At 40.0% G+C, this 132,925-nt stretch overlaps 7 protein-coding genes and 1 long non-coding RNA gene across 8 annotated transcripts; 1 reads left to right on the top strand and 7 right to left on the bottom strand.

Annotated features, from left to right (window-relative positions):
- Positions 1–271: 271 nt before the first annotated feature.
- On the bottom strand, positions 272–7,088 carry ugt5g1 (UDP glucuronosyltransferase 5 family, polypeptide G1). Its single transcript, XM_033651634.2, has 2 exons — positions 6,898–7,088; positions 272–5,511 (listed from the first exon to the last, which is right to left on the bottom strand). The coding sequence occupies exon 2, from the start codon at positions 5,506–5,508 to the stop codon at positions 3,922–3,924; it is 1,587 nt and encodes a 528-aa protein (XP_033507525.1). The 5' UTR covers positions 5,509–5,511; positions 6,898–7,088; the 3' UTR covers positions 272–3,921.
- A 10,437-nt stretch (positions 7,089–17,525) lies between these two features.
- On the bottom strand, positions 17,526–19,001 carry LOC117246424 (cornifelin homolog B-like). Its single transcript, XM_033610302.2, has 3 exons — positions 18,781–19,001; positions 18,193–18,347; positions 17,526–17,754 (listed from the first exon to the last, which is right to left on the bottom strand). The coding sequence occupies exons 1-3, from the start codon at positions 18,884–18,886 to the stop codon at positions 17,632–17,634; spliced, it is 384 nt and encodes a 127-aa protein (XP_033466193.1). The 5' UTR covers positions 18,887–19,001; the 3' UTR covers positions 17,526–17,631.
- Positions 19,002–27,643: 8,642 nt separating this feature from the next.
- Positions 27,644–37,519, bottom strand: LOC117246297 (cornifelin homolog B-like). Its single transcript, XM_033610152.2, has 4 exons — positions 37,412–37,519; positions 36,047–36,153; positions 35,730–35,884; positions 27,644–28,775 (listed from the first exon to the last, which is right to left on the bottom strand). Exons 2-4 carry the CDS (start codon positions 36,144–36,146, stop codon positions 28,614–28,616), a joined length of 417 nt encoding a protein of 138 aa, XP_033466043.1. The 5' UTR covers positions 36,147–36,153; positions 37,412–37,519; the 3' UTR covers positions 27,644–28,613.
- Positions 37,520–40,321: 2,802 nt separating this feature from the next.
- LOC144459813 (uncharacterized) lies at positions 40,322–42,080 on the bottom strand. Its single transcript, XR_013488591.1, has 4 exons — positions 41,829–42,080; positions 41,611–41,667; positions 41,256–41,360; positions 40,322–41,148 (listed from the first exon to the last, which is right to left on the bottom strand). It is a non-coding gene; the product is annotated as an uncharacterized LOC144459813 (long non-coding RNA).
- A 2,725-nt stretch (positions 42,081–44,805) lies between these two features.
- Positions 44,806–49,496, top strand: LOC117272665 (uncharacterized). Its single transcript, XM_033651673.2, has 3 exons — positions 44,806–44,944; positions 45,283–45,627; positions 47,856–49,496. The coding sequence occupies exons 2-3, from the start codon at positions 45,447–45,449 to the stop codon at positions 47,933–47,935; spliced, it is 261 nt and encodes an 86-aa protein (XP_033507564.1). The 5' UTR covers positions 44,806–44,944; positions 45,283–45,446; the 3' UTR covers positions 47,936–49,496.
- Positions 49,497–51,470: 1,974 nt separating this feature from the next.
- cldn7a (claudin 7a) lies at positions 51,471–61,267 on the bottom strand. Its single transcript, XM_033651860.2, has 4 exons — positions 60,903–61,267; positions 57,088–57,252; positions 54,614–54,698; positions 51,471–52,631 (listed from the first exon to the last, which is right to left on the bottom strand). Exons 1-4 carry the CDS (start codon positions 61,123–61,125, stop codon positions 52,463–52,465), a joined length of 642 nt encoding a protein of 213 aa, XP_033507751.1. The 5' UTR covers positions 61,126–61,267; the 3' UTR covers positions 51,471–52,462.
- Positions 61,268–68,052: 6,785 nt separating this feature from the next.
- On the bottom strand, positions 68,053–88,016 carry chrnb1l (cholinergic receptor, nicotinic, beta 1 (muscle) like). Its single transcript, XM_033651743.2, has 11 exons — positions 87,458–88,016; positions 81,672–81,805; positions 81,324–81,368; positions 80,760–80,869; positions 79,083–79,191; positions 78,599–78,746; positions 78,255–78,440; positions 76,535–76,758; positions 76,259–76,434; positions 68,774–68,912; positions 68,053–68,582 (listed from the first exon to the last, which is right to left on the bottom strand). Exons 1-11 carry the CDS (start codon positions 87,555–87,557, stop codon positions 68,442–68,444), a joined length of 1,512 nt encoding a protein of 503 aa, XP_033507634.2. The 5' UTR covers positions 87,558–88,016; the 3' UTR covers positions 68,053–68,441.
- A 6,428-nt stretch (positions 88,017–94,444) lies between these two features.
- On the bottom strand, positions 94,445–132,618 carry chrnb1 (cholinergic receptor, nicotinic, beta 1 (muscle)). Its single transcript, XM_033610271.2, has 11 exons — positions 132,380–132,618; positions 129,633–129,766; positions 124,096–124,140; positions 123,332–123,441; positions 117,326–117,434; positions 116,624–116,768; positions 116,121–116,306; positions 112,756–112,979; positions 104,720–104,895; positions 95,633–95,780; positions 94,445–95,425 (listed from the first exon to the last, which is right to left on the bottom strand). The coding sequence occupies exons 1-11, from the start codon at positions 132,438–132,440 to the stop codon at positions 95,279–95,281; spliced, it is 1,485 nt and encodes a 494-aa protein (XP_033466162.1). The 5' UTR covers positions 132,441–132,618; the 3' UTR covers positions 94,445–95,278.
- Between the last annotated feature and the right edge of the window lie 307 nt (positions 132,619–132,925).

Raw genomic sequence — 132,925 nt, 5'->3', positions numbered from 1 at the left:
ATGGGTGTTAGGCAGTATTTTTACCGCATGGTTTCAAAGGGAGGAGGGTCTTATCACTCACTTTGTTTCCTTTAAAATGTCACCAATCTCTGATTTATTGAATAATCTAAGACTGTAACTAATAAACTGGCCTGTCCCTTGAGACATTACTACCACCCCGTTTTCTCCAGAGCTGTACTATCAAGGTCATCAAGCTTCACATGACTATGACTCGAGTCAGACTCGAGCCACAAATTTTATGAGTTCAAACTCAACAAAATCATAAAAAGACTTGCAACTTGACATGGACTTTAATACCAAAATCTTGTGATTTCACTTGGATTTGAGCCTTTTCACTTGAAAATACTTGATACCATCTTTGGAAAGAGAAAGCTAGAGACATTTGTCCAATCTGAGATGAGTTAAATACAGAAAGACACCACGGAAACATACAAAACTCATTCTGTTGTGATACTGGTAGTGCAACATGAAAGTGCAAAGTCAGCGCTACTTTTTCATGACTACTTTGAGTCACACTTGTCTTAACAAACAAATACAAACTTTAAAATCATTCAGGATTCACTCTGTTGTTAAAATGGCATTACATCTGGTGAAGAGCACATTATGACTTCTTTAGGACTCAGAACTCAAAGTTTAGGACTTGGGACTTGACTTGGGACGTGAGTGTGAAAATTTCAGGCTTACTCGTGACTTGCAAAGCAATGACTTGGCCCCACCTCTGCCGTGCCCATATGTACTCCGCACTGGACATGGAGAGACAGCTATCAGCTGCACACCGCATTTACTGTCTCAGAGGAAGGCCCCAGTTGAAAGACAGTATAGGTTGTTCCTGCACCAGGCTGGCTGCAGGATGTCTTCTGCTGAAATTCAATCTTGTCATGTAAGAGTTAGTTGGACATACTGCATGCGCATAGAAAAAGATGGGGATGAACAAGCCAGTTGCCGGCGTAAATGTTGGCAATGGACATTTAACTTTTGTGTGTTAGCAGTGCTGGGGTTAATGTGGCGGCACAGTGGTAGAGTGGTTAGCAAGAGGGTTCCTGGTTTGAACCCAGGGTGGGGGAGCCCTCGTGTCAGTGTAAGTTTTCCCGGGTACTCTGGCTTCCTCCCACGATCCTAAAACATGCAGGTTAGGTTAATTAGTGACTCTAAATTGCCCATCGGACTGAATGTGAGCATGAATGGTTGTCTGTCTCTATGTGTCAGCTCTGGCAACCTGTCCACCCCACCTCTCGCCCAATGTCAGCTGGGATAGGCTCCAGCCCCCCCACGACCCCCAACAGGATAAGCGGTTACGGAAAATTAATGAACTGGGTTAATGTGTGGTTACACTTAGGCACAAAAGCTACTAGGTTAGGGTTGGGGAAAGATCATGTTTTGGCTTCGAAAGCCCGGTTTTGTTGCCACAAGCACTGCTGGGAATGCCCTGATGTCTCACTAAAAGACACTCAGTTTTGGTGTTTGTTGGCCTCGAACAGTGGTCCGCAGTTGCCTGCAGACAAACAAGGTAAAATCTTGAATTCTTAAGCATGGGTGCCACTATGGAGCTCTGCAAAATGAAAATCATACAGGAAGCTGCATTGTGAAACAAGCTGGCCTCAATGCTACATCCTTCTGCCATTCAAAAAGTCACTACTGTTGTATAGGATCTACAACAACATAATGTTATAGTTTAAAGTGAATACTGAAGCTCCCATTTCTACTGCTGCAACCAATGGAGCATCATCATCATAACACCTCATTTGGGGCCCTCTGTGGGTGGCTCTGTGGAGCAAGGTGTGAACCACAGCATGTGCTCTGGGTGTGCTCCATATTATCATGCAGCCCATTTTGTGTGTCAGCTAATCAGGTCTTGCACTTATCTTTTCTCTGAATTGCCTCCACACATTTCCCAATCACTGAAGGAAAATGTTACAATCTAGTGACCAAAGTACTTTTTCTCCTCAGTGTTTGAGCCCTCTGCTTGACTTGGTGTGAAGTTCTTTTTCTAAATTCAGCAGCTACAAAAACAATTTTGTACACGACAGTCTCACATTTGTTTGTGGTTTGCACTGAGAGATGTCATGATAAGACTCTGTGTGTTATTCTGTTTAAAGGTACAGCATAGCATGCGTATAGTGTCTGACATTTCCCATCTTACAGTACATGCCTTTTAAATTTATAGAACGATGATTTTTTTTTAAGGTCCCCATTATTTAATTATCATGTTCACGTTATCTTGGTGTGTTGGTACATCCTGTGGTCCTGTGGTATTGTGCAACTACTTAGGCAATATGATTACATAACTTCTGCACATTCCTCAGAATTCTTTAAGTTACAGCCCTGCAGAAAAGAATATATTAAAATGTGTTTAGTACGAAAAGTGTTTTTGTCTCAGTCCATATGAGCACTCAGTAGGTTCTTCTTCAAGCAAAGAATTTGTGTCTTACAGGAAGTTGTTGAAACTAAAGATAAACTCAGTGGTGAGGCTGTCAGATGGAGGTGTTCACCACTCTCTGTTTGTGAGATATTTGATAAACAACTGATATGATGAAAGAAGATGCCAGGTGCAAGCCATGCTTGAACGCTGCTTTGTCACTTTCTGACCCACCAACCCATGATATTTTCTGGTAAGCCTTTCCAAACCAGCCCAGGACTCACAGATGTGTCGATCCATCACTAGTTCCCGGCTATCATTCAGTGAATAGCCGGGATTTCTTGTAAATTCCCACAACCTATACATTAAAATGAAGTTTAAAACCTGTAGTTTTTAGCTGTAGTCTGTTAATTTCCTCCATTTAGAAAACCCTGTCAAAGTATAAATAAACACAAGCACAACATCATTGGAATTTAAACTTATTTCCTTCCACTGAAGGATGTATTTTCTACATGTCTTTACTGCAAATAGATTCTATCTACAATGCGAAATGGAATCATTTGATGTATAAAACATTCTTGTAAGTTTCTGGCTGATCAATGTCCCCTGTTAAAGGGTTGAGGGTAGGCTTTCAAACTGTTCATAAAATTTTGTTTGGTTATAAACAAAATTAGACAGAGAAAGAAAGATGAATAGCAGGCTAGGAAATATATTTTATGATAAATTCATTGCCAATAAATATTAGGTTAGAAAAGATTTAACTTTTCAAAAATTTCAGAAGCACTGCTTTGCTACAGTTTGCAGGTTGAACAACGTATTTCTTTAAAATGGTGTAAAATGGGCTTTGAGGTACCCTTTTTCTCATTTGTTGAGTGTGTCAGAGGTGTTACCCACTCAGCAGTGATACATGTCTAGTAGATCTTTACTTATTGTAATTGTATTGTAAGAATTTACTCTTGCTTTAGCAATGAAAACATGTATTTCCCACGCCAGTGTACCTGCATAACATAACATGGTGTTCAATGCACCTCTGTTTCTGTTCAAATAACCGTTTTGCTATGTTTTGTCCTGATATAGAGACAGCTCATTGTGTTGGTTGAACAGATACTGATAATGATGGCTCTGTACACTTCTACATAATAAAGATATGATAACTAGCTTGAAGTAGGAAGTTATGAAGCTTGACAAGAACAGAATATGATGAATTGTTTAGGCTAATCCTATAATATTCAACAGTTCCACATTATGTCTTTTAAAGCATGAAAGGACAACAAGTGATTTCCGAAACTGGCAAATCTCTTTGGGGGTCAAACAACCTATCAATTCTTTGTGATTGGCAAAAAAAAACATTTCTATATCTGGATTGGCTTCATCTAGGACAAACATTTCACAACAGTTTATACAATGATTAAAACCTTTAATTATTTAAAGATTAGGATATGAGGCAGAACTGTTTCCAAACTTAAAATGAGAGTCAGTAGCTGTTAAACTCCACTTATTTGTGGATGCTTGAGTGTTTATTCCCCCAGTAAACAGTCACTAAGCATGAGTTAGGTTTGAATTAGTTACTCTGCTTTTGTCTTTCTTCGGGACTTTCGGCAGCAGAGAATCTTACAGACTAAGACTGAAGCCCAGACAAACGCCCCAATGATGGCCATAATGAAAACAGCCACATCCAGGCAGTAGTAGGAGTACCAAGGCAGACTAAAACCTGCAGAGTGCAGATGGGCTGCTCCTTTGTTCCTGATAACATACTCGATCCAAAAGATGGCGGTGTCCATAGGAGACATTGGCCGGTCGTGGTGTAGCCCTGAGAGACGCTGAATGTTGTCACGGTACGAGGGATTCTCCAGGACGTCCTTTAAAGCCTCTAGGAAGTCTTCTTTTGTCAGTGATTCAGCTTCCACCACCCGAGCGGCCCCGCGTACTTTCAGCCGGAGCAGGTTGTCAAACTGGTCAAAGAGGAGGGGCAGGCCCACAACAGGCACGCCATGGTAAATGGCCTCATACATGCCATTGGTGCCTCCGTGGGCTACAAAGGCACGAGTCTTGGGGTGTCCTAGGAGGTCTTTCTGAGGCAGCCATTTCATCAGCAGGGTGTTGCTCCCCAGGGATGAAGGCTTTTCACCCACAAACTTCCACACCACCTTCTGAGGTAGCTGAGCAAGAGCAGCGGCGATGGCCTCTGTGGTCTCACGAGGCAGTGCTGACACCAGCGTCCCCAGAGACATGACCACCACCCCATGCTCCCCAGAGCTCTGCATGAAGGCCTCCAGCTCATCAGGGAGGGGACCAGGCTTTTTGCACTGGAACCCTCCTATGTAGATCACGTTGGGCATGGTGGGGCGAGGAAACTCAAAGACAAAATCTGCCCTCAACAGCCAGATATCAGCTGCACGCTGCAAAGACAGCAAGTCAGTTCCAGGAGGGAAATGCTGTTGGAATAGATCTGAGTAGGCAGGGTTAATAACGTAGTGTTGTTCAACAAAACTATAGAGATGATGTAACATGTTCTTGGTTCTTTCCATGAAATCCATCTGGTCATGAAGTTCACTTCCTGACACAGGGACATAGGAGACAGGAGAAGGAGCAATGGTGAAATGGCCCTCACCATTATTGATCCAACGCACATTAAAAACCATCGGGAGCTTGAGGTAACTACCCAGAATAACCCCAATAGTCAGACCAGGGTCGGTTAACATCAAGTCAAACTCAATATCTTGCAGCTTCTTTATAAAAACAGGATCATCTAACATTGTGGCAACCGCTCTAGCAAGGATTTCATGGCCCTTTGCCAACATGGATGTGATCAAGCGCTGTTGGCAGAAAGTGCGTATAAAAGTCAGCGACCTGCGGCATTCCATAACATTTAGTAGCATTTTATTGTAGTAGTTCAAGTCCGCCTCATCCTCCAGCATGGGCACATTAATAGAAGTGTAGATCGAAGAGTTACTTGGGATGTACCAGCTCCGGGCGGAGCGCAGCACAGTGATTTCGTGGCCTCTGGAATGCAGTTCATGGAGGATCACCTCCATGTTGATCCAGTGGCTGCCATCAACGGGCACTACCAGGATCCTGCTGCTGTTACAGCAAGTGGGCCCCAGCAACAGGAAGCAGAGCCCTGTCAGCAATATAGGGATCATGCTGGCCATATTCTGGGAGAAACAACAGACAGAGATGATAAGGTTTGTAAAACTCTGTAACCTTAAGGTATAGCTTAAATTTTATCTGTCAGAACCCTACTTTACCCACGTCAATCACCATGTGGTCCACTGCTACATGTGGGCTATCTTTAGTATTTTCTATGTCACTTTGTTTGGGGGCTACAGGCAAAAACCTCAGGCTTCAGACCCGGATACTCTGCTTCTGTTTTTCTACATTCATCTTGTTTCTACTAAAACAAGATGACGTCAGATCATGACCAGGTACTCTGCTGCAAGTGCTTACTTTTCATACACTGCTACATGTAGCTACATGCTAATGTCAGGTAAACATGAAATCTTGGGTTCAGATGTTGCTAATTTCTCCTCGATTTCAGATCATATTTCTGCTGGAACATCAAAGGACTGCCCTGGAAGTGTGCTGGCCATAGTCGTGTCCAAACAGTGGAATTACTTCTGGGACTGTCACGTAATGCCATTGAGCCCAAAAGGACTTTTTTCTTATGGACTTACATTTTGAAAGAGACATCTTTAAATCAGTGGATACATTTTTTGAGCATCACAACATCTGCAGAATGACTTGTTTCACTACTGGGATTTGATGCAAAAAGTCCAATTAACATTTCGAAAGTCTAAGAGGAGCTGCTCAATAAACTGGGCCCTGTCTCGAATGCTGGATCCAGTTCTCTTTAAACATCCTTGAAGTACATGTAATCTTGGTTGACAGTGCTGTAAAATTTACCAAATTTTTGATCATGTTCCTGTTGGAACATATCCAGCTGTGAAGATTATGCCTCAGAAACTTTAATTGGTTATTTTTCACTGTAGAAAGTACCACTATTCATGGTTAAAGTCATTCCTTGGCTGCAATGACAGTGCAGAGACACCAAGATTCAGCAGTTCTGGAAGACCAGAAAACGTGGAAACAAATGTGTTTTTTGACCGTTAAAGCATGAAACATGTGGTAGTAGTAGAAACCCTAAATACAAGTGCACCTGAAAATGAGCATAGTAAGGCCTCCATTAACCTTACATTATTGTTACAGATTTCCAACATTATGATTAGAAAGATTAACTTGAAGCCATAACTGATATTAAAGTATTCTAATTGCAATTGGAGTGAAGTTTAACTCCACAGTGAGAAGTACATTCATTCACTCCACAAAAAAAGAAAAAAGAAACTGTTTGCTTGAGCAGTTATCATACATATGCATCTTGGTGTAGTATTTCTATTTTATCAATGTGTATCTCTTGCTGTATGATCTAAAGTGAGATAAAAAAAATATAGTTAAAGGTAGTTCATAAATAATGTTTTTCTTTTTCTTTTCTTTTTTTGTTAAATTGAAAAAGAAAAGTACAAAAAGTTTACCTAATGTCTCACCTGGTTCTTGTTGTATCAAAATCCAGAAGTTTGGATTGAGCGACACGTCCTCAGTGAGATGGGATCCTGTGTAATATCTGTGTTTCTGCACAGCTTAACATTTACTCGTTACTGGGTCAAAGTCCAGCATGTGGGTTTACACTGATCCAAAGGTCTGTGCAGTGTAGTATAGTAAAGACTGATGTTGTAATCCAACTTTCTTGTTTGGTAACATTCTCCAATCCCTCTGGCTTGTGGGTATAAAGCAGGCTACAGTTTCTCTTATTTTATCATCTTTAATTCATACCAAAATACAGCAAGACAGCATTTCAGTCAGCTTCCCTCTTTACTCAACTCCAGCATGTTCCCCCGACTTTGTTACACCTGTGCCCTGCAAAACAATGGCACACAAGAACTACAGTTTCTTTTACTCTCACTTGAGGCTAAGGGAACATAAAATAGTGATTTAAAGGAACACATGAAAATTAGGGATGCACGATATTGGATTTTTGCCAATATCTGATATGCCGATATGTAACAACATTGCCTGAAGGGATTACATGTCTTGTCTGGCCTAAGAACGCCTCCAGGGCCCCCGGGAAATGGAGAAGCATTGCTGGGGAGAGGGCTGTCTGGAATGTTTTGCTGGGCCTGCTGCCCCCGATACCCAACTTCAGATAAGCGAGTGAAAATGGATGGATGGATGGATGGATGGATGAAATACCTAATTTTAGTGATCATCAAGTCTCTTCTGTAGTGGAATTAACATCATACTATACATGCATACTCATATTGTGATGGTCCACCAGCAGATGGAGACATAAAATACAATACTCTTCAGTGTCTGTAATATTTATTGTGCAAAATAAGAAAAAGCATGTTGGCCGATTCAGACAGTTCATTTAAAGCTGATGTTGCCCGATACTGATGATGTGCCAATATTACCGTGCATCCCTAATGAAAATATATAAATAAAATAAAGTGCTATTAATGATAATGATTTGGGTTTGGCGAATGTCTCAGTGACTCAACTCAATTCACAACTTGGATGACAGTTTTTTTTAGAGATTCCTAATTCAGTACTCACAGCCAAGTTCAATGCACAGATGTGACAATAGGCTCGGCACAGAATTGATCACCACCGACTGCTGCCCAGTGCATGCTGGTTAAGGTCGAGACATACCAAACCAACATCAAAGAAATGGTCTCGACAAAGTCCATCTGTTGCATCACCTCACATCGCCTGTGTCTTGGCCAAAAAGTTGCTTTTCAACATACTGCAAAGACGGCAGCCAACAGCCAATAGCACGTACGCTCCACACCGACATGAGAGGAAATTGCTCTTCATAGCAGCAAGCGCTGTGGTCTGTTTTTGTTATTCAAAAAGGGGAAAGTTGAAGACCGACAAGACGGATTCAAGATACTGATTAGCCAGTAAGCACAGAGTGTTGGCTTGGCGCGTCAGGGCCCTTAGATTTGTGTCTGACTTGAGCCCGGCTTGCTCTGACGTCATGAACACGTGGCGACAATAACTTCACAAGATCGAGGCAGCCGCAGTTTTTAGAGCCAGGAGCTGCAGTCACTCTACACTGATTGCAAGAACCAGGGCATTAATCTTTATTTCACTTATTCTGGGACTGTCTACCTGTTACAACAATCAACCAGAGTTTTTCAATGTCAATTTCCCTGTGTGCCCCTAAGTATGCTTGCTGGGCCTGAAGTTGGATAATAATGTTGGAGTAACTGTTGAGTGTCTATGGACACTGGCTCGCCTATCTACTAAGAAACTAATTCTTTTAAACTGGAAGTAGTGTAAAGCAGCCTGCTTCACAAGGGACTCTTGGCTGGACTTACTAAATATTGAATGGGCAGCCTGCCTGTTGAAAGACTTTGATAAGGGGCTGGAAGACCACTGGGACACTGTCCTTACACACTAAACAGTGGCCCCCAGTTTGTATATCTGTTGTATGTTACATATGCTACGTGAATGTCGCCCCATTCATACAGATCTTAAAGTATCTATAGTCTGTTGTATATTAGTAAAGCTTTAATTGGCCTACTCTATCATAATTAGAACAATTTGAGACTGTGAACAAACTGATAGGGTCTGATAACATTACAATAAATTGGAATCAGATCTAACAGGATGTGGGTGTTTCTGTGACTTCCTGTACAGACTGAGGGCTGCTGAAAGCTATCCGACTTGACTGTGGCTTTGTCTCACCGCCTCTTGCTGCTGTCACCTGATCTCGTCTACTTTTGAGGCGAGGCGCGCTTCATCTCGAACGTGCCTAATCTGATTGTCGAGGAAACTTCAGAGAGAGCAGGGGGGAAAATCCAAACTGGGCCACTGTCAGAGAGTGTGAGACGGGAGTGGCAGGGAACGAGGGAAGGCGGAAGCAGCAAGGTCACACAGCGGAGGGAAAATAAAAGTGAACATTGGTGATTACAATAACAGCACGAGTCACTGTTCAACAGTCATATCAGTGAGCTGCAGCCTTCCCCTTTTCTCCTCTGCCTCTGTGGAGCAACATAAACCTGAGCCAGGGAGCAGCATTCAGCTGGAAGTAACAGCTATACACAGAGATGAAGACATGAGGCTTCAGAATTTACAACAAGTAGTAACAAGATCAGGGCTTGTTTGTATCATTACTTATTACTGAATCACCCTTAAGAATGGCTGAAAGAGCATTCTTTTCTTAAAAACACAATATAAGCATAACACTCCGACTTACTGTTTTTGTGATCACATGACTAATGTCATGAGTGTTCAGACAGCCAATCAGAGACAAGGATTTCATGCAAGTTAATTCTGTGGAAAAAAAAAAGAAGCTCTGATACGCTCCAAAATCCTTTATGATGAAGCTAATTAAAGCTAATTTTATGTGTGAAGCCACCAATCACACTAAAAGGCGTAGCATCCTAGGAATACTATAAAGAATGTCAGACTGGAGCAGGGAGGAAAGTCTGCTGCTGGTAGAGATGGTAGCCTACATGAGAGTGAACATGTAATAAAATGAATGTTTGCATTAGATTTTACAAGTGGAGAAAGAAGGTAGTTGGAATGGTAAGAAAAACAATGTCATCTTTATTTTTGTTGTTTGTACCCCAGAGGAATTAAAAAAGAAACATCCTAACATCCTTTAAAAGCTACATTTGACACTCACAAGAAAGCAGCAACTGCATCTGGAGCAATAAATGTATTATATTTTTGTTACTCTCTCAATTAAATGACATGTTTCTATCGTGACCAATGATATATTGCAAAGTCACTTAAAAATCCTCAGAAGATGAATTCTTGCCTCTGTGTCCATCCATCACCCATTCAAGGCCCTATAGACTACTCTTGACCAACTTAAAGGGTAACTGTGGTATTGTCCAACCTGGACCCATGTTTTTGTGCCTATCTGACTACTGGGATCATCAGTTTTTAAGATTGTTACAGTATTGATGGAGACAGTGAAATAGGCGGTGATGCGGGCCTAATTCCTGCAGGCAACTGAGGACTGAGCCACTAAGAGCGCTCGGATTGTTATTACAAGTGTCTGACAACTTATTGAAAGGATCCTTACTGAGGTTGATCTTTGTGTTATTGAGTAAGATTCTTTTTGTTTAACCAGAAACGTATGGGGTGCCGTTTGTAAAGTGGCTCACGCTGAAAATAACATCAACATTTTGCCACATTTAGCTTCAAACAATGTTTAAAAAAGTGTTGTGAATTTTTTAATGTCACCTTTTACCACATTTACAGCAATATTTGTTAACTTAGAAATATATTAAATAGTTAAATCTAAATATTAAATGTGGCAGCTAAATGTTAAATGTTAAATCTAAATATTAAATCTAAATCTAAATGTTAAATCCAAATATTAAATCTAAATCTAAATGTTAAATCTAAATATTAAATCTAAATCTAAATGCTAAATGTTAAATCTGAATGCTAAATCTAAATATTAAATCTAAATCTAAATGTTAAATCTAAATGCTAAGTATAGATATAAATATAAATATTAAATCTAAATATTAAATCTAAATCTAAATGTTAAATCTAAATGTTCTGGGTGAAACTAAATATTTAGGTAATATGCACATTCACACTGCCAGTCACCGCAAGTACCAAAATAAAAGCTCGAGATGATCAGACTGTGTTTATAGAATCAAATAACGAATCGGGGAAAATGAACACTTGAACATACATTAGCGTTATAATAATGACCTAAAATAACAAGAAACATGTTTGGAGAAATTTTATCTGACGTGTACTTTGAGTTGTTAGTGTCCCTTCGGAGGGACTAACAACCTAAGCTAAGCTAACAACCGTTAGCTGTTAGCCCCATTAGCGGTGTCTGTAATGACTCATTAACTCTTAAACGGTCCGTGAAAAAAATATTTTTTCCAGCGGATATCTTAGTTACAACATGATTGAACTAGCAAAGCAGTTTTGTGTTGCGATGTGTGGTATTTATTCAGTTTTGGGAAATCACGATGTCTAGAAAGCATCAGTGGCCGCAGCAGCAGCAGCACATCTGCTGGAAAAAAATATTTTTTTCACGGACCGTTTAGAGTTAATTTTTTTCTTTTTTATTTTTTATTTTAACCTTTAATGAGTCATTACAGACACCGCTAACCGTTAGCTGTTAGCCCCGCTAATCTACGATAACCATGTTATTAATTTCAAAACGTGATAGTAATGTTTGTTCAATCATTGTGTTTATAAACTTGACAAACACCAGATTAGTCTAAACGGTGATATAGTGACGTGAAAAATGTGAGATATTCATATATATATGTAGCTAAACTCTGCTGGTTTTCTACCTGGAAGTATTTGAAAACAACAAGGTGATTCCCTCCGAAGGGACACTAACAACTCAAAGTACACATCAAATAAAATTTCTCCAAACATGTTTCTTGTTATTTTAGGTAGTTATTATCACGCTAATGTATGTTAAAGTTTCCATTTCCCCCGATAAGTTGGTTTTAATTCGTTATTTGATTCTATAAACACAGTCTGACCATCTCGAACTTTTATTTTGGTACTTCCGGCAGTGTGAATTTGCATATTAGCTAAATATTTAGTTTCACCCAGAACATTTAGATTTAACATTTAACATTTAGATTTAGATTTAGCATTTAGATTTAACATTTAGATTAGATTTATATTTAGCATTTAGATTTAACATTTAGATTAGATTTAGATTTAATATTTAGATTTAACATTTAGATTTAGATTTAGCATTTAGATTTAATATTTAGATTTAGATTTAGCATTTAGATTTAACATTTAGATTTAGATATAGATTTAATATTTAGATTTAACATTTAACATTTAGGTGCCACATTTAATATTTAGATTACTTAACTTTAGATTAACTTATTTCTAAGTTAACAAATATTGCTGTAAATGTGGTAAGAGGTGACGTTAAAAAATTCACAACACTTTTTTAAACATTGTTTGAAGTTAAATGTGGCAAAATGTTGATGTTATTTTCAGCGTGAGCCACTTAACAAACGGCACCCCATAGAAACGACCCCAAAATCGCCATTGCCAAACGCACCAGACTCCATTTAAATGAATAGTCATTTAAGCATGTATAGAGCCAGCATATTTCCACATCTGAGTTTATTTTAATCAAACTAGCGTTGGTGATTGGTGACAGAGTGGGGGAGACGAACCAAGATGGTTTCTGTCGACCTTGCATGAAGTGTGTTTGCGCTGATAAAATTGTTTATTTAATTGGAGTCTAGTGGGACAGCAATAGGGCTATTTCTGGTTAGGCAAAAAGAATTTGACTCTTTTATAAAGAGGTATATCCCTGTAGGGATCCTGTCCATAATATTGTCAAATACTCAAAATGACAATCTGAGCCTGCCATTGGCAAAAACAAGCACTTTTAGTAGACACACAATAATGGTGCTCCATTGTCTGTGGGGATTACGTTGCAGCCTGTTTTGCCACTGCCATTTTAAGCAACCTTAAGAAACCTCAGAACTGGACCAAGTTCAGTAATTGTTGTTCCAGTCAGTCACTTAGACACAAAAACATGGGAAAATGGGGTCCAGGTTTTAAGTTATCCTTTAAAGCAACACTTACCTTTCTGGACATTTTACGCTTTTCTTTGTTTAGATTAAAATGCTATTAATAAGCTGATGGCACACTACAATGTAAGTGAATTCCACCAGAGATAAAAACTCCTAATTATACCATTCTCATATTGGCCGAGCATCCTGTCTGTCTTCCCCACGTGGAGGCCTCCGACTGACATAACTGCTCCCGTAACATCCCCAGCCACTCCCAAAAAATCTCGGGTCAAAATCGGCTCTGCTTTCGAGTGATCGTGAAGACTGATGCAGCTTCATCCTGAGCTAAAAAGCGACGAGATGGTTGCAGAGTTTCTGCTGGACAGGTATTGTTAGTAGCCTCCAATGTAACATAGGCTATAACGTTATATGACAACACAGCATCCAGTTGCTAACGGTTAGCCTACTGTCTTGTTTGTTGCCAGTCACCAGTACTAACATTAGCGTTTACGTTATATTATAAAACTCATCAGTCATCACTGACCCCGGATAAGTTTCAAAACTCCAGGGTTGCGTTTGACTGTGCAGGACAGGTAGCGTTATGTTTTGTTTGCTTCTAATATAACATATAACATTATATGACAACACGGCATCCAGTTGCTAATGGCTAGCATTAGCCAACTGTAGTGTAGCCTCTGAAACATTAACGTTATCTTCCTTGTGCGTTTCCACTTACTAGTAATGTTAACGCTACTATCTAACGTTAGCACTGTAACCTTATTCTAAAACTAATCAGTCATCACTGACTCCGGTTGAGTTTTAAAACTCCGGGTTTGCGTTTGACTGTCTTGGTTGTAACATTACACTTGCTCTCCTCTTCCGTGTATCTAACGTTACCTTGCCAATGCCTACGTCTATCATAGACGTAATGAGGACGTAATGGAGGAGGGGGGAGTAGGCCTTTGGAGGGAGGTGGAGTTGCAGGAGGAGGGGGATGGGACTTTGGACGGAGGTGGGACTTCAAATCGGATGTTCAAATTTTTGTGCTGTGTGAAATGCAAGAAAGGTAAGAGCTGATTTAAGAGTATGTTTTTGTAAAGAATCATGATAAATAGCCTCCCAAGTTAATGTAACATATTTCTACTTTTCTTTCACTTCACAAATTTCTCACTTTGAGTTTCACAAATAGGAGCCTAGTTGTGTTAAGGATGACATAAACCATCAGTTGACTGAACAGTGTAAGTAGCCAGTTTAAGCGCTGAAAAAAAAACGAGATCCATATTTATCATTTATTTTTACATTTTGAATCAGAACTAAATATAATCCCACCTCAGAGCGGGACATAAGTGCTATTTCTGAAGCTTCCTACGCACCCACCCAGCAAGCAGCAAGAGATCATTTGAGAAAGAAAGGCATCACACTCACATATCTGATTAATCATGACATCTTCTAGCTTTTATCAGAAGGTACACTGTAGATTCCAATGGCTCCAAGATGGCGTGATGCAGGTAAAGTGAAGATAATGACAAGCATGTAAAGGTATGCATTGTGCTGTCTGAAACTACTAAACTTCCTTGTTCTTTAACATCCAAAATTTGACCAGATATGCATCACTATAAGAATTATGGGCTAGTTTGGACTTGTTTTTCAGATAAGATTTTATATTGTGGCCCAGGTGCATTGCACTTTATAGGTTATCTGATAACTCGTAAAACTCAGAGGCTGGAGGTTATGTCTCCCTGAGCAAAGACACAAAAGACAGTGGTAATGTAGCAGCTATGAAAAAGTAAAGTCTTCCTTTTATACAAACGCTCCTGGATTCTGTAGCGGTGATAAACAGCAACTCTCATGGACATGGAAACAGGGGGTGTGCGATGGGAGAAACACTATCTGGCCCACGGCACAATCAGCAGGGGGAGACAAAAACACTCTCCAAACTCAGATGGGTTTCAGTGACAACAGGTCTTATCTGAGAGGGAGTAACAGATCCTGTATCAGGAAGGTTCAAAATAGCCTGGGCAGTTTCATGAAACATTTCAGACTAGAACACTTTAAATTGATAATGGTCTTCATATCAAGGAAAACAATACTTCTTATGATTTATGTCCATAGGAAAAGGGTAACAACAAACCTGCACATGATGGAATGCCAAAGATGCCAATCAGTCTTCACATTTTTCAAGTAGGTTGCTGTTTATTTCCTGCGAATACTTAAAACCATTTTGTTTTGGTGGTGCTCAGTTTTATTTAAAGACCAGTTCATTTAGGACGGCCTGAGCAATTGGGCACAAAAGTCATTTCCCAATTTGTAAAAGTCTAAATTTGGGGTCAGTGGTTAGAGTTGAGGTTAGGGATGGGGTTCGGGTTGGGGTTGGGTTAGGGGTAGGGGTTAGGCAAATAGTGGTCATGGTTATGTTTAGGGTTAGTGGTTCATTTAAGTTAATGCAATGTCCCCAAAAGTGGCATAAAAACATTCTCTTTGATGTTGAAATGTCAGCTGTATTTGAGCTGTTGGGCCTTGGACTTGTCTTGGACTTGACCTAAGTGTTCTTGACTTCAGCCGTTGTTTAACGTACACTTGCGACTTAGTCCAGATATCCCCTTGACATTATTTCCATGCACCAGGGGCAAACAGCACCTGCCATCCTACAGAGGAAGACACTTTTTAAGACATTTCAATCTTTGAGTTTCAGACTGCATGTTGCTCATGAACACTTCTGTTACCATGGTGATCGGGCAAATAAGGAAGGCCTGAGAATGAAAATATTTATTATAGTTTATTTCTCATGGGAGTCTTTCGGCATTCATTGCACCTTTTCAAGGTTGACCTAAAGCCCAAATATCTGAACAAAGCTCCCGGGACAACCGCCGGTTCAAAACCTTTCCTTCCTTCAATTGTTCTGCGTTATGATATGGCTCATTTCAATCCCCATGACAGTGTCCACACCATGTATTCACATGCCTAGCGTGCACTATCACTATTTATCAAAATAGTGGTCAAATCTCTGGAACTTCCTTGAATGCACACGATACAATCATTCATCCTCCTAATCGAAAAGCCTGTTGTTTTGAGATAGTCTGTGCAGTGCACTTTTAATTTTAACTGTAATTTTAAAAACACTATAGCTTTTGATCACGTGGAGCACTTTAAGGCATGATTTAGACATACATGTGTGGTTAGCATAGGGTAGAGCACTGACTTTGGAACTGTTTAAGAGGACCCACAACATCATGTGTTTATTGCAAAGTACTTTAATTTGTGTGATATGAAAAATCTCCAGCAACTAATACAGACTGAATAATTCAAGAGCATAAATGTGGAACAACTCTGTATGTTTTATTACAAATGCATCTGCAGTGCAACTTCTTCTGACTAACAATTACAATATTCTAACTGGTCATACAAGAAAAGTGAAATTTGTACATCTTTATAATGAAAGGTATGCAGGAAAATAATGTTGACAGTCTACATCCATGTTAGCAATTTGTCATATAGTGCTTTGAGCTACCATCAGCATGCTAGTATACTAGTATAGCGTACTCACAATGACAATGTCAACCACCAGACTGGGGACTCCCTATTGTTCCTACTGCTCATAATTCTGAAACCTCAATAGTCTTAAAATGTCCCATTGGACTAAGAGCCCATTTGTGCGACAGCCTGTTATATAACGAAAATACAGTTTTCAAAGCAGATCATCCAGCCTCCCTAGGCAACTTTTTTTTCCTGCTATGGGGAAGGTATGACCCGCTCTACTCTGCTTCTCATTGGCTAGTACTTGTTGCCTTCACTGGTTGGGTTGGTTGGGTCAAAGGCATGATGAGTGAGATTGGTTACCATTATGATAAGAATATCTGGGTTAAGCCAGTCAGAGGCAGAGTAAGGTAGGTCATGCCTTCTTCTGAGTAGAAATGAAAATAATGTGGCAGGGCCGGCTGATTACAGTCCTAGAGAGAGAGCATGTATGTATGAAAAATGGGCCTTCGGAGCAATAGGTGTTTGTTTTTGGGATAACGGCTGTCTAACAGATTGGCTTTAGTGCTGATGGAACACCTTTCAAGCTATTGAGGTTATGGAGTAATGGGCAGTTGGAACAACGGCATGGCACCAATAGGGAGATGCTAAGCAGGTAATGTTTACCATGTTCACTGTCTTGATATAGCATGAAGCATAAAGTACAGTTGTCGCTGGCTGATGGGAATAATATTAGTTTTGCAGTATTTGGTCATAAACAAAAATAGTGGACAACTTAAAATTGTAACCTGCTAAATAAAACGTCAGAAGATCACCAAAGTCAGATGATTCATCTTCTAGGGATTGTGACTTTTTGTACCAAATTTCTTTCAGTAGACATGCTTTTGACAGTTCAAGATCCCCAGTCGAAAGCCACATAGCTAAAAATCACCACCACATAACAAGTGAAAATGAACCCATGTATAAACATATAAATAGTCTACTTCTAAAGAATAACAATCAGTGCTAGGGATCAAGCGATCCGTCTGCCAGAGGAACACATAAAACATCTTCGAAGTGACAGAGGAAAAAGAAAAGTTGCATTAGCGGATGACAAAAGCCAAGGCCAATGCTTATCTCTTTTCTCTGTCATGAAGTGATGTAACACATATGACCCTCATGTGCTGATCTTTAATCAGCTGCTCAGTAACATTCCTCAGAGGCAGACGGCTTGAAACAGATCACAAGTAATGATGATGCTGTGGGGAATTCAGCAATGTGTTCTTATTGGACCGTCATGTTGACGAAGGTAATGGGACTACTCCTTGCTTTGATTTCTCTTGCCAGTTGACACCAGTTGCAGGGCCCGCAGCAGCAGGCAATCACGCAGTCATTGCAAACTGTACCCTGTGAAGACAGAGAGACACAGGTGGGGGGTAGATAAGAGGGGTTAGAAGTTCAGCTTTTAAATGGTTCATGATCACAAATACAGTTTTACACAAGTAGACTGATTTGCATCACACTACAGCTACCAGCACTGCAACACAGCTGATTTATATTTATTGATATTAATCGCCATCAAAGTCTACCTAAACAAATCGGCTGGAACAAAGGAACACCGTGTACTGCTACCCGCTTTAATGACCATACTACATGAATTGCTGGATGTTGTCTAGGAACATAAACACGGACTGTGACAAAAGGCTGAACAGGTTTAAGACTGATCAGAGATCAGATAAACACTCAAGGCAACAAGGACTTTTATGCTGGTAAACAGTTTGCTTGTAAGTACTGACGCATTTGAGGTGCAAAATGCCTAAGGCTTAGAAAGCATAGCATCTGTACCTCAATGCCATATCGCGTGCGTACTGACACCCTGAGGGCTGTGGTTATAGGAGGAATGAGTCCATAAGCATCCAGCAGAGGTAAACACACACACTCCCCGGCCTCAAATGATGTCTTGCAGGCGAAGCAGGGAGGACACCAAAAGGCAAGACAACCTGTAAAAAAGTCACATTTATGATTAACAAAAGGACTGTGCTCATCTAATCTCAGCTGTCAATGAAATCATGGTCATATATCTTTTCTGGAACTGTTACGCTTCTTAACGGTGTACACGCATCACTGTTGCACTCAAACAGAAAAATTGCAAACAAGTCAGAATGTTGAGATTTGATGTCTCGCATTATCTGATAGAAACTGCTGCTGCTAGTTTGCAGGATGCTGCTGGTTTGCATTATCATACGGCACATCAAAACACTGCAATGCCTGATCTCCAATCTTCTGTCTAAAACCAAATCTGTGTGACTGATCAGCACATTTTCAACATCACGCACAATGGAGGGATTTAGATGGTGATTTCTTGTCTCAACACGTGTACTAAAAGCCACACCTCCTTATTGGTCACAGTAAAATACAGTCAGGTCCACTTACACTGGGGCAGGTCTTGGCAGCAATCACAGATGCCAGAGGTCCATTCGTGGGATGTCGTGTTCATGATGAACGGCCTGGGCTGATTAACGACCATTTTGCTAGTCATGATTGCTGTTTCTGACAAAAAAAAACAACAAAGAAGCGCAGATTACAGAAAATGTTGATTCAAAAACCTCCGCTAATTGTAAGCACTTGGTTCCATGGGTGTCAGTTTGTGTTGAAAAGTGGTTGGGGGAAAAATCTGTGCATCTAAAGGGAAAAGCCTACAGGCTACTACCAAGGGTGATGTTTCTTTTCAACTTTTGGGTGGACACGAGGCAGAGGCTCTTTGGGTCCACCCCCAGGAGATTTGGGGCATCAAATACTTCATTTCATGCATTCAGGTGAATTGTATGCACCAATTTATGGTGGAAATGTGTTTATTAATGTAAAAGAAAACCATACTTGGAATGGGAAGAGTTTAAACCAGACCTGGGTAGAGCTTAAACCAGGTATAGCTAGGACTAACCAGCAGTTGTTTTTTGAAATTTTGAAATGGATATGGGTTAATAAGAAGTTACCATATTTATTATTCATTGGAAAACTATTTAGAGTACAGCCTCGGAATTGAGTTTCAGATCATTTTTGATCTGAGGAGAGAGTGAGAGACGAACCCAGCTTGCAGGGGTACGGATATTGGCACATTTTAATTGCCTGACACTCAAACTTGTAGAAAGAACATTATCTGCACTGGGTTCTTGCTTCATCTTCCTAACTTTTATAACACATCCTATTTTGTGTCTTTTCTTTAGTGAAGCAACATCTTAAAATGTCTTTGTTTTTAGCCTTACATTTGTCTTCTCAATATTTACATTGTACTTTATATTTTTGTTTATTTTGTTCTAATAAACCTTACTCAAAGCATTATAGTTTTTCAGTTAACATTTCTTGGCACAAGCTTTTTTCCCACCATTTTTGACAAATTACACTTTTAAAAAGTGATGGGGACAAAACCAGCCGTTCTAAAAAGGGGACACGTCCCCACCGTCCCCTACTATAAATGACGCCTATGCTTGAGTTCATAAAGCAAAGGTGGTAGTAATGTCAGTGTATCATGGTAAATGATACAATACACTGAACATTACTATCTGCATTGCTTGGAGAGGATATTTCTTCGGTGGCACCGGTAGAAAGTTTTCTGTAATGGTGGCCAGATGGAGCCACTGAAAGTCTTGTGGTGGCACACCAAAACCAAAAGCCATAACTAAATTTCAGGAATTTTATTATGCTGTTGAAGTATGTAGGCAAGTTGAAAATGATGTCAGTATGAGGAGTTAAGGAATAACATACTGATAAACTTTGGTTTCTTATTTTACAGTAAATGTGACTAATGATCTGATGTGCATAATAGCAATACAGTTAACATTTGAGTTCCACAAGAATCTTGTTTTATATTCAGATATCTTGAGGTGAGAGTTCAAGGGAACCCTTTGAAAATGGCCATGCCAGTTTTTCCCTTGCTAAAAGTAATCCTAAATTGAAGCATTTAGCTGGAGTCCCAACAAGCTATGCCAACATGGTTAGTAGCCTCCAGTTTCACAAAATACCGCCACCTAGCTAGCTTTAAAATGAGCCTGCCACAGCATCTTAAAGACAGTAATATCAGCCTCCAATTACTTTTTGCCATTGGGGTGGCAGTGGGAGCACCAGCAATTATCTGGACCTCCCTTACAGGTGCCATTGATTTTCTTGGTTCCTGAGAAGCAGACATGCTATTCAATTGACTACTGCGAAAGTACATTTGAACATTAAATTTTACACCTACTTTAAGATTTCATATATTTGGAGTATTGCATTTTTGCGGTTCATTTTATAAACAATTACGTTATGGCTAAAATAAACTTTAAAAAGTAGCACACCTCTTGGAAATCAGACAAATTATTTTTTAAAAATTCATTGCAAGATTTTATATCTGTTATTTGCCACAGAATGGTTCAGTAGTTGTGGACTTGATATCTTTAGGCAATAATATCAGTAGCTGGAGTCATAATTGGCTAAATTGACTCATTAAACCAAAATGAAGTTTATTTACTAATTGTGTGGTCCAAGGAGCAGTGCCCGATTTAAGATCCTGGTGATTTAACAAAAGTAGAGCCAAGGTTTTCAGTTTATAGTTCTAGGAAAGAGAATTTCACACTCATAAGTATACCGAACAGTCATGAGAGTTACACATTGCTGTAAAAGCCTCATATCTTTGACCTTTCGGAAAGCAAGATAAACAGATTTTATAGTAGTGTACAGCTCCGTAGGTTAGAGTTCAACTACTTCTGCTCTTTGCAAAAATCCACAGGTTGCAGAATTTCCTGAACAGCTGGATCGGCTTTTGAAGTTAAAAATATGAAATCACTGCTAATATAACATACAAACAAGAAACAAGGTTCAATGCATGAATTATTATCAGGAGAAGTTTTCTTTTTTGAAAAAATACAGTATAATTCAGTATAAATTTGAAATTACGTGATCCCTCCTACAGCCAATCTGGATGCTGTCAATAAAACTATATACTTGTGGATTGTCTTACCTTACTTGAGCAGAGTTCAGTGAAGTGATGGATTTGCAGGGCAGCGTAGCATCTTATAGACTCACTGTAGAGCAGTGAACGTGACAGGACAACAGGGGATGCATATCACTGACTGGTCTGTCCAGTTGGACACGCGTCAATACTTTCAACAGTCAGACATCATACTATCTGCCCATCACACATCATTTAAAATCTTAGACGTCATTGTGCTACAAAATGCACATTACCTCATTTTTTAAAGGGTGTTCGTAGACAGAGGTATGTGATAAGAACAGAAGAGAATGTCCTACCTACAGTGTTTATCCTGGTGTGCCTCTGTGCCTTTGTTTTAATGTTACAGAGTGGTTAGTGAAATAAATGATTTTCTTTCTGTTCCCTCTGTTTCTTTCCCTGCCTTTCTCCAAGACGATGATCTTCTGAGGATGAAAAAATGTAATAAATGATGTTAAGTGGAAAAGTAAGATTAGTCTTAAATAATTATTTCAATTAATCTACAATAATGTCTCAAGAAAATGTTCCTTTTCTAATTGTGGGATCAATATATTTTCCTTCTAAAATCCATATTTTTGTCCATCTGGGAAAATGCTCAAATATACCAGGAATGATTTTTAAATGGAGCAGCGAGTTGCATTTGCTGCATATTTATAAAGAAATGTAAACAGACTGTTAACCATATGAAATTGCACACAATTATATGTCTTTGTAAATGTGTGGCAAGATCAAACTTATGTTGTCCAACAGAGAGTTTACAAACTTTGTGTTCTAGTTGTAATCATCGGTGCGTTAACTTTTTTAAAGAATAAAGTGGTGGATGAAGTATTCAGATTTGTAATAACGTAAGAAAATTAACAATATAACCCATTGTAAAAAATACTTGCGTGTGTGTGAGTGTGTCTGTGTGTTAATTGAAAAAAAACATGATAAAAAGTCATAATATAGTATGTAATCAAAACTGTCAAAAAACAACCCCATCTCATTCCAAAGTCATTGAATACAGATGTTTGGGCAGTGACTGTCAGCGTCAGACACAGACCATGAAAGCCATCTTGTCACATCAGCATGATATGCAGTCAGTAGCTGCTGTGTAATGTGTAAAGTATAGTATGTCATATATACAGTACAGGCCAAAAGTTTGGACACACCTTCTCATTCAATGCGTTTTCTTTATTTTCATGACTATTTACATTGTAGATTCTCACTGAAGGCATCAAAACTATGAATGAACACATGTGGAGTTATGTACTTAACAAAAAAAGGTGAAATAACTGAAAACATGTTTTATATTCTAGTTTCTTCAAAATAGCCACCCTTTGCTCTGATTACTGCTTTGCACACTCTTGGCATTCTCTCCATGAGCTTCAAGAGGTAGTCACCTGAAATGGTTTCCACTTCACAGGTGTGCCTTATCAGGGTTAATTAGTGGAATTTCTTGCTTTATCAATGGGGTTGGGACCATCAGTTGTGTTGTGCAGAAGTCAGGTTAATACACAGCCGACAGCCCTATTGGACAACTGTTAAAATTCATATTATGGCAAGAACCAATCAGCTAACTAAAGAAAAACGAGTGGCCATCATTACTTTAAGAAATGAAGGTCAGTCAGTCCGGAAAATTGCAAAAACTTTAAATGTGTCCCCAAGTGGAGTCGCAAAAACCATCAAGCGCTACAACGAAACTGGCACACATGAGGACCGACCCAGGAAAGGAAGACCAAGAGTCACCTCTGCTTCTGAGGATAAGTTCATCCGAGTCACCAGCCTCAGAAATCGCAAGTTAACAACAGCTCAGATCAGAGACCAGATGAATGCCACACAGAGTTCTAGCAGCAGACCCATCTCTAGAACAACTGTTAAGAGGAGACTGCGCCAATCAGGCCTTCATGGTCAAATAGCTGCTAGGAAACCACTGCTAAGGAGAGGCAACAAGCAGAAGAGATTTGTTTGGGCCAAGAAACACAAGGAATGGACATTAGACCAGTGGAAATCTGTGCTTTGGTCTGATGAGTCCAAATTTGAGATCTTTGGTTCCAACCGCCGTGTCTTTGTGAGACGCAGAAAAGGTGAACGGATGGATTCCACATGCCTGGTTCCCACTGTGAAGCATGGAGGAGGAGGTGTGATGGTGTGGGGGTGTTTTGCTGGTGACACTGTTGGGGATTTATTCAAAATTGAAGGCACACTGAACCAGCATGGCTACCACAGCATCCTGCAGCGACATGCCATCCCATCCGGTTTGCATTTAGTTGGACGATCATTTATTTTTCAACAGGACAATGACCCCAAACACACCTCCAGGCTGTGTAAGGGCTATTTGACCAAGAAGGAGAGTGATGGAGTTCTGCGGCAGATGACCTGGCCTCCACAGTCACCGGACCTGAACCCAATCGAGATGGTTTGGGGTGAGCTGGACCGCAGAGTGAAGGCAAAAGGGCCAACAAGTGCTAAACACCTCTGGGAACTCCTTCAAGACTGTTGGAAAACCATTTCAGGTGACTACCTCTTGAAGCTCATGGAGAGAATGCCAAGAGTGTGCAAAGCAGTAATCAGAGCAAAGGGTGGCTATTTTGAAGAAACTAGAATATAAAACATGTTTTCAGTTATTTCACCTTTTTTTGTTAAGTACATAACTCCACATGTGTTCATTCATAGTTTTGATGCCTTCAGTGAGAATCTACAATGTAAATAGTCATGAAAATAAAGAAAACGCATTGAATGAGAAGGTGTGTCCAAACTTTTGGCCTGTACTGTAAGTCATAGTATAGTATGTCATATAAAGTCATAGAATAGTATGTCATATATAAGCCATAGTATAGTATGTCATATACAGTAAAGTCATAGTATAGTATGTCATATAAAGTCATAGTATAGTATGTCATATACAGTAAAGTCATAGTATAGTATGTCATATAAAGTCATAGTATAGTATGTCATATACAGTAAAGTCATAGTATAGTATGTCAAATAAAGTCATAGTATAGTATGCCAGAAAAATATCATTGTATAATATGTCATTTAACGTCATAGTATAGTATGTCATATAAAACTCATAAAATAGTATGTCATATATAAGTCATAGTATAGTATGTCATATAAAGTCATAGCATAGTATGTCATATATAAGCCATAGTATAGTATGTTATATTCAGTAAAGTCATAGTATAGTATGTTCTATATAAGTCAGAGTATAGTATGTCATATAAAGTCATAGCATAGTATGTCATATAAGCCATAGTATAGTATGTTATATACAGTAAAGTCATAGTATAGTATGTCATAAAAATATCATTGTATAATATGTCATTTAAAAGTCATAGTATAGTATGTCATATTAAGTCATAGCATAGTATGTCATATATAAGCCATAGTATAGTATGTCATATACAGTAAAGTCATAGTATAGTATGTCATATAAAGTCATAGTATAGTTTGTCATATAAAAGTCATAAAATAGTATGTCATATATAAGTCATAGTATAGTATGTCATATAAAATCATAGTATAGTTTGTCATATAAAAGTCATAAAATAGTATGTCATATATAAGTCATAGTATAGTATGTCATATAAAAGTCATAGTATAGTATGTCATATAAAGTCATAGTATAGTATGTCATATAAAGTCATAGTATAGTTTGTCATATAAAAGTCATAAAATAGTATGTCATATATAAGTCATAGTATAGTATGTCATATAAAAGTCATAGTATAGTATGTCATATAAAGTCATAGTATAGTTTGTCATATAAAAGTCATAGTATAGTATGTCATATAAAGTCATAGTATAGTTTGTCATATAAAGTCATAGTATAGTTTGTCATATAAAAGTCATAGTATAGTATGTCATATAAAGTCATAGTATAGTATGTCATATAAAGTCATAGTATAGTTTGTCATATAAAAGTCATAAAATAGTATGTCATATATAAGTCATAGTATAGTATGTCATATAAAAGTCATAGTATAGTATGTCATATAAAGTCATAGTATAGTTTGTCATATAAAAGTCATAGTATAGTATGTCATATAAAGTCATAGTATAGTTTGTCATATAAAGTCATAGTATAGTTTGTCATATAAAAGTCATAGTATAGTATGTCATATAAAGTCATAGTATAGTATGTCATATAAAGTCATAGTATAGTTTGTCATATAAAAGTCATAAAATAGTATGTCATATATAAGTCATAGTATAGTATGTCATATAAAATCATAGTATAGTTTGTCATATAAAAGTCATAAAATAGTATGTCATATATAAGTCATAAAATAGTATGTCATATAAAAGTCATAGTATAGTTTGTCATATAAAGTCATAGTATAGTATGTCATATAAAGTCATAGTATAGTATGTCATATAAAGTCATAGTATAGTTTGTCATATAAAAGTCATAAAATAGTATGTCATATATAAGTCATAGTATAGTATGTCATATAAAAGTCATAGTATAGTATGTCATATAAAGTCATAGTATAGTTTGTCATATAAAAGTCATAGTATAGTATGTCATATAAAAGTCATAGTATAGTATGTCATATAAAGTCATAGTATAGTTTGTCATATAAAAGTCATAGTATAGTATGTCATATAAAGTCATAAAATAGTATGTCATATATAAGTCATAGTATAGTATGTCATATAAAAGTCATAGTATAGTATGTCATATAAAGTCATAAAATAGTATGTCATATATAAGTCATAGTATAGTATGTCATATAAAAGTCATAGTATAGTATGTCATATAAAGTCATAGTATAGTTTGTCATATAAAAGTCATAGTATAGTATGTCATATAAAGTCATAGTATAGTTTGTCATATAAAGTCATAGTATAGTTTGTCATATAAAGTCATAGTATAGTTTGTCATATAAAAGTCATAGTATAGTATGTCATATAAAGTCATAGTATAGTATGTCATATAAAGTCATAGTATAGTTTGTCATATAAAAGTCATAAAATAGTATGTCATATATAAGTCATAGTATAGTATGTCATATAAAGTCATAGTATAGTTTGTCATATAAAAGTCATAGTATAGTATGTCATATAAAGTCATAAAATAGTATGTCATATATAAGTCATAGTATAGTATGTCATATAAAAGTCATAGTATAGTATGTCATATAAAGTCATAAAATAGTATGTCATATATAAGTCATAGTATAGTATGTCATATAAAAGTCATAGTATAGTATGTCATATAAAGTCATAGTATAGTTTGTCATATAAAGTCATAGTATAGTTTGTCATATAAAAGTCATAAAATAGTATGTCATATATAAGTCATAGTATAGTTAGTCATATAAAGTCATAGTATAGTATGTGAGAAACAGTTATAAAAAACCCATCATACTATAGAATGTCATAAAAAGCTACAAAAAAGTCACATTAAAGTAAGTCGTAAAAAAGTCACAGTATAGTATGTTGTTAGAAATACATAGTATGGTATGCTGCAAAACAAGTCATAGTATGTTGTTAAACAAAAAGGGGGAAGCAGCATAAGAGTCAAAGAAACAAGTACACTGTGCAAAACAAAGTTTATTTTATATACAGTCAATGAAAAATAAAAAATGGAACAGAAATTGGTACATCATAACGACGAAGAGTTTTTAAAAGCCAGCCAATGGATGATGATGGAGTCATAGTCCTCTGTAGTGCCTGCAGAAAATGACATACAGAAAGGCAGGGCATCTTTGGGCCTAACACACTATATAAAAAATCATGAGAGAAACGTCATTCTTAGTATGTTTTTTAAAAAGTGACCAAAAATGGTATGGTATGTTGTAAAAACTCACAAAACTCATAGTACAGTATGTTGTGAAATTTTTTTTTTTTTTTTAAAAACGTCCTCTTTATGTAGATCATTGAAAAAATCCTCTAAATTCAGGTTGTGTTCTGTCATAGTTAAATATGTTGTTAAAAAGTTAAAAGAAAAATGTAATTTAAAAAAGTCATAGTATAGTATGTGCTAAAAAGCTACAAATCAAAATCACAGCATAGTTTGTCATAAAAAGCAACAAAAAGTAATGGTATAGTGTGTCATCAAAAGCTACAAAAAAGCCATAGTATAGTGTGTCATCAAAAAATGTTTAGATAACAATAGTGTAGTATTTTATAAAAAAAAAGTCAAAGTATATATGTAAAAAAAAACGTCATAACATAATATGTCATAAAAATGTTGTGAAAAGTCATAGCACAATTCCAACAGTTGCGTTACATTGTAAAACTTAATTAAAACCAGGATGCAATGATTTGCAAACCCTTTCCAACCTTTATTCAACTGAATACAGTGCAAAGACACGATATGTTAAAACTGATCAACTTTATTGTTTTTGTTTGTTTGTTTTGTAAATATACAGTCACTCTGAATTTGATGCTTGCAACACATTCCAACACGTTAGCACTTAACATCAGTCAGACAGTGTTATAGTTTTGAAAGTGAAAATCTTTCCCATTGTTGCTTGATATTCAACTTCAGTTGCTCAACAGTCCGGGGTGTCCGTTGTTGTATTTTGTGCTTCATAATTGGCATAAGGTGCTTCAGATGCTGCACATTTTCAAAGGGAGGAAAGTCTGGACTGAAGGTAGGCCAGTCTAGTACCCATACTCTTTTACTATAAAGGCATGCAGAATCTGGCCTGGCATTGTCATCTGGATGGCGGCATACCTTGCTCAAATACAGGTATGTACCTTTCAGCATTCATGGTGCTGTCACAGATGTGAAATACCCTGACATCTGAAACATGTAGACTGCTTTTTTTTTAAAAGGGTAACAGGGCAACAAGGTTGAGAAAGACTTATTTAATTTATAACAATTAAATGTATTTTATAAGCTTGATATATGTTTTTTGTGTGAGTAAAATCTACTGAAAGTTAACTAGTAACTTTGGCTGTCAGATAAAAAAGTAGTAGTGAAGTTAAACTACAACATTTCTCTCTGAAATCAAGTAAAGTAGAGGTATCTCACACTTGTACTTAAATAAACGGCTTGAATATATGCTCTTATTTACTTTCCACCACTGAAAGAAAACATTAAGCAAATTTTGCTAAATATAATAACATGCAAAATTAGCCCCGCTCTACTATTCTAATACATTTTTCACACTTCTTTCACTTCATCATGGGACAAACTGAACTTTCCTTGCTGTGGGACAGTCTTTGTTACTGCTGAATTCTCTGAAGTAACAGGGAGTGGCTGCAGGTCAGAGGAAGTGTGATTAAATCAACTCCTGTACACTGGAGGGCAGGCTGCAGCAGAACACAGGAGTGCCGCATGTGCCTAGACCAAGTGCGCCCCCTGCAGGGAGGTCAGAGAAGTGTATCTGACCGAGGAGGAGGAGGAGGCGTGGGATGCTGCTCTTCTCTTCAGCTCTCTGGAGATCTGGAGCCAAGATAGCGGATAGCAGCAGCATCCATACAGGCAGTCGCTCCACACACTCCCCTGTAAGACACACAGACAGAGAGGCCTGAACACAGGTGGGAGGCTCGAACAAAAGGTGAACATTTGCATTTAGGTGCAAAAAAGGCAGTTTTACTGATATACCATGCAGCAGATCTGAGTTTCATTTCCCTGTTGTACTCTGGTATGAGCTTATACTCACATCCTTTGTTATTAACAGTATTATTTGAAGTTAGTTAGATTACAATCCACAACAAAGACAAACACTTGTTATAAAAAAAAAGGTAAATACCAGTCAATGAGCAAAACAGTACAGTATTATACAGTTGGTTGAAGTTAATAGTGTATTTGTCAGTGTAACAGTAACAATTATGCTCCTCTGTTTCAGTAAGTATACTCCCTCTGAGGACAGTGAGTTTGTGCCAGCCAAGTCTTTGCACTTAGCAACAGGAGCCAGAATAAAGAGCTTGTCAGTAATGTCAAGATGGAAATGTTGATGGGTGAGATTTGATAAATCAATAAAGTCTGAGAAACACAGGCAGCTCCTATCGTTCCATGTGCAGCCTGAGCATGTGAGTTCTCCTTCATGATACTGAGTCAGCGCTGGAGCCCAGTGACCAGTTTCTGTCACTTTTGATGACTTACTATTACTTCTAGACTCGTCCCCTGCAAGTCCATACATTCTCTTATAATATCAAATTATCAAAATAAAATCATCCTTTATTGCAGCCCATTTGTAATGCATTTGTTTCATTTATGAAGCACAACAGATGCAACTGGTAACATCAACTGTTGCATTACCATCTGTGAATTTAATGTTGGAGGTGACATAACCAGCAAAACCATCTCTCCACCCACAAGCATCTTTACAGGTCTGAGGATGTGAATGCAACTTTTGATTCTGATACAACTGTGTTATAAGTGCTGGTACACAGCCACATAAGAGCAAAAACAATAAACATCTCAAGATGCACACGCTCGTCTTTCTTGAGCAACAGACCTGCAATGTGCTCAGTAGCACATGTTCTCTCTGCTGCGCTGCCTCCCTTGGGAATTCAATGTGGGAGGGTGACATTAACGACTAAAATTATCACGACGCCTCCAAACATCATTACAGGTCCGAATGCAACATGTTTGGGGATTTAAAGTTTGCACGCAGATACATTCATACCACAGTAAACATAAACAGAAAACTGTATGGTCTCAACTTAAAGTTTGAGTTGACATGTTGGGATGACTTGGCAGGTTTATTCTAAGATACACTGATAAATGCAGGTTGCATGATTAAATGAAGTAGGGCCTACTCTGATAAACTGTACAAAATAAAATAGCCTATGTAAAGAACAAGAGCTATCAAAGAATTACAAAGTACAACAAAGACAAAATAAATTCACAAGGGGCAAAGTTATGAAGTAGGCTAACTAAGTTGTGAAGTATGACCAAACAAAACTAAAGCCATGTTAGCTGCTCTGTGAGGCCGTACTAAGCACAACAGTGAGCTAAATGCTAATGTCAACTCACTTACAACGCACTCACAGCGCATTTCAGGTTATAGCATACTTAGGCACAGCAGCAGCTAAATGCTAACATCATCATGCTAACATGCTGCAGATATAATGTTTACCATGTTCACTGTCTTAGTTTAGCATATTAGCATGCTGACATTTGCTTCTGTCACTACCATAAAGTAAGCTACAAGTCATTGATTGTTGGGGATGGCATTAGTTTACAGGTATTTGGTCATTAGCCCAAGTATTAGACAAATTAAAATTTTGACCTGTTAAAGGTGTTAGATTAACAATTAAGTGATGTACCAAAATTCACAGAAATCCATTCGATATTTAAGACATTTCATTCAAATCTACAAGTGTCAACCTCATAGTGATGCTTGAGGAGAAGTCAGGGGATCAGTCAGAACTTATCCTCCTAGGATCATAAATGTCTGTAGAGTACTTCATGGTAATCTAATAGTTGTTGAGGTGTTTAAGTCTGGACCAAAGTGGTAGACTGAACAACCAACACTGCCATCTCAAGAGCTGTGCAAGTAGCATGGTTTGAAATACATAAAGCAGGGATAAGCAGGTTGGCGTCATTGGGTAAAAATCCCATAATAACCTTTGACCATATTGTAATTCAAGTAGACTGAGAGAAAACTAGACTTTGCCTTCTCTTGGCTCTGCTTTCAGGCTTTAGAAAATCTTGCTGGAGGCTTGAGCCAATTACAAGTCATTTCAGAGAGGGCGTTCCTATTGGCTGTTCTACAAATGCAGATTCACGTGTGCATCCAAGATGGTGAAAGCCTGATTCAATGGCAGAAAATCCTGCAGATAAAGTCACTCTTCCAGTATTGGCAACAACTGCCTACAATGGAAAGCACCCCCCCCCCCCCCAAAAAAAAGGGAAGACAGATGTATGAAAAATAGAGTCTGAAATAGGGTCGTAAAACAAAAGAAAACGTGTGTCAGTATCAGCCAAGTGTTTCAGAGATGAAAAGAAAATGTTGCTAATAGTTTAGCCTTTTGCTCATGGATGGATTACCAAATGTGCCTACCATGCACAGGCCCAGAGGCCCATAGTGTCAGAGCTCCCACTGGCCTTCATCTGCAAAATGTCACTTAAATTACTGTAACATAGACCAGGAAGAAACAAAACCACAAAGAGATGCAAAGGAACAGTTAAGAGACACAAAATGAACTCACAAAACCACTAAAAGATGCATAATAACAATGTACAGAGGCAAAACCACAAATCCTGTATGTCTTGCTATTACATAGGGGGAGGTGTAGGGGCCTTTTGCGCATCTGTGCCCAGGGGCCTATTGTCTCATTATCTGCTCATGCTTCTACTAACTAAGGTCAAAGGTTCACAACTGTTTCTAATTCAAGTTCATGTTTATGTAGCTAGCTGGAGCCTCATATCACAATAGGTCTATGTCATCTCAAAGGACTACATAGGCATGGACCATCAGTCTATGGCTACAACTCAGATTTAGCCAGCGCAAACACCAGCGCTAGAGATCAGATCCCAGATCTTCCCAACTCCCCACCACATCAGCAAACTTTCTGTTGCTGCTTGTACACAGGTTGGACCTGCTGTGACCTACAGTGCCAGGGTTTGAGCTGGCTGAATTCCAGTTGCTACATCTGCTGACCGTCTCCAGAGCTGCTGCTTGCTCTCCTTCTGGCAAGATAGTCTATAGTGGCAGGGCTTGAGGTGAAGGGGCCATGAGGTAGCTAACTAGTTAATTTCTGTCTCAATTGTGGTCTGAGAGAGAGACAGTGTGGCTAAGTGAATGCATTGCTCTTGGATTAAATCAATGTATGGAAAACCGTTGGTTACTGTATTATGCACGTGCATATGCCCATGGTCATGTGGTGGGAGGGGCTTAGGACAGAGAGGGAAGAGCTGCAGGAGAAAGGTGTATTTTTAAAATTCCTATGATTTTTATATTTATTTATTTATTTGCCTTTTCCACAAAAGTGCCTACCCCAGCTTTAAGTCACTAACAGAACTTTTAACGTATATCCAAATGTCTGAAGTAATCTGTTTGAAACCACAGTCTAATTCTCATGATACAAACCATTACAGAATTGTCTCCTTCCACCAATGAGAGAATTGTTGCCTTGCTTTACAAACAACCTACATGCTGGGACTTGCTTTCATAAGAACTTCTGGCACATTCCTAGCTCATGCTCGGCAGTATTGACAGCGATCCACGGCCCACTCCACCTCCAGAGGAGCAAATATTACCAACCACCTCCTTCTCTCGATGGCAGCGCTCCAGCTTCTGCCTGCCTGGCCTCCAACCACTCCCACCTCCTGCCTTATCTCTCCTTCTCTTCATTGTCCCAGAAACGACCAGCTCCACTTATCCAACATCAAACTCACAACTTGGCCCCTGCATGTGTTGTTTGTGTGGCGAACATCTGTTTTGTATTGGTTATGTGCACTGATCAGTGACCTGATGTCTCTTGAGATCTGTGGTCATGCATGCAGGTTTGTGAGTGTTTAGTGTGGATAAACAGCACAGTAGCAAGGCAGTGGGTGGACAGCCTGAGCAGCTTGCTACATCTTAAAGGCACTAACAGTTTGTTGCTTATTCATTAAGTTATTTATGGCTCTAGTGCAGATTTATTAATTTAATAAATGCGTCCTGAATTCACTGCATCCTCAGCATATAAGCTTTATCTGGTGTCACTACACAAACTCAAGACATCGTTTGCATTGCTAAAGTAATAACCAGTGTCATTAGGCACACCTACGTGATGCTGCATCTATTTCCCCTGTGCGCTGTTATTGTGTTTCATCACTGAAACGTCTCCATCTTCTCCGCAGCAATCATAATTATTGAAAGCTCCAGCAGCTCTGTGTAATTGAGCTGGGGACACAATGTGGTGGTACGCAATCAGCTGCATTGTTCAAGACAGTGTTTATCACAACATCACAACTACAGGGGCCACTCCACTTGACTGAAAGAATTTAATCAAAAATATAATTCTCATGTTTCCAGCTTTGGCTTGGAAAACTTGTCCGGGAAATACTATTTTCCCAGTCCCTCCTTCTTCTGTCACAGTACTGGAAAAGAATGATAAAGCTACATGAAGCTGTCATGTTAGTTAGCTGTCAAAGCTGTGAAACCAACTACTCTAACTGCAATGTTGAAATGGTATCAGACTGCAGTGATAATCTTAGTGCGATCACCTCTAATATTTCTCAAATGGAATTAATGTAATTGAAAGGCAGTGGTGCACCCAAGAGGGGGCTGGGGGCACCCTGATAGAATTGCTGCCACCCCCCCACTGGCAAAAATTATTGGAGGCCAACATAATTGTCTCTAAGAGGCTGTGGCACCCTATTTTTTTTTTTAAAGTAACGCAAAGGTAGAAGTATCTTCTGAAACTAGCCAACCTTAAGCATCCATTGGTCCCAACCATGTTGCATGTAGGGAAGGGAAGGCTTGTTTAAAAGAGGGTCATTGTGAAACCTAAAATGTTAACTGCACCAGTATCAGTCTATACAGATTAGAGAATTATAAATGTTAACTGGAAAGAAAGAAAATAAAGTATATCAGTATGCAATTCTACTCTCCATTTTGACATAGTTTTTAACTTGCATATACTTTGGCAGAATAATCGAATTCTTGAAATTCATTTATGGCTTTTGGTTTTGGTGTGCAACACCAAGATATTCAGTGCACCCATCGGGTCACCCCTATGAAAAATTTCTGGGGGCGCCACATGTTAAAGCACATGGACAGGGTTAGCAGTTAGAATAGCAGGACTATACTTCTGTGTCGAATCCAGAAATGTACATCACGGTGATGCAGACCTCCTGGCTATTTTTGTAAGATAAAAACCATCTCCCTCAGTGGAAACAAAGCTTTTATTTACTTTTATTGCACAGATAAGAAACAATAAATTGCGAAGACAATAAAGCCTCCAGAAAAATAGCATTTTAAGTCCTGTGTGTGATTTATCCTTTATATGGATAGAGAAAATCTCTGCTAGTCACTAGGCTACTTTATACAATGTAAAATGCCATAGGTATGTGATGTTCTATTTGTTTGGACAACGAATTTTATAACTTTACCTTTGTTAAATTTACTGTTGTTCCTGGCCTCATATGAGTAGACGAAATGTACGCTAGCTGCTAAGCTAATTTATACAATGTAAAATGCCAAAGGCTCGTGCTAATAACATTAGCATGTTGAATGTGGGGCAAACGTGTCCAGCAAAAGACAAGTGCTTTGTCTGCGAATTCAGCGAGTTATAACAAAGCTGATTTGTGTACTTGTGTTACGTTATGTGTGTTTTGAATCATCTTTACAGCACTTCACAGAAACCCCACCACCATCTAGTGGTTTGCACGTGTAATTGCACAGTCATACAGACACACCATCACACAAGTAGAAACGCTCACAACAGCGTAGGCTACGGCATAGGCTCTGCATAGAGCTGACGCACAAGTATAAATCTGTCTTTATATCTGCCAGGCGGAAATGTAAGTCAATGAAAGACAATGTAAATGTTCCAAAGATGTCCATGACACTTTGTAAAGACATACTGTCACCTCAACTTAGGCAACATGCTGTGACCCACTTTGCTGTTTATTTTTTTATATATTAAATGGTCTGTTACCTAAATTACAAAGAAACATACAAACAGGTGACAAATTAAGGAAAAACTTGAATAAATCAATGGAGAAATCAAACCAGATGCTTTCATATGGTGCACCAGGGCTCGGTGTATGGTGAGTATAAAATGCTGCTGTGGCCTTCATATTCACCAGATCTCAACCCAACTGAGCACCAGTGGGAGTTTTTGGACCGACATGTTGAGCTGGGTGGACATTGTATGATGTGATTAATCTTTTATTTTGGGATAGCTCACAATACACATTTTAATCATCCTCTCTATGTGGTCAGAATGTGCAACTTCTATTTTCTTAGCACAGGACTGGTCATGGGTGCTCACACTGTACATAAAAGCAGAACCCCTTGTCAGTTTTGCACATAGACAGTTCCAGTCAAGTTTTATTCAGACAAGATGGTTCAACCTCAAGATGTCTACAAAAAAAGACAAAGGCAGCATAACTTTGGGGATTCCAAAAAAAAAAAAAAAAAAAAAAAAAAAGGAAGCAAGCAACCTAGTTGGCACACGACCAACCCTCAGTGTTTAAATGAGGGTGAAATTATGTTAACATTTAATTCTGATGGTCAACAAAATTCTCATAAAATATTAAAATTTCAGAAAGACCTGTTTCAACATTGAAACAGTTTTGAAACAATGTGTAAAGCTTATGAAACAACATTGCGAAATCAACGTTTTTACAACCTTTTAAAAATCAAAATATAATTCAACAGTGATCCAACAAAGCTCTGTTTATCTATACAACAGCATAGTCTTTATCATGACTACATTTTCTCACAACATGTAAAATATGATGTAGTTTTTGATTTTTCTTTTTCTTGAAAAAGTGAATTCTGTGATGTACTACCTGTATGCCATATCGTTCCCTGACAGATGCTCTCATGGCGAGAGAGGCCGGTGGTACGCAGCCGATACAGTCCAGCAGAGGCAGGCAGGGACAGGCACCCACTGCATTGGTCACCTTACAGGTATACACTGGGAGGCAGCACAGGGCAAAACAACCTGCCACACACACAGAGTACTGTAGATCAACTCAAAGTCCACAAAAAAGTGACATCTTATGGAAGTGGTTCATCATTTCAGGAAATGCAGATGGTCACATACACTGTAAATTTCATCATATTGTATATCAGACTGTATACTTTATCATGTTTAGACACTTACAGTCTCCCACGTCTTTATAGCACTCACACAGGCCAGTGCTCCACTGTCCTGGCCCCTGAACCCTGCTCTCCGGCTGGACCTGGACCACCTGTCGAGACATAAGTGAACTGGCCGCCCACGACCATGAAGGAGAGATGGGACACAATTAAAATATCACCATGTGATAAATGGACTGTCATACTGAGAAGATAGGGACACCCTTACATTTATTATTTACTGTAAAACTTTAATTAACAACAATTTGATTGTATTTCCCGATCTTTGCTGAGCAACAGTTTTGTGTGAAAGGAATTAAAGGCCTGTCCGTAGACGCCTGTCCCAAGTATAGCCCTGTTGATTTCAATGATTTAAGCAAATAATAGCCCGGGCTATTGATTGAAGTTTTACGGTATATATTTTATGGATATTTTCAGACAACTCAAAGTGTTTGCATAAGGTTGGGGAAGATTGTCCAGTGATGGAGGACATATTCAGATCCTTAACTTGGGTATAATGCAACACATTCACACTCCGACCTCATCATATATTGATGTTTAGTCATGGACTTTGCATTTTAATATGGCATCAGATCAAGGCAATGCTACTTTTTACTGTTTCATATCCAGTTGGGTAGTTTGATTTAAAACAGTGTATCACCTACAAGCTTCTTATGTAGTATATATAAATGTTTGAAATGGATAAAATCAATAAACTTAAGTACAGTAGACATATATGTCACAATTTTAGTTAAGTACACTTCATGAGTAAATGTAGTCATTATTATGTATAATGTTTGATGTGACTGGGTTATTTTTTTCAACACCTCATATTTCCAGGAATCGAGGAAACACTTATATTTCCTCCAAAACATATCCGACAAAACAAATAGTAGTAAATATTACTAATATGAATCTGGGTTGCTATCTGATTTGGCATCTAAAGTTTTGCTGATGTGCTGATTGCTGCCCCCTGCAATCCATCAGCTCTACACATTAACATCACTTTAAAGAAGAGGATACGGAGAAACAAACTTTGTATCTATGACCTATAATTCTGACCGCAGCCAGAATCCACAGGAAACCATTATCTCTCAGTCAAAAGATAAGCTCAACAAACCAGTGAGGTGCTTGCTCAGTGCAAACGTCCACGCCCCTCACTCACTGAGGATTAAACACTGCTGTCTCCTGACCTGAGTTATTCTTTAGCTCTGCTCCTCAGCTACATGCCAAACTCAGATGAGACAAAAATTCCACCAGTACTTTTTCCACCTCTGCTACATGTGTGGCTCAGAGCCAGCTAGCTGTATTCTGAAGAATGATTTACATCAGTTGTGTTTATCTGAAAATGTGTAACCAGGTTTGTTCTGATAAAGACTAGATGGCTTACCTGTCCAAGGCTTTAGGTGTGGAAATCCCAGGAAAATCAAGGACTGGAAACAGTTTTCTTATCTGTGGAGCTTTTCTGTCTTCTCACTTTGACTTTCACACATGTGTGTGGTCTTTGTGCGACTGCAGTGTTTTGGTATAAACATGAAACTGCCAGGTAAGGTGGATAAACAAGGCAGTGTGTTCCCATGACACTTAACTCTGCCGACCTGCAGTATTTTAAAAGTTTAGTCAGTGACCTCGGAGACACACCATGAATCTTAGTCCACTACTCAGTGCTATTATATTTGTTAGGTTAGTTTTACTTTATCAGTTTTTTGGGGAAGAGGTGTTTTAGTTTGAGAGTTACACCACTGGACACTCCTGATTTGTAACGGTTGAGCAAGAGGCACGAGAAATCACAAGATGTCATCACAAAGCACTTTATGAAACAGTTTACCATATCAAGCAGAGGTGGGACCAAGTCATTGTTTTGCAAGTCACAAGTAAGTCTCAAGTCTTTACACTTGAGTCCCAAGTCAAGACTGACATGTCCCATGTCAAATCCCAAGTCAAGTCTGACCAGTGTTGGGTAAGGGTTACTTTAAAAGTAATCAAAGTATGTTACTGCGTTACTTTCTAAAAAAGTAACCAGTTACTTTACTACGTTACTCCCTGAGTAAAGTAACTCAGTTACTTTAAAAGTACTTCCAACGTTACTCCCTGAGAAAAGTAACTCAAGCACTTTTAAAGTACTTTTGAGTATTCTACATTTCCTATTGGGCAATGGACCACAGGGTGCTAAGCCTACATTTTTTTGTCTCCAAAATTAAAGTTATGGACCACCTGCCCTTCACTGAGATCCAATTCTCCCATCACAGCCGTCACTTTGACCAGTAGAAACACAGAACGATCTGCTGCCGTAGACAACTGTATGACAACAACACCCCAGCGTTTTTAATATTTCCTAACTATACCCAACTCTGAGTCTGACATATCTCAAGTTAAGTCCCGAGTCCTAAACTTTGAGTTTCGGGTCCTCAAAAAGTTTTAAAACAATTATATCGTTGAGAGCAGAGGTGGGACCAAGTCATTGTTTTGCAAGTCATAAGTAAGTCTCAAGTCTTTAAACTCAAGTCCCCGGTGAAGTCCCGATTCAAGTCTCCAGTCAAGTTCCAAATTCTAAACTTTGAGTTTCAAGTCCTAAACAAGTCATAATGCGCTTATATTATTGAGAGCAGAGGTGGGACCGGTTATTGTTTGGCAAGTTACAGGTAAGTCTCAAGTCTTCACACTCAAGTCCCAAGTCAAATCCCAGGTCAAGACTGACATGTCTCAAGTTAAGTCCCAAGTACTAAACTTTGAGTTTCAAGTCTTATACAAGTCATAATGTGCCTATATCATTGAGAGCAGAGGTAGGACCAAGTCATTGTCTTGCAAGTCAAGGTTAAGTCTCAAGTCTTAACTCTCAAGTCCCAGGTGAAGTCCCAAGTCTTGAACGTTGAGTTTCAATCCCTAAACAAGCCATAATGTGCATATATTATTGAGAGCAGAGGTGGGACCAGGTTGTGTTTTGCAAGTCACAAGTAAGTCTCAAGTCTTAACTCTCAAGTCCCAGGTGAAGTCCTTAGTCAAGACTGATGAAGTCCCAAGAAACTGACATGTCTCAAGTTAAGTTCCAAGTCCTAAACTGTGAGTTTCGAGTCTCAAACAATTCATAATGTGCTTATGTCACTGAGAGTAAAGATGGGAACAAGTCATTGTTTTGCAAGTCACAAGTAAGTCTCAAGGCTTTACACTCAAGTCTCAAGTCAAGACTGACATGTCCCAAGTTGAGTCCCAAGTCCTAAACTTTGAGTTTTGAGAAATTTACCAAAGTCATGACTGCTTTTTAAAATTTGCATGTATTTGTCATAAACTTCCTTAGCTGTTAAGCTAATGTTAGCTAAGCATTAGCTCGCTATTTTGATACTTGCCTGGATTTCACTATTCTTTGTGTAACTTCAAAAGTCAAGCAAAGTTAGAAGTTGCAAATCTTTTTTGATTTTGTCAAGTCGAGTCTAAAGGCATCAAATTTGTGATTCTAGTCCAAATCATGTGACTTGGGTCCACACCACCTGATTGAGGGTATTAGTATGAATTTCAAGGACAAAAAACTTTCCTTGAAAAAGTGTTGATGTTTATTAGACTTTCTCCTTTTAGGATTCTGCTCAGTGAAAACTAGATCAAATGAGAAGATTTTGCACAAGCAGTGGAAATTCCGCCACTTGAAACTGCACTATGTGTAAGGGTTCCCAGAGATCAGCATGCTACATAAAAAATATCTCTACTGTGATATCTGATTTCTCATCACTCTGAGTGAAACAAGAAAGGCCCAGTGGAGTGGATCCCGCCCCTAATCAAGCAAACCTGTCTCCTCTTCCATCAGGGCTGCAGCTGACACAGATGATCATACAGAGGATTAACAAAGGTGACATTCATGGTGGGTAAGAAAGGTTCACATCCATCACTCAAAACAAATGACAATCCAATTTCTACAGTATACTGCATGAAAGAGGAGATACAAGAAAGGGGGAATGAAGTGAATTATTATTGAAAAGAACAATAGGCCTAAATAAAAGAACTGATAGTGCTTTATTTGGCTACTCGACAACAAATACAAAAGGTATCAGAACTTAAGTAATATTTAGCATATGCCTGAAACTGTGATGAATGTGTCACCTAAGTTAGTAGTTTGTTTCACGCCCATTTCAAAAGAAAGCTTTACTGCTGGCTGTAGCTTCATACTCACTGACTGTACAGATAAGAGTGGTATCAAACCTTTCATCTAACTCTCTGCAAGAAAGTCAATAAGCATATTTCCCAACATGCCATGCTATTCCTGAGTTCCACTTACATTCAAACACACACAAAGAAGAAAAACAAAGTCTCTGTAATAGAAAATGTCTTTATTTATAATGCATGTGAGGTGACAGACATCTATAGTATATTTAATACAATCACAAAGAAATTTGTGAACTGGACAAAACCTCTTAACACATTATGTGGTGGTGGGCACGAAGTGTATTGAGATTATGTGCCAGCAACACGAAAGCAATGCTATTATGAACGGTCGCAGTTTCAAACATGGAGTCAGCGTGGTTAATGTTGTGAAATGGTCGCAGTTCAGTTAGGTTTAGGGAAAGAAAAACACTTGGGTAGGTTTAAAGAAAAAAAATACTTAGTTAAGTTGGTTTTGGTATGTAAGTCACATAAACGTAAGTATTTTCTGTAGCCACGTAAAGTACTTACGTAAAGTAGACCTGTTACATAAAGTCCTTTAAGTCATGTTACTATGTTAATTTGGGTCTCTTGGGCCGTCTCCTGGATGAAAGTCCATGTTTGTTTGACCCATCCACCACCCCTCCCACCTTACATGGACTTTCTTGCTCTGAATACTTATTCATGTGTCCACCAGGACAAAAGATCCTCATTCACTTTACTTTGGCATTGTTTTCCTGTTGCCAGCACGTCCATTTCACGTATGTCTATAAGACTGGGCTGGTATATTACAAATATTTTATGTGACATGACATAATGGAATGTAAAGGTTAACATCATGTAATAATCATTTGACCTTGTGTGATATTATATGATTCATAATGAGCTGTGTTAAAGGTCCATCTCTCCTGCTCTCTCTGCGTAATCCACTCGTTCATACCAGGGAGATTGGAAAACCAGGACGCCATGTGGTGCAGGCTGCCTGAAACTCTGGAAACTCTACAAAATTAACAAGAAATAAAGCAACAAATTAAATATCTTTACTGAATATTGACACAGAAAAAAAAAAAATCTCTCACACCCACATTTGATGTCAGTTCACTCACTGTTTTGGTTTGTTTTGCTACAGAGGCATTTGATCAGATTCTGTCGCTCTAAGTGGTTTGTGGGAAACAGTGGGTAGCGACACTTCATTTTTCCATTGGGAAAAACTGCAATGAAAAACAGAGGTGGTCACTGAATTTGTCATGACCACTTTAAATGCTTTTTTTCTGCTTTTTGTGACAACAGACTGTAGCATTGTGTATAGTGGCTGACGAATCAGAGGAAAACCAACCTTTTCAGCCTATAAAAAATTAACACAGTATCATAACAGCTCTGGCGATCCGGCTCTTTTTCTATGCTGATTTTCACCACTGCAAATCTTTAACTGAAATGTATGAAGGACGAGTGGACACTCACCTCTGCACCTGCACTTGCGGATGTGCACTTTGGACACATGAAATACAGCATGTGAAGCTGCACACAGTGGAAAAAGACATAACAAGAAATCATTTATGTGGAACAATAATACATTACCCATCAACCCGCTCAGAACACTTCCTGATGTTGTTGATGCTGGCGATTAAATTTTACATTATAAGATATGAAGAAACAAATCAAATTCTCTCTGTATTTACCTGTGTTGCTGTAGAAGGTGTCGACCAGAATGATGAACAGGAGAGCAGCGCCTATGATCCTGGACATGATGGCAGTGTGTTCGCTCTGTTCACAACAAGTGTTCGATTGTTCTGCGGAAAAATAGAAACTCTCGTAATTATATACCAGCCCTGTCCATGGCTATGTGGGTCTGCAGAGGTTGATCTACAGGTAGATCAGTCTTGGCAAGTCTAAAAGGGGATTTTTTGGATAATCTCTCAACTGTGCATGGATTCATCCTAAAAATGTGATGGATAATGACGATAACACATTCCCACAAAGACAAACAGGCATATAGATAAACACATACTCAAACACACACACACACACACCCACACTACTTCAAACTACAGGTCTGTAAACAAAATTTCAAAACAAGTTTTGCTTCCCGTCCATCCATGCACCCACACACACACACACACACGAGCACACGCACACACACACACACACACACACACACACACACAAATGGGTCAGACCTTTACCTAAAAGTTTCTCCTGTCAATCTATTGTAGTTTGAATGTTATTGATCTTAATGACAAAGTAATGTACTAAAATCTCACACAGCCTCACACCACTTCTATTTATTTCCCCCTTGAACACAAAAACATGGCTATACATATATTTCTACCAAATCAGAATGTCTTTTTCAAATTGGAAATCACTGCTGCCGACATGCTTCTGGATTTTCACATTTTTCAATTCATTGTTTATTGGTTTTAAGCATTAAAAATAATCCATCATGCATTTTTTATTAATTATAATTCCGGCTATTGTGGTGCAATATGTTGAAAGTATATATTAATGTCCGATAGTATACATATGTGACAATAATCATATGTGTATAATAACAGTAGAAGTATGACTAATGATGACAGCAGCAGCAGGAGGCATCTGGCAGGACCACGGCAGCAGCACAACCACACACGTCACGCTGTCCAGGCACCGCTGTGATATAAGTTAACCTGAGAGACAGTGGAGCACAAAGGCTCCGGAGAAGAAGCTGAGTTAGTGACATGCAGTATGGCCGAGTTAGCAAGATGCAGTAATAGGATACGAGAGAGAGAGAGAGAGAGAGAGAGAGAGAGAGAGAGAGAGAGAAGGAGAGAAGGTGCCCGGTGTATTATAGGAGGTCCCCCAGCAGACTAGGCCTAAGTCAGCCTAGTCTCTATATACAGACTCTACATTAAGTGAATGTAGGCAAACCCCAGAGATCTTGCCTCCGGAAGAAGAGCGGAAGAGCCCTGGTTTCCCGTTGTAGGCTGTTTGTAGTCCGTGTGATATTGACCAACCGGCTGCAGTTGTTGCCAGGTTAAACGGTCCGTGCGGTGAACTAACGAGGCAGAACATAATTGGCATCACTGCAAACTCTGAATCCATTGCAATGGTTCAGCATATTTACTTATATATAAATGGAAATTGGAAAAGGAAATTTGTCTCCTCTGCCCAAATCAAACTGGAATGCCAAAAAAATGGGGGTCTGCCCCCAGAGGCTGTATCACCTTCTGCCGGAAGTCAGATGCCAAATACAGCAGATGGGTTCTGAGAATGAAGTCAGCCTAACTAGGTGCTTGTACAAGGCAAGCCTGAGCCAGCCCTAACTATAAGCTTTATCAAAGAGAAAAGTCTTAAGTCTAGTCTTAAATCTGGAGACGGTGTCTGCCTCTCGGACTGCAACACGAAGATGATTCCACAGGTAATTCCAAAATTACAGAGTTTAATCCACTACCAAATAGATGTCCTACTTCTATACGTTGTCATTATATTTGCGTTACTACACTCCGACACTGCATAACACAGTCAAAAACTTATCATGATCCAAACCAACACAACTTCATGTCCTCTTTTATGCAAGACGTTATCCAAAATCTCCTCTTGTCAAGTGCACTAAACTGCCTTATGGCAGTGAACTTGTGCCTGTAATTGAAGAAATAAAGTAAATATAGACATAACCTTCACACAGCCCACTGCTATACTGTCTTCAAAATATACAGAAACTGTTGTGTAAAATTAAATATCATCATAACCTATATGATGTGTTATATCAACACAAACGTCTTTACCAACTATAAATATGTGCTTAACTGGCTCTGGTGCTCATGGATAAACTTTATCCAGGACTGGGTCAGTTTAGCTCCTACCCAGTCCCACCCCTGGTCTACCACAGTTAACCCAAATTGGGCTAAAAGTGACCCAGTATTTTATGTACTTATAAGCAACACCGGAGTTGACTCATTCTCATAAATTAAGATAATTGTTGACATCATAATTACAGGCAAAAGTCAAGCTGGAAACATTACAAACCTGTTCTTCATACCTAAGGATTACTTACAAGTCACGTTTCTGGTTAGGGTAAGTTAGAATCAGTTTATGGGAAACCCAGATCAATGAGGACACAGGCTTTAACACTGATTCAAGCCTGAGTCTATTTGACTGCCTACAGTTGTTGACAAAGAACTAATGAGCAAATACTCTTGTCAATAAGCCACAGAGCTTCTTCAACAGGTTGAACATGTTTTGCTGGTAAATGTTGTAAGATGTGTGAACTCAGTGTAACAACGTGATTTTTTTTTTCTACATTATACCACAGCCCTGAATGTTAATTCTTCTGAGTAACGGACGTGTTTCCCAGCATGGACTAGCCTATGTAACTGCAGTGGGTGATCTGGCGTGAACTGTTGCCTCTGACATAAAGCATTACATGTGTTATGTATGGGGGATTACTGAGCGGTGTCTGTCATTGGCTGGCGCCTGAGTCACTCTCTCATTACCGAGGGTGCGTAATTACGCACTGCGCCCTGAAATTTTTTTTTGGCACACCTCCACTGTATGATCCGAAGTGTCAGCACCGTCCCTTATATCAACCGCACGCTGTGACGTCCGCATGCCGGTATGAGTCAAGACACAATACGAGGAAATCCCCAAGGCTGAGAAAAGGACGCGAGGCCCCTTTAAATCGACGCTTCCTCGGTGTTGTGCCAAGAGAGAGAGGGAGAGGGAGAGAGAGGGAGAGAGGGAGCTCTGATAAACAACAACACTTTCTCAGAAGCCGCTATTACCGGATTCAGCTCTTTACTGCGGCCTCGGTGAAGAAGAGGTGAGCTCATATGTATTATATTTATGATATTTCACAGTATTCTGACAGGATTGTAGAGAGAGCGATGTGTTTGTGTTGATTTTGTCGGCGGGCGGAAAAGCAGTTTGTTATCGTGAGTAGATCAAACGGAAGACACGTTATTGTGCCGCTCAGCTATTGTAACGACCAGGAAGGCATTTGCTACACCTGTTAGTTGTGGTACAGTGGCAAACACATGAGAATACATCGCTTATTACAGTATAAACAGCGGAGAAGTGTTTGTGCGCACTTGCCAAGAGCTGGCCGCTCTCTGACGCATGAGAGCTATTTTTGACGGCCGTATTTACTTTCTTTCACAGGCTGCGAGGACTTTCTCTCTGTTATTTCCAACATTTAGTCGTGTGTTGTTCATACATTCATTGTTGAATGCCATTGCGGAAGTGAGCAGCCTTTTCGACACGACACAAAGCTTGGGCTGTGCGGACACCTAGCGGCCAATCAGGAGAAGGCGCCTTCTATAGACATGTACGGAGCTTCAGGTATCCCAGAGCTCATCCCGCCCAGCGGGCCTCCACGGCAGCCGGGTCCGGCAGGGCAGTACAACCCGGGACACCCACAGGTCAGTGGAGACGGCGGCGGGGCCAACCCTCAGAGACTCGGACAGAGGGCACCCAAGCTAGGACAGATTGGCCGAACCAAGAAAGGTGAGTGTTTTTGATTAATTACATGATGACAGTCAACAGATACACCCATAAAAACACCACCTTAACTCATCAGACAAGATATCCAATAAACATGAGACATATAACATGACAATGTAGACAAACTGTGAAAAAAGTAAGGAAGGAGTAAAGAGCAAAAACTCATTTGAAGTCCCTGTTAAGAAAATGCTTCTTAATAATCCACAATAGACACTATATCTTCTCTATCTCTGTCATCCCTACATCCAAGGGCCTAACTTTGGTTTGAGAAGTGGAGGTGGAGGTGGAGGTGGGGGGTCCTCCACCTGAAAAAAAAAAAAATGCAATTTTAATTCCAATTCCTGTATTTTTACATGCATTTTGGGACTACAGTTGCCAAAATAAAATCCAGGAAAAGATTAAATTGGTCCTCATGCTAAATTCTGCCTTAGTCATCCTTATATGCTAAATATGATACTCCTCTGTGGCATTTTTTGGAGAATATAAAGGCAAAATCAGCAGTTCAGTTCACACTCTCAGCCAGAATCTGACGGATAGTGTACTGAGTACAATTTTTTTGTGGTTAGGAAAAAAAAAAAAAAAAAGTTTTCTGACGGGAGGTCACGAACAGTATTTTGTTAGGGACATTACACCTCAGCCTACATCAATATATCACATTAGGGTTTTGTTCTAGTTTTAAGTCTGGCATTTGTCATTATATTTCATGATTAAAACAAGTAGTTAATACAGCGATCTGCTTTTAACGTTAATGGTTCACAGATGTACCAGCAGGGCTCTGAGGAGCAAAAGGAGAATACAAGTTGTAGGGCTTTTTTAAATGGATATTACCAATATGGAGAATGTAAGAAAAATAATCTTATTCCTAAAATGAATATTCATGTAGGGGATAACTTAACGTAAGGCAAATGTTTAAACGGGGTTAAGAAAAACAAACTCACTTTTTCCATGTGCAATTAGGGCTGCAGTGATGAATGATCATTTAGAGAGCAATAAAACCACTTTTAGAATTTAACAGTAACCCAACTTTTGATTGTGTCCATACTTCTCTTATCCTCAGAAAGCTAGAAGATGCATTTTGATAGGAATTTTTTTTTCAAGTGTATTTTGTTAACATTAAGTCGATCTTTCAGAACTGATAGTCACAGCCCTAAATATCAGCAAGGCTGTGTTCAGTTATATTAAAGGAAGACTTCTCCACCAAAATGACCATTTGTATATCAGTTATTCACCCAATGTTATGTTAAATTGTGAAGAAAACGTTGTTTTTCTCGCATGCCTCCACGGTGAATAAATAATCCAAATATTTAAAAAAAAAAAACTTGATAAATTGGAGTAAATGGGGTCCACATTCAACAACAGCAAAACTATATCAAAACATCCCTTCATATATGTGAAAGTGTATTAAATATTGCAGGTTTAGCGAAAATGCATGTGTTTGGGAAGTACTGAGCATTTGACTGGATAAATGGGACTGGGATTATACTGCACGAGTTGTGTGAGAGTTTGTAAACTGATGTTTTTTTCCCCGTTAAAGGGGTTTTTTGGGGGAGTTTTTCCTTATCCGCTGTGAGGGTCCAAAGGACAAAGGGATGTCGTATGCTGTAAAGCCCTCTGAGGCAAATTGTTATTTGTGATATTGGGCTTTATAAATAAAATTGAGTTGAATATATTTTTACAGTTGTTAAACACGGCCCCCATTTACTTCAATTCATTAAGAATTTTCTTTGTTTTTGGATTCTCTGTTCACCGTGGAGGCATGCGAACAAAAAATGTTTTCATCATGAATTCAACATAACACAGGATGAGTAACTGATATACAGATGATCATTTTGGGGTGAAATGTTCCTTTAAGTATCATGTAACGTAATCTGCAAGTACTACAACCTCTTAATTAGGAATAGCAAGTTGTAAAATATTAAAGGAACAGTTTGAAATTTTTTGAAAGCTGCTCATTCCCCCTCTTGATGAGTTAATTGTTACGACTGACGCATTTGACTGTTTAATATAAAGCTACTTGTTAGCTTAGCTTAGCATAAAGACTGGAAACGAGGGGAAACAGTTAGCCTGACTAAGTGAATGAGCAACTTTTCCAAAATGTTGCACTATTCCATTAAGTGAACTGATTCAATTAATGGTTCTAAATGGGCAAAATAGATGTAAACTACTTTTTTTAATTAATGACATCTTTACTTTGAGGCACGCATTCCTGACCTTTGACCTTTCCTCCTCAGTGGACTTGGACGATGAAGACTTGGATGACATCATGAACAACAACGGCCAGTGTCCTGTATCCCTGTCGCCCATCTCCTAAACTTCACCAAGATGTGCCATTAAAAAAAATCCCCCAGGACGCCAAAACTCCCTGTCAGTGATCTTGGCCTTGATCCTGTCTTGTGTTCTACTGAAGCTTCTGACGGCTCAAACAGGCACAAAAAAACGGCTCATTTAGCGGCAGCTGAAGCCTAGGCCCTGATTGTACATAGTGTTTATTTAACTTACCTTTGGTCAGACTGTGAATGAATTGTATTGCGCTCTCTACTCTATACCTCGGTAGGCAGTAGATTATCAGGACTTGAGAAAGATTTGGAGGAAGTTTCTATATTTTCCAGAGCTTCATATCAAGGGCTACATTACTGAAGTTGCACTGAGCAAATGGTTCGATGAAAAGCAGCCTTTCACCGGCTTGTTTTCCTGGTGAGGGTTCCTGATTGTCTGTGGGTTGGTTGTGTGAGGGAACACACGCCTGTAAATGTGTAACACACAGGTGAAATGTTAAGCTTTGGTCGTGCAATGACTATCACTCTCTACTCTCACACTGATGCAAGTGGTGTACTAATATCCAGTGGATGAAAGCTCGCTATTTACAGAAAAAAACTACTGCTAATTATTTATTATTTCAAAAAAATGAGAAGAAACACTTTGTGTTGTTATGGCTTCTACATGTTTTTTACTTGTTTCTGAATGGAAATTGCTTCGGTCATCTATAACTGAGATTTATTATGTTTCCAAATGGTGCACTTTGTGGGAATGCCTGTTATGTGCAGTGACATGTTGCAGAATTCTATGCATGGAGTCTGTTCAAGCATCAAAACACGTAACTGGTTTTCTGTTATTAAGGGCTATGTAGTAGTATTTCAAACCACGCCACCGTTATGCTCTTTAGATCATGCAGAGTCAACATTTCCCTAAGCTCGTTGTTGGCTTGTGCTGCGGACTCAGCAGTAATATCTCGTAAACAACAACAGAGTTATGGGGCTTTTGTTAGTTTTCAAAGGTGGGGTCTCCCAGTTGGCCACACAACTGTGATAAAAGACATGATTCTTTTAAATCAATTGCCAAATGATACTTGACGCTATATCAGACTGAGAATTGGCACACAGACAAGTCATAATAATCAGCACTTTCTTTGTCTAAATATTTACAGCAGTAACCTGCTTGTTAAGCTACACCCAGATTGCGTCATAGTCTTTCAGCTTTCAGGTGAACTATTTAAAGATAATGACAACGTTTACCTTACAATTACATGATGAGATCATGAAAACAAGTCACTCTATGATTGGCTGTCAATGCTGAGACAACATTAATTTTTTTTTTTGGAGGGGAGGGGGGGTCATTTGGGTTTTTTTAAAGATTGCAGTGGACCTTGAAATGACATGCTATTGCCTGTAGAGGCTCATGCTGATGTCACGTTACTTAGTCAGCTGTGAAATTGTTACTAGTTCACTTTTTTTTTTTTTTTTGCGTCATGGAAGCACTGCATTTCACAGCTCTGACTCAAAAATTGTTGTTCAGGGTTGTGGCTACCATTTGCATGGAAATGGTCTACTTTTCATGATGCATCTCGGGAAATAAAAAGATATATCTTTGTGGAATCTGTATCAGTATTTGCTGTTTGATGCACATGTTGCCATTTGTGTTCTAAAACCTCATTTTCATTTAAATAACTTTAATGCTCTCTGTTTTTCGGCTCCATCCACACTACACAGTCACATGTAAACACATACCAGGTTTTTTTTTTTTATCTGCAGTGGTGCTCAAAATGCGGAAAAAAATACATTTGAAAAACTCAACAGCAATGTCTCTTTCCAGAAATCATGACCCAGTCACACAGATAATCCACAGACCTTGTTGTGAGCAGTTTCATGTGGGAACTATTTTCTTTCCACTGAACTACACTTGCCAACCATTTCACCGCACAAAAGAGCATGTATCTATTCATAGATGAGAGACTCATGTTCGTGACAGCGTGAGATGTAAACATTAATGGTGTCCTCCTCAGCTGAGCTAAGTTAGCTAGCTCAATGTTAGCTAGCTAGGTAAGCTAACAGATATATATATATATATATATATATATATATATATATATATATATATATATAAATGTAAGTAGGTCTTAAACCATTTAACACTTATCTGTTAGCTTACCTTGCTAGCTAACTAACATTGAGCTAGCTAACATTACACCTCAGCCGAGGAGGACACCATGAATGTTTACATCTGACACTGTACCTACATATATGTGTATATAAATATAATAGGGATGGGCAATATGAAGATACTGTTATCGAGGTACGAGATTGTATATATCATCTTTGATTTTGGATATTGTATCGTGACATAATGCATAAATGGTGCTTTTCCCCTCATTTTAAAGGCAAAAAGATGTAAATGTATCAACTTATCAGACTTTTCAATTTGTCTTAGGCTTGCCTTGACCCACTCAGTTCGTTATACCCACATTATTGATGATTATTGATAAAAAATCTCATTGTGTTAATATTTTCTGGAAAAAACAAAAACATTAGTCATCCCATAACTTTGTCTCATCAAAGAGAGTATTTGGTCAGAAAGTGACCAGGATGAAGTGCTTTTGAGGAGATTCAAAAATAGCAGGAATGTCGTGTATCAAGATAGAGTCGAAAAATTTCACGATATAATTTCCCCCCTTGATGACTGTAGCCACCCGAGCAGAGCAATGCACCATGCCTCACTGCGAAAGCTGCTCAGGAATGACCCGAAGAACATGACAGAAAGCTCAACGCATCGACCTGGCCTCCAAATTCCCCAGATCCTGATCTGACTGAGTATTTGTGGGACGTGCCAGTACTCCAGGGGTACCCCCGATCCACGGTGGGGCCTTCTTGGATTAGATTTGGCTCTGACATGTCAAGGCATGGACACGGGACCTCTGGAGGTGTGCTTTGGAGTCTGGCTCAGGGCGTTGGCAGTCGATCCTTCAAGACCTGTCGGTTGTGAGGTGGGGTACTGGCACGTCCCATGGATGCTCGATCAGATTGGGATCTGGGGAATTTAGAGGCCAGGTTGACACCTTGCACTCTTTGACACACTCCTCGGGCCATTTCTGAGCATTGTTTGTTGTGAGGCATGGTGCAAGTTCTGCTGTGGGGCCAATGCCATCCAGGAGTGTTATTGCCATGAGAGGGGGACTCGGTCTGCTTCGGTGTTTGGTCCTGGCATTCATGTGGATGCCACTTGAAGCACTTCACTCATCCAAAGGATATGGAAGGTCAGGGGAAGCTTACCTCGGGCTCCAAATGTGGTTGGTCAGGCACTGCTCACCTTTCCACATTCAAGTGAAATAGAAAGTGAAGTGAAAGTAAAAAATAAGCAAAACACATTCTTGTCTGGACCGCGACTTAAAAATATTTTCTTAATGATTTGTTGCTCTTGTTTTTCTTGTCTAAGCTTGTTGTGTGTATGGAGAGTTTGGAGAATGCAGCGTCATGTGCAACATCTGTTGTCTCGCAAAAGGAAATACAGTTTTATTGTTTGTGTCAATGGAAAAAACTACTATAAAATCAGCTACTACTTTACCAAAGCATTAACAATGTTGTAATATCTTTATTATTTAAGTATCAATGGACATGTTAACATTTTTTTTATTACACCATTATGTGCTAAATGAGTCGAGTGTATAAAACTATGGCATTTAAAAATACAGCGGACACTGTTCAGAGCACAAAACATCTTAATAAAAATATTTATAATCTCTGAAAGCTAGAGCTGGGCCACAATGATCTACCTGTTATATAAACCTACACAGGAGCCAAAAACCTCATCCTACATTTGTCAAAATAAATAGAGGCAGTTAAATCTCATAGTGGCTGATATGGAAGCTATTAGAGTGATAATGGCACAGTGACTACACAATAAAATATTTCATATCTGAGCAGGGTTTGTAACAGACTAGTATGAAGAGCTGCAGTGCCTGTAGCGAGTGTTGTAGTAAAAGGCCTGTGTGATATGGCCACCCTACACAGTGAGCCCTGTGTGTGAAGTCACACCCTGCTCATCGTAACATCTATTTTGGAACCACCAGTGGTTTTTATAAAACACTGTATTGTCACCCTGTGTCTGTGTTGTACAGAGCCCCTGAGTCGCAGCCTAGAAACAGGAATTGATTACTTTCAATTACATGGCAAATGCTAACAGATGCTGGTTCTAACACAGAGGTGCAAGTGTTGGCTATAATCCACCATTTAGGCTACAATTCAAGAGGTTACACCCCGAGGGCTTGTCCATTAAGTCAGGGGATCCAATTATAATGTATTTGTGAAGATCACTTGTAAACAATTGTGGAATGTGTGGACGGGGTGTGAGACATCATTCATCAAACAATTGAGAGTGCTGCATGATGATCAAGGGGTTATCAAAGGTCTGCCTGAAGAAAAAGAAAAGAAAGTCTGTAATTCTTTGCCTCTATGATTCACAACTTCACATACACCTTCAGTTTTACTCCTCGCTGGTGCTGCAAAAAAAGGAGGGAAGGGCTTCTTTGTCAGCTTCTGTTGGAGTCCCAAGCTGTGGGGGGGCGCTCTCACACGTATTCTTTCGTGCTGCTTGGTGGACCAGAGCGGGAGCTACCCATGGACGGGTACTTGGACACCTGTTTCTTTCGTGGACAGGAAGCGGCCAACATGGCTCCACCCAGGACATCCAGGAGGGAGCCGCCCCAGGCGATGAAGATGGCAGCACCAAACTCAAACCTGGAGCACACAAGATGGTGTTAAGCAATAATTGTGACAGTGACAAAGTGAACCTCTGGCAAAGTTGATTTCTGCATTTTGCTATTACACAAAAAGACAACATTTCTATCTCATCACCACAGTTACTAGTTACTTTGCAGATTTAGATAATTAGGTGAAAATACAAAACAACTAATAAATTCTAATTAGTATTAAAGATTAAAGGAGCTCTAGTCTAGTGTGAGCTAGGACCATCTGCATATGGCTCTCAACACAGAGCTAACAGAGCTAACAGTGTTGACATCAGGGGAACAGAAGGGTGGGTGCTATGCTTCCACAATAACGCTTTTCCACCACCATGGCTTGGCATTGTTAGCAGTTAATGCCATATGAGTGCAGTGCAGAGTGGCTTTGATGAGCTAGCAACGGGGATACATACACAGGGACTCAAACGCACTGACATGCACGTGTAGACGGACCAACTAACATGACAGCGAAGAGAGAGGCTTGGACAGGAGATCACTGGTGTCTTATCAATGCTCTGAATGTTGCATACAGGACCTATAAGCTCCCCAGCAGTATATAGAGTAATCAGAATGATGTCCACTTTTACCAGCTACAATATTAAGGTGGTAAACACATTAATGTATCATTAGTTATATTCCAGTGGCATAATAAATGATTCTGAAATGGGCCATTCTGCATAATTAGTATGTGTACTTTGTATGTTTATTAGAGTAGTATTTTGAATGCAAGCCTTGCCACTTTGCCATTTTTACTTAAATATATGATCTGAGTACTTCTTCCACTACTGCATTTATGGATAAAGTAAATGCTGAATTGTAAGAGCAGCACAAGAAGAGGAGAGTGACTGGTGATGTCTGCTATAGCAGTATCTATCGAAAGTGTAATAACATCAGGTAAGATAGCTTCCATAAGCCTCTGGTCATACCAGACTGATTAAGACCGTAGCAGCAAAACCCCCCGAGTGCACTGAATAATTAAAGGTTTTATTGCTTATGATTAACTTTCAGTTTGCAAGGAGAAGAGTGTGTTATTTCTTTGATCAGAAGTTACATGGTGCCATTTTAAAAGACATACAGCAATGTCAAATGAATTCAGTTTAATAAAGTTTAATAAAACTTCTGCATTAAAATTGCACCCATAGTATTATTAGAAAAATGTACTGAAGTATCAATAGTAAAAGCACTCAAACAGGCAAAATTACTGCAATGTTATTTGTTTTTTATTAATCATTTATATATGTGTAAGCAGCATTTGCCGATTCAGGTTGAACTCATTTTAACTACTTTTTTGTAGTTATTCCTAAAAAAAATACATCACATTATAACACGTAATATAATTATTTTAATATATATTAAATCCCAATGCACACAAAGATACTGACTATAGCTGTTTTATAAATATAATGGAGAAGATGGAGTAAATGGACTAAAAAGTGCAATATTAGCAGTGTAAATTTGCATACATTGAAACCATACTTCAAAAATAATATTTAAAGGAATAGTAAAAAATAATATATAAAGGAATCGTTCAACAAATGCACATATTCACTTTCTTGCCAAGCACTGGATAAGATCAGTACCACTCTCATATCAGTGTGTTAGATATGAACCTACAGCTACTGGCCACTTAGCTTAGCATTGCATAATGACTGGAAACAGGAAGTCACTGCAGTGGGCCAGGAGATAGTCCAATGCTAAATCCACAACATGTTGTGGGCTAATTGCACTTGGCTTTTTTAAACTAAGATATAATGTGTTTATAAGTGAGCATTAGAAATTCTGGTTGGCAGATTGCGTTACCCTTGGACAGTGGTAGTTAAGCTAAGCTAACTGTCTCCCGGCTGTGGCTTCATGTTAACTACTAATATGAGAGTGGAATCACTGTTCTCATCTAACTGTTGGCAAGAAAGCTGAAACATGGCAGGGTATTCTTTCAATGACAGTACTTGAATACAATGTATTTCTGGGGTTCCTTACTTGGTGTTGACTGGAGTGTAGGGATTATAGAATGCCCGGATCACATTATGAGCAAACCAGGAGCACGCCACGATGGCACACAGCCCTGAGAGGAGGGAAAGCCAACAACAAAGATCAATCAGTCCATCAGCACATCATCAAAACCTGAGAGGGTAGACGTGCTTTTACCCTCTTTATAGTCACCAGGCGGCTAGCTATTGACTCCAGCACAATTAGCTTTTAGTGTTCCTGTTCTCTTCCAAGCCAGTTAGACCTCTTATGTTAGAATCAGTGCCAGGAGTTCTGGACTCATTCAGTCTAATGACCTCTGGAGGGCTGCTGCAGGAGAGTGGGAGGAAGGCTTTTTGGACTAGGGATCAAACTTCCTCCTACCTGCTCTATGATGTACACAGGATCAAAGAAAAAATGTGATGATGAGGTGAGTTTGGGTAGGTTTTGATGAAATATTATGTAACAAGGTCTGTATTGATTATTATAGGTCCCATAGACAATAATATGAATTAGCATAGGTGCCATAGAGTGGGTCAACAATGAGTCAGCAGGGCCTTAGATTGTGATATTGTGCAGGAGGAAATTCACCAGAGCCACAGCAGAATTTAATAAATGTATCTATACATGTTATTCATTGTTCTTCAGATAAACTGGTTGTCCTTAAAAAGATAAATAAACTGTTCTAATTGATTACATTGATTGTAAGGAACCAAACATATTTTAAAAACAAGCCAAGTTTAGGAGCAAATTGTTGGTACCTATGGAACCCATTTTCATTCACATATCTTAAGGCGAGCGTCCAAGAGAACACACTGGAAAAAAAGCCATGCTAGTTGTTCCCTTGGGGAAGTTTTGCCTAAGTTTGGAGCGTTATTTTGCCCCCTTCCTTATAAGCTTGGCCAACATGGTTGGTGCCAGTGGATGCTTTAGGTTGTCTTTCACGAGATACCACTACCTTCGGGCTAGCTACAAAATTAGTAATGACACCTTAAGGGTCTGACGCCCATTTATTTTCATCGGTGGGCCAGTGGGGGGGGGGGTAGGCAGAAATTGTATCAGGGTGGCCATAGGCCCCTCTGGTGTTCCCTTCAGTGTGCAACTGGTGGTGTGGTTCTAGGGATGGCACTGGCAGTCTGTCAGTCAGTCTATCACTTTGGTACACGCTGAAATATCATAACAAAGAGTGCGATGGATTGCCATGACATTTGGATCAGATATCCATGGTGCCCAGAAAATGAATCCTCCTGACTGAGGTGAACCCCTGAAACAGTGTTTGTAAGTTTTTACTTATTGAATGAAATATCTCCACAAGTTGAATCGGTGAAACATTTTGAATTGACATGAGTCACAGTTGATGTAACCTGAAGAATTTGGTGAACCCCCTAACTTCTCCTGCGACACCAGTAAGTTCACAATAAGTTTGTGGGGTGTTTTGTGAGTCACTGTTTTTTACAGAGGGGATTTTGGATATCTCTTTTTATAACTCCATAAATCTGAAACTACTGTTAACAGCCATACAAATCCATTTTCACATGTTTTCATGAGTAAAATTCTGTATAAATCAGGCTATAAATGATATATGAATAAACCCCTCTGGTGTTTTTGCCGGAGCGCTCTGAACTTGTCGAGACGAAAAAATGTCTCAGCACAAAAAAGTCATCTCCGCTTTTTTCCCAATGTCCAACCGGATGATTTGAGCGGTGGGCTCTCTGTGGTGTTCACGACAGGAAGTTTATGGTTGGCAAACAATAGAGGAGAAACTGGTGGTAGTGGTTGCTGGATACCCAGAGCTTAACAACTTTACAAACCACAGTAACCAGGATCTCAGTAGGAAACAGCAGGTGTGGAAGCATACAAAAGTGCAGTGCTTCAAACAGCCATTGAGGAGGTGAAGCTCCTGGACCAACTGGTGGTTCTCCCTGTGATCCACCCTCTTTTTTCACGTACCCACACAGATCTCCGTTTCCCTGTGCCCAACATACTATTTGCTGACAGCCTCTCACCCTCAACCAGAGCTATAGCTATCTCCCTTTGTCTGTCCATTTTAGGAACTAGATACTAATTACTGTGGAATAAATGAAAATAAAAATAAACAGTAGATTGGTTACACGGGATAGTTAGTGTACGGAGGTGATGAGGTGGCAGCCTGGCAATGATGAAAAGGTGCAGCAAGCGTTTTTTGTTACTAGTGACATTCATTTATTAACATACACACACACACACACACACACACAAAGGCAGCGCGAAAATCATGTGATTCAGATGCTATGGCCTTTGCAGTCACCTGGTCTCAACCCAATTGAGTACCAAGAAATTTTGGACTGATGTGTTAAGCAGCCTCTTGGCAGCGTTCCACACACAGAAGCTGTTCTTGCAGCTGGAACAACACCTTTATGTTGGGTTCCCCTTTAATATGCCATCCATCTGTACGTAACCAAATTTAACTCATACTGACTGTCATCCACACTGTATGGTATCCTCACCTCCCACTAGCAGGATGATGCCTCCTGTCATGGCAACGCGGGACTTGCGCAGTTTGTCGCTCCCTCCACAGGTGGTGCATTTCATTCCCATACAGGCCACACCCAGACCTGCGATGGACACAATGATCCCAACTATCATCAAGGCACGAGTGGCTTGAAGCGAACCTGGGACGGATAGAGAGAAGGGAAATGTTCATTATGTATGAGGAGTGTCTTCTGTTTTGTAGGATTTGGGATTGTTGTTTAAAAAAACAACATAAAAGATCATATAAAGTCACATCTAAAAGCACAAACTGGTAAATGATGAGGAAAGACCAATAAACAGGCCTCGACCTATCGGAGAGTCTTTATGTGTGTGTCCAGAGGTTGTGAATTACACTCACATTAGCCTGTCAGGACATTTGAATGTGAGCTTTTCCTGGAAGAGAAACCATGGGATACACATGAACACACACCGGCACACACGGACAGACAAGCCACATCTCACACTCTTTCATTTTCACTGCCCCCCTCCCATCTGCTGCTGTTAAAGAGGTGGAGGCCTGCTGAAACGCTACTGTTAGGATCCTCATCTGTCAGAGCCCCCCCTCTCCTCACCCTATAAACCTATCACAGGGTGAGTCCCCCCTTTGTTTCTCCCACTCTGTCCACCTAGAACCAGTCTGTGCCAGTCTAGGCCATCCCTGCCCTGCCCAAACAAACAAAACCTTTGAGCAGCAAGGAAGGGATGGGTAGAGAGATACAGGGGAGGATGTAGAGAAGAGGGAGAGTAGGGGCGGTATCTCTATAAAATAGCAAGACATGGGGAACAATAGGGTGGATTATAGAGTAAATGCAGATAGAGAGCAGGATGCACAGTATCCTAGCTTTGAGTTACATCACACTGCTGTCATTATTGCTACTGAGCTGTGTCTGGCAGCTTTGCAGTGGCTTCACTAATGTGGCACATCTGCTGCCATTCAGTGTAGAGAAAAAGATACTGGTTATCATGTTATCTGTGTTATAATACAAAAATACATTAGCCATCGTGATCTTTTCAGTGTCCAGTACAACTTTATCATAGGATACATACAAGCGGCAACCTCTGGGGCTGAAAAATGAGGCCAACACACAAGTCCTAAAAACTGCAGTTCCTCTAATGACCACTTGAGGGTGGCTTCAAGGTTTCAATATGCCATATAAACTGGCCTGATTTTGGCAGCTATGTGTCAGCCAGGATAGGCCCGTGTCTACAATGTTAAGTCAGGCTGAGATTTGGCAACCATGAACAGGCCAGACCACATTTTGGTGCTGGCCGCTGTCTCTTACAGCTGCCATGTCTCAGCCAAAAAAGGCCTGTGTCTGTAAAAGCTAAACTGGGCTAGAGTTCACAAAAGTAAACAGGCCAATGCTGGCTCGCATTTGGCACAATTACAAATAACAAAGCTGAGTCAGCCAGCACTTGACCGCAAGTGAGTCAAGTCCAATGGCTATCTGGGTTCCCATGTTAAAATGCCCATCTTTACAGCAGAAATGATCATGTTAACAGCCTGGTACAGAAAACAGTTTTGGTCTCCATGGCTAATTTCCACATTCATGACAACTGTATGGGGGGCTTGCCTGGCTTTAACTGGCTTCAAGTTACACATGACTAAGGCCATGGCTTCTTTGAGTAACAGGTGGATGCCATCTTTGCCAAGTTACTACTACGGTGACAATGCTGATTAGGTAACGTAACCATGGCGTCACCCAGGATTCAGAGTATAGGCATAGCCATAGCTGTTGGTATTTCAATGGGTTGTCAGTTCATTAAAATTACCTCACCTAAAAGAATCTTGGCCAGCGTTTGGTTGTACTGTAAATCCCTCTAAGGAGTCAGATTTTTTTATTCCGGTAAATACATATTATTTTAATGGTTTTAAGCCTGGTTTTCATTAGTGAAAATTAGCATTAGCATTAGTACAGTTATCCATAGCTGTAAATGCACCATGCTAACCAAGCAAGCTGCTGGTGTTAGGGTTAGCTCCACCCTCTTGTCCAATTATGGCAACATCTGGCTCTAAAAATCCAAGATGGCGATGGCCAAAATGCCAACTTGAAGCTTCAAAATGAGAGTCCACAAACCAGTGAGTGACATCACGTTGGCTATGTCCATTTTTTTATAGTCTGTGGATACAGAACATATAATTCTAATTCTGCACATCGACTGTAGCTTTTCTCAAGTAAATGTCACACTGCTACAACATTGTATGACAAACGTGTGTCAACATTATGCATGTAAAACTACAGAGTAACATAATTGGAAGCTGTGGAATCATAATTCCTCAGGTGCTCCATAATGCTACAGTCCACTAGGAGAACCAAGGTGAAAATGGGCAGTGAGTTCCCATTAATGTGTTTGTAAAACCCACATTTATTCAGTAACCTGCATATTTTTTTAAATAGGTACTTTTAAAAAAACAGATGAATAAGATAGGTAATAATGCAAGACAGACCCCGCCTGAGGCGCTTATTATTTCAACTAGTATTTGTTCTTTAGTGATGTTATTCTAACTCCAGCTCCTTGCAAAACAAATGTGCAGAATCATATTATCACAGACTGATGAAAATAGGGCCTTTGGGGCCCCTGAGGTTGTGAAGCCCAAAACTGGCTGCCAGATATTCTTGGTTAGTAATCCGGCTCAGTATTAAACCTCCTGTTTAGACTGCAAGTAGAATGCAAAGTAGATCTTTAAACAAAAGAAAATAGATTTTAAAAAGGTGTATGATATAAATCAGCAAAACATTCTCAGTTTTCAGTCAAAGTTAGCAAAGGCAGTAAGAATGTCTGTCCATTACAAGAGATGGGTTGTAATTGGCTTTAAAGCCAAGCCACTATTTATTTAATGTCATCAAACAAGGCCAAATGTCTGCAGGATTATTGAAGTTATCTCTGAAGGAGGGGGGCTATTAACAACAATCCCTGGGTATTAAATGAAGACCTCCTGGTTTGTTATGCATGCAAATAGTATGCGTTTCTGTATGGGAAAAGTTCTAAAGCCATTGTGAGCTTGTATGTTGGGTGATGTACAGTAGGTTGTTCAGATGCCTGTGCTGCACAGTGGAGTTACCACGGTCACCCTTCTTACATTATGGGTCTGAAACTATTTATTTTGGCAACTTCTTAAGTAGTAAGCAACTGTTGCAGGGTATGCAATGTAGTTTCTATTTCATGGTGGCAAAAGTTCTCAAGTACCCAGATCTTGGGATACACTGGGAAAACAAGATACAGAGTTGTGACAAAAGATACAACTCTGAGCGCATATGCTTATGCAAAGGACTGTCTTTCTTACAGATGGATCACAGAATCAGCTCTTGAAATGTGATAAGATATCATCTACTGTTTATGTGTGTTGAAGTGTGAGTGCATGGGAAATGTGAGGAGGTGGGGTGGGAGAGTTTCCCAGAATGTGACAATGTGTGGGTGAGGATTTTATGGAATGCTTTTAGGAATAGAGATTTATCTTTCAGACTTTTTTTCCCCCTGGAATCAGTGACTTATGAAGAAGACAGTATCCCACTGTAGTGACAGGTAACAGTGCACTGTGGCTGCTGTATAGAGTGTGGTGAGTAATTACGGTGTGATGAGCAGGTTATAACCTGAGGTGGCAGAGTTAATGAGTGATAACAGTGTGGTCCATTGAGGTCTCCCTCAGGTGGAGGAGGTGCTCAGATGCAACAGGTGGGTCTCCAGGTGGGGAGGTATAAAGAAAGAGACTGTGTGAAGATCGACAGCACAGTCCAACCTGTTGCATTAAACCCAGAGATGATTGACAGGTTAGTCAGAGAGAACTTACTGTCGAGCTGCAGGATGGAGTCGTAGATTTTACACTGGAGCTGTCCGGTACTTTGGAAAGCGCATGACATCCACAGTCCTTGGTACATGGCCACCGCTGTGATGATGTTGTCCCCGATGTACGCTGACATCTTCCACTGCGGCAGGATAGTCCCGATGATCAGTCCAATGATGCCAATTAACGACAGGAAAAATCCCAACAGCTGAATACCGGAGTTGGCCATCGTTTGCAAAAAAAAAAGTCTCCTTCTTTAAATAAACTTAAACTCCTGTATTCCTCTCCTGCTTTGCAAACCGTACACCTCCACGAATGTGTCTTTAAGTGATGCAAAAAGTCCGCGTCGCTCCTGAGTTGTGCGCCGGGGGTCTTCAGTTGGGGATGGGCATCCGAGATGTGGGTGATGGTGTGAAGTGGGTGTGTAATTATCCTGCCTGCTGATGCATGGAGTTGCAATGCCCTGTGGTCGCGGGGAGTAGCTGCTGGGAAATGTTCCCTCTGCTTCCAACAAAGCAACAGGTTGTCTTTCTACTTAACACTTCTCTTTATCAATTTCTAACCTTTACAGCTGTGCCAGACTCTCCAGTGGCTCCATCATTACGCACTCACCCCACTCTTTTAAATTAATTAATTCTGTACCTACTGCTGTAAATGTATCTTCACTTACAGCTGCATATGGCCAGTAATCATTTTTAATACACTCTAAAAAATGATTCATGGGGTTAGTGGATAACATTTAAAGACATTTTTTCAGCATAAAAATACTGAGTTTGTTTCATTAATGTGTTTTTTAGTCAGTTGACAACTGATTTCAAGAAGTTGGTCAGAATCAAAAACATTTTTGACATTTTTCAGTGGAATTAAATAAAAAATAAATACGACTATCTTAAAGGAAATAGTCTGACCACTAAATATCAACACAACTTTTGGATAAATATTAAGTTTACTCAACTTCATCAATCATGTCGGTTGAACTAAACTAACTGAGTTTGTCAGATTATAAAACACCCATCAGATTTATTCTATAAGGACAGTTACTACTCAAAAAGATGCATGCAAATTGTCACCTTCATTTTTTTTTTTAAAAAGTTGAACCAGTGGATTCTCTTTTAGAGCCATAGCAAACATCGCGTCTGTAGTTTGAATATTTACCCTAATATCAGCAGCATCATGCCTAATAGAGTTTACTGGGGAAAAATATAGACTTTAAAGTGATCATAGGCTACAGTTAAAAAATGATATAACACTATACTTAAGATGGAAAGTAAGGAAAATGAGTGTTCAAGAGGTTTAAATAGTTTCCATTCTTTTTCCTCCTATACTGCCAGAACTCACCAAGAATAAACAATCAAGAAAGCTATCAACAGTGAATTTGTATTTCAGTTTTCTCCAGAGTCACTTATGAATTTGACCCTAAATATTCTCTAGTTTTACCCTTCTTTTTCAGTTTAGAAATGGTGTGTGTGTGCATACAGTATACACAGTTACAGTCTACCCACTGACCCAGATTGATGCTGTAACTCAGGTTCCTGTCAATGTACAAAGTAGACTAAACTCCCAGCTGTGCTTTCACCACATATCACCAGTCACTGCCTCAGAGCAGATTCATGGCCTCTCCGTTGCTAGCAACGTGTGAGCTAAACTGCTGGATAAAAATGGACAGATTAAATGTGTAAACCTCAGCTGTAGGACGTACAAACTTTAAGCCTTCCTGTTGAAAACTTTTCTTGGCCTTTAGATAGCCGGCAGGTGATCTGATGGAGTTGATCAATAATTCATCACTGCCGGAGAGACCGTCATCTGTGCCATCCAGGATGTAGAAACCACAGAGTGAATCCAGCCAGGCTCACCTTTAGTTCAGCACCTCAGAGGGGCTGGAAGAGGGAGTGCTGGAGGAAACTGAGGCTTCTCCATAACTCTCTGAATGGAAGAAAGATGACAAGACCACATTATGAAACTGTGGGTGTTGTTATAATGCCATCAGTCCATCCTGTGTTGACACATCTTCAGTCAGATTGTAAAATTGTGTTCCAGATGGCAATAAATCTGTGGCCCACATCTACAGTTCTATTATGGCCCACACTTGGCCTTTAATGATGGTGTTGACTGCAGGGTAAGTGTGGCTGCCTAAACTTAGCTAAGCTCCATCTCATATGGATGTCAGGTGTGTTGGAGACCGAATCTGGGCAAAGACATCTATCATTCGCTGACCTTGTATGGGCCATGCATCTGGCATGTTGTGTGCCAGTTATGGGCCAAATCGGTCCCAGGGGAATTAACCACACCTTATATGGGCCAGATGTCAGGCATCTAATGGGCCAGATGTGTGCCAGATCACAGCCATACCAAACAGTTATCCTACATGGGCCTTATGTCTGGCATGTTGTGGGCCAGTTCTGGGCCAAATCGTGGCTAGAGGAGATAGCCAAAGCTTTACCTTGAATGGGCCTGAATTTAATCTTATAAGCCAGATGTGTACCAGATCAAGGCAATACCATACACTTACCCTATATGGACTGTATGTCTGGTAAGTTCTGTGCCAGTTCTGGGCCAAATCGGGGATAGAGGAATTTACTAAAGCTTCTCCTTGAATCAGCCAAATTTCAAGCATATTTTGGGCCAGATGTGTGCCAGACTGGGGCCATGCCATATGCTTACCCTACATGAGTAATTTGTCTGACATGTTGTGGGCCAGGCCTGGGCCAAATCGAGGCTAGAGGGAATTGCCAAAGCTTTACCTTGAATGGGCCTGAATTCAAGCATCTTATAAGCCAGATGTGTACCAGATCAAGGCAATACCATACACTTACCCTACATGGGCTGTGTGTCTGGTAAGTTCTGTGCCAGTTCTGGGCCAAATTGGGGATAGAGGAATTTACCAGAGCTTCACCTTGAATCAGCCAAATTTCAAGCATATTTTGGGCCAGATTTGTGCCAGACTGGGGCCATGCCATATGCTTACCCTTCATGGGTCATTTGTCTTGCATGTTGTGGGCTAGGCCTGGGCCAAATCAGGGCTAGAAGAAATACCCAAAGCTTTATCTTGAATGGGCCTGAATTCAAGCATCTTATAAGCCAGATATGTACCAGATCAAGGCAATACCATACACGTACCCTACATGGGCTGTGTGTCTGGTAAGTTCTGTGCCAGTTCTGGGCCAAATCAGTTTTACCAAATGGGTAATTTGTTTGGGCCAAATAAGGGCCAGAGGAAATTACTGCAGGTTCATCTTAAACGGCTTTATGTCAGGCATGCTGTGGTTCTGGTATGAACCAGAAGAGGGCTGAAGAATTCATGAGCTATATGCTCATACTGGGTGCCAGCTCAGGTACTAGAATATGGACCACATGTGAGTCTTATATGGATCAGGACAATTTACTACAGGTCTACTTTAGATGAAATAGATAAGCATCAAAACAGTTTACCAGTTCTGCATTACCAGCACACCACCCCCAGCCTTCATCCTGAGCCTCCAACCACCTAAAATCTTGTAATAGAGCACTTACATAATAAATGACAATGACTGTTTTAACCAGTCATTTCCAATTATTAAATTAATAATAATTATGAAATCAACATGCACATGAAATATAACCCAACCAACTTTTACAAATTTCCAGGATCCCATCACTATTTCCAGTTCATTTTTATAGAACTTTGAGGGTAATTCAGGGGAATTGACATGATGCATGTGAACACTGCGTCTTGACAAGTTGTGCAATAAATTGAACCTGGAAGGTGACAACTTCACACCTCTTGTTACAAATATTTAACAATATATTTGTTCCATTAGGTTCATTAACATGCCAGTTGTTCCTCTTCCTGCATTGAATGGGCAAAACCAAGAGACAATAGCAAGCATTGTCCAAACCAGAGGTCAGGCTTTTGGCGCTGCAGTGTGTGTGACTTCACACTGTGGCTAAACAATAGTGCTACAGCAATGGCAGAGGAAGTAATAACCCATAAGCCCAGAGGAAGTTATCCCCACTGTCAGATTAATGGGAATGTGCTCACCTACTGGCTGGATTACCTATTTAAAATTGAAGTTTTGTTAGGTTGCTCTCACAGCTCTCTTACTCCTCTTTTCCACTTCCACCACTCAGGTCTTTCATTTTCCCACATTCTTGCCCCCCCACCTCTTCTCTCACTATAACTCTTTTGCTCTATACTGTATCCAGGCTTCGGTAACAGGCCTCAAGTCTTAGCTGTTGAGGCCAACAAATGCCCCATTGTTGCTGGGGAGGAATGACCCCAGAGTTCAAGGAATCTGTTTCACTTTGATACAGAGGTAAAGGAGGAAGAGGAAGGCATGGTTTGGGTGATTGAAAGAGTTGCTAAGCTCAAGGTAGGATGTGAAAAACAAAGGAGAACTGTGAACGAAAAACACATGAAGGTAAGAAAGGTGAGCACAAAGCGCTGGGTGAGATGTAGAGGAGGAAGATGAGTAAGAAGAAGATCAAGAGCCAGTCCCAGACCTAACAGTGCTGTTGCCACGGGTAACCTGATTTATCTGATGTCCTCTTGGCTACTTCTCCACCCAGGACCTGGATTGCAAAGAACACAAAAAAGAACATTGCTCTTTCCCCCCACTCCCTTTTACTACTTTCTTTTTTAAAAGCGTAAACACACATTTGTCTCGCTGGTTTAGCCGTTGCTCAACGCTCAATAGGAGCTGAAAAAGAAAACAGCCTAAATCAGCCCAGAGAAGGGCACTAACAACATTCTCTCGTGGGCTCTCCCTCCCATTTCTGAGGCCTCCGCTGGGTCTGAAGTGAGCAAGTGGAGTGCAAATTCAATGATTGACGTCCTTTAAGTGCCCTTGGAAGTCACTGAGGCATTAGCAATAAAACACACTGGGCCCACGGCTTTTCCCTGAAAAGCTCTGAGTGCGCAAATGAGGGGGATGGCGCCCTTCTCTACATGTCCCCTGTCTTTTTCACCTTCAGTCTTCTTATGCAACAACTTTGGCTTTTGTGCAGTGGCAGCAGGACACGACTAATAGATTGTGTTCTTGGTCTTGTGGACTCACTCTTCTCCAAAGAGCTTGGCGAGTGCTACACGCATGGTAGAAACATATTTGGACAGTTGGACACAATGAATACAATCACAGACTCTGTGGCGTTGTGCTGCAACTCAGTGAGCATGAAAATGGCTACAGTGTAACTGTGGAATGAACTACGCCACCAGCTACGATACAGTGCACTGCAGAGGCCCAATATTTACACCAAAATTACTGAGTGGAAAATTGACCCAGTTTAGGTCAAAATCGCAATGATGTAATACTGGTTCAACCTTACCCAGCACCCATGTTAATGTTTACATGTAGTGTTAGTGTAGTGTCATACTGTTATATCATTATTTGATTATTTACCTAAGGGTTGGTTTAGAAACTTTGAAATGCTTAAATGGTTGTTTTGCATCTCTTTGTAGTAGTTTTGTGTCTTTAGTTGTTTCCCATGTTTTTGTAGTTGTTTTGTGTCTATTTGTTGTTGTTTTGCATGTATGTGTTCTTGTTTTGTGTCTCTTTGTGGTTGTTTTATGCCTCTTTGTTGTTGTTTGCTGTCTATTTGTGGTATTTTTGCATGTATATGTTCTTGTTTTGTTTGTCTTTGTGGTTGTTTTGTTTGCCTTTATGGTTGTTTTGCATCTTTTTGTAGTTGCTTTGTGTCTTTATTTAGTAATTTTGTGTCTATTTGTGGTTGTTTTGCATGTAAATGTTCTTGTTTTGTGTCTCTTTGTAGCTGTTTTGTGTGTCTTTGTGGTTGTTTCGTGTCTATTTGTGGTTGTTTTGCGTGTATGTGTTCTTGTTTTGTGCCTCCTTGTGGTTGTTTTGTGCCTCTTTGTTGTTGTTTGCTGTCTATTTGTGGTTGTTTTGCATGTGTATGTTCTTGTTTCGTGTCACTTTGTGGTTGTTTTGCATCTCCTTTTAGTTGTTTTCTGTCTCTTTATGATTGTTTTGTGTCTCATTTGTTTTGTTTTGGGGTTTTTTTTTTTTTGCTTCTTTGCAGTCAGTGACATCAAACAAGGAATGTTACTGATCACAATACTTAGGTATCAGGTACAGTGCCTGCTGCCTGGTAGGCCTGTTCAATGATCCATCCACAATACAGACAAGCCAACTACCCTTAACCTTCTGATTGTGGGAGTTAGGTCAAGTTTCACTGTAACTGTCACAAATGTATTGTTAGTTGTATAAAATGATACAATACATATTATCAGTCAATCAGTAACAAATGGTGACGTGTAAGTTTAAAATGAGCTAAAGCAGATGATATATATATATATATATATATATATATATATATATACATATATATATATATATATATATATATACACACATATAATAGTATATAAAACCAGGTCACAACCCAAGGCAACAACCAGTTGCCTTGGGTTTGACTGGTGACTCTACCATAGACATTGGGTAATCCAGTATTAAATCAGTACTGTGTATCATGCACCCTAAATAGGTCAGTTCTGTACAAGAACATTGTTGACTTCCTGAAGCCCCAGTACGCTTTAAGGCATCTACAATCTTCTGACTAAATTGTCATCACTGTCTCTGCAAACACAGTCGCAGGAACAAGTGAAGCAGTATGTGAAGCTCGAGGAGTTTCCCTGGCTGTATCAGACCGGCTGGATGTGTCCATGTTTTAAATCTCAGTTTTAAAAGACTCACTGTAAAGTTTTTAGTCACATAAAAATATTTTATAGTACTCACATGTCTGTTTCTTGAATTATATTTTAGGTTCCAACTTTCTGTACAGTTCTTCAAACTTTCAGACTAAGTACAGTATAGTATACTAAAGCTGGCTCTAAATCTATCACGGACAAAGAAATGTCCAGTATGTTATAATGATGTTGCTTATGTTTGAGAGAGGTCCCCAGGACCCAAAGCAGAACATTAGTATTAAACCTTCTTATATTTATATGCAATGGGAGACTGACAAAAAAACATTCTCCTTATAAGAACTATAAATGTGCCTTTTGCAGCCCTTTGAACAGCAGTGCTTTAAATTAACATTATATTACTGCCCTCTACTGCCCACAGGCCAACATAACAATCACTAAGCACAATCACTGTTATTGCATCAGAGTGAAACACAAGCTAGTAGTTTCCTGCATGTTCCACAAAAACCAGAAGGCACATTCATTAAACAAACTGTTTTACTTATGAGAAAAACGTATTTCAAGCTTTCAGACTCAAATAACAAATATCACAATGTGTTAAATACATTATTTAGACAAACAATACTGCAAAACCATTGTTACCACATATAGCTTCCACAAATCTATACATTGATTCTGTTGTCATGTAGGTTATCTGTACATGGTTCTACTTTATGCAAATGTGACACGTTTTCTTTTGCAATCTGACCTGACAAAACATTTCAGAGGCTCACAACAGAAATCTGGAATATTGGAATATGGAATAGGTATTTATGGAAAGTCGGATCTGGTGATGTCAGAAATCACCAATAAGAAGAAGTGACAACCAGTGTATCAAGCTCCAACTGTGTGTGTGTGTTTGTTGTCTTCTATGGAAAGGGGTCATCGGGTATATAGTTGAAACTGGCGTCCAAGAACATGGCCAGGGTGCCCAGGGTGGTGATGATGACAAACAACCACAGGAAGAGACGGTCCACCACGAGGGCAATGAACTGCCAGTCTCCTGTCATCTGGAGAGAACACACACACAGACACACACAAATACAAAAGCACTTACTGTAAGCACTGAGTCAGCGATGTGCTGTATGTATGCAATGACACATGAACATCGTTGGGGCGTGTTCAGAACACTCTGTGCTCAGGAGCTGTAGACAGACTACATAACAAGCTGGCCGACAAGGTGTGACGTGTCATTTCTCACCGTGTCATCCGTGTCCTGCTTCTTCAGCTGCTCGGCCATGTATGTCACGGCAGAGATGGCCGACTTCAGGTTGGGAGGGAGGATCAGACAGTAGTTGTCAGTGTCTGGGAGCCGCTGGAGGTGCACTGTGCTCTCACACCTTAAACAAAAAAGTGTGACAGTAGTGGTTAAAATGGGCACTGAAACACTATCATTGGCTGTAAAAGGAATTTGAAGACTGACCAAAAAAATTTAAAAGTTTATTATTAGCTTCATACTTTAGATCTCTATGCTGTATTTTATTATGTGTGTGTATTCACTGTAATTTGTGTATACTATATAATCATTTTGGCCATAAAAATCAATCATTCAAATTTCTTAATTCATCTTATCATATTCATGTCAAAAACTGTAAAGTGCCTGTCATAAGTATTACAAATTATAGACAAATGTAAACGGAAAAAAAGGTATTAACTGTAAAAATTTGATTTTTTAAACTATTTATTTCTCGGTTTATTTAAGTCCTATTTTTTTTTTTTATTTTAGCCTTATTATTTAGTCTTGTCATTTTTCACTACAGTGACCAAAAGGACAAGGTGAGATGCTGTTTCCAAAATAAACACATTCTTATTTGAGGATGTCATCCTAACACCTACATGTAGATGCACGTCCTCTGGAAGAAGCTAAAAAATGCAGCAACACCCGTCACAGATGCTCACTGAGCTCAGATTTATGTTGAGAATGTCATGAGTCACTACCACAGCATAGCTCACCTCTGCTGAAACAAACCATCACTGACATTAGCTGTCCAGTGTAGGACATACAGTACAGACGTCCTGTCGGCGTCGCTTCAAAACACACAGTGCGTGTCCTTGTGTGCCCTCTAGCCACAGACGAGCAACACTGCCACAGGCCCCTTCATACAGCTCCTCTGAACACTGAGTGACAGCAGCAGCACAATGACACAGGGGTGACACTGACACAACACTGGGTCAACATTCATGTGATGCCATGACCTTTGACCTCTTCATTCTTCCCTTCACACAGCTGTTCCATAAACCAAAACATATGAGCAGAGAGAGAGAGTCTTACTGACAGCAGTCTTTTAGTGCCTTCACGCTTTTGTGAACTCCATCACTGCTCAAACACATATGTAAAGCATTTAAACAATCTATTCATAGGGATATTGGGGCAAACTATAATTTCTGAACTATGATATGATAAAATAATATTGTTTTGCGATTGCTGCAAGGCAATTTCCCTCAAGACATATAAAAGTTTATCTTGCCTTATCTCGTGGGAAGTCAATACAGGTGAATAGGGTAAAACTTTTAACTAACATATATAACCATGCAACGTCCCCAGTTGATTGCTTACATTAAGGCAGTTATTTTTTTAACTAAAAGTTTTCCTAAATTTCATGTATGCCTCTGCAAACAGTATTCTATATATTAAACACAGTTTCAAGGTGGGCACCCAAGATTAGAGTCACCAATTCAGTATCTGACCAAATGTTTCCTCTTCTGTTTCCAACTTATGAGGTTGAGTAATGGCAGGAAAAGTGTTTTTGCAGAACATTATGATTTCATAGTGAAGTTGACCTTTGACCTTTTGGATATAGAATGACATTGCTTCATTATTTTATTCTATTAGACATTTGTGTAAAATTCTGACATAATTAGCATAAGAATTCTTGAGTTATGGCCACAAACTCGTTTTATGAGGTCACAGTGACTTTGACTTTTGACCTTTGACCACCAATTTTTAACAAGTGGACATTTGTGCCAAATTTGAGGAAACTGCCTCAAGGCCTTCTTGAGATATTGCAGTCACAAGAATGAGACAGACACAAGGTCACAGTGACCTTGACCTTTGACCACAAAAATCTAATCAGTTCATTATTGAATCCAGGTGAACATTTGTGCCAAATCTGAGAAATTCCTTAAAGGACTTCTTGAGATATTGCATTCATGAGAATGAGATGGGTGCAAGATCACAGTAACCTTGACCTTTGACAACAAACTTGTAATCAGTTCATTTTACGTCCAAGCTGACGTCTGTGCCAAATTTGAAGAAATTCCTTCAAAGCAATCTTGATACATATTTAGATATCAGGTTCATGAGAATGGGACGGAGGGATGTACAGACACACAAACAAAATTAATTTTTGCCATGTTTTAGGAAACCAGTGTTATATAAATCATGTCGGCAAGGAATGACATATGACAAGAGTATGTGGGCAGGAATTAAAATGAAAGCTTTGGTGTATCTAAGTACTGCTGAAGTGGAGGTTTCTGGCTGAGTGTGAGAAAAACTCAATTTAAGAAACAGGCCTTTTACAATATGTATTGTAAAATTCAATACAGTCTTGGACCAAGATAGATACTATCATGAAACTTAGAAAATTATTTTTCCAAGTACAACTTTTCTGAAATTTCATGTTTAATATGCTTTTAGAGCATTATCTCATGAAATATGTTTTTATTTTTTGTTTATTTGTTCATTTATTTAGCATAAATTTCCAGAACAGAAATCTGAACTGAAATAAACACTCAAATGTGTATTTTGGATTTTCGTTTTGGAGCTTTCTTTTCATTAATCTGAAACAAGACTTATTAATGCAAAATAACCCAAAATCTCAAAATTGTATAGTGCATGAAAAATCAGTTTTCACCTGTAGTGTCTCATCTTATTGAAGCCCCCCTCATTGTAGCTCATATGTAGATTACATCAAGTCCAAGTTCAAACCTTCATCATTCACACTCACTGCCCATTCTTTTCTGTATACCTGACCCATCAGTACATACTGTTTTTGCACAGGTCGAGACAAACACTTAAATAGGGTGTTAACTACTTGCTACAGATTCCACCTCCTCCTGCTGCCCTGTGCCTCCCATCACCCCATTCACCCTTCACCTCTTATACAGCTGACCCTCAGTGTCAGGTGAAAACTGTAACTGTACATTTTACACGTTTTTTTGTTTCTGTTTTTTGTTTGTTTTTTAAATGTTTGTGTGTCTAAAATTGTGATTCTTTATCAGGAACATTTATGGAAATCCAACAGCCTTGTACTGGACAGGCAGATAAACTCAAGCCTGTTTGTCACTGAGCTGGTATTTTAGAAATACAAGGTTTTTACTTGTAAACAGTTTGCACACTGCAAAACGTCTTTACTTCTTTATCATTCTCCTCACAGTTGATCATATTAACAATAAACTGTATTTTCTTTAACATATCCTCATCAGCTGTTTGTGTAATGCTAAACATATTTAATCAGCATATTTCCAATCAGAACCTTTATTATGAAATTACAAAATCGTTTCTGCTGTCACTTCATTGTTGTGAGCTCTATATTTTAATACTATTTAGTTAAGACAGTCATTTACATTACAGCCTGATTCACCCATAAACATTGCACATGCAGCATGCATGAGAAATTGTAATATGCAGTAAACAAAGAGGATAACCTGCCAATAGATATTTGTCCCCAACATATAGTTCAGTAACAAGTAAAAGAGAGATCCTTCTTTTGCCACTGAGTCATTATTTTTGCTCTTTGTCCTTGATTGTTTGTTGGTCATTTGTGATTATTATTTATCTGTTTCCCCATTTATACATTCATTTTCTTTGCTTTCTTATAGTTTTGTTTATTCCTTTTAACATCGGTTAATTAAGTTGTTGGCTTTGCTCAGTTGTCCATTCATTTCCTCCTGTTAAAATATAAAGTGCGCTATTAAGAAAGCTAGACTTTAAAATATTACAAAAGGAGGTAGAGAGAGCTCTAGGTGTCACCCCCTAAAGACGTCTATCATGACACCACCTGTCAGATTGGCACTTCAGTGCATGTCTACGGTACATCCAGTCCATGACCAGTAATATGTTAATAATGTGCAGAACCTCCGGCACCAGAGAGAGGAAGGCGTCAGTGAAGGAGCCGGACAAGTTATCAGAGTCGCAGAGAGACAGTGTGACAACAGATGGACTGCAGGACGATAAAATTGAGTGACCAAGAGCTCCTGTAGGAATGATGGTGTGTGTGTGTGTGTGTGTGTGTGTGTGTGTGTGGTCACAGCTCAGAGCTGAGCTATGTGGTGCTCTACGTGCTGCATGCCATTCACATTCCACGGCTTGTATTCATTACTGCAGATACATGGAGCCCCTCTCAGTATGACACAAACACACACACACACACACACACACACACGTTTGGTACTGTTACTGTATATAATATTTCATGTGGTTATACCTGTATTGTTTAATAGATTTATGACATCAACTGTATACCCTTGAAACACACACTCATGGGTGATGTACAGCAGAAACAAAAACTATACACACACAATCATACCATCAGAATACACTCAAATGGAGATGCAAACGCAAGCATCATCAAAATTCTCATGAATGTGTTGTACGGGACAGTGCCTGGCTCCTAACTAGCCCCCTGACAGATTAACAAGACAAAGAGAGATGAATAACGGAAAAGTCAACACAACACAGATTGGATGACCACCATCTGATCCACATCAGAAACGCCAAAATCCTCCTCTGCCCCGATCACTCAGCACCAGTCTTCCCTTCCACTCATCTACCCCTATCCATTCTCCACCCTCCCTCTACCTCCTTTCTGTGGGATTACCCCCTAATGTCCAACCTAAACAGAGGCTTAGTGGCTGGCGACTGTGGATGCGGGTGTGGGGCTTAGCTGGGGCTGAATATGATGCCTTTGGAACGGGATGAGAGATGGCCAGCAAAGGGCCTGGTTCAGAGGACTGTGGAGCTGTTTATAATGCCAGGTCTGGGTGGCAAGGCTGAGGCCTACTGGTTGATTAGCCCAAGTGAAGCCAGCATGGTTTGAGGGATGGTACAATATGAGGCAACACTGTATTGCATTTAATTTAGTATACTTACACTATGTCTACCTCACCAGGTTTTACTTGTCCAACATGAAGAACAAAGAAAGAGCACCAGAATTCCATCAACAGAAAACTGACTAGACATCACAGTCCTGCATACAAATGTAATTGCTGTCAATCATCATGTATGACCCAATAGAAGTCTGCGGTGGTGTATTTATCTGAGTAGACCCCATTTACTGCCTGCATTTTCTTATCTTCCTCTTATTTTCAGGACATTCTTGGGCACAGCTGGCAGGTAAGATCAGGACTTTCTAAAAAGGTAGCATGGAGCAAACAGAACCACATCATCTGCAAAAAGCAGGGATGCAATTCTGAGGTCCCCAAACCGGACCCCTTCCTCCCCTCGGCTGCGCCTCGAGATCCTGTCCATGAAGATCACAAACAGGATTGGTGACAAGGGACAACCTTGGCGGAGGCCAACACCCACCGAGAACGTGGTTGACTTCATACCGAGTATGTGGACACAGCTCTCACTTTGGTCATACGGGGACCGAATGGCTCGTAGCAGCGAGCCTGGAACCCCATACTCCTGTAGTACCCCCCACAAGCCTCCCCAAGGGATGCAGTCGTAGACCTTCTCCTGGTCCACAAAGCACATGTAGACTGGATAGGCAAACTCCCACACCCCTTCCAGGCCCCTCCAGGCCCCTCTAGGCCCCCTTAAACAAATTTTCAAAAAGAAAAACAGTAAAAGAAAGTGCACATTAAGGAGCTTTTCCATCCACTACTGTTAGGCGAATATTGGGAATTGGTTCATCAACATAAGCAGACGGTGGCATTTCTCCAGTCAGGTGGTATTGCAGAAGATGATGGTGCAACGAGATGACGTAATGATAGAATGCTAGTCAAACCCTGATGGAAAAAAAGACTGATGATGACTGAGAGCACACTGGGCAATGGAAATAGAGTTTTGAACAACTAATATTACAGCTAAGTGCTAATGGAAGAGTTCTGATAACAGTCCTGTATGCGTAAGTGAGTTGAAAGCCATCCAGAGACAACAGAGAGAGCTTGCAGTGCATTTGTTTCCTTTGCCCTTACTTACATTTACCTTTTATTGATACACCAACTTTTCCACCTCCCACAAGCATAAAACTTTTTTGCGATTTTATTGTTCTTTGGCAAAAACTGCGCATTAAAAGAGGTGGATGGAAACGCACCCAATGACAATGTCGACATGCTGGTGTTTAGATGATATAATGTTCACCATTTAAGTGTTGAACATTAGCATGCTAACATTTGCTAATTGGCACAAGACACACTGAACTAAATGTTGTGATAACCAATTGGATTGTTGGCACATTTCCCACCAGACTTCAAAGGTCAACCTCATGGTGTTGGTGCTTGAAGAATTCAGAGGATCACCAAAGCCACAAACATTTATTCATAGCAATCCATTTAGTTGTTGTTGAGATATTTCACTCTCCACCAAAGTGGTGAAAAGACCGATAGCAGTCTGACATTTTTTGCTAAAGCTATTTATGTCAAGTTTTGTGTTACAAAAATCCCACATAAGGATATACTGTTAATTAAATAATTTCTCCTCAAACATCCTACGTATCTTGGACCAACACTAAACATCAGAAAACAGGATATAATGAAATGAAATTCATGATATGAATGATTAGAAATGGCAGTCTACGCCATTTGGTCTTATTGGGCTGAATCAGAAATCCGTCTTCATCCGTTAGAGTACCTTTTATGTGACTATATCAAATATTGCATTCAATATGTGAGGCTGAAGGAAGTCCTGCTGTTACTGTCTTTACAGATTCTCTGGGCTGCTGTAGTGATGGCTGTAATTCTGCCAAGTCTAGCACACTGTGTACTTTACTATAATAGCAAGTCTGGCATCAGATCCAACATTCACACTTTGGCACACTCTGAAAAGAAGATTCATGCCTGCGCTGGAATTTTATTAACATTAATAGAAATGGCTTTCTGCTTGTGTAATGTCAGGATCAGCACATCTCAGCCTGGAAAGAGGCCGAATCAGGATGAATGACTCTGATGGGTTTTTACTTCAGGTTTATGGTGTTTAACAGTCTTGACAGGTAAGAATATAGATACTATAACCTTTCTGGCAGTTTAATCTCTCTCAATAACTCAACCCAAGAGCTTAGTTTATCTCGAAGTATTAACTTTTTGTATTTTGTCATTCCTATTTCCTGTACTGATTCCTCTTTCTATATTTCTATATTCTACCAACCTTGTGCATGATTAAGCCTTTCTGTTAGTGTGATGGCCTTCAGTCAGATGTCAGAAGTCTTATAGGTTCAACTTGGTCAGATTGCTGTTCTGACTTATGGAAAAATTATTGTATGCTTCAAATATGCTAATCTAAAAGACTCTTGAAAGACTAAAAGTCAGCAATGCGATTATGTAATAGTAATCAGTTTACAATACAGCAGACCAAAATACTCTTTCGATAAGGTGGTTTTAAAAATGCGCCACTGTAGAGTTATCTTCCATCTGAAAACATTGTCAGTTCACAGCTTTTCCAATGTCCATTTTCATTTCAATCAAATAAGACAGTATGAATGGTTAGGCTGACTGGGACATACCTTGTTAGTAAATGCATCCTTACCTGCCTCTCCAGGGTATGACGAGATCAGGGTTGATCTTGCGGAAGAAGTACTCCCCTCCAGGCTGCCTGCCATTGAAGGTTCGGATGGGCAGCTTCTCTTCAGAATCCGCCTCTTCAATTTCCTCTGGGTTTGGCCTTGTCATGCCGATATACTTGGGCAGGAACTGAATAAATATCTGTAAATTTGAAGTAAAGAAATCAGTACAATCACATTTCTCAAGAAATATTGAAACTGCCTGGATGGGCTTGTTGTTTGTTTGTTAAACATAGCTTCACCTTTCGAACCCAGTTTGGCATGATGTGTGTGCTGGGCGTTCGGTGGTGCAGATTGAGGACAACTACACTTAGGATGACAGAGAATGTGACCAGGATCATAGTGAACATGACATAGTTGACAATGATTGGGATGCCAAGGGAAGTCTCGGGGACCTTTTGAGCCAGCAGAAGCATGAAGACAGTCAGAGCGATGAGGACGGAAATGGAGAGAGTCATCTTCTCTCCTGCAGACAATAAGGAGAATTGAATATAACAGGAGAGCAGCAAATACTACTCTGCAACCCAATCATCAGAAAAAAATGGGTCCATGTCATTGGTCCGACATCCCATTAGTCCGACTGTCCGCGGTGCTGAACGGCTCCCGGCGGGCGTATTTCTACCTTGATGGTGCACCGCGACCGGCTCTGAGTCAGCTGGGAAAGGCTTGAGGCGAAGCAGGCTCACGGCTTATGTGTTTGTCACTTTCTTTTTCATTTTAACCCACACCATGATCTTTTCCTAACCCTAACCAAGTGGTTTTCGTGCCTAAACCTAACCAGACCTTAACCACAGGGCATCATGATGATTTTGGAATGGACTTCGGAACAATGGGTTTAATATGGTCGGAACAATGGGCTGTCGGACCAATGGGCAGTTCCCAGAAAAAATGCTGGCATTAATACTAACAATAATAATACAATGGATTTATATAGCGCTTTTCAGGATACTCAAAGATGCTTTACAGAGAGCAACAACATTAATGATGGTTAATCATTCATGGCACTGTCCTGGCAGAAAACACAGCAATGTCTTGGTAAAAAATAACTGCTTTTCATTGGACAATCCCAGGTGGTAAAAGAATGACAGGTTGATAAGAAATACCAACATTTGATGGCCAAAAAGCCACTGGAAACACAGCAATGATGCTTTAAAAAACAGCCAGTTTTGTTGTTTGTTGGTCTTTAACAGTGGTCTGCAGCTTGGCAGGCATCTCACCTGGGTGTCACGCCATCCACCGTTCCCTTCACCTCCGGATGACAAAGTCAGCTCATATACTATGTTGCTTTAAAAATGTTAATATTCTAAGTATAATCAATCAATCAATCAAACTTTATTTATATAGCGCCTTTCATACATCAAAAATGCAACCCCAAAGCGCTTTGTATAAGACGTGAAAATGTAACATATATGTGGTTTGCAGAAATGTACAATGTCACTATTTTATTCTGGAGACTGGGCTGTACTCTGCAAGCCTCTGTTTCATGATGACAAGGGCAAACTTTAAAATACGATTAGCTTTGACCTGTTGTTGTGGTTAAACATGCTTTGATGAATTGGATTTATCACTAACAAATGTTGCCTGTTGCAGGTAAGGAAGACAGTTGGCTGATCTATCACTGTCTCACAGATGCCCTAAATGAGTTCATGCTCCAAAAATTCAGCAATTGTTTGCCATCAATCCTTTAGCTTTCCATTAAATCTTTATTTTCTGCTTTGTCGGTAAAACATTCTGAAATCTGGTCACACAAGACCAAAGATGGATAGATTCCTCATCAAGGTCACTGTCCTTGATATATTAATAATTCCTTCAAAGGTTGCCCTGCCTCATGAAGTAGTCTGTGTTAGACACATGTTTCTTGTCGTGACATTAGACACTGAATCAAGGGGTCGTCTTTCTTCCTACAGCCTTCCTTTGCAGTGATGTGTTGTCACAGTGTCAAAACATGTCAGATGTGCTGACCTGCTCCGGGAGGCAAGTAGAAGACAAATATAGCCAACACGCTGGTGAGGATGCAGGGCATGATGATGTTGATGATGTAGAAAAGAGGCTTCCTCTGTATGATGAGGTAGAAGGTGATGTCCTCGTACAGGTCCTCCTTTACGTTCTTTCTGGAGGGTTTGTGACAGATGGCCCATTCTCCATTTTCTGTGGAGAAAGAGACGTACAAGGTGAAAACAATATCTGTGCTTATTATTATTAGAAATCTTTAGGACATGCATTAATATGGTGGGAAGGAATTAAAAACACCAGATGGCTCAAATATAATACTATAGCCTCTGGATGAGGTCACTGAAGGCACCAACCAGTGAAAGCGTTCTCATCTATAACAATCTCTTTGATCTCTCTGCTTTCATCGTCCAGAAAGTACTGCAGGTCCACCTCAGAGGCGTCATAGGTGTACGAGCGGAAAATCATGCTGCAGTTCTGCCAGTCAAATGGGAAGTACGACACCTGTGGGAGTGGAAAGTACAAACTGTTACATCACTTTTTAATGGGAAATTTACAAAGAAGGAATTCTGGATGAAGGTAAAACCAAGGATGTTGCACATTTAACTTTAGATCAACCAAGCCGTACACAGTCTTTCTGAGCCAGCCATACAACTAAATTTAACTCTTATATAGACCTAGAACACCCAACACAGTTTACAGCACATGGAGAGAAAACCAGAACAAAAAAGTAGACAAACACATGAGAATAAAACACCACATAGAGAAAGATTGGTTGTTTAGCGATTTACATGTTTAGCATTCAGTGTAGCAGTGGTACATGATCCTTAAAGACAGTACCTGTATAGAGCAGGAGCTGCGGTAGATGGCTGGGGGAAGCCAGTTGACTGTCCCATCACTGTAAACCAAGACATTGACGTACAGAGCCACGTCAAACTGACCATCATTACTGTAGGGAGAAAATGGAAAGACAAATGTGATGTTCATATTTCACACTACTCTCTTGCCTGGGTCTTTGAATTTCAAGTTTACTGATTTGTTTGGCATTGTGACATGAAAAAGCAGTTTCTAAGTGAAACCCAAAGATGATAAGTGAGTGTCATGGGGGGGACTCGATTAGCCAATTACCACCATGGGTGGGACTAATCCTATTGCCATACTGTTGTCAAGCAATGTCAATCGGTGTGTTGATAGTCAATTACAATGAGGAGTAATAGCAACAATGGTGAGTGCTATGGACAAGATAGATGCTGATATTGAGGCTGTTCTAAATCGACATGTCCTCTCAATATCACCTGACACTGCATTTTATTTTACTTTGCTGCGCTCCACTCCTAAAACCCCGGCATAACAGGTATGTTGGCATGGTGACGCATCGGGGCGAATTCAAAAAGATGTTAGATCTAAATGGATACGTTGGTCACCAGTGATTGGTGAGGAAAAATTTAATCCCCTCCTCCTCGGAAATCAGTTAGAGTGGAACAATGTCATTGGAGCGGGTCGTCCATTAATCAGATGTTCAATGGTTTGATCCCCGGCCGCTCCATTCGGCATTTCAAAGTATCCTTGAGCAAGATACTGAACCCCAAATTGCTCCCAATGGCTGTTCTATCTAAGTGTGAAAACTGAGTGTGTTAAAAACTGAGTAGCAGGTGGCACTTTGTATGGTAGCCTTGGCCACAAGTGTATGAATGTGTGTGTGAATGGGTGAATGTGAGTCATTGTGTAAAAAGCGCTTTGAGTGGTCAGATAACTAGAAAGGGGCTACACAAATGCACGTCCATTTACCATAGGAACAGAGTGTAGCAAATTATAAATAATTGAATACATTCTGTCTGATGTCAGGCAAGTGCTCTATATATTAATATTGTGTGAAAAGCAAGTGACACAGGGGCTTGTTGGGGTCAGGAGTGGGATGTATCACCTCTCATGTTTAAAAAAAAAAAAAAACCACAGATATACAGCTTTTCAAAATCATCATTATCTTGCCCCTAAAAATCTCTTTACCTTTAAAAATATACATCATCTAAGTATACAAATGCTTTTTTACAGCCCATGCTAGCAGCTCTGTGAAGCTGCACAGTGGTGCTATGAGCTAAATGCTAACATTAGCACACCAACATACCCATAGTGAAATGCTAACATTTACTGCTAACATGCTAACATTTACTAGTTGGTGCTAAACACAAAGTACAGGTATGGCTAATGGGATTGTCGTTAATTTCATTTCTGTAGCAAATTTTGCGGCAGTCTGCCAAAGGTGTTTAGGTGATCCAAACCACATATGTCAAACTCATGGTGGAACTAGACAGCTTCATCTTGTGGGGACCATACATGTCTGTACAAAATGTCACAGTAATCCATCCACAAATTGTTTGAATATTTCAGTCTTGACCATGAATACGTGCTGTCAGGCTGACATCGCCTCTAGAGCTGCACTGTTTGCATTGTTGGCTAATCCTCGGTTAGCTGCTGTATCATTAATGATGGCTGTGTGACTGTAGATGGCATACTCACTTGTTTATGAGGTAGATGTCAGGACGCCACACCTTGTTGGGAGGAATCCTCAAAACATCAATGTTGTCATATTCCGCTGGGTTCCATGACAACCTGTAGTCTGTCCATGCCTGGGAGGGAGGGAAGAAAGGAAGGAAGGGAGAATGATTAAGGAAAACAAAAGAAAGAAAGAAAGAAAGAAAGAAAGAAAGAAAAAAAAAAATAACAGGCTTGGTGGAGCATGACAAAAGGTGAAATGATTACCACGGTGCCCTGATGCCTCTGTCATCTACATCCTAGTTCCTCCTTTGATAAGTCATTTACACCGCACTGATCTCGACACACACTCACACACCACTGTCACAAACACTCAAACCCTCCTGAATTCTAATTAGCGAGGGCGAGGGACAGAAATGAAAGAGCGGGTCAGGGAATAAGAGAGATAAAGCAAGAAATAATTTGCACTTATAAAAAGTGACAAGTCCATTTGAGGACAGAGCAGCGGGGAGAGGGGAGAGGGGAGACAGGAGTCGGAGCAGCAGAGCGTGGCTCAGTGATGAAGATGAATGTTTTTCATCTTCATACCAGATTCATGAACACGTTGGTTGTCATCTCTTCATTCTTCTCGTTCTGTAGTGGGATAGAGAGACGAGGAGATACATTAGAGACGCCACTGTATCTTGTTGTGCATGACAGTGCTGTTACTTTCAATCCTGCTTTGTGGAAACTAACTGCACTCTGCAGTGATCTGGCCAATGGTGTGCGTGTGTGTGTGTGTGTGTGTGTGTGTGTGTGTATGTGTGTGTTGGATTACACTGCTGAGGGATAGCACTTTCATTTTCAAAAGAATAACTCCGAACAACTTGACATATAACTCAAATAATTCATAAGGATGTGTTTACATACATGAGTGTGTTGTGTATCTGTATTTACCAAGCTGACGAGCTGAGAGAGGGTCATCCCCACCCGAACCATCACCTTCTCCTCCCAGTAACGAGCTGGTCTGACTTTCATGTTGTAGTTCTCAAACAGCTTCTGATGGAGCCTCCGCTCTGTTTCTGAGGCTCCTGGGAAAGTAAGTGAAGAAGGGGGGTCAACTTTTGCATCTAATGAAATGCTTTGTCAAAATGATTTCTGGCTTGCAAATATATTAAAAAAAAACACATTTGAAATTAGTCTTTTCTAAAGGCTTGCAACTGATGTCTCACAAAACACCTGGAACATCAAGAAAAAAATGGGAATCAGAGTTAAATACTATGATTGAAGGAAAATCTGTGTGCAAACTGTCATAAAGGGATCAATAGTCAATTATGGAAAGAGTTTGACTGGATAATAAAATTCAGATATTTTTATACTCCCCTTATTAGCTCATCATATATGAAAGAAACCTCAGTGGCACTGTGTTGGAGAAATTGTGGAAAAATTGGGGATCACTCACATATTTTTTGGGACTGCCTAATAATTCAAGGGTTCTGGGGAAGCATTAAAAAGAAATTGACAAAATTATGGAGTTAGATATCCCACCAGGCCCATTAATATTGTTGTTAGAAGTTATCCCTAAAGATAGATAAAGCACGGATCAGAGGTATATACTGAGAATCTCTCACTGATTGCCAAGAAAATGATGACAGTGAACTGGAAAGACACAAAACCACAAACTATAACCCAGTGGATGCAGAAACTCAAAATGGTCTACAGATGGAACAAGTGACAGCATGTCTGTTAACAGACACTTTTATACAAAGGTGGACTGGATGGTGGATTTTTTTAAATAGATAAGTTTTAAGAGGTCCTATGACAGGGGATGTTCTGTTATTTGGAAATAAATTGAAGACTACTTAAAAAGTTAAAAAAAAAAAACACAAAAAAACAGTCAGGACAGTCAACAAGGTGAATACTGGCCAATATTCACCTTGTTGACTGCCATCGACCTATCAACAAAAGATGATGTTCACCTATGTCAGTGGTTGAGGTTTCTCATGTGTCACATTAATGTTGCACAGGCTAAAAAGTAGGGCTCGAGACTAACATTGTCCTGTCGTCCAGGGGACAATAGAAAATGTGTTTGGGACAAACAGCAATCTTACCTTGAACACTTTCAGGACAAAAGGTAAACTTACTGTCAACACATCAGGGGACACACCCTATTTTTTCCCAGATAATGTTACATTATAAATAACAAATCTGTGCTGAAATCAGACAGGAGGCGAGCTAGCTAATGTTAACTGTTAGCAGCCAGTGCCTATATCTAACAGCTAATAGAGGTTGCACTGAGTTACATTATGATGTGTTCATGCTTTATTTAATAACAATTAGCATTAGGGGAATGTAAATTATAACGTTCACATGATGTGTTCAAATATAATCTTAAAAAAAATTAAGGGTTTTATAAGAAACATGAATAAATACAGCTGTTTACAGGAGAGATTTGTTGATATTTTTACACAAATATGAAATAGATGTTGGAGAGGTGAATTATGATATTTATAGCAAATAGACTTTTAAGGCAGTTTTTTAAAAGGTGTTTTTTTGTTTTTTTGTGAAAGGTTATATCAAAGGTTGATTCATAAATGTGTGTGATCAAATCTGTGCTCATTCAAAGATGGTCTAAAGGTTGAATGACTTTATTTGTTCATAATGAAGATTTCTATTTTTTTTCCTGGCACCAAAGACGGAATAAGTCACAACAAAAACAAAATAAACATCAACAGAACAACATCAGTATAGGCCTAGAATTTCACAATCAGTGCATCACTAGTCTTGTACATGTGAAATATTACACCTCACATGTCAAAGGTGAGGAAACAATATGACTTCATATCAAATTTATATATTTTTTCATTTCAAAATGTGTAAATAATAATAATAATATGTTTTATATCATGTTATAAACATGCTAAATCCACATTCTTTTAAAAGATATCTTCAATTTGACATTTGAATGTGCGCGTGATGACAGTGTGAAGGAATTTTTGATCATAATAAAATGTTTGATTCTTTGTCTGTGCATTATCATGTAGTTGACCAGAGAGGACACATCAGTGGCCTTTGCACTTCTCATGTTTCATGTTGAGAGGCTCCTGCCTGTCTGGAAGATAAGAGGTTGACCTTGCTGATGCCCCCAAGCAACACACACTTTGTCTGACTCTTGTTTGGTGACATGATAATACCAGCATGTAAATGCTGTGGGACACACACTGTATAATGCTGGAATGATTGTTCTCTACTTTCAGTTTCTACTATGTCTCTGTCCAGACACATGTGCTGTGTCAATGGCCTCTCTGATATCACATTTGATTGTAATAAAGTAATATGTTTAAGTAAGAGACTTACTGAACTAATTTGTTATTCATCAAAATGAAGTTTGACGAGTTTTTTTTTATATCAAGTAGAGGAACCATTAAATAAGCTACAATAGATTGCCAGTGTGCCGACTGGGTCCAGAAGCAGGGCACACATTACACCCACTCCCACTGGTTGCCTGTTTTCATATAGAGTTGAACTGGTGTTACTTATTTACAAAGGACATAAGGTTTTGCAAAAGTCTGCTTGTCTGAAATAAATCTTTGAATGTTTCAAGGCTATACTGTTTATCTAGATCATTATTTTTCTCTTTGTTTTGTCTTCTTCTGTTCTTGTTTAATTGCTACCTTGCACATCCTACAGTGTTATGTTTGGCGTGCAAAAGTCTCATATGCTTTTACTGTATATGTTTCAATTATCTTATTATTGCTGCACAAAAAAAGTTTGATTGATAAAGAACACAAAACGGAAGAGGATGAAAGCAGATCAAAAGCAGGACTAAAACAAGAGTAAATCAACAGTTAAAGACCAAAGCTGTTGAAATGATGAAGTACAACTTAACCACAGCACATGACACACGCCACTGAGACAACAGCGTGTTTGTTCTCTGTGGATCAGTAGGCCAGGCCAGCGGTTAGGGGTTCAATTCCCACTGGGATTACCCAAGCTAAAAATATACTGTGTATGTTCATGTATACTCAGTATGGCGGGACTGTGACTCTGTTTTCTGATTCAGATTCTAATAGTGTCATGCAAATAGCATAGCTATGTATTATTACTCTCTGACCTGGAAATAAAACACTGGAGGTATGTGGAAGCAACACAGTCTAGCGTGTTAAATTTATGTGCTGGCAAAATGAAAACAATGCCAGTGCAGTCTTTTAAGAACGGTCACAGCTAAGTTAGGTTTGGGAAGAGTAAAACACTTGGTTTAGGTTTTTGAGAACAAAAAAATACTTGGTTAAGTTTAGGAAAAGACTGAGGTTTCGGTTTAACAGTACATATGGGAAGCAAACTTGTGTTTCCCAGGATAACAAAGGCATAACCCACCCCACTCTGCCTTGATCTGCATCTGACTTGCTCACCCTGACATTCTTATCCTAACCCAAACCAATCCTACTCCTCTTGCCCAAACTTAACCAATCCATCTAAGGTTGGCAACTAGCCAATCGTAGGGAGAGTAGGTAGGGTCATTCTTTGTCCATTCTGGGACTGAATGGGATTGGTTAACCTGGAAATCCAGACCCAAATCTAGAAAGATTTAGGGTCTGGCTATGAGTAATGCAAATGGCCCAACTCGAGGGGCAGCACCAAGCATGCATTTGAAAATATCACTGTACACAATTTGATAACACTACGACCAATCAGAACAATACACGGGGTGACGTATCCAGAGCGCTATCAGCTGAGCTAACTGGTAGATTAGACTCTTGCCGTATCCGGTCGGCAAAACAGCAAAAACATCCTTCTTGCAAAGGAAAGATTCGAGCGCTGTCTTCTGTTCCTCTTTTCAAGAAAAAGCCAAGTCTAACTCATTCATTGTAGCGGCCAAAGCCATTTCAAACAACTGGTGTTCATCCATAGTCATCGTGCAATATTTACTGACAGATTCCGGACTTCGTCGTCGCAGCGCTGTCGCCATCTGTTTAGCTCGCCTCTGGCCCACCTATATCAGATACACCGATGTGATTGGTGCAGCTCGGCGCCAACGGCATGGGTAATGAGCATCATTACTGATTGCCAGAGTGACTCGCTGAGCAAATTCAAATTGCTCTCGCGAGAACTCTGTATTTCCAGGGTAGGGATTGGTTAGGGTTGGGGTAAGAATGTCAGGATAAGCCAATCGGACGCAGAGTAAGGCAGGTCATTCCTTTGCTATACTAGAAAATTTGTGAAAGGGATGCAAGTGACGTGAACTTATATACTTTGCGTTTTTACATAAAGTCAAGTAAATACTTTTGACTTTTGGTTTCACATGGGACACGAACATCGACCTCCTGGTTGAAAGTGCATGTTTGTTTGACCCACCCTACTCTGATTTTCTTGCTCGTTATACCACATTTGTGTGTCCACCACAACAAAAAAAACCTTCATTTACTTTGTGTAGGCATTGTTTTCATGTTGCTAGCATGTCATTTTCACACATTTGATGCCCTCCACAATGTGATGTATTGTCAAGGAAATTGGGTTTTATCAATTGCCTATCATTCACTCCAAGTAAAAGTGTGACACTAAATTTAAAGTATTAGCACCCTGCATTATGATAGACATCTAAAAATGTGCCTCTAGTACCTCCAGATGATTGACTGACTTCATTCCAAATATGTGACAAAGCAACGCTTGGAAGAGATGAAGGACAGATGGGACATGCAAAAGGAGCAGTCAGCAGGGCAGGTGCTGGTGGTGTATGATGGGTAGCAAAGGTGACTGAGCTAATGTAATTGATATGCAGCAGGGGAATGGGATCAAAGGGATGTCTCGGATACCAGCTCCATCAGTGACAAAAATAGACTCTGATTAACAAACAATGATGTGTTAATATGATTCATTATATGTTCCAGAGAAGGACAGTCTTGGGTTTTTTTGCATTTCAAGTGGAACAACTAAAACCAAGACATAGGACATAGTATAAAAACCTATTTCCATTGGGATTCTCCCTCGTTGTCTCTCTTCTGTCTTGCTGTGACCCTTTATAAAGAAATATTGTCAAATCATCCTACAAAGGTATAAAAACAGTACACCACAACCACTGTGGAGGTCATCAGCAATGTAGGACAGCTTTATCCTATCCACTTCAACTGAGGGGTCAGAAGGTCAAAGTCAAAGCCCTTCAGATGAGCTCAGATAAGAACTAGTCATCGCAAATCGATTTTAATTATGACTTTATCAAAATAAATAACCAGAGGAGATGGAATCAATACCAATTTAACTGTACTGACAGAACGCACTGGGATGTGAGATGTTTGGTCGTTATCAGATCCACTGTAGCTACCCTGACTGCAAAAATGCTTCAATTTTTAAGTGTATGCTCACAAATGGAGTTGGAAATGCATCTCTTCTAGGGAGCCCAACAGGAAGTATGTAGTAGTGTTAGGACAGACAGAGGAATGAGAAGACTGCACCACAGGATGCCAAAAGCACAGGGCGTTTGTTTGTTTCGCAAGTCCAGTATGGGGTCAAGGGTCAAAGTCAAAGGCAGTCAAGCATATTTGTTTTCCATTCTCCCTTTTTCTCGCGATCTCTTCCTATACAGTTCAACATGTATGTCGCAATTCAAAAGGCACAGACGCTATCTGTGCTTGAGGTATTAGAGCCACCAAATGCAACATGTCTTACATACAAATTCAGATGAAGGAAAATACATTTAGTCATATCATATTTATCTTGAAAACTGACCATCCATAAAATGTCCTTACCTGTAAAAGTGAGACAAAGGCAGCTGCATATGATGATAAACACGTTCATCCTCGCATTACTGATCATCCTCATCTTCAATTGTCCAATCATGACAATCATGACATCTTACACTTGCATGTGCAATCAAAGGTCCCACTGTCCTTTATATAGCCAGTTTGACCCCTCCGTGTCCACACCTGGAATCTAGACGGAGCTTCCTGTAAACACACACCTTTCTAGCTCTTAGCTACATGGACACCTCCAGTTGGATGGCAGCGAGTTGGCACCTTCAGCAGCACACACTGTTCAGCTCTCTTGTCCCTTCGTCTCTTTGTGGCCATGGCTCCATGGGTGAAACCACGGCCTGATTGGGTACGCATGCTGGGAGTGACGAGAGGGCGGAATGTGTTTGTACTGGGAAGCCTGTGAGGCAGGCACCTGTTGGTGCTCGCCAATCTGTACACTGTTGGGACGGTGGGTGGGAGGAAGAGGAAGTGGAGAGGGGGTGGGTTGGGGTAAAGGAATGGCAATGGGCTACAGGGTTATGACAATGGAGATATTTTGGGGTGGAGAACAAGTGGGCGGGTTGGAGCATGGAGTTGATGGGGGGGGGGGGGGACTTTCTCTGAGGATGAAGAGTGATGGTGGTGGTTTGGAGCTGAAGTGGTTAATAGGTGGCTCATTTCATTTTAAATGCCTTCGTCATTCTGTAAATGATCTCTCCTCCAATCCTCTTTCCTGTTAAATCAAATCTCTTCTACCTCTTTTATCCCTTTACGTATTCATTTCCAGTCAGTCAAATTTTGCTGCGTTGTGTCTGGGAACGATGGTGGAAAGCTGAGCATTATATAATTGTTTTTTTATTGGAAAATAATCATAAAATTAATCTTATTCAACAGAACTGACACTTAAATGGGTGGTGGGGGTAATTATTTCATTAATTTACAGGGAGAACTTGACATTTCCAATTGTAGGTTCATTATACAGTGTATATCCAGGAAAAAGTACACCATGAATAAAAGCCAGTATATGTAGAATTTTAAGATTTTCAACTTCCCAGCTGGTGCCTCCCAGTGGTATAATCAAAAAAGACACTGTGGTAGTCAGCGATATGCACACATAGAGAGGAGGCAGGATGGGGTGAAGGAAAAGCAATGATTGTATCCAACCTGGGACACTGAATGTTCTGAGATAGGACCAACTCTGGTCCAGTCTATGTGCTGTTATGTGGCTTTAACAAATGAGACTTTGAGTACAAACAGATGACCAGAATTGACATAGAATGTGGAACAACCTTTGGTGCAACAGTAAAATAGACAATTCGTAAGTCCCTCTCCACTCAAAGAAATGTGTTTTTCTTCTATTTATGTCCCCTAAAATGTCTGACCTTGACTATACTGACTTGCATCTGTGTAAAGATGGCTACTAGAGGCAAGTTTTCACATTTCTCTTCTGAAGGGGGTGATGTCTGTGCACTTCTTTAAAGCTATAGTGCGTAACTTCTGTCGCCCCCCAGCGGATAATGCCTTATTACAACAAATAAGCCGGCACTTCCATGTACACAGAGTAACACTCGCCACACACCGTGTACACAACGCTACACAACGTGGCGAACACCAGGCTGCTAACATTACATTGCGTTCATAGCACCATTTCCAAGAAAATAATAAATTACTAGGTCCAGTACATGTAACAGCAACACATACTACTCATAATATAATTATAAACCAAGTCACTTACTTATCCAACAGCAGCAAGGCAACATCCGTGTCTGCCCTCAGCCCAATTTCTTCCTTCAGGGCTCTCCACCGAGGAAAAGCGACGGCAATACAAATCCTTGTTTGCCTTCTCCGTTGGTCACTTTCCTTCTTTGCTAATAGACCTTCAGCCGAATGTCCAGGCTTTTTCTTTGTGGTAAGATCCACTTCTGAACCATGTCTCGGCCGCTTCTTTGGGTTCTCCGCCATGTTGCTTTCTCTTTCTACCTGCGCTCTACCTCATGCTATGAGACTCTCCGCTCTTCCTCCCCCTGCCTTTCATTTCCTGTGCGCCAGCGCGGGACTGTCGCTGGTCGACACACAAACAAAAAATGATATATATTGAAAAATACCGCAAGATGTTAGAGGAGCCGATCAGCTTAATCAGCATTGTGTCATCTCCTCTAGTAGTGGCTTGGGTGAAACGGACATTTACGGACACGTAGAAGTTACGCACTATAGCTTTGAATCTGAGATTTAGATGTACCCCGTGCAAGCTAGTTTAGGTAAGTCACCAATACTAAAGTCTATCTCTGTCTTATACAGCAAACACATATCGATGGAGGACAGACTTTGACAAAATACAAGCAAAGAAACCTAAAACCTCAAGTGCATTAGTTTGCATTAGCATAGTATAGGTTTTGACAGCATACATGCTAGGCCTAGAGTTTGCAGCTTTTGGATATAAACTTGACTCTGGAGTTTCTTTACACTATCTACCAAAATTAAATCGTAGCAGATACTAATGTATCTGGCATGACCGCTAACATGGTGTCAGCCACTTCTAGTTAGTGCACAAGCTAACAAACAACATAAACGAATAAAAGATGCTAGCTACACTTACCATTTTGGTACTTCTCATCTGAGTCTGGGTCTCATTAAGGCACGAACATATATGGTTGAATCTCTTCGATATTTTCTTTAACGCTAATGCTAGCCATCTTGATGCATGCTCCGCCCCCGGGGACGGCACCAGCCTTTGAAGTCAATTTTATGTAGCTGCCAAACATGGAATTACAACTTCCGGGGCCTACCTGTGATGCTATGGGGCCCAAAAAGACTTTTTTACCCACAGAGTTACATATGTAAGTCACGTCTGTAAATCAGTAGATACATTTTTTGGAGCATCACAGCCCAAAAGAAATGATTTGTTTCACCGTTGAGATTTGACCCATTTTGTCCAATAACATTTCCAAGTCTAGAACCAAGCAATTAGGTAATTTTTATCCCCACTTAAGTTAGTGGAAGGCTAAACCTGAAGTTAGCCAGTTAACTAGTGGAAATTAGCCGCTTAGCCGTGCTCAGCTACTGTAAGTTTCTTATGTGCCTGCTCTATGGGCCCCACATTAGATCCAGATAATTTTATACTGTGGAAATTTTTTTTTTTTTTTTTTTTGCTCTGTGCATCAAACACTGTATCCAGTTTTCTTTAAACACCCATCACTGGTCAACCTAGCTACCTGGCTAGCACACTGGAGAAAGTGAAAGCAACTATTAACTATTATGTGCAAACTCCTTGTCAAACAAAATATTAATATTAGTAAGCTATAAGTAAAACATGTCTGGAGGGGGATTTTTGAATTACAAGCAATAGTAGGAAAGGAACAGGGATCATATCCACAGCTCTAACATTATACCAGTGATATCAGAGCGTTTGTGACAAGTCAAATAAAAGAGAGATAATAATTTGCAGGTAGTAGAGCAGAAAATACATCATTCAGTAGACATGGTGTAACTTAATATGTCCAGAAGGCATTAAAGTGAATGTATTTATCGGAATTAAAATGAGCAATGCTGAGAGACTGATCTCCACAGATACCATGAGGTGAAAACCTGCAGGATGAAGTTGAAGAAGCTGAGTCCAGAACTATCGAACTTCTTGGCAGGCGCAGCGAGCTGTTGTCAATAGTGATGGAGAGGTCTTATAGGATTCATGAGTTTGAGCAGAAAAAGCGCACCCCAGTCTCAGCTGATATTGAGTTTGAGGTGAGCTCGAGGCTAGAGAAGATAAGCATGTCGAATAGATATAAAAATAGAGATGGATGTTGTTGCCATAGAAATGGAGAGGGAAGTTCTGAGATGTGAAGACTACAAGTGTGATGATGGATGAGGTGAAGGCCTTGGAAAGAACTCTGGGTCCTGCTGCTTCTTTGATCCTTCATGCTGCTTTTTATGAAGGTAATGTCTGTATTTCCAGGGCCGTAAAGTTATTTTGTCTGTTACACAAGATAAGAAAATATTCACCCTTCCATCACCTTCTCTCTGTCTCTACTTTCTATTACCTCCCTCTGTTGGATCTGAGGTCATGCTATCCTCTCTCCTGCATGCTGGTCAGGGTTTCCGGAACAAAAACACAAACAGGCCATAAATCAGACGCAGGTTGAGAAAATGTCTCCGACTTGCTCTCCTGCGTGCCACGTCAGAATGACCAATGTGTGTTTTTGTTTATCTGTTGAACATCTTCTCAATGCTACAATTTCATGCAAGGTCACAGTGTTAGTTAATAAGCTGAGGATAGAAGTGAGTGCAATTTAAACGCGCCGATAATGTTGCCAGGTCTATAATATTGAGGCTCTATCAGCACTGTCGCTGCAATGAGCTGTCGAGAATGACTGCAGACTTTCACCCTTCAAACACTTCAGCTCTCACTGCATATGCATGAGTGTATTTACACATAGAAATATCAGGGAAGCCCATGCAGCAGTGTCTGGTAACCACTGCCAGTGTGTGTGCGTGTGTGTGATTATTAATAGCAGAGCAGGCAGGTGATGAGCGAAGGGTCGCGACTTTCACAGCAGCATTCTGACAACAGATGGAGCCTTTGATATCATCCCCTCAGATCTTTATTTAAAAAACAAAAACAAAATGAAACACAAGATTAAAGGGGCAGGTGTGTGTTTATGTCATGTGAGAGAGAAAGGACATGTGGTGTGTGTCTGCGAGAAGCGAGACATTGAGAGGCACAGGTCTCCTGTATAATGGGAATTCCACAGGCTATTGGTGCAACTGGTGAATTGAGTTGGCATTCTGCTCTGGACTCCAACATAAGAATAGCCTCCATGCAAACACACACATAGGGTGCCGAAAATACAAAGAGGATTACTATGGTTGCAGATATATCCACAAAGCATGTGCCACACTCCAGCACATTCTGACACAGGGAAATGAAAGGCATACAGCCTGCTCATTATAGCATCTGATTTGTCCTGGTGTTTATGTGTGAACACCGCATATGAATATCCATCTCTGGATCCAAGCTCTTCAGACAGAGTCCTGCTATAACTAATACACTAAAGTAACCAGGCTGTTCTCATGCACTGTTCGTATGTACAGCTACAACAAGCAATGCACTAGAATTCATATATAACCCATGCAATTATGTGACCAATGCATTTACAGAGTAAAGAAGGAAGTAATACAAACAGCAAAAGTCTGCATGAGGATATAGGTTTTGGTGGTGGATGGGTCAAACAGGAATGCTGCTCAGCATTGCAGCAAAAAGCATTTTCCCTATAGGCCACCATTATAAAAGACATGTCTGTAAAACTTGTCAGGACACTTGAACTGCAAACTTGGTCAGAAACTATTCTTTCTATTATGAATTTTTGATCCATGGAGGTTTTATATTTGTAAAACTTATCTGGAGGTAAGAAAAGCAGTTTAAAAATCTGTGACATCATCACAATGTAAAGTCTATGAGCCGAATGGGCTCATAGACTCACAGCCAGGGCCAGTGGGAGAAATGCTACTGCGCATATTCAGTGGGCCACATACTGAGGAAGTAAACCCGGAACTAAAAACTTTTTTGCCATGTGTTCCAAGCGAGCAATCTCATCAGAATGAATAGTCAACATCTTGGCATCCGGTACTTAGGTATTATTATTTATCTATGACTTTACCCCAGGAGACTGCTGTTCTTGTTCCATGGAGGGTACTTTGTCACCGTCTTTCTTTTCCTAAACCTAACCCACATAACTTTACATGAAGAACATACCTTTATGTTAGTTCGTAAAGTGATGACAGCCAACCAAGTTGCTTTTCCTGAACCTAACCTACATAACATTACTTTCCTGAACCTTACCTACATAACGTTACTTTGCTAAACCTAATCTACGTAACATTACTTTCCTAAACCTAATCTACATAATGTTACTTTCCTAAACCTAATCTACATAATGTTACTTTCCTAAACCTAATCTACGTAACGTTACTTTCCTAAACCTAATCTACATAACGTTACTTTCCTAAACCTAATCTACACGTTACTTTCCTAAACCTAATCTACATAATGTTACTTTCCTAAACCTAATCTACATAATGTTACTTTCCTAAACCTAATCTACGTAACGTTACTTTCCTAAACCTAATCTACATAACGTTACTTTCCTAAACCTAATCTACACGTTACTTTCCTAAACCTAATCTACATAATGTTACTTTCCTAAACCTAATCTATGTAACGTTACTTTCCTAAACCTAATCTACATAACGTTACTTTCCTAAACCTAATCTACACGTTACTTTCCTAAACCTAATCTACATAATGTTACTTTCCTAAACCTAATCTACATAATGTTACTTTCCTAAACCTAATCTACGTAACGTTACTTTCCTAAACCTAATCTACATAACGTTACTTTCCTAAACCTAATCTACACGTTACTTTCCTAAACCTTACCTACATAACTTTACTTTCCTAAACTTAACCTACATAACTTTACTTTCTTAAACCTGACCTGCGACACGTAACTTTCCTAAACTTAACATACGTAACTCTACATCAAGAACATAAATTTACGTTAAGTACCTAGTGAGATGACACCCAACCAAGTTTCTTTGTTAATACTTAATCTTCTGTACATACTTTTCCTAAACCTAACCTACGTAATGTAACTTTCCTAAAGCTAACCCTTGTAACGTTATTTGCCTAAACCTAACCAATGCAACTTTGCTTTAAGAATGAAATTTTACGTTAGGTGTGTAACGTGATGAGGCCCAACCATGTTTCTTTCCTAAACCTAATACACGCAACAGTTACTTTCCTAAACCTAAGCTATGTGACTTTACTTACCTAAACATAAGTTATATAACTTTATGTTCAGTACACAACTTCACGAGAAGTACGCAAGATAACAATGCCATTCGTTGCTTGCTAATTCATTAGATATTATATGAACCGTTGCATGTGCATTTTTGTAAAATATCAAAACCACCACTGTAGGGGGATACATTAAAAAACACACCAGTAGCTCAGATGTATGTATTTATAGACATGTAATGTACACTAACATTGACTTGGTTGTTATATTTCATAAAAGTATCAGTGCCCTTGCACACATAATGCAGTTTTGGCTAGTTTAAATGATCTATGTCAAGAGATCTGTCCATGACATTTCCATGTGATTAAGGCAACAATACTGAGGCCGAGAAGTTCTTGAGCACTTGTGCTCATTCAGCCAAGGAATCTCAAGATGTTCATTCACTTGCAAATTGAGGTTGAATGCAGGAAAAAAAAACCTCACAATCTGACAAACCTCAGCTGGTCAAACAACATGCCATCCTCTCAGGGTAGGAAGAATAAAGATGCATGCCCCTCTGTTCATGCATTATGTCCAAAAATTGACGTGGATTGTCAAAATTTTGTCAACTTTGGTTAGGAAGCAGTGGTGCAGCCGAGGGTCAAGAACTGGTCGTACAGGACTCGTGCTTTACTGGGTCAAAGACTTATGTGCTGAAATAACAGTCTTTGCCTTCCATATGGCCATGAATAAGAATGCTGTATAAGAAATTATTGTTTGTCACGATATGGATACTGTTAAGATGTTTTTCAATATTGACACTGTCCACAATAAAGGGAAATTTTGAGGTCATTTGGGGTGCTAGTCATGCATGAAAGTAAAGTAAACTGGCAGTGTTTGATAACAGATGGCAGCTGAAAACGTGAGGTGCAGTGGGCAAGTTTCTTGCCTGGATTACATATAACAGTTTCCACATGCAGCTTAACGCAGTGATTTCTTCTTCCCTATTTGTTGAGGTGGTAAATTAGGATGGGTATAGCTTAAGAAGACCAAATGTCCCGCTGTTTCAGGGGGCCTTGAAGGGGTCAGCGGGTGTGTGGTTGAAGCTGGCATCGGCGAAGATGGCCAAGGTGCCCACGGTGGTGAAGATGACAAATATCCAGAGGAACATGCGGTCCACCACCATGGCCACATACTGCCAGTCCTCCTTTAGCTGGAGGATGATGAATGGTTGGATGAATGGGGTGGACATGTTAAACAGAATGGGGGGAGGAAGAAGGAGAAGTTGGGAAGAAGTAGTCGTGGAAAGGCGGGAAAACACAGATGAACAGATGGGATAAAAAGAAAACAGAGTAGAGTTCAGAAACTAAATGATGGCCTTTTATGATCCATATCAGCTAACTCAGACAGGCAAACTTACAGCTTCATAGTCCTTCTCAGCCTGCAGAGCCTCAGCGATATATGTGATGGCCTCTATGGCTGATTTGAGCTCGTCAGGTAGCGTGAGGTAGCTACTGGGGCCATCAATGAACTTTCTCAGATCTGTACACATACCTTCCGGCTGGAACCTGAACAACAAGACACACAAACATTAATGTCACAGTAAAATATCAAGAACGCACATTTGATATTACAAATAAACCTCAGGATTGATTCAGGAGAAATGAAGTGTGTACACATAAACATCCAAACCGAACATGAGCTTGCAGAATGCAGTGACCTGTGAGCAGACTAATTAAAGCTGTAAAATAGTAAAGCGTCTATGAGGCAGGCTGCACGTCTCCTTTGCACTCTTCTGTCATTCAGAGAGGAATAAAGAGAAGGTCAGAGGAGCTCCCCGGGCTCGCTCTGCCAGTGTGGGAGTCACCACTCTGCATCTGCTGACTGGGCTGTTCTGGCTGAGAAACCGTCCCTGTGCCTGTGTGTGTGCATGTTTCTGTGTTTACTTGTTGCTCTTAGTTACCAACCATCAGCTGCGATGGTGTGCCAGCGGTTGCTGGGGGAAGCTGGGAGAGGGTGCCTGTGGGTGTTTTCGTAACTCTGCTGTCACTCACAAGTTTTCACATGACAGGTCTAACAGTAGGTCAAGTTGTTTTTGTTCCTTATGAAAATCGTAACAAAGAACATTAGCACAGCCACTGTAAGGTACTGGTTGCACCAGACCAAGTAATGCTGTAGAAAAGTTGCAGCAAAGTTTTCATTTGGTAGAGGACAGATGTGCTATTTCTTAATTCAAAATCTATATTGTCTTGTTGCTCTTGAAGAAACTCATAGCATTCCTCATTAACCTTTTCTGTTCTGCTTTTCCCTGCTGATTTCCTATGCATTCTGGTACAGAGTGTCCTTGAGCAATGACACATGGATTTCCATTGGCTGCTTCCAGTAGAGCGTCCGTCACAGAGCTCTAATACTTCTATAACTTTAAGTAGTGATACAGCACGACTCTCTCTGCAGGACGTCACAGCTAAGACATTTGGTTGAGAAATGAAATAGCCTCTGAAATAAAAGGGTACTTCTGGTTTATGTAGTTTTGGCCATCATTTCTATCAGTCATGATAATGTACTCACCCAAGTATCAAAAATGTCCAAAGGGGCATGACAGACGAGCAATTAGACTACTTTTGCCAGATTATCTAAACCAATGATTCTCAAATACCTCTTCTCCACAAACATGGAATGGGTTATGTTCCGGTGCCAACGCCTAATTTTGTACCATTCATAGTATTCTGACCAAAAAATAATTGGTTCAGAACCCAAAAAGTTGGTTCTCAGCTGGAACCAAAAAATAGCAAGGTTTCCATGATCTGAGTAGGACGTTCGCTATCTTGCAAGGGGTCGTTAGCTGAAAAAAAAAAATTGAAAACCTCTGATCTAAACCACTTTATTCTGAGGTCAAACCAAAAGCGTGTATAGAAAATGTCTGTCATAATCCCTTATTGCATGTACATACAACCATAGCAAGTGTAGTAGGTCAAAGTAAGAAGTTAGAAGAACTTAGTCAACGTAACTGATATAAAAGTTCATATTAAAAGGTTCAGGTAATAATATTTCTTTGGTTCTCTAGGGGATTGTTGTAAACCCGATTGACTGCTTGTATTTCTATTCTCTATTTTGTTTTCTAAATGTCATTATCACACATAGGATTGAAATAAAATAAATAAAATAAGAAATAAAAAGGGATTCATGTCGTGGGATTTTTGGGCCTATTATGACAAGGAGCAGAAACACATAGCTCACAGGCACACAAAAATGCATGTAGCAATAAGTGTTCCTGCATATAGTGTTTGTAAAATTCGTCTATTAAACTAGACATAATGGAAGCAGTATTTCCCCATAACAAAATCCCTTAAGCTCATCTGCTCTTGGTCCTTGCCATGACCTTGTCCAAACCCACAACATTCTGACATATTAACATTTTTCTCCTCGCACAACAGCTGCTTCTGTTTTCTTATGAAACACCTCAAATATTAAACACCTTACATTTTCTACATCCTATGAAAAAAAACCCAGACAAAATGAGGACTTGCAGGCCATGCAGCTAACCACCAGAGGGCAGTATGGCACTGTGTCTTTAACTCTAAACATTAAAAGGGAGAGTAACCTGACAGTCAGGACAAAGTAGAGAGCTGCTTTGTATTCAGTGCAGCAATTTTGGGGGTTTACAATGCAGCGCTGCCGTCGCTGCTGCTCCTGCGAGTGTGGCAGGTGAAGAGGCTGTGACCTAAGAGAGGTGGAGCCTCATCAGATAGAGAAAGAGGGAAAGATAAGAGAGGGAGGTAGAGAGAGAGGGGGAGAGACACAATTTGGCCTCTTCACCCCCTCCTCCCTTCTCCCTCCTGTGTGGCTCAAAGTAGCACTTCATCAGCGAGAAGTAAATGACTATTCAGGAGACTAATTCAACTAAAAACTGGCTGCGTCTGGTGCCAAGACATGCACTAAACCCAATTAAGAAGGTGGGTGTGAATGTGTGTGTACGTGTGGGCTCAAGAGAGATACTGCTGTCTCATCAAATTGCTCTAATAGAGCATCCCTCCCCTCGCTCTTCCGTCACCCGTTCTTTCACCTAGACACGCAGCGTCCCGCTCTAATGTGTCAGAGTGGATTTGTGCGGGTCATTATTATTTTAGCAACGATCCTCTGCCGCCTCAAGTCTTTCCCCCTAGACATATTTCACTTCTCACAGGAGGTGAAGGATAGAGAGAAAGCCACGGCTACAGACTGTGAGGAGTGTTTTGGTGTGTATTAATAGAGCAGCAGGGAGGCTGAATAATTAAGGGTGTTACATAGTGACTGATTCCCAAGACGTACAGTTGCTCGTTTTACCAAATTCACCCAAACAAGGTCACCCATTTCCTGTGTACAAAGTATAGAGACTTGGGTTAGATTGCTAAAACGGTTTGTCACTTACTTGTGTGCCAGCATTGGCCCAAATCCAGCCCTGAATTCAACAGCTTCAGGGGAAGCACTCAACAGTGTAGGTTTCATTGGAGGTATTTGGTTCTAACATCTATATGCCCTTTTAAAAAATGTTCCTCTTTAAGAAAAATAGCTTTGTTTTGTACTTTTTAGCATACTGCCCCCACAACTTTAATTTAAATGCACTACTGTCCTGGTGCAAACACCTCTCAAAGTCTGAGCCAAAGGTCAAAAAGTGAAGAGCTAATATTTCATTCATTTCATTCCTGATCAGTTCCAACCTTGCAATGGCCCCAAAACTGAGGATAACTTTATTTGGCAGCCTGAATTTTGGCAGCTGTTAGTGGAAGCATATAAAATCTGACACTGTGATATTTACACACAGGACGTGTGATATGTGACAGTGATCTTTAAGAAGATGTCTAAGTGTGTTGGCACAAAGCCTTTAGAACAGTCTAAAACCTAAAACACATCAGTGTGTCAACTTGATTTCTTATGCTTTTCCTTATTTTCTGGCATATAATGTTATAATGTCAGATATTTGTATTAAACATGGCCAAAGTTTCACATAATGAGGTAAATGTACCTAAAAGTAATCCCTGTGAGAAAAAAAACTCACTAGCCTACACTGCTACATGAAGCTACATGCTAACGTAGGTGAAACCTGGAAACTTGGTTTTTAATGTTGTTAAGTTCTCCAGTCATATTCTTGCTTGACCATGTCCGGTTGTGTTAAGAAGCTTTTAGTGGCAATTTTTCATAGGAGAAAATTCCACTTTACTCCATTACATCACTCCCCAGATGCAATGACATGACATGTATCAACCTGATCTCACAGAAATACGTGAAATGACCACGACCTATTAACACCGCATTACGTGGTGGCAGCACGTAATGGGTTGAAATTACGTGCTGCCACCACGAAAACAATGCCAATGTAAAGTCAATTAGGGTCCTCTCCTGTGGTGGACACACGGATTCCCTGATTCAATCACGTCACGTCAACCTCGTTTTCCTCAATGATATCTTTAACATTCCTGTATACACACAAAAACGCGGAAGTGTTCTTGATATTAAAACGGCAAATATATTCCTCTGTTATAATTTCCCACCAATAATAATAATAATGATAATAACGTGATAGTTCGGCTGTTCTAGATATTTGTTATAGCCTATTCAAATATTCAATCACAAAAACGCCGTTTCTAGAGAACTTGCTAAAATATCTGAAATGAACCATCATGCCTACTTTTTCTTAACATATTTCATCTACGTGCAGTGTCATTACTAGTTCAGCTTTACTAGACATTTGATATATTCAGTAGATGTATCTTTTTACGACCCTGTTTTACAAGCCGCAAAAAAACACTACCGTCCCAAAAACGTTTTTAGAGAACTATCTAAAATAACTACGATTAGCCAACATCCTTGCTTTTTTTCTTAACATAGTTCATCTAGATGCAGTGTAATAACTACTTCGGCTTTACTATATATTAGATTTATTCAGTAGATTTATCTTTTTACAACCCTATTTTACAAGCCACAAACGAACCTACTGTCCCAAAAACGCTGTTTCTAGTGTATTAGCTAAAATATCAAAAATTAGCCGACATCTTTACTTTTTCTTAACATAGTTCATCTAGGTGCAGTGTAACAACTCGTTCGGCTTTACTTGATATTAGATATATTCAGTAGATATATCTTTTTACAACCCTATTTAGAGCCCTACTTTGCAAATCAGAAGAACTACAACTATGTTGCTGATATGTATCAAACTGCATGGCGCGGTCCCAGGGAATTGTAGTTTTTTTAAAAATCTAAGTGTTTTTCCCAGATTTGGAAGTTGTAAATACTGAATTGAGAGTAGACTGTGGACTTTAAGGGGATGGTAAACACATTTGTGAAATCAGATTTTAAATATCTAATTTCTAAATGGGTGAAAATTAATTTCATCCATATTTTATCCATATCTGACAACACCCTCAGTTGTTGACTACACTCACATGATAGCTGAGGTCAAGAGCTCTCTATAACAGTTGGTCCCATGTCTGTACCCCCTTTAGTTGCTGAGTTATAAGCCCTCAAACATGCACTGAGGTCAAGGTTCAAAGGTCAATGGCTGAAAGCAGGAGCCATGTAGAATCATCATACTGACATATGTTACTCTCCAGGTTGAGACCTTTCCAATGATGTATTTGGTTTAGCTCTACGACAAAGTTTAGATTTTTTTCATTTTTTGGACACAAGCCATGCCAGGTGTAGTTTCAGAGAGCACTTTGAAGGCCCAGTGTATAAAATGAGTTTTGTTTGTTTCTTTGCTTGTTCTTATCTTTTTTACTGTAGATAGTTACTAACATGAGTCATCCTCAGACAATATACAATACTACTAAAAAGTAAAACCAATAATAACATTAATGAAATAAGTAAAAATAATATTAAAATCATACTGAAATTTTAAAATCTATTTACAGAGTGGAATGGTAGCCTAATAGATAACTTAGATAATATTTATTATTGCTTAGATACTATTTAGCCTATTATTGTATTTACTTTTAGCATGTTCTACTTTTGAGTAATTTCCGAGAAGTTATGATAAAAAAAAAAATAAAAAATTACAGACTATAGGAGACAACCTCTTCAATGTCTCACGTCAATTAATTAACACTATTTGTCGGCTTTTTATAATGCCTTTTTTTTTTTTTTTTTTTTTTGCTGCTGTCTCCAGTTGAGAGTGGTGATTTGCTAAATACATTCTACAATAATAATTAGATTAACATTTGGTCTATAATATTGTTGGCTATATTACACATTTTAATTAAAAAAAACGGAAGAATAAAAGAAATAAACACCGAAATAATTACTTTTTTTTTATTGATACTCCTCTCTGACACACACACACACACACACACACATTGAACACGCGATTGAATGAATGAATGAATGAATGAATGAATGAACGAACATTAGAAGTGGTTCAGCCACAGTCCCACCGGCTGGCGTGGTCACATTGAGATTACATTTGTTTTTTATTACTAACAAAATGTTTTATATTGACCGTATGAATGGTTTCGTTTTCAAATAAATATTTGGAAATGAAAATATGCTTTGGTGTACTTTTACAGAGTTTTGCAATATGTATATAGCCTACCTGTATCAAAATGTATAATTTTCAGCAGCGGTTTGTGTGACAGCTGCCACGGTCGGAGGTATAACCAGTGGGGCAGCCCCTGGTTCTGTGGGTCTGGCTTGGGGTCCGCTCTCCCCTGGTGGAGTGGAGGGTGTCCGGGTTGCCAGGAGCAGACGGCTCCATGTGATGGTGTTTCCTCTCTGGTTCTTCCGTGCTCAGCCTTATTTTTATCTTCTTATTTATTTATTTATTAGTGGCGTTTGGATTCAGTTACGGCAGACGGATGGCAATCTGAAATGGAATGAAGCCCACAGACGGCGGAGAGCAGCTACAAAACAGTAGTGGAACGCGCCCCATCCGCCCACAGCACAATGCTCTTAAAGCCCTACGCTATCAAAAGCTGGCAAAATATATTTATTTTATTTTATGGCCTTGACATTAACCTGTCATATTGTTGAGTTATCAAGGACACTTCCATGTTTTTGTGTGTATACAGGAATGTTAAAGATATCATTGAGGAAAACGAGGTTGACGTGACGTGACTGAATCAGGGAATCCGTGTGTCCACCACAGGAGAGGATCCTAATTGACTTTACATTGGCATTGTTTTCATGGTGGCAGCACGTAATTTCAACCCATTACGTACTGCCACCACGTAATGCGGTGTTAATAGGTCGTGGTCATTTCACATATTTCTGTGAGATCAGGTTGACCTGCAACCACATTCTGTTTGGAGCCTACATTACACGCCCCTAGAAACTAAACCCACCACCAGCACAAGACGAACAAACCAGTGCGATGGTTACTTGAACCTGGCTACATTGTCATGTTGCAGTAAATAAATATGAGGCCAAACACAGCAATAATCTACTTTATGATTCACTGTACATGACGATGTGATTCAACTTATAAGTAACAAGATATAACCTTTATCCTAACCCTAACCCTAATGTTATCCGTCTTTCTTTTATCCTAACACTTAATAACTAGCTAAAAGCTAATTAAGCAGTTTCTTCAGGTTTCCACTTCCGGACCAAATGGTGGAGGCTGATTTTGAAATGACACGTAGGTATGATGGGTGAATAATGTAGCTGGTGGGTGGTGTCAAGAAGCTGTTTCAGCATCAGCTATACCTACAGCTGGAAGCACCAGTCAGAGTAGACTTTGCTTTCTTGGGAGAGGGTCTTATAAGCCCCTTTTACACTGACAGATTTTCCGCGAATGTTGGGCCATTTTTCGGGCAAGCTGTGAGTGTTTAGACACACAGAGCCGGATTGGCGAGTTGATCCGAGGTGCTCAATTTTCCGCCTCGTAGGGTCATATTGGCAGATCCCTTTTAGTTTAGACAGACCGATGAAGACTTGTGGGAGCAGCTGTTGATGAGGCCGCACGTGCGACCCACTGGCGGTGGATAAACAGGAAACAGCTGATAGCAGGAATTAGCGAGCAGCTAGTAGCAAGAGGGAAACGCAAACCTGAAAGACACTATAAAGATGAGCAACTGGGGAGACAAGGAATTGCGCACCCTCCTTGTCCTCACAAACGAAAAGGCCATTGACCATCAGATGAAGGGAATGGTGAAGAACGGGCCGACTTATGAGAGAATCGCCGAAGGACTGACCAGCTGTGGCTTCCCTCCCATGTCACTGTTTACGTCACACGCTGAGCTACACGTTTTGTTACTTGCTCACTCCCCCTGTTGCCCCGAAAAAGGCGCATTCTGTATAAACAAAAGTAGGCAGATGGCATTTTGACGCACTCCCCAATTTTGTTTTTATACTGCCAATGCTGAAAAAAGACTGATTGGGCTTTCCTGCAGGTGTTAAAATAAAGCTTCTCAGAAAATGGGTGAATACGACTATATTAAGGTAGACAGTATGATTTAAAAAAAAGTGTTTGTTGACCGTTAAAGCATATAAACATGTTTTTGCTGAAAACCAAAATAAGAGTATGAACCTGAAAATGAACATAATAAGTCCCCTTTAATCTAGAAAACAACTAAGATATGGGTACGGGAAAATAAAATATTTGTAAACATATATTAAAAATGGCGGCACAGTGGTTAGCATTGTCGTCTCAAAGCAAGAAAGTTCCTGGTTTAAACCCGAGGTGGGGGGTTTGCATGTTTTTCCTGCATCAGGAAGGGTTTTCTCCAGGAGCTCTGACTTCTTCCCACAGTCCAAAGACATACAGGTTAACTGGTGACTCTATGGGTTTGAATGTGAGTGTGAATGGTTGCCCAATGTCAGCTGGGATAGGCTACAGCCCCCTGCAACCCCCAAGAGGATATGCGGTTAGAGAAAATGAATGGATGAATGTATTAAATATCCTTCCTTTCCATATCTGAGGTAACAGCTACACCTGGTGATGCTTATTAATGTAGAATGGGAGTAATATGGCTGTGGGAAAACAGCAAATGCTGTCCAGCTGACTTCTAAGATGACCTCCTACACTCACTTTAACATGAAACTCTATGAATACTAAACACAGGAAATGATAGCCTATATAAGCTACTGAATTTCATTTTATAGTGTAATCAAACACATTTTGGCTGTTTTGCGTTTCTACTGTACAAAGTTATTACTTAAACATACAACCCATGTGAAGGTGAGTCAGATATGGATTATGTACAAGTGGATATAAAACTGAAATTAAAGCTTTTACGTGTAATGCGCTCGCATGTTGAGGTCACACTTTATATAGGGTTTGAAAGACCTCTTTCACAACAAGCATAGAAAGGGAATTGTTCCTTGAAAGAGCTTTGTGTAACGCTTGGGTAGATTTGTGTCTTATCGTGCCTACTTGCATCTTTCCATTAACTTTGTATGCATAAAATCACATGAATACTGAACACGTGCACACAGGTATTCACAAACATGTTGACCAAAATGCATACCCACGCATACACATGCACAACTACTAATACATAAACCTATAGTATGACCCTGAACTGCAGGTTCTCACCTATTAGGCTTGGGGAACAGGATGGAGGAGTCAGGCTTGCGGATGAAGTATTCATCGGCCACTTTGCTGATGGCGACCACCTTTTTCTCTCGGCGGGGCATGGTCTCCAGGGAGAGAGGGGTCTCCACTTTTGGCCGCAGCATGCCCAGATAAGGAGGCAGCATGTGGATGAAAATCTAGGGGTAGAGGAGAGATGAAAAGCACTAGAGTTACCTTCCACTTCATCTAATTTTACGCAAGTTTGGAGATCACAAATGTAAAAAAAAGAAAAAAAACATTCATGTATATTTATTTGACTCAAAACACCATTGGTAAAGAGAAGGTTATTTAACTGTACTTTCCACTTTCAGTCAATAGCTTTTTGGCCCTCCTAGACCTCCGAAATCCATTGTCTTTCCTGGTAATAAAAATCCATTTGTTTGGATTCCTGTTCCGTGATTTATGAGACAGCTGAAATGTACTTGCCCTGTATTTGCCTATTAAGGCTGAGAAATGAGTCAAAATGTTGAATTTAGCAGTGAGATAACCTTTGAGAACAGTTGCTGCTGAATGATGTGGGTGGGGAAACCAAATGGCCGATGTGTTCCAATTCCTCAACGTCTGCTCTCAAGGTGTCCTTGAGCAAATAACATAAACTCTGGATACCCTAGTGAAGCTCTTATGTAAAGAACAGTTGTACTGGGCAGCTCCCACATGTGTTTAATTAAAATAGAGATAAATGTCTGATAAAACCTCTTTGGCTGTCAGACTTGGACCTGCCTTTGAAAGAAAATTTGACTTGATATAACAGCAAACCAATGGGCAATATGTTAGTCTTGATCAATATCACAAATGCTGTTTGCCCCTGTTAATGGTTCTTTTATCTGCGCTTTGAAGTGCTTGGATATCCTTCTTTTGAAATAACTATTGGCTTGCCTGTATTGACAGATGGATGTCAATAAAAGCCCTCTGGCAAGGTTCATACTATACTCTGGCTACAATGGAGAAAGTATCAGGAGGTGAGGCGGCTTGACTTGTATTGTAGTTTGAAAGATAAAGAGTGACTTAGCTTTTATTCAAAATCAAATATGTCCATGTTCTTATGTGACCTTTCTTTCTATCCTCTCATTTCCCAGTATACTGCAACACCTGTCATGTTTCCCATACACTGTTCTCTCTGTGTGGGACAGCAGAGCAGTGACTCACACATTGTGACATGATCATAGCAGCAAAGCAGCCAAACAGCAGGAGCTCTAAGACACTACTTCAGTGTGTGTGTGTGTGTGTGTGTGTGTGTGTGTGTGTGTGTGTGTTATACGATGCTAGAATAGCTGATTTTAGAATGTTTGACTCTGCATAATAAAAACAGACTCCTGGCCAACAATAAGTAAATACAGGATTTAGTATTTTCCCACCAAAATCAGTCCAGTCAGCAGAAAAAAATGTTGGCATTGTTCTTTTTTGCAGACCACGAATATGTTACATCTGTAAGTTTCATATGTATAATATCAACGTTTCTAACATGACAAATTGCACGAGCTGCATTTGTCATCTGGAGGTGGAGGGAATGGCATGACACCTAGGTGACAAACCTGCCAAGCTACAGACCGCTGCAAACCACTGTTCGAGAGCAATAAACAAAAGAAGGCGGTTGTTTTCTAAGCGAGTCACTGATGTGTCTCCAGCAACTTTTTAGCTACCAAACATGGCTATTTTAGCAACCTGCTGCTGTGTTTCCACCGGGGATTGTGCTGCAAAAAAGGGTTGTTTTTTACCCAGACTATGTTGTGTTTCCTGCCAAAATAGTGCCATAAAAAGCTATAGATTTTTTTCCCAAGGCATTGCTGTGTTTCCTGTCTGGATAGTGCTGCAGAAAGGGGTTATTTTTTGCAGAGACATCACTGCATTACCAGCCAAAATAGTGCTACAAAAAGCAGTTGTTTTTATAGAGACATTGCAGATTTTCCAGTCATGATATGCTATGAAAAGCGGTTGTTTCTACAGAGACACTACTGCATTTCCAGCTGACAGAGCGCTATGAATAACAGCTAATTTTCAGACATTTTTAGACATTTAGACATTAGACATATTTTTAAGACATTGCTGTGTTTACAGCCAAGAGAGTGCTATGAAAAGTAGTTGCTTTTTAGAGAGACATTGGTGCGTTTCCTATCGGGATAGTGCCACAAAAAGCGGTTGTTTATAAAGAGACATCACTGCATTTCCAGCCAGAACAGTGCTACGAAAAACAGTTGCTTTATACAGAGACATTGCAGCTTTTCCAGCCGGGATAGTGCTACGAAAAGGGATTGTATTTTATTGAGACATTGCGGCATTTCCAGTTGTGATATGCTATGAAAAGCGGTTGTTTCTACAGAGACATCACTGCACTTCCAGCTGAGAGAGTGCTATGAAAAGCAGCTGCTTTTTTACAAAGACAATGCTGCATTTACAGCCAAGAGAGTGCTATGAAAAGTGGTTGCTTTTTAGAGAGACATTGATGCATTTCCTGTCGGGATAGTGCCACAAAAGGGAACTGCCCATTGGTCCGACAGCCCATTGGTCCGACATCCCATTGTTCCGACCATATTAAACCCATTGTTCCAAAGTCCCGTTGTTCCGAAATCATCATGATGCCCTGTGGTTAAGGTCTGGTTAGGTTTAGGCACAAAAACCACTTGGTTAGGGTTAGGAAAAGATCATGGTGTGGGTTAAAATGAAAAAGAAAGTGACAAACACATAAGCCGTGAGCCTGCTCCGCCTCAAGCTTTTCCCAGCTGACCCAGAGCCGGTCGCGGCGCACCATCAAGGTAGAAATACGCCCGCTGGGAGCTGTTCAGCACCGCGGACCGTCGGACTAATGGGATGTCGGACCAATGGGCTGTCGGACCGATGACACGGACCCCCACAAAAAGCGGTTGTTAAGGAGACATCACTGCATTTCCAGCCAGAGGAGTGCTACGAAAAGCAGTTGTTTTTTACAGGGACAGCTCTGCGTTTCCTGTTTGGATAGTGCCACTATCCCAACACAAGCAAATGATCTTTTCCTAATCATAACCATGTGGTTCTGTGCCTAAAACTAACCACACAATAATCACCGGTTGTTAAAACTTTAAGTTTCAATGTAACTGCTATAGATAATGTACAAATGTTAAGTTTGCCAAAACATACAATGCCATCATTTATCCTGGAGATTGAGTTGTAAAATTTGATCTTTGGCAGAGTGGAGAAGATTTTAAAACATATCTTGCTCTTTATGTAGGAAAAAAAACAACAATTTGGTGAAATGAAATGATAGGATAAATACTTGAAAAACATGCTTTCACGTTGCACATATAACCCTGCAGGTGATATTCTCCCCACGTTCGAAGCAAAGTCAGGCCAGTTTATCTGATTAATTAATGGTTAGCCAAACTACTTTCCAGTTCACCCCATCATTGGCTCTGCTCTGGAATATTCCACTTGTGACACCTGTATAAACAAACAGAAGTGGATGCAGGAAATAATGAAAGCACATAAAATACACAATCTACTCAGTGCAAAGTGACTGTGATTGGATAACAAGGTGGTTAGCACTGCGACCTACATTTCAAGCCTTTGCTGGTTTTAACACACTTTTCTTACTGACCCCATGTGACACCTGTTAGATTTCCCACAGCTTGGTACATCACGAGCTGTGGATATAAGAGAGAAAACAGCACTCTGGAGATTCCCACTTCATCTACAAAGAGCTTATATCACACCAATGGCTGCTATAACTCAGCTAGTGTTGCTGCTCTGCCTATGTGGGACTCTGGCAGACACTATCGCAGCCGCAGAGAGCATCCAAGGCGACATCAAGGCTGAGCTGAAGGAGCTGAGAAACACACCAAGGCTGCTCTCAACACCCAGAGGATCCTGGTGGGTGAGCTGAGGAGAGAGAAGTCAGCCCTGAGTGCCATGGCCATCTGAGATGCTGAAGGCGTCGATCAAGATGGGGAAGGAAGAAAAAGCAGCAGAGATGACGTCTCTCCAGGGACTGAACTTTGGTGTCACTAAAGTGGCCTTCTCTGTAGTTTTAAAGTGTGCCGTTGGAGAGACATATGGACCATTTGACACACTTACAAAAGTCATTTTCAAATGGGTCGACACCAACACTGGCAATGCCTACAACCCCACAACAGGCACCTTCACTGTACCTGTGAAAGTAGTCTATTACTTCAGGTTCAGTGGTGTAGATAACCGTGCAAATATGTGGATGGGTGTTTGCTTGTTTAAGAATGATCAGTCTGTTAAGTACAAACAGTTACAAAACGGTGATGGTCATCGGAATTTGTCCTTTACTGTGATTCTTCAGCTGGAGAGGGGAGATGTTATTGACATCCGTATATTCCCTGATACAAGATTTGCGCCGTCAGCCTGGGGGGATGTCAACCTCTCTGGCTTCCTGCTATTTCCTCTTTGAAGTCTTAAAGAATGTTGCATGAAAAATAACAAAGTACAACTTTTCTTTGACATGTGCCAGATTTCTGACAAAGACTAAGAGTCAATGTATTTCAAAATGTAGGATTTTTGCTTCCTTGTGTAAGCTGATTGACTCGGATGTGAGGATTCATTTAAAAAACAGCAGAGCTAAATGCCCAGCATGGTACCATTAGAGCTGTAATAACAGAATACTAAGAGGAGACAAGTCAGTGTTTCCCTCATTTGTTCAAATTCAAGATATTGTATTAATACTATGAATAAATGTCATTAAAGTGTGCATGGTATCTGCTATTGTTGCTTGTTCTTGGCTTTTTTTTCAATGTATTACAATAAACGTTTGTATAAGAGAAGTGGATGTAGTCATTGTGATGTCTCACTGGGCTGTAGACCTTTGTAGTAGCGACTTGTCAATCACAAGATGGCCACACCCTTCTGTATCTTCTATTTTACCATAAACTGGGACAAAATGGACATCATGCTGTGTTGAAGAAGACTTGACACTAGCGATCGTGTACACAAAAACATTAGAAAAATGTTCACTGAGGTAATGAATTAAGTGAGAAGTATGGTCATATTCTCATAGACGTCAACAGAATCTAACTTGCTAGAATCAATAGAGTGACCCCCTGCTGGCCATTATAAAGAATGCAGGTTTAGGCACTTCAGCATGAATCTCTATCAACAGATATCTGCATATGTATGCAGAACCTGTAGGTAACAGGTCAAGATTTTGGTATTGGAAGCGTTCCGGTATCCCTTTGTAATCTGATAGGTTGACCGACTGCATTTGAGCGGCAGGTAAACAGTCCATATGGAGGGATGGATTGCATTTGCCCATTGCAACTTCTGAACCCATTGTCTGACAATGATTTAGCATTACATTAGCTTTTTTTTTTAAAAAAAATGTATCTGCATTCATATGGTATGTAGATATCCATAAATAGAGATAAGCTGTAATGATCTGCACATGCTAGAGGAAGTTCTGGCTGAATATTCATCTGCTAAACCAAATATCCTGAAATATTGTCTGTCATCAGACCGATAGCTGTTCGTTTCCAAGATCGCTTCCAGATTAACTTTACTTGTCAGACCCAGAGGCTACATCCACTTCTTTTAGAGAGTCCATGATTAGATGAGTCCTAAATCAAGAACAAGATAAACGTATACCTGAACATCTTTAAATTTCCCATTACTGACGCTTTTTGCATAAATCGTCCCTCTCCACATTTCATGACACTGATCGTCAGAAGAGTAGGAGTAAAAAGAAGCAGAACCCATAATGTTCTTTTCTCCCATCAATCCAGTACCAAGCAGTTTAGTTCCATTAAACCATGCAAATCACCTGTGTATAAGCCTCTCAGAGCTGAGTGTTCCCTGAAAGCGTGACAGAAGTTGGAGCAAAGTATAGAGCTGCTGCTCAGGCCTGTAATTAGCTTCACATAATGTACAGTGAGGGCAGCAGCCACTGATGGAGGTTAATGGTATAACATGACATTCAGGTTGTTGAGGACTGTGTCGACCTAATCCAATAGTCTGCCTGAACTGAGACTACCATTACCTACATCTCCAAATTAATTAAAAATTAGCATTACATTAATTAATTGTTTCAAGGCCACAATTTACTACATTAGTGGAGGGGTTGCTTTCCCACATAATGGATGTTGTGCATTAATTTAATTATTTTTTTGGTAAATTTAAACCCTGATTTGCATTATGTGTAGGTAATAAAATGTGCACATGGTTGTAAGGCCTTTGCATGTGATTGCACTCATTTGCTATAATTAGTTGGCTGACTTTATAGTTGAATAATGTATTCAAGCCTTAATTAGTTATTGACCAGTCCAAGTTTTGGTAAAGGAAGTGTGTATATTCTTTACTTAATAAAAGTACAAATACTGTAGTCTAACAATACTCCACAACAGGTTAAATACATTACTTAAGTAAAATGAAGTATTAACAGCAGAGTGTACTTAAAGTATCAAAAGTAAAATTACTCATTATGCAGAATGGCCCATTTCAAAATAATATACAGTATATTATATCACTGGATTACAATTAAGTGATGCATTAATGTGTTCCTCATTTGAATGTTGCAGCTACTAAAGCTGGCAGTGGCACCCCCAGAATTTTTTTATTAGGGTGGTCAGATTGAGCCACTGAAAATCCTGGGGTGGCACACCAAAACTAAAAGTCATGACTGAACTTCAGGAATTCGATTATTCTGTTGAAGTTACTGTGTAACTGTCCATAGCATTAGTTCAGGCCACAATGCCAAGCTCAGCTTACATCCCAGCTACATCAGCTCTTCATGCTGTGTCTGACTTATCAGTGTCATTTCTGTTTGTCATTAATGTTGCTGCCTTAGGCTTTCCTGTAAGTGCATGGAAGGGCAGGGAGGTTTGCTCTTCTGCCTCAGGCTTTCCTTGTTTGCGTGTGGAAGGGCAGAGATGTGTGCTCTTTTTGCCTTGGGCTTTCCATGTAGGCACATGGAAGGGGAGAGAGCTGTGCTCTCTCCGCCTAGGGCTTTCCATGCAGGCACGTGGAAGGGTGGAGAGGTGTGCTCTCGCCACCATAGGCTTTCTGTGTAGGCCTAGGAAAGGGAGAGAGGCTCCAGAAGAGAGCCATACCACCAAATATAATGCTGCAAACTGGAATAAAGTTTTCTTTGACTAAAACGGTCCTGACTGAATTAATATCAGTTACTAGTTACGATTTTAGTTCCACAAAAATCCTCTTTTAATCTGTTATGTATTTGTGTATCCACATTTTAGGTGATGAATTATTATTCAAATGGGCTGGTTGTCCTTTTCTTAAAAAGACAAATATACCATTTTAATTTGAATAAGTTAACTGATTGTAGGTAACAGAACATTTACTGGGAACAAGCCTTCTCAAACTAAGGGGAGACTCGTGGGTACCCAGAACCCATTTTCATTCAGATATCTTGAGGGGAGAGTTCAAGGGACCCCTTTGAAAATGGCCATGCCAGTTGTTCCCCTGCCTAAATTTAACCTACTTCTGGAGTATTATTTAGCCCCCCTTTCCCGCAAGCAATGCCACCATGGTTGGTATCAATGAACGCCTTAGGTTGTCTAGTTTTACAGCATACAACTACTTAGCTTAAAAGTTAACACCACAGCCTCCATCAGGCAGTAATGTTGGGCTCTAATTAATTTTGCCAGGAGGGGGCCAGCCCCTTTGGGGCACTACTGAAAGCTGGAGCACATTTTAATTGCTTTACATACTGCTGGGTATCTCAATCTATAATATTGGATTCTAATTTATTACCTGATTTATAATTTGTATTAATATGAATCTGCAAAGTAAGAAGTAACTAAAGCCATCAAGTATATTTAGCAGAGTAAAAAGTGTAATATGTGCCCCTAAGATGTAGGAAGCAAAAGTATAAAGTAAAATGAATAAAAATAATCAATGAAAGTACACATACCTCAAATTTGTACTCAAGCACGGTACTTGAGTAAATAACCTTGTCACTTTCACCACTGCTTTTGATGTTATTTAAAGCCTTTAAATTTGACATTGTGTAGTAAACATCAACACAGCAACCAGGGTTTACCAAAATGAGACCTCACCTTGCGGACCCACATGGGCATCAGGTGGGTGTTGGGTGAGCGGTGGTGCAGGTTGAGGACGACCACACTGAGGATGACGGAAAACGTGACCAGGATCATGGTGAACATGATGTAGTTGACAATGATGGGGACACCCAATGATGTCTCTGGGATCTTATCAGCCAGCAGCAGCAGGAAGACAGTGAGGGTGAGCAACACGTTGATGGACAGACCCATCTTCTCTCCTGGTAGGGGGCAAAAAAGAATACAGTGTACTTAACAATGTTGAGATGGTCTAACATCTCGGTGCCATCTTGCTCTAATTTTCATTCTGATTTTACAATTACAGTGTGTTCCTTTAATTCTTTGTTACAACTCATCTAGTTTAACCAGGACATGGTTTGTCCCTCCTCTTGCTGATGTATCTGAGCAGCAGCTGTTCCATGTAATTCACCAGTAATGACTCTAATAGAAAATTCATCTCCCATCCTAAGTGAAGCTGATTGGCCAACAGCGCTAGGCCTCCCAGGTGGATTCAGTGGTCACTTAGAAACTGTGTTTACCACAGACTGGTAAGACTTGGTAGGTAATGAGAAACTGATGTGTATTAGGGCAGAGCATTTTTCTACAGTGAGTCATAACAGAGACATTTCCCCCACTCACTGCATCACACAGCATTACCACAAAGTTCAATATGTCAGAGTTTTGGTTGATAGCTGATCTCTGTAAAGTACAGTGCAAACAAATTACTGATCAGCTGCAAAAAGGTTGTAAAAGAAAAAAAAAAACTTTCACAGATTACCATTTTAGTGTCCTTGACTAGTCTTAAGGGAGGATCATCCTTTGTGAGCATGCATGTCTGCAGAGTATGCAGGAGCACAGAACTTCAGAGGTCCCGCAGGGTGAAAGACTGTGTTGTGTGTTGCTGAGTGTTGGAGATATCAGGCGTAGAGATGTCTGCCTTCTCTCCAATACAATGGAACAAGATGGCACTCGGCTTGTGGTGCTCAAAGCGCATTTGAAAATCTCAACAGCAAAATAATCCAAAGATCTTGTTGTGAGTCATTTCATGTAGGAACTACTTCCTTTCCACCGAAATACACCCATCATCCGCATCAGCACTCAGGAGGAAGTGTGCAACTACTCATGGGCAACAGGCTCTTGCTCGTGATGGCGTAAGATTTAAACGTTCTCGAAACCCAGTCCCATCTAGTTCCGTTACATTGGAGAGAAGGCAGACGTATCTACGGCCACTGGACCACTCAAAAAATGTAGTTTTGATTTTGGGGTGAACTGTCCCTTTAAAGTAATATGCTGACTATATTAAAATCAGTTTTTAAAAAGTGTAATTTGTGTGGAATTGTAAAATGCAATCTCCTCCTCATGTCGCTACAGAACAACTCCCTATGGCTAAAGGCTAGAAGGTTTCTGTGTGCCCTTGTATTATGAGCTTAAATAAGTAATTCCACATGGTTATGCAGTGTGTGAGTGAAAGGCACAGTAGGGTCTTGTTGGATTCACACTCATCTGAGGGAAAAGGAAATATAACCACCTCTTTTCCTAATGTTATATTTTCACACATTGGAATTATATGTTTTGTTTTGTAGACTTGAAATTGTTTCTTTGTCCGTGTGTGTAGCTCTGTGTGTGTGTTAAGGCAATTCACTGTGTTTACGGTGGTTGTTTCCTACTTTGTTGTAACGTTAAGACCACTAAAAGTCCAGTTACGAATGGCACAGATCAAAGATTTGTAGCAATGTTTTAGTTTTTTAAACACAATCATCCCCCTAATTATATCATATTTTCTAAAACTAGTTCTGCAGCATGTCTGCTGTAAATACAACAGTTGTCTAGAGTGGCTATGATCAGCTCGAGCGGCCACATTTTAATCTTACGTTCTACCTTAACTCCTTGCTGGGGAGCTTCGTGGGAGCGAGCCCCCACTGTATTATTAACTTTTCTTTTCCCTTGATTTTGGTACTTGCTCATTCCTTATTGGGTAGTTCACTGAGTATTGTGGTTGCATCTCTTGCCAGGGTTCGTAGGTTTGGTATTTTGGCCTAGGCTAAAGGTTCAGCTTACAGAAAGCTTCTATATTTGAAGATCAGTAATGAAACAGACTAATCTTTGTACACTGACTACCAACAGATCCAATTAATATGTTCATCTGATTATCTTAACTGGTATAAAGTCAGCATTTTATTAGGTATATTTCTCTGTATAACCAAAGTGAGAGCTGTGTCCTCGAACTGGCCACAAAGACAACATGTTTCCACCAGGTGTTGGCCTCTGCCACAGCTGTCCCTTGTCATCGATTCTGTTTGTGATATTCATAGAAAGGATCTCAAGGTAAGAAGGAAGGGGTTCAGTTTGGGGACCTCAGAATTACATCCCTGCTTTTTGTGTGGTTCTCTTGGCTTTATCATCCTTGACTCCAAACTTGCACTGTGGCAGTTTGCAGCCGAGTGCGAGGCCGTGGTTCTTTCCTGGAACATGGTGGATTGTCCCCTCTGGATTGAGAGAGATCTACTGGCCTGAGCGAAGGAGTTCAGGTAACTTGGGGTCTTGTTCACGAGTAAGGGTAAAATGAGGCGTGAGATGGATCAGCGGTTTGGCGCAGCAACAGCAGTGATGTGGGTGCTGTGTTGGACTATGACCGTTGCGGTGAAGAGGGAGCTGAGCCACGAAGCAAAACTTTAGATTTACCGCTCCATCTATGTCCCAGCCCTCACCAGTGGTCATGAACTTTGGGTAGTGACTGAAAGAATGAGATCACGGATACAAGTTGCTAAAATGAGTTTCCTCTGTGGGGTGACTGGGCTCAGCCTTAGAGATAAGGTAAGGAGCTCAGACATCTGGAGGGAGCTTGGAGTAGAGCCACTGCTCCATGGCCTTGAAAGGGGTCAGTTGAGGCAGTTCAGGCATCTGATCAGGATGCCTCCTGAGTGCCTCCAGCTAGAGGTGTTCCTGGCATGTCCAACTAGTAGGAGGCCCCGGGGCAGACCCAGAACACACTGGAGGAATTATATATCTTATCTGGCCTGGGAACACTTTGGGATTCCCCAGGAGGAGCTGGACAGTGTTGCTGGGGAGAGGGACATCTGGATTACTTTGCTCACCCTGCTGCCCCCACAACCACGTGGGGAAACAACTATCTAATCTGACACAGAATCCCTTTGTAACAGTAATTGGACAAATGTGTGATTGCCCAATTCAACCAGACAACAACTACACAAATAGGAAACGGTATTAGCAGTTTTAGAGAACACTGATAAGGCAGTATAATCCTAACTACAGCTAGATCAAAGTGGAAACTGTGTGCATAATAAATCAGACTGTCTCACTGTTAACTGGTTTGTATGCATTATTCTGTATGGTTGGTATACCTGCATCAGGAGGCAGGTAGAAGTTAAAGATGGCGATGATAGTGATGAGGATGCAGGGGAGGATGATGTTCAGGATGTAGTACAGAGGCTTCCTCTCGATGATGAGGTAAAAGGTCATGTCCTCGTATAGATCGTCGTTCATGTTCTTCCTGCTCGGCCTGTGTGTGATGTGCCACTCGCCACCCTCTGGAGAAACATTCACTGTTTAAGAATTTAGATCAGCAAAATGATGGTAACAAACCTGCATACCACAAGAGGGTCCAAACTAAAGTGCAAACACAGTCAAGTAAGTAAAAATACTCCTGTGACTATGATTTAGATATTAAGCAAAAAGTGTCTAATGGTAGAAAATTGAAGCATAGTAAAGGATTTTACTGTTTCACACAAAGGAATATATCCTCCCTAACTGTGTCATCAAACTTTTCCCTCCCTTCCTAAAAGCCTCTTACTCCCTATATTGCTCCATTCATCCATCCTCTCATGCGCTCCCACCAAATTCTCACCACTGTAACCTTCGTCCAGTTGGATCTCCCTGATCTCTTTGCCTTTTGAGTCCAGTGCATATTGTATCTCGATCTCTGTCGAGTCGTATGTGTAGGAGCGGAACTGCATGGTGCAGTTTTGCCAGTCAAATGGGAAATATGTTACCTAGACAGAGAAGCAAACAAGGTGGTCACAAGAGTCAGAGGGAAGGAAAAGGGCGGAAACATTGTTTTTGTTTTACCACACTACATCCGCCAATTGTATCACTGTGCTCACGTAACATCACTGAGCTGGCTAACATTAAACTCAGCCGAGGAGGTTTACATTTCACATTATCACAAGCACAAGTCACTCATCCATGAGTAGATGCACACTTCCTTCTGTGCAGTGATACTGTTGGCAGGTGTACTTTAGTAGACAGAAAGTAGGTCCTACATGAACCTGCTCACAACAAGATCTTTGGATTATCTTGAGTAACCAGGTCATAATTTGTGGAAAGAGACATTGCTGTTGAGTTTTTCATAGTATTTTTTGGTGCTTTGAGCACCCGAGTGCCATCTAGTTCCATTATACTGCAGAGAAGGCAGGCATCTCTACAGCTGATATCTCCAACACTACTCAACTCACACCAGATCAAGCTAGACTGATAAATAGCACAACAGGTAAGAGGAAAAATATGAGTTTTAGATTTGGGGGTGAATTTTGTGTGTGTTGATGCCTACCTTAACTCCACAAGAGCTGCAGTAAAGTGCAGGGGGAGTCCAGGTCACTCTGCCAGTACTATAAGCCTGGACATGGACAGGAAGGGCCACATCAAACACCCCATCATTACTGCAAACAGAGATAAAATGTGAATTAAAAAACTTCTTAGAGGTTATGAACTCATCACAGTCTTCCACCAAGGTTTACTGCTCATTCCTTTACTTCATGTTATGAATGAAGTAGTTCATTCATTCATTTTCCATAACCGCTTATACTGCGGGGGAAAAAGAAAGGAGAGGGAGAGAGGGCAATCTGACTTTGTAAAAAAAGAAATGTACAACTTTGACTCCACTTAATTTGAAAGACAAATATTGTACTTTTGACTACATTCAATGAAGGCTCTCATTACTTTTGTTTTAAAGTCAGCGGATGATTTTTTTTTTTCTTTTATAAAATGCAAAAGCCTATTAAGTGTGATCGTGCAGTTCTGTGTGTGGTTTGTTTGTCAAAGTGGTGTTCCTGTTCCTGTACCTCTACCTCATGCATGTGTTACTCAGACTGGGCAGCTCATTGGTAAAGACAGGTAGAGAGGAGAGGTCAAGCTGTTTCACATTCCTGGCAACACTGTAATAGAAGTTGACTTAACCTAGCCGACTAATTATGACTTGTTTACTGGCTTTCGGAGGGTTGTTTTAGAGGGGTCACTGATCCGACAGCCCATTGGTCCGACATCCCATTAGTCCGACGGTCCGCGGTGCTGAACGGCTCCCGGCGGGCGTATTTCTACCTTGATGGTGCGGCGCGACCGGCTCTGGGTCAGCTGGGAAAGGCTTGAGGCGAAGCAGGCTCACGGCTTATGTGTTTGTCACTTTCTTTTTCATTTTAACCCACACCATGATCTTTTCCTAACCCTAACCAAGTGGTTTTTGTGCCTAAACCTAACCAGACCTTAACCACAGGGCATCATGATGATTTTGGAACGGACTTCGGAACAATGGGTTTAATATGGTCGGAACAATGGGATGTCGGACCAATGGGATGTCGGACCAATGGGCAGTTCCCGTTTTAGAGTCATTAGGTTCTGTAAATGTATTGTGACAATATACAACAATACGTTGAGGTTAAAAAAAGTACCTTGAATACTTGCATTTTTAAAAAAGCAAATACTCCAGTACTTTGATTTAGGCAATAGAGTTTTGTAATGTGTGTCCCACTGGTGACGAGCAGTTAAAAGTCTCCATTTGCCAAATATTAACCGCTTATGCTGCTTACTCAGCTGCACTTATCATGTAATGGCAGCATCCCAGGTTTGAATCCTGCCCGAGGCCTCTGTTTCATGTGATCCCACTTCCTCTCACTCAACCTTCCTGTCTCCTTACTCTTTGAAATAAAGCAGAGCTCACAGAAATTAACTACAAAGAAAGATAGGGTGAAGCTCTGGTCAGAGTCAGTAATTATATCCACTGTACCTTTATTAACTATATCTCATATGTGTGATTATTGCAGTCACACCGCTCCTTCCATTCTGTCACCACAGCTATGGAGTACATCAACGTTTGGCTGCAGTCCCAAACTGCAAGACCCCACTAAAACATTTTAATTGGCATGGATGAAAAACGGGAACTCGACACATTTCACAGGACACTTCAAAGTGCAGCACTAATGTTGGACGTATACAGAGCTGTTTTGGCTGTTAAGCTCGTAACACTGTACACAACAAAGACATCAAGACAATTAGATACAGATTTAGCCGTCTGTCAGGGTGTAGCGTTTGGATTTTATAGCACCACTAATTTAACAAGGAGAAGCTTGTGTCCTTAAAGCGGGCCCTTCTAAAACCCTGTCACCGTGAAGGTGCTGCGGCGTAAACGACCAGCATTGATCATACACACAGAGAAGTGTATGCAAGCCTTTGCATTTGTGTGTATGTTTGTATTTGTGTGTATGTGTGTGGTTCCAAGTGAGCGCCTCCCGGGCTGAAGTAGCTGAGCGGTGCCATCAGAGCAGTTTTTAGGGAGCCATGCTGCTTAATTGCCTATAAAGTGTTGATGAATGGAACAGTGGGGATATTTACAGCAGTGTTAATGGGAGCCTGTGCGGGTGTGTGTGTGTGTGTGTGTGTGTGTGTGCAGGGGTGTAAGAAAAAAAAACTACACTGAGTATCTAATAGTTAGTTAGTTTCTAATTTAATACTGTGACATAGTTTTCCCATTACATAGGTACTGTAGTGGACCTGGATTTGGACTTAAACATAATGGGTTCAGGGTGTTCCTTGCCAACACAGTGGTGTTTTGGTTTTGCAAGCATATCAAAAAATGTGCAGCTCATTCATGGACAATCTGGTAATAGATACTTTGTGCCTGTACTTTGTTTTAATCAGTGTTCATAGCACATTGTCTTGTCTTTATTTTGTATCTGCATTTCTTGCATAATGTAGGCTATGTATGTAGAGCAAAGCTAGTAGAATTCCCCTTTTGCTCCACTCTGGAGAAGAAAACTAGTTTTGCTAAATATACAGTACAGGCCAAAAGTTTGGACACACCTTCTCATTCAATGCGTTTTCTTTATTTTCATGACTATTTACATTGTAGATTCTCACTGAAGGCATCAAAACTATGAATGAACACATGTGGAGTTATGTACTTAACAAAAAAAGGTGAAATAACTGAAAACATGTTTTATATTCTAGTTTCTTCAAAATAGCCACCCTTTGCTCTGATTACTGCTTTGCACACTCTTGGCATTCTCTCCATGAGCTTCAAGAGGTAGTCACCTGAAATGGTTTTCCAACAGTCTTGAAGGAGTTCCCAGAGGTGTTTAGCACTTGTTGGCCCCTTTGCCTTCACTCTGCGGTCCAGCTCACCCCAAAACATCTCGATTGGGTTCAGGTCCGGTGACTGTGGAGGCCAGGTCATCTGCCGCAGCACTCCATCACTCTCCTTCTTGGTCAAATAGCCCTTACACAGCCTGGAGGTGTGTTTGGGGTCATTGTCCTGTTGAAAAATAAATGATCGTCCAACTAAACGCAAACCGGATGGGATGGCATGTCGCTGCAGGATGCTGTGGTAGCCATGCTGGTTCAGTGTGCCTTCAATTTTGAATAAATCCCCAACAGTGTTACCAGCAAAACACCCCCACACCATCACACCTCCTCCTCCATGCTTCACAGTGGGAACCAGGCATGTGGAATCCATCCGTTCACCTTTTCTGCGTCTCACAAAGACACGGCGGTCGGAACCAAAGATCTCAAATTTGGACTCATCAGACCAAAGCACAGATTTCCACTGGTCTAATGTCCATTCCTTGTGTTTCTTGGCCCAAACAAATCTCTTCTGCTTGTTGCCTCTCCTTAGCAGTGGTTTCCTAGCAGCTATTTGACCATGAAGGCCTGATTGGCGCAGTCTCCTCTTAACAGTTGTTCTAGAGATGGGTCTGCTGCTAGAACTCTGTGTGGCATTCATCTGGTCTCTGATCTGAGCTGCTGTTAACTTGCCATTTCTGAGGCTGGTGACTCGGATGAACTTATCCTCAGAAGCAGAGGTGACTCTTGGTCTTCCTTTCCTGGGTCGGTCCTCATGTGTGCCAGTTTCGTTGTAGCGCTTGATGGTTTTTGCGACTCCACTTGGGGACACATTTAAAGTTTTTGCAATTTTCCGGACTGACTGACCTTCATTTCTTAAAGTAATGATGGCCACTCGTTTTTCTTTAGTTAGCTGATTGGTTCTTGCCATAATATGAATTTTAACAGTTGTCCAATAGGGCTGTCGGCTGTGTATTAACCTGACTTCTGCACAACACAACTGATGGTCCCAACCCCATTGATAAAGCAAGAAATTCCACTAATTAACCCTGATAAGGCACACCTGTGAAGTGGAAACCATTTCAGGTGACTACCTCTTGAAGCTCATGGAGAGAATGCCAAGAGTGTGCAAAGCAGTAATCAGAGCAAAGGGTGGCTATTTTGAAGAAACTAGAATATAAAACATGTTTTCAGTTATTTCACCTTTTTTTGTTAAGTACATAACTCCACATGTGTTCATTCATAGTTTTGATGCCTTCAGTGAGAATCTACAATGTAAATAGTCATGAAAATAAAGAAAACGCATTGAATGAGAAGGTGTGTCCAAACTTTTGGCCTGTACTGTATATTTGGTGTAAGTTTATGTCATCAACTAATGAAATGCATTAAAGAAAACTATTGACTCTAAATAGATTTATAAACATTCACAAATCAATTTTGGGATTCGGAGATGCAAGGTGTTCTAGAAAAAAAACCCTTGCCATGTAAGTTCAGTGGTGGACAAAGTATTCAGATCCTTTAAAGCTGGGCTAGGCGGTTTAAGTTTAGCATCATTGGGCCAAAAGTTTATAATAAACTTTGCACATATTGTAATTTAAGTGGTCCGAGGAGAAAAAGTCTTGTGTACCTCCTCTTGGTTCTGTTTTCAAGCTTTGGAAAATCTAGCCCGCAATGGGGGACTTTAGCTAATCACAGGTCATTACAGAGCGAGGGTGTCCCTATTGGCTGTTCTATAAATGCAGATGAGCATGCATGAAGCCTGATTCATAGGTGGATAATCCTGCAGAGAAAGTTCCTAATTCAGCATCAGCAACAACTATCTGCACTGCAAAGCAACCAAAAAATGGAGGTGGACTTATCCAAAAAGATTCTAAAAGACAGTCTGACAATGAATAAATAAAACATCTGTCAGTACCGCTGAAGCCTTTCAGAGAAGGAAAGAAAATGCTGCTAATAGTTTAGCCTTCTGCTAACCACAGCTAGCAGCACAGCAACAAGTTCTCAGTCTCAGATGGCATATCAATCATGAATCATTCATTTGATCTAGCTCCGACAGACATACCGACACACACCACTTTATTCTGTTAAAACAATACTCACAGCTTGGATTCATTTTTATGAAAAAAAAAAAATTCTTTTGATCTGAGGACCCTTACGGACTAAAGGAATATGAATAACTTACAGGTTTATCGAGGAATGGATCCACATAATTGGACTATATGACCCCTTCAGAGGTAGCAATCCACCACCTTTTTTCAACTCTTGTTTACCATGCCGCTAAATCTGAATGAATTATTCTCTGGTGCTCATGGTTTCAGTAAAATGACTTGTACGATTTAATTATGGAGAATCTAACCGAGCTAACAACATGTAGCATCACCATATTGACAAGAGTTTAAACATTTATATTTGTATGCGCAATCTAAACAGCTAACTGTTAGCTCAGGTGGGGTAGCCAACAACTTGATTTTATATATCCAAAGAGCTTCTATAAAAATGAACTGCTTGGCAACCAGACCAAGTGAAATGTCAAAATGTGGAGCCACAACTGGCTAGTAAACCGGACTGGGGGTTTAACTGGGACTAGGCTTTTAATTGAAGCTTTACAGTACTCTTGTAAGGTAAAAGTACCTCCGATTTGTACTTTATTAAGTATTACAGTAGCTTAACTCGTTAGGTAAAGTTAGCACAGCATAGTGCCCTGCATGAGCTGCTAAAAGATACTCCAGACATGCTAGCTGGTGGATTTTCTCCAGCAGACCAGTCATGGGGGGTTAAGAGCTTTTACACAGATTTGCAGAGCTACCTTGTCTTTAACATCACCTCTTCTCACTACCTTCATGCTTAAAAGAACCTATTATGACCTTAAGTGAAAGGAGCAGGCTCAAAGGTGATTATATAACCAATGTGCAGGGTTAGCAGTGGAATGAGCAGGCTGGATGTATATCCAATAAAGACACAACCATGACCTTAACTCATGAGCTACTTTGACATAAATTTGTCCTCATAAGTCATTTGTCACATTGTTGTGGTATCTGAGTCTACATGTCTATCACACAAGGAGCAGGCACATCAATATGTAGAGGAAACACTAAATGCCCCATGGGGCCTATGCAGAAACCCTCCCAGACAAAAAATATATAAAAAAAGGAGGAAGGTGACCAAACGGTTTCTCCTCTCAACACTGATTAATTCATGCCAAAGTGAGTGCTGTGCTTGTGCTTACTTATTGATGAGGACAATGTCAGGCAGCCAAACCTTCCCGGAGGGGATGCGCATCACCTCAATCCCATCATGCTCCTTGGGGTTCCATGACAACCGATGATCTGTCCATTCCTGTTAAAAGAAGTTTAAGAAGAGTATTTTTTTATGTGTGCGGGAATGTGGACATTACACACAAGTGCATAAAAAGAGCAGGGACAAGAGGGAAACCAAGAATGACAGAAGGGGAAACTTTACATTTACATATGTAACCAATTTGTCATTTCATCAGTTTATTTTTCATTTTTCCACTGCTGTAATTAGATTCCGCAGGGACCATTTCCCCCTGCATTTGTCCTTGCATAACAAAACAGCATTTGCATAATTTTTCATTTTGCATATGCTTTGTATTATTATAGGACTATTCCAAGTGCTCTCGCTTGGTTATTTGTGTAGTGTATAATGCCACTGAGCTGTACACAAAGAAGGAGGTCTTACATTAATATGCTCATTTGCAGTGGAGCTGGAGTCACTGCTGAGCTGGTCAAAATGATGGGGAATGGTAAGGAGTTATTCACTTTCAGTAGTCCGTGTTAATGAATGAAACTTTCTGTTTTGGTAAAGCAACCAGCTCTTGTGTCCTTCAAACAAACTGCTGACAGATTATTCATTGTGTGACAGGAAGGCTTGAAATGGACAACCAACTCCAAGTTGCAGCCTCAGCGCAACAAGCACAGTATGAACGGCAACATGGTGCGGTAAGAGGAGCTGACACACAAACACACTTACCAGATTCATGACAACAATTGTGCTCATTTCTTCATTTTTCATGTTCTGGAAGACAAAATATGAAAAATAGAGATAGCCTTTGTCCATGGTGACAGTGATCTTAGCTGTGTCGCTGACATAAACCCATGGCTCTAATCAATGTTGAGAGATCTTTTAAAGTCAGACATGGTACAAACATTCAATAACAGGATGTTAAGTTGGGACTCTCATTTAATTCTAAATAGCCTGCGTTCACATGGCGCACTGTTTCATTAGATATTTATTAATTTAACATTTGAAATTTGAAAATACAGAGAGGGTGTGCTGGTCAGATTATTACAGTGGCTGCCCTTGTCACAGGGCAAGGGGAAAGAGTTTTTAAAGACTGATCTGATATGAGTAGATTGATCTTTCAACAACTCAAAATTGGCTCTTTCACAGTGTTTCCTTGTGTATCAAACTGATTTTGCGCATGAGATGATAATTACATTAAATATATTACAATCTTCTCAGAAGGCATAACAAGATCTACATTTCTTTTTCTCTTACTGCATCTTTCACCTTGTGCCACTGCAGCCTTTACATCAGTCAGACAGCATTCAAGTGATATCGAAATGTTACCACATCCAACCTGGTAATATTGCTGTCATGACTTTTACATAAATGTGACCAGGGTGCTTAATTAGACATAAGGCGGTCTTGGGATCCCTTCCCAGATGACTTAACACTCATTCTCACCTGGACCCATCTAACCCTGACAACACACAAGATGGCCAGATGGGTCAACGACTCACATTTGACCTCAGCAACTCTGTAAGGGTTCACACCAAGCCTGCGACTCCGCACCAGTCAGTTAGAACTGAAGAAGCTTCTTGGATGAGAGGCGAAACATCTTCATCAAGAAACTCAAGCAAGTCCAGTTGCCTACGATTAAGCACTTATGAACATAAGGCTGACATGTTATACTGCCATCAGATTAATGTATAGGAGTGCATGTCTGCCTCCATATTTTTATATGCATTTTGATATATGAAGAAAATGATTGCAAACATCCTTACTTGCGCAAAAGAGTTTTTATGTTGCTTGATACGGTTTTTGCATTTGTTGAAAAAGACTTGATGCACTAAATGATATGGAAAGGCCCTTGCAGAAAAAGTTCTAACACTCATGACTTCAAAGCTGTTTGTTTGACACCTTCACTCATGCATTAGAATCACTGCATTTTGTCTTAGTCTGCCGACAGCATGAAACATGGACAATACCAACTGACAAGTTCATGAAGAAGTTTTTCTCTTGTAGATGGATTAGGTGGCCAAGGTGACTTGTTTTGTTTTAGGTTTGCAACCTCTACTTCTTCTACTCTATTTACTGGTGGATTACAGCCATGTGTAAAGCGTAGCCTACACCGCCAACTTCTGATGATACCAACTTTGCTGTACCTAGTTCATGTGCTACAAACTGTTTGATGGAAACACACTTTTCACTTTTTTGCAACATCTCAAAAGTTATCTTAAAATTCAATTGACATTTGAATGGAAACATGGTTAATGACGTTCTAGGTAACCCTCTACCATCAGGTTTGAACATGTTCATTTCAGTTTGTTACATACATAGAGTATCTTTTCAAATAAACTTCTGTGGTCACAAGAAATGTTGTTTTTCCGCACCGGTTGGGTTAGGTTTTAACAGACAAACCACGTGGTTAGGTCTAGGAAAAGATCATGGTTTGGCTTTTGGTCTCACATGGGACATGAACAGCTGTCTCCTGGCTGAAAGTCCTCTGTTTATTTTGCACATCCATCCACCTGACCTCCTCCCTACACGAACTTTCTCGATCTTTGTACTGTGTCAGTTGCTCTATGTGTCAAGAACTGCAGCAGAGTGGTTTATGTTGTAGTTGGTTGAATGCCTGGTGCATCGCATACAGAAGCTAATACAGAAATCTGCTACATTTGAATAAATATCATAATAATCTGGGCTGCTCTGATTGCAAATCATGGATCCGCAACAATGGCAGGTAAACTGCATCAGCATATAGCAAAGTTTTTTTCTTTTCTTTTCTAGAGCTGGGGCCCCAGAAGCCATCCTCCATGCCCCATATGTAAACATAGTTAAAGTGCTGGTGTTGGACTAATGTGATCATACCATCCTGGTTTGTTCATAGTACCTCAGACCAGCAGAAAAAACAGCTGATAGTCATCTGAGATATGGGCTGTTTGACAGTAACGGACACCAGCTACTTCCAGCACACAGCTCACGATGTGTGTCATTGAATGTGTGCTTCTGTGTGCATGTGATTGTCTATCCAGCAGGAGGGTGGAGCTTCCCTGAGCCGGGCCTGCTATTTAAAACGCTGGGAGGAATGTCAAGAAGACAGCTGGGACAGAAAGAGGAAGGCAGGGAGGGGGGTAAAGAGAGATTGACATCAACCATCTCACTCTCTCACCCTCACACAAACACACACATATCTATCTCATCACTGACCTATCGCTTACTGATTCTTCCTGTAAGTGTTTGAATTCACCGCAGGGGAGGATGTTAATAATAACACTGCTTTTATCCAGCTGACTAGTTCTGGGCAGACGGGGGATGGAGCATCCAAGTGGGTCACTTTTCAAGATCATTCCACTCCAGAACTTAAGTGTCCCATGTGACTTCCTCTCCAGAGTGAATCTGACCTTGAGTGGAGGTATAAGGAGCATGCTCACTGTAGATGTGTATGTAAATGCAACACTGTGTGGATATGTGTGTCACTGTGTGCTACACAGAAAAGAGCCGACAGGAAATTAAGGAACACATAGAGTGACCTGGTGTGTGTATGTGTGTGTGTGTTTGAGTGTGTACACGGTTGTTCCGCAGTCACACAGACAGAAGCCCAGTCACTGTGTGCTACTAAAACACTATTTACCAGCATGGGTTAATAAAAATCTGGTACTTCACATCAGTCGCATAACTCTATGTGGCTCAGCAAGCCAGTGAGCACTGAATTCAGAACCAGATGGCTCTCAGATATGTTCACAGTTTTGAATATAAAACTTTAGCTCTGCATTTGCAGGTACAGTAGGGTATTTTGTTATCCTGTCATGTGCACCTATTGGAGTACAGTGGTTCTCAGCATGGGAAGCAACCACTGTGCTGCTTTACAGAGACATCTGTCAGACTCAGATTTGATTTTTAAATACATATTAATCAGAGGCAGTTTAGGGGGCCAGTTTTCCTGGATGAGCTACAGTTTTGAAGCCCAGTAAAATGTTAAGTAACAAGAGAGAATATGCAGCTGAGATACTCAAACACACCTGATGGATCCCTGACAAGGCATGTCATTAATGCAGGACATTGTGTTTAGTATGTCAACACTACCAAAATATCAAGGGGTACCATTCATCATTTTGCCCAGTAGACAGCAACCTAATCTCACAGAAATACATGAAATGACAACGACCTCTTAACACCTAATTTTGTAGCCATTTCATGTAATGTTTTAAAATTAAATGGCGGCACCACGAAAACAATGCCAGAGTAAGTCAGCTGGGATCCTTTGTTGTGGTGGACACACAAAGTCCCTGATTCAGTGACGTCACTTAGTGATTAATGTTACAGTTCCATAGGCAGGTAGTTTAAAAAGCAAGAGAATCCATATAGGGACGTATATGGTTCAAACTTACACAGGACTTAAACTTAGGAGACTGCTGTTTGTGTCCCATGTGAAACTAAATGTCAGCGTTGACTTTATTTTCTCTACTTTTATGTACTTACTTCATTTACGTAGTTACATCACATTACTAGCCCTATTGATGTCACTTTATGGTACTTTATGGTTTATGGTACTTATGTCCCATAAAAAATAGAATTATTTCAACAAAAAACACAATCTTTTTTGAAACCTTACCAAGAAGTTTGATGCCTAAATCCAACTATGCCACCCCCGTACCTAATAAATGTACTAATTTTAACGGAAAACACAATCTTTTTTTAAACCTAAGCACATAACTTTGGTAGCTATAGCCAACCATGCCACCACCAGGTAATGCGTTAAGAGGTTGTGGTGATTTGTATGAATTTCTGTGAGATTACATTGGGAAGGAGATGTGTTTAATTCTGGTGATATCGCCAGTCGTACAGACACAACTACCAATGTGATGGTCGAGAATGTGGTTGTATTAACTAAATGTGGTGCCCTCTGACCTTCCAGCAAAAGTGACATAGGCACAAATCAAATCTGAACACAAGTGGTGAGCTGGAGACTCATGTTGATGTGTCTCAGGTGTCTACTTGTGTAAAGATCACCAAAAGCATTTTAAAACCAAGTGTGAATACAGGGTCTAGTGTAGTGCATAGTGTCTTGACTGTCACATGAAACCCCTAAAAATCACAATATTGAAGGGCTATCTAAACTTACCTACTTTTTGTACAATCTTCTGTTTTTAAGCCTTTTTTATATTTATTTATATTTATATATTGTAGTTAGCTAGCTGTTAAGTTAAACATTAGTTTTGGTCGCCTAAAAAAAAAAAAACAGTTTTTCCAGTAGGCCTACGTACATTTTGTTTTAATGGCTTTAAGCTTGTTTTTTGCTGGCAACAATTGGCATTTGTATTATCAGAGCTGTAATGCACCATGCTAACCAAGCTAGCAGCTAGCATTATGGTTAGCCCCACCCTCTTATCCAAATATGGTCACTTCTGGCTTCAAAAATTCAAGATAGTATGTCTTGGCTGTCACATAAAACACACACAATGTTGAAGGGTCACCCAAACACACCTACTTTTTGTCCAGTCTGTTGTTTTGAAGCCTTTTTTATTTTATAGTTAGCCTAGCTAGACTATCCCTTGGCTACATACATTATATTAAAGCTAGTTAGCATACTACTTTTAGCACCACGACCAGCATTTTTATGAATGAAACAAACATTCATTAGTCTACAATATTTTGTATTGAAGCTCCCTCTTTATAACAGTGTTAGGTAGGTAACATAACCATGGCCGAACCCCAGATTTACCAAGTTTAGACTGAGCTGAAACTTTCACTAGTTAATTGTAACGTTTTGGTCACCTAAAAAGTCTTTGGTTGTACCAGAAGACCCTCCAAGGAATCAGCTGTTCAGTCTTTCCATTTATACATTTTGTTTTAATGGTTTTAAGCTTGTTTTATGCTAGCAAAAATTGGCATTATTATCACTGCTGTAATGCACCATGCTATCCAAGCTAGCAGCTAGCATTAGGGTTAGCCCCATTCCCTCATTCAAATATGGTCACTTCTGGCTCCGAAAATACAACATGGCGATAGCCATAATGCCAAACTCAAGGCTTTATATGGGAATCCACATACCAGTGGGTGACATCATGGTGGCTTTGTCTGTTATCCTATATAGGGTATGATTTGAAATGAGAAATCTTAGTAGAACCTCATCACTAATCTGCTCCATCTATCCAAAGCAGAATTAACTTTATTCTCTTCAATTTTGCTGTTGAGCTGTTTGACAAGCCTCTGTTTTTTCATCCGGCATTGTTGTGCACATACATATAAATGTATGTAAGTGTTAAGATCTCGTGCCTCACCAGTCCAACGAAGGAGGAAAGGATCATACCCACACGAACCACCACCCGCTCTTCAGGCCTCAATGCTGGCCGCACCTTAAGGTTGTAGTTGGTAAAGAGCTTCACCATCAGAGCCTTCTCCATGTCAGATGCAACTGCATGAAATATAGACAAGGAGGTTATTTGATTTTGTTAATAATGGATTTTGAAAAACCCATTGACTTTTAATTCAAAAGTCATAAAGACATGAGCCAAATTAGGCTGCCACTGCACCATTCATTTACAAGTAGCAGTCCATAACCCATCAGCAGTCAATGACAGTTATAACTGTTATAATGTATCATATTTCCATTTGTCTATTGCCTGTCTCTGTCACAGCTTAAAATTCACAAAATGAACCCAAAAACTTAACTAAAGTTTCTGCTGCTCTGTGCAAAACCCATCACACTGGTGACAAGTGAGGGCAAAGCTAACTGACTGGCAGGCGAGGTGTGTCGTGCATCCAAATATGAGAACCAGTGGCGGAGTCGATAGTGCGCAGTGAGTGGATGCTTCCCAGAATTAGTTAATACAGCAGGATGTGTCGCCCAGCAGAAGATACTTAATGTTGACTTGTTGTTAGATGGAAGTCAGATCTTTCATAAAGAGACTGAGTTTCACCTTTTGCCCCATCATAAGAAATAGCGGTACAGATACAGCTACAAAACCTACAAAACATCAAATGCTAACACTCCACAGCATTTCCATACATAACTGCTGCTTTATTTCCATCCATTTCCTCCTTAGTGTTGGAAGGTTGGAGGCATTTATAATCAGTAGCTCTGGTGATGCAGCATTCATCACGTTCAGCATAGCCGTGGCCCCGCCAGGAAATGACCTGACAGGAATAAATGACAACGATCACCCAGCGAGGCACCCCCATTAGCTAGGTAAAGGGGAAGCATGGCTGCTGATGGGCGAGACTGGGAGGTGAGTGTAGAAGGCTAGAATTTTGCCTTTTCTCATATTTTCCATATTCAGATGACTTGGTAAGTAAGTGAGATTAAAGTACATTGAGATCAGATAAGGTAAAAATATGCTGAAGGCTGGTGTTAAACAGGTGAAGGATGCTTGCGATGAATGTAACTGATGGCAATAAAATACAGAGCAAAACTGAATGGGACTGCTCTTCTGAAGTCACTTTGATAAAGGTGGAAGAACTACACTAATCAAAAGTAAGTGCACTTGCTGAGTAGTGATAAACATGACATACAAAGCAAACAGCAAACAGTGGTTTAAGTGCACTGTTCTTGTCCAGGAACTAGTGGTCAGTTATTAAATCAATTGTCTGAGAACAAGAAAGTCAGGGATTGCTCTGAGTAATGGATGCCGCTCAGCTGACAATGATATTTTACAACTGCTGTGAGCAGAACCACAAGTCTTTCCCTTAAAAATAACATTTCCTGTCATGGCATTATTCCTTTCCTTTTCCACCATACTGTTATTTATCCCTGCCCTATTTTCTGTCATCCCCATTCTTTCATTATTACCATGAAAAACTACTGCCCTGATGTGGTTTGTTGATGTGAGGCGAAGGCTATAAAATTTCAACTCAGACACAGATACACATTGTTAAACACAGCAACACGTTTCTTTACAAAAATCACAGACATAAGCTTGTTACCTGGTATTGAATCGCTTTCTTTTACCACAGGCAGTTGGCAGATGATACCTAGTGGTAATGTTTTAGTTTTTTGTGACATTTTTAGCGACGCTAGCGATGGCAGTGTAGGTTTGTTGGCTGATTGGTATTCATGGTCATCACTGGATGAACTCTAGTGATTTTGGGGATCCCCTGACTTTATCTGTAGTGTCACTGTGAGGCTAAAATTTGTAGTTTTGAGTGACATTTCTTGGCTTTTATTGGATTGGATTTGCTACAAATATTCAAGGTCCCCAGAGAATCAATTCAAACAACATTAGTGAGCCTCTGACTGTTTATCTGGCAACGTCGTCGGATCAGAATTCTAATTTCGCAAACTCATTTTTATGACCAAATAGACCTACCTGCAAAGCTGATGACATTTGCATTAGCCTCTGTACTTTCTGTTTGGTGCTAATTAGCCAATGTTAGCATGCTAACACACTGATAATCCTTGTAAATATTACAGTACCTGCTAAACATTAGCATGTTAGCATGCCACAGAGAGCTTGTTAGTATACTGATGTTAGCATTTAGCTCAAAGCACTGACAGCCTCACATACTGTAGCTGCTTACATGGACACACACTCTTAGCAGTGTCATATAATGTGTTTAATATACCCACTGTGTGTCTTTGGTCTATTTACTTACCAGACCTTGAACACATCTGGCAGATTGTGTTGTTGTCAACATTGATATGTTGTTTGTTGTGACACATAACTGGCATTCATAAACACGAGAGCAATGTGAGCATAAGAAAACAGTATGTATGACTAAAGTGAGTTAGTTTTGTTTAGTAGGCTTTCCTTTCATAAATTCCTTGTACTGTACATGGGCCAGGTCTATATTGCCAAGTGCTGTAGAAGCGATATACATATTCATCTAAGATATCATCATACCATTAATAGTCCCATTAGAACGTACACCGTGTCCCAGAGACAAGTGTTACTGGTATTCACTGGTGAGTTCTAGTGAACTTTTTGTTCCATGTAGCATTCTGTGTGATATTTCAGTGTCCATGTAAGAAAGTATTACAAAACTACTACAGCTCTGCTACACGGGTATATTGTGTCAGCTTGTGTCTTACCTCCCAGTGTGCCCAGGCTGCATAAGCAACATGCCAGCAGTAACAGATCCAAGCTTTTCATGGCGACCTCCTGAACCAGAAAGGTCTCTCCTCCACAAAACAGAGCCTCAGTCGATTAATCGAGACTTCTCCTTCCTGTTCTTTTCCAGTGCAGCTCACTGGATCTATGAGTTTTGGTTTGGTCAGTTTGGACTGTTGTTGTCTGTCAGTCAGGCCTGCCTGGCCAACTGCTGTCTGCTCCAATTACATCCTTAGGGAGGGGAGGGTGTGTGTCACAGTTCACCCCCTCAGTCAGTGTGGACCAGGCTCAACCCTGCCTAGTATGAGCTTACTGTACTTACACACCACTGCTTCTCAAACTGTGGTTCTTGTAGGGTCTCCAGGCAGGTCCTTGAGAAGAAGAATGATGGTTAAAATGCATTAACATTTCATTGATGAATAATATAAGGATATGATGAAAGACTGGTTTATTTAGAGGCTACAGGTGAAGTCTCACTACTGTTCCTACTTTGGTTCAGTCAGACCAAGCCTTGTTCTCATAACATC

The sequence above is a fragment of the Epinephelus lanceolatus genome, chromosome 22 (genome assembly GCF_041903045.1).
Source record: "Epinephelus lanceolatus isolate andai-2023 chromosome 22, ASM4190304v1, whole genome shotgun sequence".
Classification (NCBI taxonomy): domain Eukaryota; kingdom Metazoa; phylum Chordata; class Actinopteri; order Perciformes; family Serranidae; genus Epinephelus; species Epinephelus lanceolatus.
Note: the sequence above shows the minus strand (reverse complement) of the source record. Positions and strands in the feature narration are given on the sequence as shown.

Bases quoted from the DNA above. Each gene is read 5' to 3' on its own strand.
- ugt5g1 (XM_033651634.2), bottom strand. From the start codon at position 5,508: ATGGCCAGCATGATCCCTATATTGCTGACAGGGCTCTGCTTCCTGTTG.
- LOC117246424 (XM_033610302.2), bottom strand. From the start codon at position 18,886: ATGACTAGCAAAATGGTCGTTAATCAGCCCAGGCCGTTCATCATGAAC. The intron at 18,348-18,780 runs GTAAGTGGACCT...ACTTTTTTACAG, and splicing joins CTGCCAAGACCTGCCCCAGT to GTTGTCTTGCCTTTTGGTGT. The intron at 17,755-18,192 runs GTACAGATGCTA...CTGTCTTCACAG, and splicing joins GCACGCGATATGGCATTGAG to GGTACAGTTTGCAATGACTG.
- LOC117246297 (XM_033610152.2), bottom strand. From the start codon at position 36,146: ATGTCTCGACAGGTGGTCCAGGTCCAGCCGGAGAGCAGGGTTCAGGGG. The intron at 35,885-36,046 runs GTAAGTGTCTAA...TGTGTGTGGCAG, and splicing joins CTATAAAGACGTGGGAGACT to GTTGTTTTGCCCTGTGCTGC. The intron at 28,776-35,729 runs GTAGTACATCAC...TGTGTCTTACAG, and splicing joins GGGAACGATATGGCATACAG to GGGAGTGTGTGGAGCGACTG.
- LOC117272665 (XM_033651673.2), top strand. From the start codon at position 45,447: ATGTACGGAGCTTCAGGTATCCCAGAGCTCATCCCGCCCAGCGGGCCT. The intron at 45,628-47,855 runs GTGAGTGTTTTT...TTTCCTCCTCAG, and splicing joins GATTGGCCGAACCAAGAAAG to TGGACTTGGACGATGAAGAC.
- cldn7a (XM_033651860.2), bottom strand. From the start codon at position 61,125: ATGGCCAACTCCGGTATTCAGCTGTTGGGATTTTTCCTGTCGTTAATT. The intron at 57,253-60,902 runs GTAAGTTCTCTC...TATCCGTCCCAG, and splicing joins CTCCATCCTGCAGCTCGACA to GTTCGCTTCAAGCCACTCGT. The intron at 54,699-57,087 runs GTGAGGATACCA...CCCTCCTCTCAG, and splicing joins CATCATCCTGCTAGTGGGAG to GGCTGTGTGCCATCGTGGCG.
- chrnb1l (XM_033651743.2), bottom strand. From the start codon at position 87,557: ATGATTGTCATGATTGGACAATTGAAGATGAGGATGATCAGTAATGCG. The intron at 80,870-81,323 runs GTATGAAGATGA...CCTCCCTCCCAG, and splicing joins CCAACGTGTTCATGAATCTG to GCATGGACAGACTACAGGTT. The intron at 76,759-78,254 runs GTCAGCACATCT...TATTGTCTGCAG, and splicing joins CTACTTGCCTCCCGGAGCAG to GAGAGAAGATGACTCTCTCC.
- chrnb1 (XM_033610271.2), bottom strand. From the start codon at position 132,440: ATGAAAAGCTTGGATCTGTTACTGCTGGCATGTTGCTTATGCAGCCTG. The intron at 123,442-124,095 runs GTAAGTGTGTTT...TTCTTTTAACAG, and splicing joins CAATTGTTGTCATGAATCTG to GAATGGACAGATCATCGGTT. The intron at 117,435-123,331 runs GTAAGCACAAGC...CTCTGTTTGCAG, and splicing joins GACATTGTCCTCATCAATAA to TAATGATGGGGTGTTTGATG.